Genomic DNA, 143,522 nt, shown 5'->3' with positions numbered 1-143,522 from the left:
TGTCCATTTGAAGATGATTTAGTGGATGAAGAAGCTCAGATAATACTTTTTCCACCGTGAGAGGGTGATAAGACCACGCATGAATGTTTAAAGATAAACATTTTACATTAATCTAACTTAATTATTTGCTTTACTTAAGATAAATCATTTCTTTGAGTGTAGTCAACTTAAAAATAACACATAGTTATCAGACATTTATTTTACTTTCATTTAAATTAATTCAGTTAAGCAGGTGTAACTTTCGTGCTGCTGTTAGATCGGCACCGCAAGGAATTGTGGGATACCATTCCCTTTGCCTGTCTGGACGGATTTGGGTTTAAGTGCGGCTTTTTGACCAAATGTGTTTAGTTGTTTAGCTGTTTTACTGTGTTTTGCCGAGTTATTTTATCCTGTTATGTTTAATTCTTTCTGCACAATGAGTGAGAGGGTGATGACCAAACCCCTTGTTCAGATACTGTTGCAAGAATTAAAGTAAAGGTCAGAGTCATGAGAAGTGTACACAGCTTTTGTGGTGCAAAGTCACACTGTATCATACATTTTTATGTTAAAAAAATCATAAAGTCTACAGACTTAATTTAGACATATGAGAGTTCAAGAAATACAATAAATTAAGATGTATAAAAACTAAATTGAATTGTAATATTATGACATTTAGTTATATAAACATGTAAATTTGAGTTGTACAAAAAACTATTAAATAGGATAGACATAAGAAATTAGGTTGAATAAATTTAAGTTCAAAGTTCAAAGAAGTAAATTCAAAGTAAGACATTTAAGTTATATATATATATATATATATATATATATATATATAGATAGATAGATAGATAGATAGATAGATAGATAGATAGATAGATAGATAGATAGATAGATAGATAGATAGATAGATAGATAGATAGATAGATAGATAGACTTAAGATAGACTTAGACTATATATATAGTCTAAGTCTAGCGCTCGCTTCTTTTTCTCCACGCGTTTCCATGGTGACTCCGGAAATCAGCAATCCATTGATAATGCCTTGTTGTACTTGCCGTGCACATGCTTTAACCCAGGGTTACCAAAAAGAGGTTAATCATGTAAACTCATATCAGGTCTTTTGGAACCGACATACCCAGAGTAAGCAAGTTCAGGCGAAGTTCAGCCAGAGTTCAAGGTTAAAGTCAGGGCAGTTTAAACATGCTTTCTGGAATACCCCCCAGGTTATGGAGTCGCCAACAATCAGGGTGGTTTGGGGGAATAGTGGTTGGGGGCGAGAGGATTAAGCCTCAATCGGACTAGCCACTCCCTCCTGCTGCTCTGCTGTTGCTCCTGGGGCTGGGGGAGGGGGGGCAGTTCTGGGCTGAACCACTAGTGGCTGGTCTTGGAAGCTGATAGACCACCTGACCCCCAGGAGTAGAGATGGCTGCCTCATTGTCTGCCAGAACAGCAAACTGGTTGGACAGTGCAAGATGAGGAGGCAATGTCTACCTCATCTTGGGTCTCCTTGTGCCCCTAACAACCATTTCAGTCCAGGATGGTTCTTTGGTGTCCAGCAGGAAAAAGGCAGAGCACATTTTGCCAATCCATGGAAAGAGTGTCCTGGGCAGCCATCACTACTGAGGAGGAAGCTGGAGGTTGCAGGTGTGGACCAACATCTGGTTGCTTGGACCATCAACTACCTCACAGACAGACCACAGTTTGTGAGGCTGCATGACTGTGTGTCTGATGTGGTGGTCTGCAGCACGGGGGCACCTCAAGGGACTGTGCTATCCCCATTCCTGTTCACCCTGTACACATCGGAGTACACCTACAACTCCCACCACTGTCATCTGCAGAAGTTCTCAGATGACAGTGCCATTGTGGGCTGTGTATCAGGGGGGGATGAGCAGGAGTACAGGGGGGTCATCTCTGACTTTGTTGGCTGGTGTGAAGCAACCATCTGCTGCTTAACACCAGCAAGACGAAGGAGCTGGTCCTGGACTTCAGGAGTTTCCCCTACACCACACTCACTGGTGAACATCCAGGGTTCAGACATTGAGGTCGTGGACACTTTTAAATATCTGGGTGTTCACCTGAACAACAGACTGGACTGGTCCAACAACACGGATGCTCTGTACAGGAGGGGTCAGAGTCACCTTCACCTGCTGAGGAGACTGAGGTCTTTTGGCGTGTGCAGACAGCTGCTCAGGACCTTTTATGACACTGTGGTGGCCTCAGTGGTCCTTTATGGAATTGTGTGCTGGGCGGGGGGCAGTACAGACAGAGACAGGAGGAGGCTTAACAAACTGGTTAACTAGTGTCCTGGTCTGCACACTAGAGTCCATGGAGGAGGTGGCGAACAGGAGGATGTTGGCTAAGCTGACATCCATCATGGATAACCCCTCCCACCCCCTGCACCAAACTGTAGAGGCGCTGACCAGCTCCTTCAGCACCAGACTGTTACCCACAGTGCAAGACGGAACTGTAGTAGTTGTTTTTGTAGTTGTTTGTTGTAGTTTCTTGTAGTTGTTGTTTTTCAATTTTCAATTGTTTTTGTTCCTGAACAGTTGTTTGTTTTTGGTGTGAACTTCATTACTTATTTCTGTATTTTGAAAAAAGAAAAAAAAAAGTTTTTACATGTTTTTTTACAGTTGATCACATGTTTTGCAGACCACATGTTTTTTACACTTTTGCAGCTGTATTTATTTAATATTTATTTATTTATTTAATAAGAATCTCATTTTTGATAATAATTTTCATAATAATTTTAATAATAATTTTTCATTATTTAATATGAATGTCATTTGTGATGTCCTTTTTTGATGTTATATTAAATAGATTATTTCTGACTGTCATTTTTTCTGTCACAGATAAATGAAATTTCCCCAAAGTCATCTATCTATCTATCTATCTATCTATCTATCTATCTATCTATCTATCTATCTATCTATCTATCTATCTATCTATCTATCTATCTATCTATCTATCTATCTATCTATCTATCTATCTATCTATCTATCTATCTATCTATCTATCTATCTATCTATCTATCTATCTATATATCTATCTATCTATCTATCTATCTTCACCTGGCGCCAGGCTCAGGCGAACGTCATGCCGGTGTTGGTAGCCGCGCCGGGCTCTGGTGAACACCACACCAGCTTCAGGCCAATGTAGCGCTGGGCTCTATACTTAATGTTGTGTGTGTGTCATGACCTGCATGTGAGTGTGGTGTTAGAAGTAGTTTAACATATAAGATTTTTTTTTATATTAATTCAAGTTTCACTGGAACATCAGACCTAGGTAAGGATTTTCAATCATCATGTAGTGTTTTTTTCTTGTCCAGACTTGGCCGTGTTGATGGTTATTTTTATGGGATGTAACTAGCTGCTATAACTAGTTACTTGTTTAACCCTTGTGCTATCCTAGGCACTTTATCATTGGGAGTTGGGTCATCTAGACCCACTAGACAGTACTCTGAACCTTTTTTCTTCAATGATTTGTGATCTTCACTGGTGTCCATGGATTATATGAAATCTTTCCACCTTTATCCACCTTTGTCATGGTAGGGAGAACACGTCAAAGTAAGGGGGGGTCATCTAAGATAGCACAAGGGTTAAAGTAAGATGCAACAGTGTTTAGCACTGGCAACTCAAAAGCAGGTAAAATTGAGTAAACTGAACTAAAATGTGTAAGTTTATGTGCTACAAACAAACGCAAAACACAGAATAAAAGTATATTTGAACTCAAAGAAACGTGTGCATTTATTTAAAAACAAAAAATCTGTAACTGTAAACTTATTGAACTGCAAAAAGGAAAATGTGCAGTGCATAAGGGTTTACCACCGTGTTGTCAAGGTTGTAGCAGTGTATGTACCGTATTTTCACGACCAGGTGCGCACCGGGTTATAGGGCACAGTCTCAGTTATGGGTGATTTTTCAGTAATTGACACATGCAAAAGGCGCACCGGGTGTTAGGGCGCGGGGACGTTAACACATACCAGTAAAACATGCATGCTAGTGTTGAACCACAACACCTTAGGTACACCGCCTCATAGGGTACCCCCTACAGTTTGGAGAAATATTAAGACTTTAAATGCGCCTTATGGTCGTGAAAATAAGGTATATAGGCATTCACTGGGAATCAAAGTATGTTTGTGAGCAAACATCTAACTTTGACCGGAATTTCCATTGAATTTCTTTCAAACTAGAACATTGTTTTGCCTGTTTCTCTGATTACATCATGTCACTAATCAACAAGATAAAATCAACAGTACATGGTCCAAACCAAAGGTTGCAGAACTGGAAGCTTTTGTTTGCAATGGTGCTGCAATAAATGCAACTGTCTTTCAGGGGCTCTATCGTTCCTGCAGTCAGACCTTCAGCATGAAAACCGCTCTGCTTTGGCTGAGCCTGCTGCCTCTCTACAGCTGTGCCTCCATTGATGGTAATAGCATCTTCTTATGACTCCTTCTGTGGACTTTTTTTTTCAGAACTCATGCTAACTTTGTCTTTTCAGTATGCAACGAGGAGCTTCTGGAGAATGTGGACTTTCAGGGAACAGATATTGCCGAACTTCAGTCTCCTGATGTGGACCACTGCCAGCACCTGTGCACGCAGCACCCCGCATGTCTCTTCTTCACTTTCTTTGGGTCCCTCGGGACTACAGATGACAGGTACTATTCATGGATGAACGCAGAAGTTAAGGAGAATGCTTGAATTGAGACAGAAAGAAATGCAGACTACTTTTACATGTATTACAAAGAGAAAAATAGCTCTGAGGTACAAACATTTAACCTAAAAAAATAAGATTTTGCTGCTGTTCAGGGCCTTCAAGTGCTACCTGAAATCCACCCCCTCTGGAAAACCCACTTCCCAGACTCCATTGAATGGTGCCACATCTGGTTTTTCTCTGAAGGCTTTCTCCTGCAAGCCAAACCTTGGTAAGTTCATAACTATTTTCCTTCTGACATTAAAGAACATACCTCTATTCCCTTTAACTTTGCGTTTCCACGCCTAGAACCTTGTCTGTCTCAGGTTTACCAGAACGTGGATTTCGGCGGAGCAGACTACAGGTTCTTGTTCACAAACGATAATGAAGACTGTCAGAGAGTCTGCACTCTAGACCCGGCCTGCCAGTTCTTCACCTTTCTGGAAGGAGATTTCCGAACACAGGATGTCAGGTACACCAGGATGGAAAATTTGTTGTTTTTAAAATAAACTCACAGGTGATATTAAATCTCTAGGCTCTTTGAATCTCATATACCCTGTGATAATTAGTTCATGTCTGTCTGAGAAAAGCGTATTTAGGCAGTGAGGAGTTTTACTGCCATAAACGTCTGTAATCATTCTCCGTGGATTTCACCGATCACGGTTATTTTTAGAACATATCTCCTGCAATAAACGAGGGAACTCTGTTCTGGTAAAAAGGTAAAAGAAATGTGCGTAGCTGCAGCAGAAGACATTGACATTAGCTGTTTCATTATTACTAAATGAGAAACAGACGCGCAGACTTCTCAAACTGTGAGACGTGTGAGGAGCTGCAGCCCTCAAAGTCTTTATTAGGATTATGATGGGAGAGGATCCATTATTTATTGGTTTTGTGTGTGTGTTTTTTTAAATGTATCAGTATATTTTTCCTGAAATTTTGTCTTATTTCATAAATAATGTTATTTATGTTAATAAAAGGATCATGAATGAATTAAACTTTATTCAAAGGGCTTCACAATAAAAAAAAGAGATCTAAAATAAGAACAAAAGTTTTAAACTAAAAACTCTAGAATATTCTGTTTTAGAATATGATTTTCAATCCAAATGTTTTCATCTACATTCCATGTTATGTCATTCTCACTTTACGCATCTGCTCGTGGTCCAGCCCTTCTATCGAATTTTAGAACCCAATGTGGACCGTGACTTAAGATAATTGCCCACCCCCGTGCTAGACCAACATTTTGAAGCAATATGGGGAAGAAAAATGATCTCTCTGATGCAGGAATGCCTCAAATAGTTAAAGTTTCTGCCAGACAAATACATCGGATTAAGAGAGCAGCTGTTAAAATACCAAAACAAAGCTGGAAGAACATATTTGAAGCTGCTGCTGTCTCTGGAGTCCCATCAATATCAAGATGTAGGATCCTCAAGAGGCTCGCAGTTCTACTTTAACCATCTGTTAGGCCGCCCCTAAACAACACACAAGCAGAAACAACTGTAGTGGGCCCAGACAGACATGAAGACTCATTTTCAAACAGTCTTGGCCACTGATTAGCGCAACCCTGGATTGCTGCGACCTGCCCCGCTTCAATGCCTGAAACATGCTGCTGCCAGACCACCACACCTGATGTGCGAACCACATTCAGTGTGTACATAGCTTCAGACTGATGAAGCAACTGGATGAATGCAGAAAAGGTTCAGGCGAAGATCTTGAGTCTTTGTGTCATCACTCAACTTCAAGGCAACATTGCCTGGATGAATGAGAACCATCATCCATGTATTGAGATACTCACCAGTTAAGAAGTTTCTTATTTGAACTACTATGAAGCTCCACTGTCATTTATGCTTCCCTTCCAGGTTTCGATGCCACCTTAAATACAGCTGGAATATACCCAGGATTCCAAATATAGAGAGAAAGACTGGCGTCACATCTGGATTTTCACAAAACTTGTTTTTAAATCAAGATTTTAAAAAAGGTAACACTGAAACACAGAGCATGTTTGAATCCAGGACCCTTATGTGAATGGCTTACCGGATTTTTAAACTGTTCTTCACAGGCTGTCAGAAAACATTTTTTGTGAACATGGACATCCCAGGAAATGACCTGGAGTTGGTTAAAGCAGCTTCAGTGGAGCACTGTCAGGTGATGTGCTCGGCTCACCCTCAGTGCACGTACTTCTCCTTCCAAAGGTACAGACAGCATCGGCCTCAGTGTCACACCTTCATTCCATTTCACATTAATATTTTCTGACTTCTATGATTAATTTTGAATGTTTTCATAAAATCTGCCTTTTCCTTCATAGTGTTTCCTGTTTGTTTCAGTACTGGGTTTAACTGCAATTTGAAGAACAACCAACAGAGCTTGGTGACTGTAGCTAAAGAGGGAACGACTTCAGGGCTGCCGGCACGATTCTGTCAGCTTGCCGACGGTAGGAAACAGACAGCAATCGTTTGGTAAAAAATCCTTTATCCTGTCCTAATGTGTTCGTTTTGAACAAACATCAAAGGATTTTGTTCTTCCTGACTTTAGAACAAAGAAAAACTGTTCACATATGTCTTCAGTGTTTTAAGCTAAACCTCTTACCGCTTTCTGTCTGACAGACTGGTTGACGACGCGTTATGAAGGGATTGATTTTTTTGGTTCTGATATTGGCTTTGAGCCGATGGACAATGTCCAGCAGTGTCAGACGAAGTGCACCGCCTCTCCTTTCTGCCAGTTCTACACCTACGCAGATGCGAGCTTCCCTGACCCCATAGCTAGGTAGGAGACTCCTCTGTGGGATTGAAAATTCTCACAGAAACTCTAGAGAATTTAAGAGATTCATTTGTTTGTTTGTTTGTTTGTTAAAGGCGCCGCTGCTATTTAAAGCGTGTGGTCACCCTGCCGGCTCCGCCCAGCGTCACGAAACTGACAGGAGCAGTTTCCGGTTTTTCTGGGAGGAACTGTGGGACGATAGTTTTCTGAAACTTCATTTGCAAAATAAACAAATCTTCCTTTAATGGCTTTTGAGGCAACTGTTGTTGATATAAATGCTCTCAAGTCCACCATGGAGAACTGACACAGAGTCAAAGTCTAAAGCAGGCCACATTCCTGTTTTCCAACATACCCTGCTCTGTCATGTTCTAATTTCCTGGACACATCTGAACCAAGACATTCTACCCTGTGACAGACTGGCGACCTGTCCAGGTTGTCCCCTGCCTTCGCCCACAAGTGGCCGGGATAGGCTCTGGCAGCCCCGTGCCCCCGAAAGGGAAAAAGCGGTTAAGAAAATGAATGAATGAACATCTGAACCAGGTATGTTCATGAGTAGGGCTTAGCTATCTGGAAATACATGCAGACACGCCGGCCCTCGAGGCCTGGCATTGCCCATCCCTGGTCTGAAGTCTTTCTGTATGTTGACAAATCTCCCACCACCAGTCCAACGCACAGAGAGGACGTAAGTAAAAAGAAGTTTGCCAACTTGTGGTGACCAAAAAGTTAACCAATCACAAGAGGTTATGTGCAAGTACGGGTGTGGCATCACCCGTAAATAGCTTGAAAGAAATGGGGGCTGTATAAAACAAAAATGACTGAGTTGTTTTCTTCGTGTCTGGGAAAAGCTGTGCAGATGGAAAGAATTTTGGTCCAGATAACAAGAAAGATGCTTACCGTTAGTGTGATGAGTAATCACAGCGATTCCTCATGAATCACTGGAGTTGCGCTTTAAGAAATGAAACCACGACAGGGAAATCCTGCTAAGTAGTCAGCTACATTTTTTTACAGCTAAAATGGACAAGCTGTAAAACCCACTTTTCTCAGCGGACATGAAAATTTTCTCATTTCTCAAAGTTCAAACCTCCTCAGAAAAGGAATTCCAGTATTATAGAGTGAAACCAAGAATCTGCTACTGATCAAATACACATCAGGGAGGAGGTGGAGTGTCATGGTCAACAGCCATTCAGGATGTAGAACACACTGGGCTGTAAAACCAAATTACACTTCAAAATTAAAGCCGCAAGCGGCGTTGTATGGCCCGCAGAAGCAACCCGCCTTCCACGCCCAACTCTACGCACAAACGCTGACCTTACCGCCCTCACAGCCCGCAAATTAAAAGCTAGTCAAGGCTGGATTTGCTAATTATGCTAACAATGTTAACTATGCTAATATGGCTAAAAGTGCTAGCATTGCGATCAGCATCATCAACTGACTCAGAAAAACACATTATCTAAAATGCTAATTATGCTAACTATGCTAACTATGCTAATGTGGCTAAAAGTGCTAGCATAGCGATCAGCATCATCAACTGACTTAGAAAAACACATTACCTAAAATGCTAATTATGCTAACTATGCTAGTTATGCTAACATAGCTAAAAGTGCTAGCATAGCGATCCGCATCATCAACTGACTCAGAAAAACACATTCCTCCATTGGTAAGAGTTATATGTCATAAGTTGCTAAAAAAACCACTTTTTCCAAAATGGCGGCTTTTCTGTTGATTTTATCTCCATAGCAACCATTTTATGTCTTGGTACCCTCAGGAGGACGAACAGATTGACGTCAGTTTCGGACAAATCGGTAAAAGTAAACTTTTTGTCGTCCTTAGCAACAGTGGTTTTATGGTAACCACGCCCACATTCCTTATATGTCCATATCCAGTGTTATTCAATGTATTCAGTTTCAGGCATGAATGCATGCATTCAATTTTCACTGTATTGTATTGAAAGACATGGGAGTTATAACAGTGCGCCACTTTGCTAGCTTGCCACACGCACGCCGTTCAAAATCTACAACTTCTAATTCCAACATTTTTTCCACAGTAGCTTGCCATTGATGCCCAAAAAGTTTCGAGACGATCGATAAAAATTCCGATTTATAGAAAATTCAAGATGGCCGCCTTTTCTCGAGGTCAAAGGTCGATGAAACTCCAAATGTGATTGTAAACTTACGCTAGGGACATGCGCGTCAAATTTCGTGAAAATCGCTCGAAAAAAAGTTAATTTTTCCATATTGTGTAAAAACGCGAAAAACTCAAAATGGCAGATTTTGGCACAAAATGGCCGCCAAACAGTAGGTCGTGTCGCCATCAAGTAATGATTTCAAAACTTTGTTTGGATATACCCGACAAAGTTATCTGGGTTTCGTTAGCCGATTCTTAAAAATAAAATCAGAAAAATAAATTTTTGCCGAGTCAGCACTTTTTTTTGCGATCGTTTTTTGTTTACCACGGCCACATTCCTTTATCGATTTTGTCGTATGTGACATCGTTTTGTTCAGTGTGGGCCAGGGTATCGCATATTTCAGTTTCAGGCTATTCCGATAAAATATGTGTGAGCTAGCTAAAATGGCGTCGATTGCGAATTCGCCACGCGCACGCGTTTCAAATTCTACAACTTCTAATTCCAACATTTTGTCCACAGTAGCTTGCCATTGATGCCCGAGAAGTTTCAAAAAGATCGATAAAAATCCCTAGGACGAGTTTTCGTTTGTATCTGTTACTAAAGGTGCTTTTCACGTTCATTCACATCATCCTGATGGTACGCCCTCCGTCATCTTGCTGCAAAAGCCGCTTCCTGCCGCTACTTCCGTGTCTCTGTGAGCATTCAATAGGGGTAAAAATAAAAGCAAGAATGGTCGATCTGTTATTGTCTCGATGAAAATCTGAAAAATATCATATTAAGCTGCATGCTGGGAAATGTGATGCACTGCTATTGTTGTGATGCTACAAGCTAATGGTAAGTGCATTGGGCGAAGCAGCCAGCTTAATATATTTTTCAGATTTTCATCGAGACAATAACAGATCGACCATTCTTGCTTTTATTTTTACCCTTATTGAATGCTCACAGAGACACGGAAGTAGCGGCAGGAAGCGGCTTTTGCAGCAAGATGACGGAGGGCATACCAGATGTGAATGAACGTGAATACGATGGATGCTTTTTCTGCTTTTTAAAATACATAAATCTGTTTTCTAAACATACTCCGTGTCTTCAATGTAATGAGAAACAGACAGACAGAAATGTGAAGGTATCTGCTGTTACTCTATGACGTAAATTAATAACAGGATAAATGATCGGCTAGTTAGTTAGCATGTAGCCTAATAGCCTTCGAATGTAAAGCTACTGACTGCTAAAGTTAATAAAATACAAGTCCTGAATATTATTATTATTCCTATTCGACCCTAAACTACAATATCAGCTGTCTGTCTGTCAACCGACCAGCCAGTTGCCCTAATGCCGGCATACATCAAAGAGCTCTGCGGCGGAGCTAGTAGTAGCCTAGCAGGAGCTATCGTATGACAAAGCAGCCTAGTTATCATAAATCTTTTGATATTTTTCTTATATTCATTGAGACAGTAATAAAGTGATCATTGTTTTCTTTCATGTTCCTTTTTTGAACGAATGTGGGTCACAGAGACACGGAAGTTACCGCTGAAAGCGGCTTTTGCCGGCCTACAGACAGAGAGCATATCCGCGTGAATGACTTATGACGTGAATAATTATTGCGTTCGAAGGGATTAATTATTGCGTTCGAACGAAATAATTATTGCGTTCGCACGAGTTAATCATTTCGAGGGAACGGGATAGTATTTTGAGGGAAGGCAATAGTATCTTGTGGGAACGGAATAGTATCTTGTGGGAACAGAATAGTATCTTGTGGGAACGGAATAGTATTTCGTACGAACGAGATATTAATCTGAGGGGAAAAAAAATATTTTAATATCGTAATGTCAGGACAAGAGCTCCGTACAAATTGGATCAAGGAAGAATTTAAAATTTATAATCAGTCACTCGGAAAAGAACGAAGGTGGACGCTTCAGACAAACTACAACAGGGGTGTCCACACCTTTTTGGCATGTGAACTACTTAATATATATAGGTAGATCTTTAAAAGACATTGTCATCTCAAAAGTTATTTATATATATATATATATATATATATATATATATATATATATATATATATATATATATATATATATATATATATATGTATATATATATATATATATATATATATATATATATATATATATCCCCACTGCTGTTCTGCATAGGGGGATAGAACCCCCTCAGCCAAATAATCAACAAGACTGGCTATGGATACATGGATGACATCAAGCTATATGCTAAGAGCAAGCGTGACATTGATTCCCCGATCCACATAATAAGATGGCAAGAGGAAGATATACAGACCACGGATGTTAAAACATGAAAGCTCCTCACCATGCATGGAGGGTTCCATCCCAAATCCAGCACCCTGAGACTGTATGCTAGTCGCAAGGAAGGATGCCGAGGACTAGTGAGCGTAGAAGCCACTATCCAGGATGAAACATCCAAGATGCATGAGTACATCAAGCTCAAGGCCCCAACTGACAGTGTGCTCAGTGAATGTCTCAGGCAATGGAGAGCAGAGGATACAGTGCTGGAGGACAGATCCTCATGGGAGGACAAACCCTTGCATGGGATGTACCGCTGGACCATAACTGAAGTGGCTGATATCAAGAAGTCCTACCAATGGCTAGAAAGGGCTAGCCTACAGGACAGCACTGAAGCGCTCATCCTGGCAGCTCAGGAACAAGCCCTGAGCACCAGAGCAATAGAGGCTCAGATCTACCACACCAGACAAGACCCAAGGTGTAGATCTACCACACCAGACAAAACCCAAGGTGTAGATCTACCACACCAGACAAGACCCAAGGTGTAGGCTGTGCAAAGAGGCGCCTGAAACAATCCAGCACATAACTGCAGGGTGTAAGATGCTGGCAGGGAAAGCATACATGGAGCGCCACAATCAAGTGGCTGGAATAATATACAGGAACGTGTGTGCAGAATATGGACTGGAAACCCCAAGGTCAAAATGGGAAACACCTCCGAAGGTGGTACAGAATGAGAGGGCAAAGATCCTGTGGGACTTCCAGATCCAGACTGATAGGATGGTAATGGAGAACCAACCAGACATTGTGGCGGTGGATAAAGAACAGAGGAAAGACGTTGTGGTGGATGTGGCAGTGCCAAGCGATGGGAACATCAGGAAGAAGGAACATGAGAAACTGGAGAAATACCAGGGACTCAGAGAAGAACTGGAGAAAGCCTGGAAAGGGAAGGTGACAGTGGTGCCTGTGGTAATTAGATCACTTGGGGCAGTAACCCCCAAGCTGGAGGAGTGGCTACAACAGATACCTGGAAAGACCTCAGACCTCTCAGTCCAGAAAAGCGCAGTGCTAGGAACAGCTAAGATACTGCAGGTTTAATAAGTGTGATTTCTTGCCTCATAAATGGATCAGTTGTGTTGTGCAGAAGTCAGGTGGATACACAGCTGATAGTCCTACTGAATGGACTGTTAGAATTTGTATTATGGCAGGAAAAAAGCAGCTAAATGAGTGACCATCAATACTTTAAGAAATGAAGGTCACTCAGTCTGTCCCAAAAATTGAGAAAAACTTTGAAAGTGTCCCCAAGTGCAGTCACAAAAACCATCAAGCGCTACAAAGAAACTGGCTCACATGCGGACCGCCCCAGGAAAGGAAGACCAAGAGTCACCTCTGCTGTGGAGGATAAGTTCATCCGAGTCAGCAGCCTCAGAAATGGCAGGTTAACAGCAGCTCAGATTAGAGAGCAGGTCAATGGCACATAGAGTTCTAGCAGCAGACACATCTCTACAACAACTGTTCAAAGGAGACTGTGTCAATCAGGCCTTCATGCTAAAATATCTGCTAGGAAACCACTGCTAAAGAAAGGCAACAAGAGACTTGTTTGGGCTAAAGAACACAAGGAATGGACATTAGAACAGTGGAAATCTGGGCTTTGAGCATGCTGTTCCATCCGGTTTGCGTTTAGTTGGACCATCATTTATTTTTCAACAGGACAATGACCCCAAACACACCTCCAGGCTGTGTAAGGAAGAGAAGAAGGAGAGTGATGGGGGCTGCGCCAGATGACCTGGGGCCTCATTTATAAACGTTGCGTACGCACAAAAGAAGGCGTACGCCACTCTCTACGCAATAGTTGAGATTTATAAAAAGCAAACTTGACGGGAAAATGTGCGGTCCTCCACGCAAGCTCTGACCCAGGCGTACGCACAAAAACGGGTGAAATGAGAAACGGCGACGCCGTCGGCAGATGGAAGAAACACGTGAAAGTGAAAATGACAATCCTGCCTCTCAGAAATAACATGAAGACTTCACAAAGCAAGTCTTACAATTAACAGCCTACACGAACACCCGTTTGATCGATCAGCAGTGAAACAAACAAAACAATCAAACGAAAATTACAACAGAAATTCAAATGAACACTTATTTGGAAAAAGAAAAGTGAAATATGTTCTGCAATATTGGCATGTTGTGCAATTCATCCTCATAAATAATATAGTTAACAGAACGAAATAATGTACAAAACTGATATTCTCGTCAGTGTGTCCGTCTGGAGGAGCAGACAAAGGTGTGGGCGTGCGGACGGACGTACTAATTATCCACTGGGGAAAGTTGTTTTCATATTAAAACATTTCTTCATAAGCTATTGAATTATGGTATTCATGCATATGCCTTTAGTTTGTTTTATTTTTGATAAAACAATGTATGGCGTATGTCTCAACCATTCAGAAAGCAACAAGAAATTACATTTGCGCAGATCAATTTCCCATTTCCATGTGGATTATTACCGACATCCATCTGTAGCTTATAAAATGCCCCATCACAATGCGTAATGACGCACAATGGCTGATCTTACGCTCTTAGAAGATGTGGCAAATGGAAGAATTCGGAGTGAACGCATTTTTAGACAGCAAGAAGACGTGCTGGCAAATGAGGACGAGTGGCTTATGAGCCGGTTCTGACTTCCTCCAGCCGTCCTGTTGGACCTCTGCGGGCTTTTGGGCCCGGCGTTACAGAGGAGCACTCGGAGGAACCACGCGTGTCACCCGGTGCATCTGGCGCTCCGGTCCCCCCGGCGCATGCATCTGGCGCTCCGGTGTCCCCCCCCCCCCGATGGAGCGCTGTAGCCTCACAACCTCGAATGGTTGTGAGGCTACAGCATTTACGGCGTCCGCCACCGTTTGCCGCTCACGTGCCTTTTTGGCATTAGTAATGCCCACACTGTGCCCTCCAAACAACACTTTTCTCCTCTTTTCCACCTCGCCAACGATAACTTTTACTTCACATTGAGTGAAGTTACGTTTTTTTGATTTCCTCTCGGTGTTTGCCATGGTTCCGCAATCAATGAATATTCATTTGTGGGCGTTTCACGGACTATTTATGGGCAACTATGGGCGTGTCATGAAGCCGCAAAAAGCTGCGCTGCATTTAGAATCGGTTGTGATTTATTAAGGGAAAGATGCGTAGGATGTGCGTGCGCACGGTTTTATAAATCCGAATATTTCTTTGCGTACGCACGTCCTATGTTTCATCCGTACGCCACTTCTGACGCAAATCCTACGCAAAGTTTTATAAATGAGGCCCCTGGCCTCCACATTCACTGGACCTGAACCCAATCCAGATGGTTCAGGGTGAGTTGGACTACCTCTTAAAGCTCATCAAGAGAATGCCAAGAGTGTGCAAAGCAGTAATCAAAGCAAAAGGTGGCTACTATGAAGAACTTACAATATGACATGTTTTCAGTTGTTTCACATTTTTGTGTTATGTAAATAATTCCACATGTGTTAATTCACAGATTTGATGCCTACAGTATGACTCCACAATTTTCATAGTCATGAAAATAAAGAAAACTCTTTGAATGAGAAGGTGTGACGAAACTTTTGGTCTGTACTATTTTTATAAATAGCAGTGACTATCACATTTCTACGGAGCCCGTGTCCTGACATTAAAAAATTAAAATATATCTTGTTCCCACAGATTCATATCTTGTTCCAACAAGTTAATATCTTGTTCATACGAAATAATAACTCGTTCCCTCGAAATGATTAATTCGTGCGAACGCAATAATTATTCACGTCATAAATCATTCATAAACAACGATATGGTCTCTGTCCTGCCGCAAAAGCCGCTATCAGCGGTAACTTCCGTATCTTTGTGACCCACATTCGTTCAAGAAAAGAAAAAGAAAAACAAGAATTATCAATTTATTATTGTCTCAATGAATATAAGATAAATATTATAAGATTTATGATACCTAGGATTGCTGCTTTGCCATACGATTCACCGGATGTCGCTCCACTGCGGAGCTTTTTTGCTTGTCATGCCGCCATTCGGGCATCTGGCTGGCTGGTAGACAGACAGCCAGCTGATATTGTATTTTAGGGTCGAATAGGGATAATAATATTCAGGACTTGTCTTTTATTAACATTCTCTTTAGCAGTCACTTTACATTCGAAGGCTATTAGGCTACATGCTAACTAGCCGATCATTCATCTTGTTATTCACGTCATAGCTTTACAGCAGATACCTTCACATTTCTGTCTGTTTGTGTCTCATTACATTGCATTGAAGACACGGAGGATGTTTAGAATTAATCATCCCTGCGAATTAATCATTTCGAGGGAGCGAAATAGAATTTTGAGGGAAAGAGATATTATTCCGTGCGATGAAGATATTAATCTGTGAGAACGAGATATATTTTAATTGTTTAATGTCAGGACACAGGCTCCTTACATTTCATGCTCTTCTGTAAACCGTGCAATGGGGGCAGCATGGCATTTCCAAAGCGCGGCTGGCTCCGTGAGCGGCGCTCCAGAATCGCGTGCCACAGGAAAACACTGCTACCTTGGTGAACTCGGATCCATTGGAGGGGAACTGCGGAGGCGTGCTCGGTGTCCGCGGGCCTCAATAAATACTCCTGTGTACTGGAGTTGTTTTCTGTTGGGGACTTGATGTGCCGCGGCGCAAGTAGCGACATTCTGATGACAGACAGAATTTGCGCTAAGTGAATTTTAACACGCATGTGCAGTGACGTATGTATCAGGGGATGTTTGATTGGCCGTTCTGCATGTCAATCAAGTCCCGTACTTCTCGGTGAGGATTTTGATTTGCTGAAGGATTTTTTCGAAATATCTTTTCATTTTTTGGGGTATTTGTCTTTGCTGGCCTGTGATCTACCCTCATGTCCTTGAAGATCGACCGGTTGATCGCAATCGACCTAAAGAGCACCCCTGCTTTAAGTGGTCCTCGGGCACTGCATTGGTGACCCCTGCTCGTGGTTAACTAAAGAACTGCTTCATGTTGCTGTTATGAGAATGCCTTGATCCTTGGTCAGACTGGGAGGATCACTTTTCATGGTGTGAAATAATCCTAAAAGGAAAACACTTGTGTAAAAAGATGTTTTTAAAGGTAAAAAAGAAAAAAAATTGGAGCAAACTAAGAGGGATCTGTTCGTGGAAAATGAAGAACTCCACAACAAGATCAAACATTTGGAAGATGCAAAGGACAAACTCAATGCTGTGAAGGACCAGAATGAGACTGTAATGGAAGAAGTAAAATATCTGCATGCAGTGACCTCATCCCTGCAGAAACACGCTGCAGGTCTCCAGGAAGAGCTAGACGACCTGTAGGCTTTTACTCAATACAAAGATCTTCTGGACGAATACATGGACACCATGAAGGAAAAGTCCTGTCTGGAAGATCTTGTGGGGAAGCAGGAAAATGAGGTTGTTGGTCTGAGACAGACAGAGGAGTACATCCGAGAGCTGGATGAACTTGATTCCCTCAAAGAGCAAACAGATGCACTTAAAGAAGAAAAAAAGCAGCTGACCGGTCTTCTTCTACAAAAAGAGAGAGTGGAAGCTCAGTGTCTTTACAGTAAAACCAACACAGATCAACTCCAGCAAATGAAGAGGGGTCTGTCTGTGGAAAATAAGGAACTGCACAGCAAGATAAAAAATTTAGAGGATGTAAAGGACAAACTTAATGCTGTAAGTCAGCGATCCCCAACCTTTATTGCGCCACGGACCAGTTTGATGTCTGGCAAGATTCTCACTGACCGATATGTTATATGTGGCGGACACACACTGCAGCAACGCTGCAATAGAGGCAGAGACACATGATAAGACATACGCTGCATTTTTATTTTGACACGCTGAACATTGTACATCGCACAGGTGTCATCATCCCCTCCCCTTCCCACACTCATGGTGCCAAAAAGAAGTAAACACAACAGGAAAATTAACTGATGAAAGGACCCGTAGGCAAAAAGAAACACCCGTGCTCAACCCTATTTTGACCAAAGCAAGCAAAGGGGATCGATTCCCATAATTCCCTGTGATGCCAGCTCCGACACTAACCCCTGCAGCCTGCATTAACATACAAAAATAATGGAACTAATGAGCATCAAATAGAAGCTAAAGTGAAGCAATATTTAACACAAAAAGAGTTTCTTCTCCGCAGGCGATGGTTCAGTCCAATAAGCTGCCTGCTGAATACAAGGCCTCTGCTGACTGGCCTGCTTCCTTGCATCAGGTTCCAACTGCAGATGGCAGAAGCAGCAGCAAAGGTCCCCTCAACACCAGCAGCCCAAAACAGCAACATGAAATCAATGAAAATTAATTGAAATAAATCTTAGAATGTGTTAGTAAATTTTATATTTATATTTTATTTTTAAACCAAACATAAGTGTGTCTGGCCGCACACACTAACTGAGCTGCAGCGGACGCATGTGCTTCACTGCTTCCGTCCTTCCTTCATCATAAAAAAACTTTATTTTTAATCACTTCATTTCTCTAATTCTCGCCAACTGTCTGATTACATTGGGGCCAGTTTGTGACCACATCACTGATGAGGGGGTCTTTTTTACTGAAATCAAAAGCTATTTTGTAGCAGCTATTTTTGTTGCATCCGTTGAACTTGTGAGGGTTTTTTTTTTAGCTATTGGTGAGCATTTAGAACCTCATCAGAAACGTTTGAAACTATTTTTTATCTGCTTTGCTGCACACAGATGGAACTAATTATCTACTGAACATAACACAATGTTTCTTTTTGTTTGACACACTGCACCATCAGTATTTTTAATGCTCACACTTGCATCTTTGTTTGGTCCGATTCTTCTCCAGCTCCAAAAACCAAAGACACAACCAGTATGGACTACTAATAAATTAAGAAAATCCTTTATGTTTAGTGCTGATTATTTCTGGCATTTTGATGTGTTTGACAGGTTAAGTTTCTTGAAATGTTCAATTGAAATTCAGATTTATGTCTGATTTATGTCTTTAAATATGATTGGTTGAAAACCTATCATATTTATCATCTATCAGAAAATTACCTGCCAAAAAACAACAGAAAAGCAAAGAAAAGTAGTTGAGTGATTGAGTTGATTCCATGTCCTTTGGAAAACACGGTCAATCGAGTCGGAGTCGGAGACCTGAGGACTCGATGGTTGAAAACCGACGTGTGACGGTGAAACTAAAGCTGATAAAGTCAGAAAAATCATCTCTTGATGTGGGAAATACGCAAGTTCACAAGAACAAATCATAATCTGTAAAGATGGCTGAAGAAGGTCTTGGAAGAACCTTAAAACAACTGAAGTGAGAGAGAACCGTGGCAAAAAAATGCTTTCACTAAACAAACCAACTACTTCAGCAGAAAGCCCTGTCCGTCCTGGGGGAGGATCCCTCATACATGTGGACACCCCTTGGTTGCTTCGTTTTTTCTGGATTCCGTTTTTTTTAGAAGTTTTTCTTACAGAGGAGTGTCTAAGGGCAGGGATGCCCAGTTTAGTTTAGTCAGTTTAGTTAAAGTTTAGTATCATCCAATTGAATTCTATGCATTTATGATCCTTTTTGATTGTATGTTTACTTTACAATCACAGGTATGAAGCCCATTGAGACAACTGTTGTTGTGAATTTGGGCTTTAGAAATAAAATTGAAGTATAGGAGAAAATCACCTAAAAGAGTTCAAAAGAATCACAAAGGAGGGAAGAAATGTTAGTGAAGTGAATAATGATTACAGAGTTGATCTACTTGGAGAGTTGGAAACTAGTGGCAAAGACAGTGGAACTTGATGAGCAGCAAGAAGATTTAGAAAAACTGCAAACCGTCAAATGTTCACCAACCTAGAAGAGGGGCGACAAATTGTTGAAGAAGACAGCTATGTTGATGACGTCCAGCAACAACTTGGAGAGCCTGGATGAAAACATAAAGGGAGTGGAACAGATCCTGAAAGAGAGTTTATCCTCAAGACATGGATCTGATCTGGCCAAAGTGGGAGGCACAGTGAAACTTCAGCTGCTCTCCCTCCAGCAAATGAAACCAAAGTCCTCAAACTACCCAATCAAATGAAGATGGAGGAACATAAAGCTCTTGGAGTTGGTGACCTGGTGAAAGAGGATAAACTTTATGTAATGACTGCAATCAACTTCTCAAAAAGAAGATACAAAATAAGAGTTGAACAAGATTTTCTGGAAGTAAGAAGGAAAACTCTAAACCCCTTAACTAGAATGGAGTTACTGAGCCATCAAAAGCCTCTTTATTTTCTGAGAGAGATGAAAACAGGTTTCCACAGATGTGGATCACCAAAAGCAGTGAGCCGACACTTTTTAAGAGTGACTTAGCCACTAGATGGCCCCCCAGGACACTTTCAAAGATTAGACATAACTGGATTTCAGGATGAACTGATGACTCTCAGGAACAGACTTTTATTCATGTGGCTGCATTTTACCCAACAGCATTTATTCTAACATGATTCACAGACGTGTCTGTACACAGAGCCTTTTAAATTCCACGTTTTTATAACGTGTTCTTGTATCATGGTGGACATCTATAAAGAAAATTAAGATTTAAACTGAATTTCTGTGTATTTTTTATTCAAATCAGGATAAATCAGGAGCAGATGAAAAAATGCTGTTGAAAATCTCTCAGTTGTGACGTAGAAACTGTGATGGGTGCCCCAAAGTCTTCCTGCTCTGCTCCATTCTGATGATCCACTGTCAGACAAACGGATCCATGAACGTCTTTGTTTTCCTGGTCTGAGCTGGAATCTGGATCAGAACTGGACGGCTGGATAGACCTGATATTGATCACCATTTATGTTGCACCGCTAATGTTTGGTTGTGAGGGGCTGTAAGCTAGTGGGAGAGTGTAAACAAAGGGATGATGGGATATAGTGGAGGCTTCCATCCAACCCTCCCTCCCACAACTCAAGAGGTGAATTTCTAATGAACTCCTGCTGCTCTGTAGAAACTATGTCCTAGAAAAGGACAGGTGTTTCGATTTTAGCTAAAAACAGCAGAATCCTACTTAAAAGAATCACTGGGAACGCTTCTACAATAGATCACAAGATGGTCGGAGTGGGACTTGAACAACGAAGGGAATAGATGTCTGTGAGTCAGTGTCTGACATCATTCCTAATCAGGGACGAGCGTGGAAAAGGCTTCTTCACAGACCATTACGTCACAGGGTATGGCCCACATCTGAGCACACTGCCAACTGTCGATCCAGCATCTGCTTCTCCACCAGGTCCTCCACCCTGCCAACCTCCACCTCATCTACATCGTCCATAAAACTGGACCAATCTGTGCCGCTGTCTGCACGCTCCATGTTCTCCTGCTGGCTGGAGGGGTGAACTGGAGCAGAGTCCTCGTGAGTTGTGGTCACACAGTTGCAGCTTTCGCAGATCCCAAAGCGCCTGAGGCCCGGTGAAACTCCGGATCCGGTGAAGGTCCGCCTGCAGCTCTTACACGTCACTGGCCAGTAATGTCTGTGGACCTGCAGGGGCCAAAACACGAGAGGACAGCCTGTTTAAGAATGCACACGTTAAGGTGAAAACAGCTCTAGAATGAGAAAACCAAAAGCAGGGGTCCAAACCCGACCCTGCCAGCGTACAGTCAGGGCGTGGGTGCGAAGGTGCTCCTGGCGGGTGAACCTCTTGCCACACATGGGGCAGGGGAACGGCCTCTCCCCTGTGTGGCAGCGTATGTGTCTCTTCATGATCCCTTTCTGCTTGGCGGTGTACGGGCAGAACGGGCACTTGTGTAGTTTCACCGGCACTACTAACCCATCACCTGCAGGGGGAGCCAGACAATAATTAGACCACTGAACCATCTCCCCTCCGACTCTGTGATGTATGTAAATGCATCGCAGTCATCACCTGTGTCTTCTCCAAGCCAGTCTGTCTGTATCTCCATGATGGATGAACCCACAAACCCCAGCGTTTCCTCCATTCGGCTTCCTGCGGCGCCGCTCCCGAGCGCCTGAGTGAAGCGCTGCGTCGCTCTGTCCCCCAGAGCAGCGGGACCCTCAGCTCTGCTCAGCATTTCCATCAGCTGCCTGGCGTTAAAGGAAGAGCTGTACCCCGCAAGAGATCGTTCGTTAGAGTGGGAGGGGCTTGAAGGCAGCAACCTGCCATGATGGGTATTGTGGGGGGAAGGTCCTTGATACGGTGTGAGGAGTTTGTTGTCGGGAGACTCCATAAGCCCCTCGTCGGGGTCGTATTCAATTTTTGGGTTCACCAACTCAGGAGTCAAAGCGGAGGATGAGGAGGATGAAAGGTTCTGTTGATCCAAGTGTCTCTTCTGTCCCTCAATCCCAGAAGCAAACCCCTCCCTTGAAGAGTAGGCACTATCCGCATCTCTGCTGGACCCTGGAGGGGAGGTGACTGTTACGGTTAAGGGGGTCCTTGTGGAGGTCATGGACTCTGAAGCCAAGCCTGATCCTCTGTCTCCCTCTGCAGTCTGGGACAGGGACTCTGCATCCCCTGCATCGCTGGGGACGGTCACAGCAGGGGTGCCGCTGTCGGCCGGGCCCATGGCTCCCTCCTGCACCCGCGTATCCTTTGCTGTAGTCATCTCTTTCTCCTTACTGCAGATCTCCAACGATGAGTGGATGTAATCTTTACATAGGTTGACAAGATCCGTCATCTGCAGGTAGCTGGCAGCAGACATCACCTCAATGACGTTACTCCTGTTCAGGGCCAGCCGTCCAGAATACAGGAAGTCCAGGATGATGGAGAAGGCGTCGGCCGTGACGATGTCCAGTGATGCTGTGCTGTAGCGCTGTCCGCTGTCCTGAAATTAAACAAGTGTAAAGTTTTACATAAACCAGCAGCACTCAAACTTTGTCCTGTTGCTCAGAAGAACCTGTGGAGGAGCAAATGAGGTCTGAGGAACATTTTAGACCTGCCGGTTAAATGACACTAACACATGCTGTGTTGATTTAAAAAGATGTTCCTGAATAAAGCAGATCAAATGGATCAGGACTCAACATTAATGAAGCATAACCATCACATTTCCAGTACTATAATTAACATAAACAAATAAGTATTATGTTTAATGAACCTGCCTGATATGAACTGATATCTTATTTTGTGAACTGTCATTTTAGTGTTGTTTATTGTGAGTGGTTGTGTGTTTTGCTACCAGACACCTGAATTTGTCCTTTGGGAGATTAATGAAGTTTATATCTATCTATCTATCTATGAATGGATAATGGCTTGTTGGCTTTAAGAAACCAGATAACTGAAGAAGTTCCCACGTTTGTCATTATTCAGGTTTCCAACTTCAAAGATCCCATTATTTATATCTTTTGCAAAAACATAAGAAAAAAACATTAATTTAAAAAAAAAAACGAAACCAAAACTCAATATGTTAATGATTTGTTGTTCTTAACTAACCTGAAACCACTTTTTTGCTTTTACGTCACTGACTTTAACATGATACGACCAATTTACTGCGTTCTAATTATTCATTTCCATTACAAGCTGCGTGCACGAAACGGCCGCCCACCTGAGGATTTTGTGTTGGGGGGGTTTATTACTGTTCTCCTTCACTCTGTAACACCAAACATGCGCTGTTAGATTTCCACGAATATCACTACATGTTTTGTCTGGGAACTATTTTGTGCGGCGCAAAGTTACGTGTCTGTAAGAACAAAGGCGGAGCCTCCTGCCCCGTGTTCTTCATGGGTGTCAGGCTTCACGGCTACCAGAAAGGCGACAAAGTGTCTGCAGTCTGTTTATTACTGGGTAATGTATAATATTCTGAGAAAATGTCTGTACCAGAGAGCAGCTAGAGAGCGGTCCGCTGCAGAAGAATCAACACGCACCACCAACACACGTGTGTGCTCCTTCCTCCTACACACACAGCACGCTAACACACACATATAGTCATTCTACAACACCTATATAGTTAGTTCTTTAGTTAGATAGGTAGTAGTTGGTTGTTACTGTTATTTGTTAATAGAGAATGCTGCGTTGTAATTGTATTCATTTGCGGCGCAGCCGCCGGGGGATTTTGTTTTTGGCGGGGGTGGGGTGGGGTGGGGGGGTGACCGTGACACCGCGGCCCCTGGCCCCCTGTTCGTTCATCACCACAGTGATCTAAAATCCCACACCGTCACAGCTCTACCAAGTTACTAAGTTACTAAGTTCCTGACCTCGCCAGAGTCCAGAGATCTGAACTCGCCGCGCTGTTCAAATCACGCTGCTGAGCAGCAATGAGCAACTTGGATGTAAATATGTGGGAATTACATCAGCCTTTATTTTGTGTGGACACCGCTGTAAACACATATTCATTTGATGATTTAGAGTTTCTCAGATCTGCGTAGGAGCACTTCCGCCTTTGGCGATCCGGCTGCCGGTCTGACATTAAAGCTAGTCCCGGGCAAAGTTTTGACGAAACGTGGTGCGTCTGAAGAAGGACCGCATAAGGTGGAAATGCTGCTACGTAGTCCTAAGGAGCTGTGTACAATCATCAGGAGTTCACAACCATCACAAAGGCCTCTCCTCTGCTGCTAACACAAAGCTCCACTGCTCCTAGCATGTGTCCCTTAGCAGCCGGACACACGGAGAAAGCACTGACGTCATCGCCCCGCCTCCCATCTGGAAATCCTAAGTGGAATTGAATTAAGTGACAATTTTTGCAGGGTGGATGTTAAAACAAAAATGTAATCCTCTCTTTGCATTTTCATTTTAATTATGACACAGAATAAGCGTTTTTAAGTAGAAATGAAAAAGCATTTTGAAGTATTGATTTTTCATTTTATTTTTGAGTCATTTGATGCAGCTACATTTTGAAAATAAAAATCATTTCTGTTAATCCATTTTAATTGTCAAATCAGACATTCCTAAATGAATTTTGCTACACATTTACCAGAGAACTTTTTGAAAAGGAAATGTCAAATACCATTTTCTTTATCGTTTTAATTAAGTGACAGAATAAGCAGTGCTGAAGCAGAAGATGAAAAAGCATTTTGGCGGATTGCTTTTTGATTTTAATTTTGAGTCAAATAACGTAGTTACATTTTGAAAATGAAAAAGCATTTCTGGTTTTGACTTTTATTTTGAATTATGCTACACAATCACTTCCATACACTAGTTGTGACCCAGTATAACAATCATTTATGTGTTTAGAAATACTCATTCCGTTTAGCGTTTAAATTTCATGATACGGAGGTTGATGCCTCAAAGAGAAAAGAAACATTTGCTTCCAGTGCTAATCAGAACATAATACAGTGTTCTTATTGTTAAAAATACTAGTTGTGATCCAGCACCACCAGCAGGCCACACCCACTATCAGCTCAATAGTGAGCACCTGTGAGACTCAGCCAGGAACTTCCTTAACTCAGCCAGTTGCATTCCCTTCCCCTCCAACCTCTACCAGGAGAAGATGCAGTCCCAGCCAAATGCAACCACAGATCAGTCCATGTCCAGCTGAGTGGATGCATCATAGACGTATGTTTTATTATTATCTTCAACCAACAATGGTTTATGTATCATTGTATTCATTTGTTTCTGCATTTAATTACAGGCAAAATCATCAACAACTCATCAGCTCAATCCAAATAAATAAGATGCCTGTGGAGATTTGAGAGTTCAGTGTTTGAATGTGCACCCCACCTAAGATGTTCGATGACCCACACCAACTAAACAGTTTTCGTTACTTATCGTTTCAATAAATCCTGAAATGTTCATCTGGTGTTGTTGTCCGCATTTTGTGACCAAATTTCACCACAAAATGAACAGATTAGCCATCACCAATCTGTCTGTGATGGAAGAACCGTCCGGCCTACTAAAGGCAGATATACGATATGCACATCCATAAAATGTTGCAAAAAATGTTGTTCGTGTTCACGGGAGAAACGCAGACACACTGCCAAGGCCGACTTGGCGTTACGTAAGGGTTAATGGCCGACGAAGTGTGCGGTTATTACTTTTTAACGCACGCCGTGGAAGCCTGGACCGTCCTATGTGAAGAATAGTATAGTCCGCGTTGCGCAGCACCACCGCTGCAGTCAAGATTCGAGGATATGTATATGCTGATCGTCCCGATGGGTTGAATAAAGCATCAGTTCAGAGAGAAAGTTCACCTCTTACCGCTTGTTTTTGTCCAAATGATGAAGCAAAAGGTTTAACATTTAAGCTAGCTGACCGGAACTTCTTTTTTCACTGTGCGGTTATCAGGTTTTAGTGCATACACAGCAGCCAATCAGAATCGAGTATTCAACCGGACCATGGTATAAAAAGGCGGTAACCACGCCGAGCACAAGGCACAGACAGACTCAGAGATTGGGTCTTCCTACTTCAGAGAAAGAAAAGAGCTCATATGTCATAAAGATTTGATCTTTAGTGTGCCAAAGCTAATACATGATATATATGAATATAGCTTATTATGAAAGGCTTAATAATAATAATAGATTGGATTTTTCTGCGCTTTTCCAGACACTTTAAGTTCTTACAATGTGTCCAGTATTCATTTAGTCCTTGTTCATACTTTGTGATGGTAGCTACTGATGTAGCCACAGATGCCCTGGGGCAGACTGAAAGGGGTGTGGCTGCCAGTTCACGCTGACCATTACCTGGACATTCAAATGCATTCACACACCAGTGGAGCCACACTGGAGAAAGGGAGATGACTGGGGGGAGCGGAGATTGAACCGCCGACCCTTCGATCAGTGGCCAACCTGCTCAACCGCCTGATCCTCTGCCGCAAAGCATGATATAGGTCCTTTACTATGATGTGTTTTTATATTTAGACAGGAGAGCAGGAATAACTTCACCATATGTGCTAAACAGAGACCTCACCTGAAGATAGTGAACCAGAAGAGCTCGGAAATAACCACTTCCAGCAAACAAGACATTCCGGTGAGCTTTGAAGACTTGACCCTCCACTAGAATGCTGCAGTCACAGAAGAAGCCCCGCTTCCTCTGCTCGTTCAGCTCAAAGAGCAGTTTGGGTAGATAGCAAGGAACCTCCATCCTCCACCCTCACTGGACTCTGGCACAAAGACAACAACATTAAGAAAACAATTCAACAGAAATCTTTAGAAAATACATGAATGATTTATGACATCCTGTTAAAGTATTATTTCTTTAGCTTATCTCCTAACTTTTTCGCAACTGGGCATCTAAAAATATGAGGGGATTTGTTTTGTATCGTAAATACGACTGAAAGCACACAAATCGTTTTCAAAATGCTCAGTTTTTCAGCTTGGTTGACATTCAGTGTAAAAACTAAAAAACAAATCTTCGTAAAATAGGAATGAATAAAATTCATAACAGATAAAAGTCTCTAAAACGTGTTAGGTTTCGTAGCAGATCGTGACAACCGAAGCTAAGAAGTCAAGGTAAACAAACAAACTGGCACTGCGAGGGAGGGGATTTTAGCTACATTTTGCTAAGCTAACTCTGACGGCTGCTGGGAGGACTGAGCAGCAAACTGTCAAATGTGTTGAATCGAAACAAAAGATTAACGATGAAGAAAACTCAGAAAATGAACACCAGAATTATATGAATCATGCCACATGTAACTTGGATTTACCTGCGTAATCCTTTCCTGTGAAGCAAATTGTTAGCTGAGATCATTGTTTCACGCCAGCAGCCAAACACATCCGCTTTCGACAGGAAGTGACGTTTACAGATCCATCCAATCAGTGCCGCCGGAAGAAATTTTGTAAGATTTTTTTCTTCTTCTCTTTTTTCTTCATTAGTGGATGTACCTTTTAGATCTAAAATTTATTAGATAAAATAAAATAAAAATCATTGTTTTAAAATGAACAAATGTTTCGAGTTTAGTAGTGCAAAAAGTAGAAAAAGGAAGTGAAATTATACCAACAAATCACTCACTGAAAAAACATTAAAGATCACCACAAAAGCAAAACCAATCATTAAAAAACATCAATAAATTATCAAAAAGACAACATTATATTTAAGAAATTTAAACAAAATTCTATAAATCAAAAACCCAAGTAAAAAAAAGTTAAACAAAATCAAAATGAAATGTTTTGGGGGAAGAAAATAATTTTCAGAAATCAAATTGAAATGTTAAAAAAGGAAACATAATAAAGGTAGGTACTATGGGACATCCCTGATTGGATGATGGTGTTTAAATTTTTGACGTTTGAGTTTTTTTTAATGCCTCTTCATTTACCAATAAAAGTTTTATGATTAGTATGGAGCAGAGCTAGTATCCTTTACGTCAAAATAACTTGCAGAAATGTCATCAGCTGGGATTATCTTGCTGTTGAAAGACAGAAAATAAGACTGCTTTTCTGATGCAAGGCTCTTTTTACTTACATAAGATTCAGTTTTTGCAGTGCACTAAGCTGGAATGCTGCCATGCATTTGAGTTATTTGTCCCTTCAGAGGGAAAAGATATTTTACTGTTGCAGCCCTTAAACTGCAAATCTGTCCTTGCACATTAAACATTTTCTCTTTCAAGTTTATCTGGTTTTTTTTTTACCTTGCACAGCACAAATATACTTTGCCATGGCTAAAGTCAAATTCTTCTTCGTCGATACATTTTGCAACTCATCCAAGTGGTTGTATCAGTCTAAGTGGTACTGGATTCAAGCCCCACATAAACCGCCCAGGTTGGTTTTTACATTCCTGAAGCTGGATGGTTTCATTAAAAAACAAAGGAAGAGAACCAGAGAGAGGTGAAAGGCCCTCCTCTTGTGATCCTTCCTGAAACATCATAGAATCCTTTGTTGTGGTTGGTTTTGGTTTTCTTGGGAACTTTATTTGTCGATAGTAAAACAGTTAGGTTTAACCCACTGAAAGCTACCAGAAGAACTTGGACTCCAAAACAAGCTATAATTACTTCCAACATCTTAATGAATGCATAGTGTGGGGGGAGCAGACAAAGATCTTTGGTTCAAACGAATCAGAGTTGACTTTTTTAGAACACTTGTGGTTTAAAGTACAACTATTTAAATGGTTTTAAAACGTTAGTAAGCATCCTATGAGGAATGTTTCCAAAACCCGGTTGAATCTATGCCACCAAGGATTAAGGCAGTTTTGAAGGTAAAAGGGGGTCCAAACCATTACTAGCAGCAAAATGTAATTATTTGATTTAAGCTTTTTAAACAAGCTTGAATATCATCTGAGAAGGAGGTTTGCAAATGTGACTTTTACTAAAAAAAAAAAAAAAAGGGTGAAAAGTACGGAGCCCGTGTCCTGACATTAAGATATAAAAATATATCTTGTTCCCACAGATTATTATCTCGTCCGCACGAAATACTATTCCGTTCCCACAAGTTACTATTACGTTCCCACAAGATACTATTCGGTTCCCTCGAAATGATTAACTTGTGCGAACGCAATAATTATGTTGTTCGAACGCAATAATTATTCACGTCATAAGTCATACACGCGGATATGCTCTCTGTACGCCGGCAAAAGCCGCTTTCAGCGGTAACTTCTGTGTCTCTGTGACCCATATTCGTTCAAAAAAGGAACATGAAAAACAAAAATTATCACTTTATTACCGTCTCAATGAATATAAGAAAAATATCAAAAGATTTATGATAACTAGGCTGCTTTGTCATACGATAGCTCCTGCTAGGCTACTACTACTAGCGCCGCCGCAGAGCTCGTTGATGTATCCCGGCATTTGGGCAACTGGCTGGTCGGTTGACAGACAGCTGATATTGTAGTTTAGGGTCGAATAGGAATAATAATATTCAGGACTTGTCTTTTATTAACTTTAGCAGTCAGTCGCTTTACATTCGAAGGCTATTAGGCTACATGCTAACTGACTAGCCGATAATATCCTGTTATTAATTTACGTCATAGATTTACAGCAGATACCTTCACATTTCTGTCTGTGTGTGTCTCATTACATTGCATTGAAGACACGGAGGATGTTTAGAGAACAGATTTATTTATTTTAAAAAGCATAAAAGCATCCGTGCATGCGTGGGTTCTCTCCGGGGTCTCCGGCTTCCTCCCACCATCCAAAAACATGCTTCATAGGTTAATTGGCAACTCTAAATTGACCATAGGTGTGAGTGCGGGAGTGAATGGGTGTGTGAGTGAGGACATTCTACCCTGCAACAAACTGGCGACTTGTTCAGGGTGCCCCCCCTGCCTTCGCCCACAAGTGGCCGGGATAGGCTCCGGCAGCCCCGTGACCCCGAAAGGGATAAAACGGTTAAGAAAATGAATGAATGAATAAAAGCATCCATCGTATTATTACCGTTCATTCACATGATGATGATGATCTGGTACGCCCTCAGTCATCTTGCTGCAAAAGCCGCTTCCTGCTGCTACGTCCGTGTCTCTGAGAGCATTCAATATGGGTAAAAATAAAAGCAAGAATGGTCAATCTGTTATTTTCTCGATGAAAATCTGAAAAATATCATATTAAACTGGCTGCTTCGCCTATTGCACTTACCTTTAGCTCGCAGCATAACAACAATAACACTACGTCACGTTTCCCAGCGTGCTTTGCTGCCAATCATTGCATTAACTTGCTGTTTCACTTTGGTCACAGGGACACGGTGATTGGCCAATGATTGTCTGCAAAGCATGCTGGAAAACGTGACATAGTGCTATTGTCGTTATGCTGTCAGTTAGCATGTAGCCTAATAGCCTTCGAATGTAAAGCGACTGACTGCTAAAGTTAATAAAAGACAAGTCCTGAATATTATTATTCCTATTCGACCCTAAACTACAATATCAGTTGTCTGTCAACCGACCAGCCAGTTGCCCAAATGCCGGGATACATCAAAGAGCTCTGCGGCGGCGCTAGTAGTAGCCTAGCAGGAGCTATCGTATGACAAAGCAGCCTAGTTATCATAAATCTTTTGATATTTTTCTTATATTCATTGAGACAATAATAAAGTGATCATTGTTTTCTTTCATGTTCCTTTTTTGAACGAATATGGGTCACAGAGACACGGAAGTTACCGCTGAAAGCAGCTTTTGCCGGCGTACAGAGAGCATATCTGCGTGAATGACTTATGACGTGAATAATTATTGCGTTTGAACGGATTAATTATTGCGTTCGAACGACATAATTATTGCGTTCGCACGAGTTAATCATTTCGAGGGAACGGAATAGTATTTTGAGGGAACGCAATAGTATCTTGTGGGAACGGAATAGTATTTCGTGCGAACGAGATATTAATCTGAGGGAACAAGATATATTTTTATATCTTAATGTCAGGACACGGGCTCCGTAGAAAAGACAAATCTTTTTGATGAATATTAGTCCAGGGATGACTTCAGCTTTTAGGCTATCCTGTTAATGACCCACTCCAAAGAAAATCGTGTTATGATGTTTATCATGTTCTTGTTGCATTTTCATGATGGAGGAAATATTTATAAATTAAAAATATATTAAAACTGCATTTCTGAATGTTTCTTCTTTTCAATTCATGGTGAATCAGGAGCAGACGTAAAAATGCAGTTTCAAAACCCTTATAGTTTTAAGGTACAAACTACAATCAGTGGGTCACAGTCTCTCTGCTCTGCTCCATTCTGATCATCCACCTGCAGACTAATAGATCCATGAACGTCTTTGTTTTCCTTGTCTGAGCCGGAATCTGGATCTAAACTTTACGGCTGCATAGCTCCAATATTGCTCACCGTTTTCATTGCACAGCTGATGTTAGATTGGGGGTGTGAGGGACAGTAAGTTAGCAGGAGAGGGTGTTAACAAATGGATGAAGGGAAATCAGTGCAGGCTTACTCCTCAACAATATTTCTGCCCACAACTCAGAGGTGAATTTCTAATGAAATAAAAAACAACACAGGTTTTTGTATTTTGGCTAAAAACTGCATGATCATATTTAAAAGACCACTTGGAATGATTTAAAAATAGATCAAAAGTGATTAGAGTAGAACTTTAAGACCTGGCGCCTGTGTACGTGGACATTAATTTTGGATTATATTACCACAGTAGTTCATTCTGTTTAACTGGGGCCCTGTGACTATGGGTATTAAGAGGTTTGGTGACAGAATCAATGAAAAACAATACTTTTTATCCAGAAAAATGCATAGATGAGCAGGACTTAGGATGGCTGGAGAAAAGTACTGTAGAAAAATTAATTTAAAGAGTACATTACAATAATTACTTCAGATGTTTACGATTATGTTGATAAATTCTCATACACAGATAAAAGTAAACTCCAACAGCATGTGACTCCCTTTAATGGTTATTTTGCAGTACACATTCTTGGATCTATTTTCCCTTCTGGAGAGGACAGTGAGCTACATGATATCATGTAGAACTTGCTGAATCTGTTAAAAGTTTTGTGTAGAAGGGAAAAGACTCTAATCAGCATTGAAGGGCTGTGATCTTCTGGTCCTCAGGCAGCTCTGCATTAAAAACAGACCCAACTTTGTAGTGGTAAACTCTGCGTGGGCTCAGAAGCACTTCTAAAAAAAAAGAAAAAAACCACTGTCAGTAAACACGGTCACTAACTGAATCAAAAATGCAAGTCAAAACTCCAACATAAAAACACATATCCATAAATGTATCCACCTTTTTTGGGCTTTGGTTAGTTAAAGATGTATGAAATTCTGTTCTGTGTTTAGAAAAGTCAAAATGTGAATCGTTTTCTGGAAACAATAAACATCAATTCCTCAGAATGACGGTTGCATGTCTTTTGGTTTGTGCTAGTGCATGGCATCGATAACTTGCACACTCACGAAAGGCTGTCGATGCTGAACGACACAAGACAAATGTACACGTTCTTCCAGCAAGACAATACAAAACCACATTCTCCGCACATTACAACACCATGGCGCCAGGATAAGAGTCTTGATGCTGCCAAAAGTCAAAGCCTATTTTTCTGCAGCGCTCAACCTCATTGATATTGACAATGATCATGATGGGGGCAATGTTTTGTGGGAAGAACCTCAAAGTGTCACCGTCCCTCTCATATGCAGTCCAGCATGCCGCTGCAAGACCACAGGCGGCTCGCTCCTGCCCATATCGTCTGCTCAAGCGCTCTTGTTTATTTGCTTTCCATTTTCAAAAGAAAATATTCCTTTTTTTTTATTTTCAGACTCGGGAAGCGTAAACAAGAAGTTCCTCCAGAGCTGCACCACACCCTCCCAGCACAATCCACAGCTCTCAGAAGTGTGTTTTTGCATTGATGGGTGCCGGCCGGGCAACTTATTTGTTTCAGATATTTTCCCATGGTGAATGAGGGAAATACAAAGGCTTTGTCTTGGCCTGGAGAAACCACAAGATTGGAGTATATAAACCTCCACACTTGTCCTTTTTGGAAAATGAAATTTATGGCCGCTCATAAAAAACTCTATTCATGCCCATACGTGCTAAATAAAGCTTCATGCACCAGCAGGGTGTCACTCCGTCAGCCTGACCTGATGGAAAGGGGGATTCTGGGTAAAGGCATGGCTTAAGGGCGATTGATGCCCAACTCAAATGTGATCCAAAGTGGGTCAGATGCTAATGTAGTTCTGGTTATTGTCATTGTGACCCAGGAAACACAAGGCCTTGGTCTTGCTCATGTGTTGACTTTGTAGAAGGAAACTGCCCCCCACCGGGGGCTGGTTTAGCTGTCCGAACCCTAACCCTGCTTGTTTTTCAGCAATGACTGATCTTCTTGCTGCTAACTTCAAGGACCAGGTCAAAATCTGATCATGAATTAGCTCTTTCAGCATGGTTTCAGCAGAGCTGTCTGGAAAACAAGTGGATCTTGTGGAGGGGTAGATCTGTGTTGAGGGGCAGATTTGTGTGGAGGAGTAGATCTGTGGGGAGGGGTAGATCTGTGTTGAGGGGCAGATTTGTGTGGAGGAGTAGATCTGTGGGGAGGGGTAGATCTGTGTTGAGGGGCAGATTTGTGTGGAGGCATAGATTTCGATGGAGGGGTAGATCTCTTGGTGGTTCTTGGTAAAATGGGTTGGGCAACCTGTTTTGGACTCTGGAGTCTCTCAGCGATAAACAGTCCTGGTGATTTATGTTTGAGTTTCGGTTCATGCCTGTGATTACGGTGGCACATGAATTACTGACAGAAGCTGGGCTGAAAAATAAATAGATGTAGCTATGGTGTCTTTGTGAGGATGCATCCATATTGAGGACCTCACTCATTGTGCTTGTTAGCCACTCAGAGACCCAGGGCTGGCACGGAGGGCTCCGGCAGCACCTCTCTGGGCCGCTGCGGTCTGAGGCTTAGCATGAACAGCCACTTAGGCAGGCATTTTCCCAGGCTGAGACAACGCACCACGGTGGCAGCGCAAGCCACAGACAGAGCTTGATTAAAGAGTAAAGACAATGGAGGGAGAGTGAGCCGGGGACCATGGTGGCGTTTTCCATCTCTGTCGCTGTCTCCTGGGGGGACTAAGTATGTGCCGTGAAATGTTTGAATTATCCCAGAATCTCTGGAATTCAGACGGAGGCACCGCGGAGAGGACCCTCGACCGGGGATCAAAGCGCCTGGAGAGCAGTGCGGTGGACTGGTGGTGAAGCTGGATACACAGTGGAGTGTGTGTGCTTGCTTTTGTGTTGGGGGAAAAACTGACTTGGAAAAATGAAAGGACAGTTTGATTCTGAACCATGTTATTCTTGCATGGCTTCAAGTGTAAATAAGAAGGCCGACCTTGACTTCTGAGGAAGTGGTGATTGTTGCGCAATGACACACAGGGTTGTGGTGAGCGTGTGTTTGCTGTCCTTTTATTCTGATTGAGATCAGATAATGCAGTCACAGTCAATCATGGATGTCTAATACAGTGGGCGCCCCTTTGTAGTTTGAAGACGCCACTCTCTATGGTGGCAGAGAAAGAGGAAGAGAAACACCAGAAGAGGAAACCTCGTCTATCTGTGTCTGTCTTTCTCTGTAATTATCACTTGATGTTCTGAAAACATTTTTTTTTCTTTTTCTGTCTCTTAAAAATGTTTGAGTTTGAACTAAACATGCCATCCTTTTTATTTTTGTATATTTAGCCCCAGAAAGAGAGGAGAAAGTGGAGCCATTCCAGACCACACACTTCCACCAACTTCCGGGCCTCAGCGCTGGCAAGTCCAAAGATCAAAGCTGCATGTTCTGCTTCTTCAAGCTCAGGCGTCAAACACATTTTCTTGGAGAAGACAGACGGTGGAGAACACATTCAGTCCATTTGCCGTCTGTTTTTGCTGCAAGAAACTCATGGAAATGTTCTGTTGCATCACTGCATCTGAAGGTTCGTCCAAATGTTGCTTTATTGTTCACTGGATTAAGAAAATACCTGAAACAAAAGAGGTGAAAGAATGAAACAGCATCAAATCTGCTGAACAATGATAGAAGGTCAGCTTCCACCGACTCACTGTAGTACCTATAACCTATATAACAGATAAAGTAGATACATTTTCTTAACAGTTTCACAGCTTTGGCTAAGCACTGTCATTCTGGGATTTTTATTTCATCTTTGGTGCAGTGAAGCTTTGCCACATCCTGGGGTTTCTGAGTTTAGTGGATTTCACATCATTTTCATCACAAAAAAAATTTTTTTTAAAGGATTTCCAATTATCTCAGTTAAGTTATATACCATTTCGTTGACAGGCGGATTAGTATGGTGACTGCTGTTATGTGGTCGCCATACTGGTCTGTTGTGGTGAAGAGAGAGCTGAGCCAGAGAGCAAAGCTCTCAATTTACCGGTCGATCTTCTCACCTATTGTCATGAGCTCTGGGTCATGACTGAAAGAACGAGGTCCCGGATACTAGCAGTTGAAATGAGCTTCCTCCATAGGGTGGCTGGGCGCTCCCTCAGAGATAGGGGGAGGAGCTCTGTCACCCATAGAGCTCGGAGTAAAACCACTTCTCCTAAACATTATGAGAAGCCAGTTGAGGTGACCCAGGCATCTAGTCTGGATGCCTCCTGGGAGGTGACCCACTGTGCGAAGGTCCCGGGGAAGACCCAGGACACGCTGGAGAGACTATGTCTCCTGGCTGGCCTGGGAACATCTCGGGGTCCCACCAGAGGAGCTGGAGGAAGTGGCCGGGCGAGGGAAGTCTGGGCATCTCTGCTTAGACTGCTGCCCCCATGAATTTGTCCTGGATAAATAGAAGAAGATGAATGGATGGATGGATGGATGGATGGATGGATGGATGGATGGATGGATGGATGGATGGATGGATGGATGGATGGATGGATGGATGGATGTCCATCACAAATGTAAACTAAAACTAAACCATCTTTTAGCTGTTTGCTGGTCTCAGTCAGGTGACAGAAATGTTGCAGGAACTAACAGGGATTTTCCACACCAGAACATTCCAGCAGACTTTGTTCAATAGGACTTAAAATTCCACACCTATAAGAGTGGACCCCACTACTGGGAAATCTCCTACAGTTACAACAACTGCTCATTTTTAGGGAGAACTATTTCCCCAAACAGGCTGTGAAGAAAAAGAAAACCTGCCATGAGAAAGATGTTCTTGTTTCAGTTCTGCTCCTTGGTCCACTGTCTGCATTTACACTGCAGTGAACCACCAGAGATCACTAAAGACTGGGTGAGACCATTGACTGTATATGAGAACTGGACCGAGGCAGTGTGTTGTCAGCCACAGAAAATGGCTTACTTTCAGCTCTAATTAAATTAAGTCAGTTCAGTCCAATTTTTCCAGATATGGACGTCGCCATGTTGGAACCAGACACTGTTAGCAGTTAGTTAATCGGTCTGAGTCACTGTTTCTGTAGCAACCACTTGCCAATCAGGAGTGAGCTTGTTGGAATCACAAGAAAGCGGCCAACACAACATCTGCCCCATCAAACATTTCACATTGGGCAGGAGACCACCTTCCTTTATTGAGGCTTCTGATTGTTCAGTTTAGAATTTGAATAACTTTCACTACAGATACCATACCATGAAAAAAGAGGATTATCAAGAACATGTTAATAAAAGGAAAGAATGGTTCTTCTGACCAAATAGAATGATTAAGTAACAGCTGTTTATTTCTCCATAGAAGTCGATGGGATTTGACTTCTTGGAGCCAGCAGGTACTTCCTGTTTGGAAGGTGAGGGGGCAGAGGTCACTCAGTCCAGTTCTCGCATACAGCCAGTTTACAGGTGGACCAGAGAGTCAAACTAAATTGTCATAAATGGATATATCTGGGTTCTGAATGCAAAAATAAACTAACAGTGAAAAACCATGTAACCAGTCACAAGAAGTTACAACCAATGCTACTTTACATAAATCAGAATCATTGTTAAAAAATAAAAATATAAATAAAGTTTTTTTGTTTTTACAGTTGAGATAAATTAAGGCGATTTCACCACAGAAAAAAAAAAAGTGTCTGGGGCACATTGGGGCGGTCACAGATGAAGTGGTAACATTGTTCAACAGCACGCGCTGGAAGAAAAAGAGGAGATTAATTAGTCCTCTGTTTTTAAATCATTACATTTGAATCAATTTAAGTTTGTCAAGGTTTCTGTTTTCTGTCTGTAGAAGACAACAGAACAAGGGAAGCGTTTGTTCCAGTGGAATATGACTTGTGCATGGTTGAGTGTTTATTGCTGTTCTTCATAACTGTGTCCTGATCATTAGTTTGGCGTCAGACATAAGGCACACCTCCTTCCAGCAGAAATCTATTTCTCTATCTGGGTGAATAAAATCCTGTCACAGAATTCTCAAGGGTGAAATCAAAAGCAATAAAAAAAAAAATTTCCCCTGAAGCCATGAAAATGAGATCCATCACCACAAACACCCTTCCTTCATCAAAGCCTTCCTTTTTCCAAACCCACTTCCCATAATCCCCTTCTGAGAAGACTAAAAATTGCTCAGCGAAGTGGCGGCGGCGGGGTTTTAAGAAGGTTTGTGGGGGCTTACGGATGCTCTTCACAACTGCTGTCGGGTGGAGGTGTTGGCGGGATGTTTACTCTGATAGGGACGTAATCTGAGGTGTAAAGTTATACGAGGGATTTGGGAAAGTGAGAGGTTGTCAGAAAGCAACAGTCCTGGGTGTCACTGCAGGTCGAGGACAGAGATGGAGCATCGTCCTCTGCAGACACCAGAAATTCCTCCACCTTCAAGCCTCTGGAGCCGTCACCGGCGTTCATGAGTTAGAGCCACAGGAGTCACATGTTCTCACTCTTTACAAATGTTCTTTCTCCATAAACTTGGATAATCTTTAGCTTCTAAGGAACAAATGGCTTCACAGTGACTAGTTCTGCCCCCCCTCCCCCCATTGATCAAATCAGACTCAGTTGCGAGTGTGGTTTTTTTGGGGGGGCAGCCTTTGATTTTTTTCACTTTCCTCTTTACATTCTCTGCTCTCCGTGCAGCTCGTGAAAGATGGCGTCCTGCGTGTGATGTGGCGGACGGGTGCAGTCAGAAAGGACTGATTACGGAGGAGCGACGGCGTGCCTTTTAGCCGTGGCACCAAACGACATTCTTCAAGGGTGTAAAAATAGCACCAGTTGACTTCTTCCGGTTGCTTTTTTCTCAAAGGAAGACGTTGGGGCATCTTCTCTTTGCTTAAATCACATCCAGACTTCGTTTTTTCAGATGTTCCTTCATTTTCTGCTCTCATTTCATAAGGAAAAGTGTGGGAGAGTTTTTAAAGGGAGGGTGGGTTTTTTTAAGCCGTGTGAAATGTTTGGTTTTTCAGGAAGAAAAAGTCCCGGCTGAGGCTGAAACCCCAACGCAGGTCAGATAAAAAGCAGCTGGCAACACCACGACGAAGATATGGGCTGTCTGAGTAAAGAGCCTCACAAACGATGATCTCCAGGAGAAAAGGAGAGGAGGAGGAGGTGAAGAGGAGAAGCAAGTTTGGATGGATTTGTGGGAGGAGAGGAAAGATGGGTGATGGGGGAGGACATTGGGGGGTGAGATGGGAAACATTCCCCCTCGCCCACATTAGACAAAAAAAGTAAAACAAACAGAAAAACATGTCTGACATAAAGAGGCTGGTTTCCGCGGCGACAACACAATGGCTGCCTGTGGCTCTCGGGGCCCTCGCCGTCCCGTCTGGGCCTCGGCACCAGCGAAAGTCGCCGCAGTCACAGTGTGTCTGCGTGTGTGAAACATGCTGAATGTCATCACGGGCCCGCTGCTGTGGGAATCTCCATGAAAGGGACCCCACTTGGACGCAACAAAAGCTCCTTTCTGCTTCTTCTCCCCGGCTTTTAACCTCCTGCTTTATGTTTGTATAGAGAGGGGAGAAGAAGAGCTCCCTCTTCCACAGTTCTCCCTATATATCTGTTCCTCCCCTCCTGAGACTGAGACCATCTCCAACATCCATCCTGCCCGGCAGTGTCTCTCTAGAAGTTCCTTCACACCTCATTTTAGATCTTTGAAACCTATTTTTCTCTGCAAACCAGAAAAAAAAACTGTCCTTTGAGTTCCTCAGACAGTCAATGTGTTCTTGAAGAAGATGGTCAGACGTTCAGGTTCCAGGCATTCCTCAAGTGTCTGAAGAGAACATAATTCCTTCATGGGTGTATCCAGAAGAGTGCCAAGCTGCCCTGGAGCCAGTTCCCATGCCAATCCAATGCTGGTCCCAGCAGCGCAGCAGCCGGTCGGCCTCTCATGATGGACTCACACCAACACCAAAAGCCAAGGACTTTTGAGGGGACTATGTCGGAAGCGCTCGCCTGCAGCCGAGCGCCACGCTGGGCTCTTTTGACCACATTTGGCTTCCAGAATGGAAAACAAACATGTCATTTGCTTCAACAGCACCTGCTGCAGGACAAACATTTCACAGCAAAGTCTGGAGAGGGCCACAGACAAAAAGACAATTAGAGAGAACAAGAGAGACCTCACCTCTGTTCTTACAGCAAGCTTTACGGAAAACGTTTTTTAAAATAAAAAAAACTTTTATTTTCAGGATCTTATTTTCTGGTTGTAGCCCTGGTCTAGAGACCCACTTCAATGAAAAGTGTGTTTGTTGGGTGTTTTTAACATTTTTGTGGCATTATTCTGATGATGGAGGACATAAATAAAGAAAATTAAACTGAAAATTCATCTCTGAGCATTTCTTTATTCCCATTGTTTTGAATGAGGAGCAGACGAAAAGATGTTTGAAAAAGAGATTATTTGTGATGTAGAAAATACACTGACGGGCCACAAGCTGCTTTTTTTTGTTTTTGCTAAATAAGACTCGATCAAAATTTAAGAAACAGTAGGAGCACTTTGAAAATAGATAAAAAAGATAATCGGAGTGGGATTTTGGATATTCTCCTCTTTGCTTTAAGGCTCAAAATGGGTTTTGTACTATTTATAAAATGGAAAATTGAAATAAGGCTACCGCAGTTACTCTTGGTAGCAGGTAGAAAAATGATTACAGGCAGATTTCTGAGCCTGCTCCAACCCACTTTGGATGATTGGTTTGGAATTTTCTTAGAATTATTCAGGATGGAAACATGGTCCCATCGATTAAGATTCCAAAAAACAAATTTGACCAAATCTGACAAAAATAGATTTTATTTATAACCACCGTAGGCGCAGATTTTATTTGATATTACTAGTACTTTTTAGCCTTGAAACTCATTTATTCTGTACAAAGACAGCATTGACAATCCCTTTGCAAACCGCATTTCCTTTGCTTTCCTCTTTGATTAATGAGTATTGTAAATCCTATTTGTGTGTTCTTTTTGAAACAATCTTGGAAGGACTGATGTTATTCAGTTTATCATTGCTAAAGATGTATAAAAAAAGATTTTGTGGATCGTTTTTATGTTATTACACATAAAACAGATGAGCTTACTCAGATAATACATATTTCAAAAAGAAAACATATTTCTACACGCATCATTTTGACCTTAAGTTTGGTTTTGAATGCTCTTCCAGAAGATTTGGAGACAATGGCATGTCACATGTCTCTCAGCATCTCGGCTGACCTTCAAGCTCATACATAAAGTAAGCACATAATGTCAAATGACATCATCTCCAAATCTTCCTGTCTCCAGATTGTAGCCAGACGAATCAAAATCTTGTGACCAAATAGTTTATTGCTGGACTAGAAAAAACTTCCTCATCATTAATTCTTGTGGAAAAAGAAAATTAATTTTCTTGAAAAGGAAATCTTCTGCTAAAGAACCAAGTACAAATCAGCTGTTTCTGTTCTTTATGATGTAGAAAACAGAAAAGGACAAACAAATTTGGTTCCGTTTTCTTCGCCTCCCAAACAATAAGATGAGAGAGAAAAGTCGCAGCTGAGTGTCGCTGCCTCTGGAGTGGTGAGTCCACATTTGTGCGTGTGTGTGAATAAGTTAATGACATTGCGTGTCCCTGAGTGTTGACGCGTACATATGTGAGCAGTGCGTGTGTGGAAGTTTAAAAAGCACAAGCTGGTTAATCTCAGTGTGGGACCAGGCCTTGTTGTGGTTTAGAGGGAGGTGGGGGGGGTGGACTTGAAGTGGCCGACCAAGACCTCCAGAAATCTCCCAGAATTCCACCGTCAAGAGCCAGAACTGTCCCCTTCATGTCGACGTCTGTCCCCCTCCCTGGAATCGTTTCCACAGCTAATCTATTTATTTATTTATTCGTTTGTCTCCTCCCTGCGTGTTTTCAGGGAGGAAGCTGCTGATGGATTTTTGAAGAAGAGGAGAAGCTGGAGGGTGGGCATGAAGAAAAAACACCAGAGAAGAATGAAGCCTGACATCATAGATGTCTCGTCTTTCAGTCGTCTTCGGTTCTCTGATGCTGAAATGAGAGCCAGATCTGGATCAAGGAATGACTGGAAATGAAAGAAGGAAAGGAAAACGGATTTAGTCTTCATCCTGACTTACACTGCACCACACGGCGAGCCCCTCACCTCCTCCCACGACTCGCTGGTGACTTTAAACACACATGTTTGAACTTAGTTACATGTTTGATGCCACACAACCCTAGAAGAGAATGAAAACTGGACTAAGAATAAACCTAAAGCAAAGACCTTCGTAAAAACGAAAGAAGTTTTCAACTTTTTATCCTTTTCTGCGGGGAAAATGTCAACTTCAACCCAAAAAAATGTACCTCAGTGTCTCAAAACCCTAATTTAATGCATTTGTGTTGAAATAACTTAAACATGAAATCTAAATGTGTGTTTAGAGGAAGATTGGAGCTAGAAGCAGCAAATTCTACACCAAAAGAGGGTTTATTTGCTCAAACACAAAGCTCTGGCACTGGAGCATTGTAGTATGTTTAAGGGAACACGCCCTTCCAGGCCGCCAGGCAGGAAGAGTCGTGCTCTGCTGGGCATTGTGTGGAGGCGGGCATGCCTCCTGGCCTCTCTCCGTCTTTTACACACACATGTACACACAGAGCTGGGTCAATCAGGCATTGCTGCAAACAACCGGCGCCGGGGTCTCTGGTTTCCATGGCAACCGGTGGCAGCAATCTTCCCACGGTGGCAGCGGAACCGGCTCCATGGGTTGCAGGGAGTTGTGGTGTGCGAGCTGCTGCAGCCGGGGGGGCCAACAGGGGCCCTATCTTGTCCGGTGAAGAGCAGAGATGTTCAGACACTCCCTGGACTGATTCCTCACTTGACCTTGCCCTCATCCCAGGGCAGACATCCACCCTCATGCACCCCCCCCCCCCCCCCACCCAGCAGAAAATAGCTTTGCTGTTTTTCCACAGGACTCCTTAGCTTCTTATTTGTGGAAACTGTAGTCTAACCTTTCATCATTAGGAGGTTGATGAAGATTTCAACAGGAGTTTGTAATTAACAAAAAAAAAAAACCAGTTGCTTCAATCTAAAAGCAAATGAGCTTTTGGGCTTTTTTAAAACTCTTTTTTGGTTGTTTTGAGGTTTTATCTATTTTAATTTTTTTATTCTTCCTTTTTTTCACTTGTTGCCTAACCTTTTTGGCAGAGATGCTTTGAAAAGTGTGAAGCTGCTTTTTCAAACTTGCATTTGCTTGAGCACCTTTTAAAAGACACATACTTTAGGCTGTTTTTACTGCAACTTTCTCTCATTTATAATTTTTCACAGCCGGATTGCATGAAAAGCTCTACTGGCCAACACTTTCTTTGGTTGCCAAAACGACTTTCCACAACTTAACGTGATTTTTTTCTTAATTCTTACCAGAAGTTTTCTGTAGAAATTTTGTGTGTAAATAATTGTTATACATAAAAGGTCATTTTAAGCTTGAGCCTTTTGTTTTTTGTTTTAGTTTTTCAGTTTTGTTTTGGAGACTATTGTCTCCTCTATCCACCTCTACTCACCACCGCTTTTCCCGAGACTGAAACATCACATGTGACAGTTTTATAATAGGTTAATGACACATTAAAACTGCTAATAAAGTTGATTTCAAAGAATAAATCATAGAGAATCAAAAGATTTTTGTTGTCTTTTTCCAGTGATGTAGGTCACTGAGGTCAGGAGGCCACTGGCTCCTCCTCACTGATCTTCTCTCTTTCATTATCGACAGAATGGATTTTTGTACAACCGTTTCTACCTGTTCAAGACTCTGTCAATGAGTCAGAGACCCCCCCCCCCCCTCTACGAGATGATGTTGAGGCTTTCACGGCTCATAATTCCCACAGTACTCATCCCGCTGCTCCCTGTCCTCCCGCCGCCATTGTTAAGCAAAGGAGGAATCAAAAGGAGCAGAGAGAGGAAGAATGGAGGACAGAAAGTTGGGAGAAGGGAAAGCCGATTGGAGGCTAATTGACAGAGGATGACTGAGCAAAGGGGTGGAAGGATGGAACCGAGGGGGTGTGGCGGAAGGAAAGGAGGGTGACAAACCAGGGAAGGGTAGATTAAAGGGAGGGAGGAGGGACGGGGAGAGGAGGCGGGGGAGCCCGAGCTGGCAATCCTGCCCCAACTGCCAAAGCCCTATTTTGTCATTGGGTGGCTGTGACAGAGAGACTGGGCCAAGACAGACATAACAGAGGAGTAGAGCATGATTGGATGCCACTGATGGAGTAGGAGACTGAGGCAGCCTGTGAATTTTCTTAGTTGTCATGGGGCCTTGGGGGCTGATCGAGTGGCGCCACTGACTCACACAAAACAGGACAGAAGACACATGAAGGAGAAACTGCAGCAGAAGCAAGCACCAGTGAGAAGAAGTAACCAGGGACAACTAGGCTTTTATAAGAGAGCAGGACAGAGAGGGGCAGCGCTGCAGAGAGGAACCACAAGATCCATCCATCCATCCACTCGTCTCCATCCATCACCTCCGGCTCAGCGGGGAGAAATGAAGAGACCTCATGACTACAGCTCGCCCGACTCGGACACGGACGAGTTCATCGACGTGGGACAAGAAGACAGCTACTGGTGAGCATCCGCCGAGCACACCTGCAGCTGGAGCGCAGGAAGACGGCGCTGCTGCTGCTGCTATTGCAGCAGCTGGAGGCTAAAGATAGACTTGCTCTAAACATTTCTCGCAGTGAGAAAAAGGGTGCAGCAGAAGATTAGAGTCTCAAATTCTGTGGGAAAACGGGCCGTTTTAGGCTCCCATGGCCTGATCTGGTGGGTAAAGTAAAGCTTTCATCACACTGAACCAGATTTTACTCTTTGATAACATTTCACGCACTATTAGAGGTGAGTGCAGAAACACACATTTATGAGGGGACAAAAAGTAAAACATGGAAAAATTATGGAAAACCTTTGAACATTTTGCAGAACGATATAGTGATTTCAGGAGCAGAAACAGTTTCATGTTAATTAAATCTGTTTTCTGTTTAGCTTAGCACAGATGAGCAAATAAAGGTGTAACGTTTCTTTCATAAAAACAGATTCCAGATTAAATATAATTAGAGGATAATAAGTTGCCTACAGACTTATAAAAATAATATTAATGTATTTTTTCAGAACTGTTTTTTAGTTATTAACTAGTTATTTAATGCCTTTTAAAAACCATTCATATTTCATATAATAAAAAAGATTAAGTCTTTTTTATTCCTTGATTATTGCGCGAATGTTGTGGTTTGTGATTTTAAGATCTCCAAAGTGAAACGTGTTATTTATTTGAGTGTGAAGGTCTAATAAGCAGCCAAGCAGCTCTGATGGCTGCACCGTCTGTGACAATCAAGAATTACAGCCGTCATGGATCGTCGTGCAAAAACTTGGCCCACATGTTGTTTGCATCATAAATTCCGGTCAAGCCAGCGAACGCTAAAGACAATAAATTGACTTTCTTTGTGAAGTGCAAAGAGAAGACAACGCTGCCTTTGCATGCCAGCCCCATCAAACACAGACTTAAACAAAAACAGTTGAACTGGCAGCTCTCATGTTAAAAAAGATCCAATACAAGTGCATTAAGTCTCTGGCGGCGCACTTGGGAGGAAACTCCAGGCCTCGCCGCTCTTTGAGGCCTCCTCACAAACAAATACAACCCACATTGAGTTTGCTTCGTGCTGGAGACCCGCGCCAGCGAGCGCGTCACCCCGGGGCTGTATAATCATCCGTCTAAGAGTGCTTTCTCTCAGATGGAATGGAGAACAGCATGTCATTTCCCTCACACTGATGTCCAGAAAGGCATATAACTGAAAACAATCTCTTCTTCCCCGCTCCGCTTTGTTTTTCTGCTCTCAAAAAGCAAACCAGATTGAGAGGAGTTGATGTGCCATCCGCTCTGTGTCACATTAGGGAGGGTAATAATAACAATATGGAGGGGAATCAAAGTTACCCCTCTCTGCCAGCTGTTTCCTCAGATCTTCTTCTCCCTTTTCTCCCCACAATGCAGTCCAGTCAGCGGGTCCATGTCTCCAAGCAGCGCCTCGCAGATTCTGGCCCGGAAGAAGAGAAGAGGGGTGAGCGGAGCCTCTGAGCTTTTCACTTCATTTCTTTGGGTTCGATTCTGACGTCTTTCTGGCTCTGTAGATCATCGAGAAGAGGCGCAGAGATCGGATTAACCACAGTTTGTCCGAGCTGCGGAGGCTGGTGCCCAGCGCTTTTGAGAAACAGGTAGCTGCCGCACAGAAAACTGGCCCACTCCTATGAAAACAGTGTTTTTAACATGTTCTCGTGGCATGTTGATGGACGACACATAGAAAGAAAATTGCATTTTCAATATTTCTTTATTCAAATCGTTGTAAATCAGAAGCAGACAAAAGGATTTGAAAAAGCGTATAGCAGGTGCTACAGTCGGCTCCACTCATGCTGCTCTGCAGAAACTGTGTCCTGTAGGACTACATAGGTATTTGGATTTGGGCAAAAAACACTGTAATCGTAATCAAAAGACCACTAGGAACACTTTGACAATAAATCATCGTAGATCACCTTTCAAAAGGTGTTTCATCGAATGATTAGAATGTGGTTCTGCTCCCATCATCAGGGTTCCTCCAAGCTGGAGAAGGCAGAGATTCTGCAGATGACGGTGGATCATCTCAAGCTGCTTCATGCCATTGGAGGAAAAGGTCAGTACCATCTTTGTGTGTCTCTCAAGAGCGCCGTCTGCTTTCTGACTGTTGGAACGCGGTTTTCTTGCAGGATACTTTGACACCCGAGCTCTGGCGGTCGACTATCGGACCCTTGGTTTTCGGGAGTGTGTTGGGGAAGTGGTCCGGTACCTCAGTTCACTGGAGGGCGAGTCCCCGGATCCCATCGGGGCTCGCCTCGTCTCTCACCTCTCCCACTGTGCGAGCGAGCTCGACCCTCTCCTCCTCCAATGCCCCGCTGCCTCTGCCATGCAGTTCCCCTCTTGGCCTTGGGCCGCCTTCCCCCAAATCACTCCCCCGTCTACGGCCTCCCCCTCGCCTCCCTTCCCCAGCAGTCGACGGGATCTCGCCCTACTGGGGAGCTACCCTCCACCCACTACCCTCCGCCTCGCCCCTTTGGCGGCCTGCCAACAGGTTGGGCCGACGCTTCTGCCGCCAACAGCTCTGGCCTCCATCCACAGGGTCCCTTCCCTCTCTGCGTCTCCGGGCCTGACCCAGTCCAGGCAAACCCAGTCATCTCCCCACAGCACCTCCTCAGCACTACCTCCTCCTTCCTCATCCTCTCCCGCCACCTCCTCCACTCCCCAAGTGTCTTTCCGACCCTTTGCACCCCTGGGGTCTCCCACGCCCCAGCGCAGGGGCCTGAGCAGCTCGTGTAAGCCGGGCTCAGGATGGGGGACTGAGATCGGTGCCTTCTGAGGATCCGAGTCGTCCTCCAACACAGTGACTGCCGTGTGAATGAACATCTGATGATTGTCTCTGCTCTTTGAGGGACTCTAAAAGCCATAGGAGTGACAATATCAGTTTATTACAATCAAAAAGAAGAAATGTGAAGGAGAAGGTAAAATATTTCCTGCTTAGAGTCCACGGGAGCTTTATGTACCATAAATGATTTTTGAAATGTGATCTTTTTTCTCTAAAACATCTGTCTCCATCTGTCTCCATTTCTGAAGGGTGTTTGAGCAAACCCCCATAAAGACAAAGTGCCTTTCACTCTGTTTATGTTTTTTCTGTGTTTGACTGATGGCATGAGCATAAGCAAGCATGCACTCGCAGCCATTCGAGGTACCCACAGCAAAGGAACCGTAAAAACCCAAAAATCCTGGTCTCCGCTCACCCAACCAGCCCCGACTGCCATGTGAGCTGTGGCTGCAGAGGACAAACTTGGTGGGAGATGGTGATGTTTTCGGGATGCCACGGCGAGGAAAACAGACCCGTCCCTGTGCCCTCTAATTGGCATTCCCCTTTAATTAGCTCTGCTCTCAAATCACCCCCCTGCATCCACCTCTCCTGCTGTCTCTCCGCTCATCTTTCGCTCCAGTCTTGTGGCGCACCAGCAGAAACCTCCTCCTCTGTTAGTCTGCGCCGCTGTCTCCTCAACAATGGACAGAGAGTAAAAAGAGAAAAAGATCTAAAGAGCTGTGGTTGGGTGACTGATTTGGCGTGGAGCTTCAATAACAGGGTGGGGGTTGAGGTCTGGAAGAGAGGGTGAAGTGGTGTGAATCACAGAGAGCTGGCCAGCACATGCAGAATACCCTCAGCGGTGATGAATGACGATGTCAAGCTTCTCCGACAAGACCCACCAAAGCCGGGGAGAAGCCTCTTGTTTGTGTTTACTGCCTGAGAGCTCCTTCATCTACTTCAGGATGCAACGCCTGTGGTCCAGCGTCCAAAAATGTGTGTTCTGCAAAGTGCACATTGTTTATTTGAGAGAGCATGCTCCAGCCAACATCATGTGCTTTCATTCCCTTTGTGACTGAGGCTTTCACTGTTACTCTTGTGTTGTGTTGTGTGTGTGTGAGTATGAGTGTGTAATGTGAGCATTCAAGGCTGGCGTCAGGACTGAACCGCGGTGACGGCGCGGCTCTCATGCGAGGCCGGCCGGCGGTCAGACGGACGGTATGGCGGTGGAATGCGTGCAGAGGGTGCATGCACACTTTCACACGCACGCAGTCACACACATGCAGAGCCGCACACACACACGCAAACACACCCACATGCACAAACTGGCTGGCACCCTCCTGGCCCCTGTGTGGAGGAGCCGGAGTCGCCACCACAGCTTCCAGGAAGGACGGCCGCAGTCACACTGCTCCGGGTTTCCCACGGGGGAGGGGGCGGCTGGAAAGGAGGAATGAGGAGAAAGGAAGGAGAACATCAGAGGAAGAGTCACGGGGAAAGCTGACACGCGGGCGGGCGGGCGGGCGGGGGGTTCAATCCTGAAATGAACAGCTGTGGTGAGAGGAACAGATTCAGGAAGTGACGCATTTTGTTCTTTAGCAATCAAGAAACTTCAGCAAACAGATAAAAATAGAAAAGTCACAAGCGTTTAATGAACATTTCACAGGTTTTTGGACAGCATGATGATCTGGATTCACTCTGATTACAGTTTGATACCCAGTCTGTTTTTAAGAGCTTTAAAGAACAAACTTCTCCCTTGTTTTTAAAGTGTCTATAACATGCTTCTCTTAAGCCTTTCAGGTAGGATATGATCCTATATTACCTTTGGCACACTAAAGATGATTTTTATTTTCCTGAGCTCATTTTCCTACCTAAAAGTAAGATGGCTCGATCTCTGAGGCACCCCCTGCCCATTTGATGACGTCACACTAGTCGGCCTCGACAGCGCGTCTGCGTTTCGCCTACGAAAACGAACAACATCCGAACTTTTACAGAGATGTGTACAATGTGGAACGTACAAGAACTGATCACGACTAGTTCCGCGTAGAAAGTGGGTGTGTGTTAGCCTGGGGGCGGTGCTGATTATCTACGTCACAACCTGCTCATTTTCATGGATTGGGAGGGGCTGGCGCTTTAGAAAGCAGGTTTTCAGAGGAAAACTCAGAAATGTGTGCTTTTTGTGAGGAATGAACATTAGAATACACTTTGATTTTGTATGATATAAGCCCTTTTAAAACGTCAGTTTGTCCAATTCTTCCACATTCTAACCATCTATGCTCAACAAACCAAACTCTATTGATAAGGCACTTTTTATACATTATTCAAGTGCAAACACTTTCTCGGATTTTGAAGTGAAAATCAATCTATCCATTCTCAGATCCCTTTCAGGGTCACGTGGTTGCTGGAGCAAATCCAGCTACTGTTGGGCAAAGGCAGGGTAAACCCAAGACAGGTCACCAGTCAGTTGCAGAGTAACACAATCACACTCACAGTAACACCTAGGGACAATTTAGACTCAATTATCCCATTAAGCAGTGGCGTGCAGTAAGGTTCCCTGCTGGTGAAGCTCTGACCCCATCAGTCAGAGTTAGAAACATATGACCACTTCAGATTAATTCATTCAACATTTGATTGGCAACAGTTAAAGTGTGTTGTTTAAAATTTCATTTCAACCTTTTTCGTTGCTCCTTCAGAAGAAGCACACGGATAACCTGTTTGTTGAACTTTTCCTTTTCTTTCTTCAGTTTTAAAAGTCTCTCTGTCTCAATGGAAATCACTGCAAGAGACGTTTCTCCATAAATTCCTGAGTTTAGACACCTATTCCTCCATTTAGAAAATGATGCTAAACAATATTAAAGAAGCACTTAATGGCTGCACTTGACTTATTCTTTAGCCAGGATGTCACATTCTCTGGGCCCACCAGCGCCCTCTGCCTTGAGACAGGCTGCCTGTGAGACGCATCTAGTGCATTTCTAATGCACAATTTTAGGGGATAAAAAAGACTAAATGAGTCACAAACTGACATCAACGTGAATTAATTAAAAATGTTGTTTTTATGACAATAGAAATATTGAAACAGTAAAAAGCATGTGTCAGCTGCAGTTCAGTCAGTGCATGTGAAGCACAGCCTGGGACGAGCCAGACACGAGCTGTTCAGAGCTGTTCAGAACCCCTTTATAAGAAGTATATTCTACGCCGCCCAGATTGTGCGTCACCGGGGCTCTACTTGGGTTGGGGCTCGCAGTCGAGTGCCCGGTGACTGGAGCTCTCTCCCTCCCCCAGTTAGGTTCAATTTCATGGAATGACTCTCCTGTGGGCCCCACCACCTATAGGAAAGCTCAGAAGGGGCTGGTGCAATGTGGTTTGGCAGCAGTCAAAGGTGTGCCCTCAGTGGCCCAAACCTCAGTCATGGAACTTGGCTTGTGGAACATGAAAAGCCACCTCTCTGGGAGGGACGTAGTCTGAGGTTGTGCAGGAGGAGAGGTACTGGCTAGATACAATTCGGCTCACCTTCACGAACAACCTGGGCTCTGTAACTCTGTCCCTAAAGAGACGTTGGACTCCCTACCATTCTGGAGTTGCGCACGGTGAGAGGTGGCAGGTCGGGCTGGGTTACTCGTTAGACCCAAACTGCTTGGCACTGGAGTTTACCCCGGTAGACAAGTGGATCATGTCCCCTTGCCTTGAGGGTGGGAGACAGGTCTCTAACTGGACTGTGGTTTCAGCCTACGGGTTAAACAGCAGTTTGGAGTACTCAGCCTTCTTGGTGTCTCCCTAAGGGGTACTGGAAAGAGGGACTCCATTGTCCTCCTTGGGGACCTCTGTGCCCACCTGGGCAACGACAGCAGTTCCTGGAGGGGCATGATTGGTGGGAATGGCCTCTGTGATCTCGGTGTTTTTGTTGTTGGACCTCTGTGCTCATTGTTTGTCCATAACAAACACCAGGTTCGAGCACAACGGGTGTCCATCAATACACTTGTCACAAGAAAACACTAGGTAAGAAATTGATGATCAACTTTGTAGTTGTTTAAGGTGACCTTTGGCCGTGTGTCTTGGTCACTTGGGCAAAGAGAGGGCCAGAGGTACCTCGTGGTGAGTTGGATTCAATGGCAGGGAAGCAGCCCGGAAAGACGAGGCAGACTTAAATGTTCCTTGAGGGTCTGCTGGAAACATCTTGCTGAGCCCTCCGTCAAGGAGGTCTTTAACTCCAAAATCCAGGAGAGCTTCAAGCAGGTATAGAGGGAGGTTGGTGACATTGAGTCAGAGTGAACCAGGTTTTCCACCTCTATTGTCTCTGCTGCTGTTCGGGCTGTGGTCCCAGGGTCTCTGGTGCCTGTCGTGGCAGCAATCCCTGAACCCAGCGGTGGACACCGGAAGTAAAGGATGCGGTCAAGCTGAAGAAAGTCCTACCAAACCTGTCTTGCTGGTGGCACTCCAGAGGCAGAAGACAGGTGCTGGCCATCTAAGCAAGCTCAGGCACGGGCTGTTGTGGAGGAAAAACCTTGATCCTAGGAGGAGTTTGTTGAGCCGCTGCTCCTCCACATCCAGAGGAGCCAGTTGAGGTGGCTCGGGCATCTGGTCTAGAAGCCTCTTGGAGGCCTTCCTGGGGAGGTGTTCTGGGCATGTCCCACTGGGCAGAGGCCCCGGGGAAGACCCAGGACACACTAGAGAGAGACTGTCTCTCAGCTGGTCTGGAAATGCCTCAGGGTCCCCCCAGAGGAGCAGGAGGAAGTGGCCGGGGAGAGGGAGGTCTGGGCATCTTTGCTTAGACTGCTGCCCCGCGACCTGATGAGAAGAAGAAGATGGATGGCTTTTTATTTTTTAAAATAGTGCATTGATTTTAATTTAATTTATTTATTTTGTAGGCTATATTTTCCTTCCCTGACTGTATATCACTGCCATGAAGCTTGTTTTTGGAATGTGGAGGAACCTCACACGTGCACAAGGAGAACATGCAAACTCCACATAGAAAGAACCCAGCTGGGACTTCGTTACAAGGATCCAAACAGAAGAAACCTAAGCAGAAACTGTTGGAACACAAGAAACAGTGACCTCTGTTGTCATAACTGCAGAAGTGCAGTGAATGCAGTAAAAGGCTGTAACCCTTGTGCTATCCTAGGCACTTTACCATTGGGACTAGACAGTGCTCTGAACCTTTTTTCTTAAATGATTTGTGATCTTCACTGGTTTCCATGGTTTCATTACATAAAATCTTTCCACCTTTATCCACCTTTCTCATGGTAGGGAGAACACGTCAATGCAAGGGTGGGGGGGGGGGGGTCATAGGATAGAACAAGGGTTAAAGAAATGTATTTAAAAAACAACAACATCTCTGGCAAATTTAAATGTGTTTGTTTAAAACAGGTTTAATAATAAATTATATGAATATTTATTGCTGAAAAAAATGTTTGCAATATGAATGTTTACTTACATAAAAACATTCTACAAAACAAATGTTTTAAGAAATCTCCAGGAAACTCCAGACTCCATTCAACCCTCCTGGTTTCCATCCTGTGGAGATCCGACTTTGTAGGAATGTTCAAGCTCTTGTACGCAGAGCTGCAGGTTTTTTCACGTCTGTTTATTCAATGAGCAGATTTTTCCTGGCCCAGACTTTCTTTTGTCAGCTCACTTATTCATTTGTAATTAAAGGAATGAAAAACCCTTCACTTTATTTCAACTATTTGAACGACCTCATCTCTTTAAAGTTTTTAGTCTTGCCTGGAGTATTTTCTTATTTTATTTGGATTTTACTTTTATTCTTTTGGTTCTCTGAAGGTTTTTGGTTTGATCAAGTAAAAAATTATTAACGTTTCATTTTATTTTTGCATTGTTTTCCTCTATATTATTGTTTTAATTGTGTTTTCAAAATTTCCACCCACTGTTTTTCAAATACCATTATCATTTATTTGTGCAGCAGAAATACTGAAACATTGAATTCAATTATTTTGTGCTGAATTCCAAGCTGTTCACTTGAACTTGTATTCAGATTTTTTATTTTAGTTTTTATAAACAAATGTACAGTTTGTTTTTTTAATTAAACATTTTGTATTCATTTCTGTACTCCAGTTCGAAATTTAAGCATCTGTGCACTTTAAGCTCTTTGCATTAAGTCCTCAAGCGACTATTTCCTTTAGAAACAGCTCATCTTTTCTGCCACTTCACTTCCTTTTTGCACTGATAACGTCTTGTCACATCTGACATCATTTAATGCCGTACAGGAGAGTTGAAATGAGCTCTGAAAAATGCATTTTTGCACAATTAGTATTTTTTAGGGTTCAATCATTACAAGTCTTAGTGAGGGTGAGCAGTTAGCCCACAAGGGATGTCCAAACTTTTAGCAAATAGGGTCCAGATTTGGTGAGGTGAAAATGTTTGAGGGCCAACCAAACAGCTAGCATATCTTGAAAATAGCATTAAATCCAAACTAAATAATGCATTTTCTTTGCAATGGCATAATTTTCATTTTTGCACATAGAATTGAAAAACATCTAGTTTTTTTCAGGAATATCATTAAGTAAATAAGTATAAAGAATACAAATGTTTGCGAACCAACTGTCCTAGTTGTTATTTGTGTTTGATGGCAGTTAAACATTTGCTTTGCTGTCCTAATGATAACGTAACACAGTTACATAGAGGCAATGATCAACTGAGTGTCACAAAAACTATACAAATATAAAACGAATTTACCATCATCATTCTAACTTCAAGCAGAAAGAAAGGGAAAAGCAAACAAAGAGCACAATAAAAACTTTATAACAACACAAACTGATGGAGACAGCAGGGCTGCATGTTATGCAGTTTTAGATTGTCCCTGCACAGAAAAACTCTGGCCTTAATGCCAAAGAGGACAAATGTATCGACTTTCCTTTCAATATTGACTCTAACCCGACCTGACAAAGGTTCTGATAAAATGTTCTGACAGGTGAAAAAAGGGTAGAAATGAAAAGGCCCCAATTGAAAGAACATGTGTAATATTGACTGTATGATATTGCAGAATTCCCTTCATCGATGATGAACATTATTTTCTGGTTTGTTTGCTTCGCTGCATGTTTGACCCCAGAGAAGAGGTAATCGACCTTGTCATTGACAAACTGTGCAAACAGAATTGCGAAAGTGCAGAGAGAGCATTTTAACCGCTGTCTGCTCCAGGAGCTGCACAGTTCCTGCAGAACAGGCTTCACAGGATGATCGGGGGCCTGCTTTGCGTGAGCCTGCTGTGCCTCAGCAGCTTTGCAATTACTGAAGGTACTGCCACCTCTCTAAGCTGACAAGTATCACACCTTGAAGTGGTTGTCTGTTTAGCTCCTATTTTAAGAATACCAGATCCTTTTTTGTTTTATTAAAAGTGTTTTTGTTTCCTCAGGGTGCAACAGGCAGCTTTTGCAGAATGTGGACTTTCCAGGATCTGACATAAAAACCTTCTATTCTCCTGACGTGGAGCACTGTCAGCTGCTGTGCACCCAGCAGCCCTCCTGTCACTTCTTCACCTTCCACCAAGCCAATTGGACCAAAGATGACAGGTACCGCAGGACCCAACACATTCATTCACTTTGACCAAAGAACCTCACAGACAGAAAGACGTCTGATGCAATTGTTCTCCTCAGGACCTTCAAGTGCTTTCTCAAGTCTGCCTCCTCTGGACAACCTAATTCTCAAACTCCACTTCAGGGCGTCACCTCGGGCTTTTCCCTCAAATCCTGCAATCCAAGCCCACGTAAGTCCACAAGCACACATTGGACAGGAGCAGCTGTGAAACTATGATCCTCATCTGTAATGGTCTTCATTCCCAGAACCGTGTCTGTCTCAGGTCTACGAGAACGTAGACTTCGTGGGGGCAGACTACACCTCCTTCTTCACAGCCGACCATGAGGACTGTCAGAAAGCTTGCACTCAGGATCCTTCATGTCAGTTTTTCACGTATGTCAAACAAGATCCCAAACAGAAGAACGTGAGGTAAAGTTCTTTACATCTTAAATCTACTGTCCAGTTTTCAAAATGTCACCTTAAACACGTATTTACAAACTTTGATGTTACAAATTGTTTCTCAAATCCTTGCCAATGAAAACCAGAAATGTCACTTTGAGTTCATTTATTCAAGTTCATTTGTGCAGTTACAAGAAGTAAACCCACGGCTTCCCATGATTTTAACTCTCATCTCAAAATTCCTGCTAAATCTCAAGTGACCCTTTAACCCTTAAACTCCAGTCCTGAATCTTGTCCATAGGCCGTGTCACACAGCCACTACAAACATTTTGCGCATTTTACACGTATGAACTTTCAGTCTTTCGTAATACGTGATAATTCATGTGCTTCTTGCATTCATCATTCGTCGATGTGCTCAGATGTTTGTCAAGGGTGTTGGCTGATGGTCTTTTCGTGAATTCGGCTTTGAGCTGCTCAAAATTTTTGGTTAGTTAAGAAATACATGGTTTACGGTTATTTTATGGAGTTTATACAGAAGGAATACATAAATCTCAACCGTGTAGGACTTTTGTGAGATGCATATGCATATTTGTGGCTTTACACGACCGTTCCATGCACATCACCAATGTGTCAGGTTTGAGGCTTTGATGAGCATGAAGAACCCAAACTGCAGAGATGGGAGGTACACGGTTCCAAGTCAAGAAGTTTATTAACTAACAGAAAGCGCTGCCAAGCAGGGAAGCAAAACAAAACTGACTGTGGGCTAACCAGGTAAAACAGGCAAACAGGGCAGAAGACGGTATGGACCAGCACCAGAGGAAGGCAGAGACAAGACTTGAATACGAACAAAACTGGCAAGACAAAGGTGTAAACAATGAGGGGAGATAGGACCAGGGAAGTAAAACTCAAAATCATGACAAGCAGGAAACCTTCAAAATAAAACAGGAAGCAGAACTCAAACAAACAACAAAAAGTTATCAATGTGTCTTCCTTTTTCATTGTTTTCTCCTATAGAACCATCCTGCCTTTTTTCAATCTCATTGGATACACACAAAAAAGGAGGACAATCATTTTATGTTCTAGAAAGCATTAAGATACACAACAGGTCAAGATTTAATTTATAAACAAATTTTTTATTTTTTATATTTTATTATTTAATGCCCTAAAGTTTAATCTAAGCCTGAGTTAAGTCATCTTGGTGTTAAAATTGCATTCTATTAAAAAGGAAATCTGTAATTTTGTCTTAAATGAATCTTCACAAATCAGCAACAACGTTGTTTTCATCTGTACAATATCTGCAAAGATTTTTAAACAGTCCCCTATACTTAAGCATACCTAATAAAAATAATTTCAGGTGTACTACTTTTAGCTACAGGTATACACTTACCAACCACTTTAATAAGTCCACCTTGCCAGTACCGCATTGGACCCTCTTTTGCCTTCAGAACTGCCTCAATCCTTGGTGGCATAGAATCAACAAGGTTCTGGAAACATTTCTCAGAGTTTGGTCCATATTGCCATGACAGCATCACACAGTTTCTGCAGATTTGTAGGCTGTACATCCATGATGCCGATCTCCTGTTTGACCACATTCCAAAGGTTCTTTATTGGGTTGGAATCTGGTGACTGTGGAGGCCATTTGAGTCCAGTGTGGCAAGAAAATATCCCCCACACCATTACACTCCCACCTCCAGCCTGAACCGTTGATACAAGGCCAGATGGCGCCATGCTATCATGTTGTTGATGCCACATTCTGACCCTACCATCTGAATGTGGCAACAGAAATGGAGACTCATCAGACCAGAAAACGTTTTTCCATCTTCTATTGTCTAGTTTTGGTGATTCTGTGTGAATTGTAGCCTCAGTTTCTGTTCTTAGCTGACAGGAGTGACACCTGGTGTGGTCTCCTGCTGCTGTAACACGTCTGCCTCAAGGTTGGACGTGTTGTGTATTCAGAGATGCTCTTCTTGGTTGGAACCAGTGGTTATATGAGTTCCTGTTGTCTTTCTATCAGCTGGAATCAGTCTGGTCATTCTCCTCTGACCTCTGGCATCAACAAGGCATTTTCATTCACAGAAATGCTGCTCACTGGATGTTTTCTCTTTTTTGGACCATTCTCTGTAAACCCTAGAGATGGTTGTGGGTGAAAATCCCAGTAGATCAGCAGTTTCTGAAAATCCTCAGACCAGCCCGTCTGGCAACAACAGCCATGTCACGTTCAAAATTACTTCAATCCCCTTTCTTCTCCATTCTGATGCTTGCTTTGAACTGCAGCAGATCGTCTTGACTATGTGCACATGGGTAAATCCATTGAATTGCTGCAATGTGATTGGCTGATTAGAAATTTGCGCTAACAAGCAGTTTGACATGTGTGCCTAATGAAGTGGCCAGTGAGTGTAGATGCTCCAAACAAACAAAATCCTGAACTTGATGCAGGGTTGCGCCAATGGACGATGTCATCGCCCATCGTGATGGCTGACTTACATCACGATGGAGAGACACCATCGTGATGCCACGCCCCCGCCCCGCTGCGAGTCGACAATGATAACTCAGAAATTTACGAGAAAAAAATCTAGTAAATTTACGAGATTTTAAGTCGTAAATTTACGATTTATTAATCGCATAAATTTACGAGATAATAGTCATAGATTAACGAGGAAAAAACACCAAAGTTTTCCGTTTGTCGAAGCCTAGATTGAAGATGAAATGTGTGGAGCCTTTTGGAAACCTTTATTTCCGGATAGGTTTAAAAAACAAAGAGATACTGAAACTTTTGGCGAATCAAAATCTGATTATTATTAATGGAACCTCTGTGTTGGTAAAGTGGAGTTTCATATGTAAAATAAGGAGCTCAGAGACACGTTTGGGCGTAGAGGACAGCTGCAGCCTTAAATTTCCTTTTCATTCACACATTGTCACATTACGTCATGAACTTGTCATCCGAACACCAATGTGGAAGTAAACAGTGTTACATACGCCCCCTCCACCAGATGAAACGTCCCGTTTCAACATAAAACAATAAAGAGGAATGAAAATACTCTGTAATATTAGCATTAGAACGTTGAAAATGCCAAAAAGTGCTCCTGCTCAGACGGAAGCGTCACAGAAACGTAGAGATCTGGTCTTTGGTGAAGGAAGAAAGGATTGAAGTGGACAGCTGCAGGGACACCGATTTCTTCATCAAGGGGCTGCAGAGATCCTGCGAAACACCCATGAATAAATAAAACATAAATAAAACATTAATAAATTGTAAATCAAACAAATGAACTTCCAAACATTTGGAATGTTATCAATAACCTGTTATCAAGGTTATCAATAACCTTACCTGTTCCATTGAGTTTAGTCGGTCTGCTCTGCTGCGCGGCGTTCACTTGCTGCTGTACTGTATGCTCACTTCAACTTTAATCTCGTAAATTTACAAGTCTTTTTCTCGTAAATTTACGACTTAAAAACTCGTAATTTTACTTTTTTTGGTGTCCCTAAATAATAATTATATAATAATGAAAACTTTGAACCCCTCCCCGATGATATCCCTGTCCATCCCAATGTTTTACTGTAGACATCGTCAACTGCCAATTGAGGGGCATCGCCCAACCCTAACAATGCTTATTTTTAATAATTCTTCTCTACTGGCCCTTGGTATTCTACGCACCAACAATACCTGTTGTAATTGTTCGTTTTTAATTAGTCTTCTAACAAAACATTTGTGCTTGTAACTGTTGTAATTTATCCATAAAATTCACCAACTCTGAGGAATACTTACAACCACTGTCCCAGCTGCAGACTGATCCTCAGAGGTTTTTTGTCCATTAATTGTATCTTTTGCTGTTTTAGGTACAAATGTTTTCTCAAATATAGCTGGAATATACCAAGGACTTCCTCTGTGGAGAAAAAGGTCGGCGTGGTGTCTGGATTTTCCCAGACACCTACCGGTAATCCCTCTCAGACAGGTAGTCTACCCAGAGAAAGTCCTGGATTCGTGTCAATTTTGTTTGATTATTAATAGAAGTTTGTTTGTCTGAAACAGCCTGTCAGAACAAATTCCTTCCAAACACTGACATCCCAGGAAGTGACTTCCAGACGCTGAAGGCGGCCTCAGCTGAACACTGTCAGGCCCTGTGCTCTGCTCATCCACAATGCACTTACTTCACCTTTGGCAGGTAAAGTCGTTGAACTGAGTATTACAATTTTCAATGATCTATTTTTGAATTATTTATTTTTATTTGTACACATGTGATTAATTATGACTTTGTAATAATATTGTTAAAACTATATGTTTTAAATGTAAAACATTTCTTATTTAATACTATTTTTTTCGTTTTAATGCGTTTTGATTAGATATGTAAAAAACACTTTAATCTCAGGGGGGAATTCAGAAATTGTTGAAAACTGAAAAAAGGTTTGAAATATAAAACCTGTTCTTGTTTCCTGAGTTCAAAATTGTTCTAACACGGTTAAAAATGTGTATGTTTGTCGATGACACATCTTTAATATTTTTCATCTTTTTTTGCAGTCTTGACTTTAAATGTCATTTAAAGAACAACAAACATCACTTGGAGACTAAAGCTAAAGAGGGAGCCACATCGGGGATGCCTGCACGCTTCTGCCAGTTTACCAGTATGAACCAGTTCAAAGAGGAAATGTTTTGGTGCAGCAGATTTCACTTTCATGAGAAACTCTGCTTTGAAGCTGATCTGATGAAATCAATAACCAAACTGCTTGTTTCTGCAAACAGACTGGCTCAGGACGGCTTATGAGGGAATAGATTTTCCTGGTTCAGAGATCCGTTTCGAGCTGAAGGATAATGCAGACCAGTGTCAGAGGCTGTGCTCTGGAGACCCCACCTGTCAGTTCTACACCTACGTCAAGGACAACTCCCCTGAATCTGCAGCTCGGTATTTACTCCGCAGCATAAGCAAATTCATTCAAAATATTGTTCCAAAATATTTAAGTGAAACAAAAGTTTCTGCTTTATTCAACATAGATTCCTTTTTTTTTTTTTTTACAGACGCCGATGCTACTTGAAGGGTGTCATCACCATGCCTGCTCCTCCCAAGGTGGTCAAGGTGACCAATGTGGTGTCTGGCTTCTCCACGAGGAACTGTGCAGCTACAGGCCCAAACAGGGTTTCCTGTGTTTAAATTGCAATGAATGAAATCACAGGGCTGTATGGTAGCACGCGGTTAGCGCTTTCACCTCACAGAAAGATTGTTCTGGTTCAAATCCTCCCAACAGTACCTGAAATAGGCTCCAGCAGCCCTGTGACCCTGAAAAGGATTCAAGAAATGGATGGAGAAAAAGATAGATGGATGAAATCACAGACCTCTGTGGGTTATAATCATGTTTGTAAGAGTTTAGTCTGTCTGAACCTGGGTCATGGAGTCAGGAGAGGGAAGTGCCTTACCTGATATCATAATATGTAAATTACTGATACAATAAACGAGTCAACTAATCTAGGCTATAAATGCCGGTTTTTTGTATGATTCTAATTGTTTGGATTGTTATTAAACTCAAAAGGTTTTTTTAGTGTGTATTTCCTGTTTAATTACAGCGCAGGCTTTGAAACGAGGAGGCACCAAGTCTGCCTCACGGCAGATTGCGTAATCCCATGCAAAGTGGGCCAATTGCACGTGTTTAGTTTACCTGGGGTATGCTAATAATGTAATGCATTATTTAAAAGATTCTATGCATTCTCAACATTTGTATTACATTTTCCAATTTCCAATTTAACCCTTGTGCTATCTTAGATGACCCCCCCCCCCCTTCCATTGACGTGTTCTTCCTACCATGACAAAGGTGGATAAAGGTGGAAAGATTTCATGTAATCCATGGACACCAGTGAAGATCACAAATCATTGAAGAAAAAAGGTTCAGCGCACTGTCTAGTGGGTCTAGATGACCCAACTCCCAATGTTAAAGTGCCTAGGATAGCACAAGGGTTAATTTGTAATATTTTTTTATGTCTGTCTGCAATTTTTTGTTAGGATCTAAAAAAAGCTGTACAGAAAAGACACAGTCAGGCAGTAGCGCTGCCTCACCAAAGAGGGAACTTTTGAGCTGGTGTTTGTTTTTCAGGGGTTGATAAAGTCCCACTCTGATCATTTTTTGATCTATCTTCAAAGCGTTTTCAGTGGTTTTTCAATTGTGATGATGCCGTTTTTAGCCAAAATCAAAAGCCTGTGTCGTTTTCTAGGACATAGCTTCTGCAGAACAGCATTTTCCATCATTTCTTTGTTGACAGTCTCTCCTGCCAGCTTACAGCTCCTCACAACTCCAACCTAACATTAGTGGTGCAAAGAAAAAATGTTGAGCAAAATCATAGCTATCCATCTGCAGAGTTTAGATCCAGATTCCAACTCAGACGAGGAAAACAAAGACATTCATGGATCTATTTGTCTGACAGTGGATGCATCAGAATGGAGCAGAGCAGGAAGACTTTGGCTCCACCCATTTCAGTTGCTCCATCTCAAAAGAGCTTTTTCTGACAGCATTTGAGAAAGTAAGACACAAAGAAAGAAATATTCAGAAATTCAGTTGTCATGTTTAATTCTTTTACACATTTGTCCTCCATCATGAGAAAAATGCCACAAGAGAATAAAGCAGAAAAAAAACTGTTTAATTGTTTGAGTCTTTCATAAAGTTTGTTTTTTAACTCTGACTAACAACAAAAACAGCAGATATAATATCATTAAGTTGGACTTTAAATGTGAAGTAATATATAATAGATGAACAAGGCCAGAGGAATTAAGCTTCAATAATCCAAAAAAGTTTCAAACTATTTCTGAAGCTGAAAGAAGAGATAGTGAGGACTTTTAGACTAGAGTCAATAAGATTTTTTTCTCCAGAAGAAAAGGCGTATGTATTTAATTTACAAGTAAAGGTTAGACCTGTGTGTGAGTGTGTGTGTGTGTGTGTGTGTGTGTGTGTGTGTGTGGTTTGTGTGTGTGTGTGTGTGTGTGTGTGTAAGTGGGTGGCTGTGCGTTTTGTGGGTAGGTGTGTGTTTTAGTAGGTATGTGTTGATGTGTGTGTATCTTTGTGTTTTTACATTGTCTGATTGTGCGTGTGTGTGTTATGCAAAGATGTGTTTGTGTGAAGTCTGTGTGTGATTCTTTACCCTAAAAATGGATTTTAGGTAAAAACACTAAGTCACCCCCTCCAACAACCCCTCCCCCCTCAACAATCCCTTTCAGTACGTGTCACACCATCAGTGAGGTAATTGATTCATCAAAGTAAAATGGATCTATGATGTCATCATCTGTGATGACGTCCTTGTTAAAAGTTGATGTAGTAAACTCAAAACCTCAGATTCAGATCCATTTTTGCACACAGGTTTCAACTGTTACAAAGAGCCAAGTACCAAGTCCTCCTTTTAAGAAGTGCCTTTGGTTACAAAGAGCCTTCGTTGTCTAACTGTGATCAGAAGCCTCAATAAATTGTATCATGGAACCACTGACACATCGAAAAACCCTAAAGAATATCTAACCTAGCAATTGTGCATCTTTTGTGGAGAACAAGTCCACTTCTGAGTTTGTGTTTCAATCTTCTTGTCCTAAAGAACAAGACACTTTTGTGGACTGGAATGACTTAAACAAAGATTACTCTTCCCTTTCCGATGATGGTGAGAAATTTCCCGAGAGGCCAGAAACTCCACAACCAAAAAGACAGCAGGATCAGGAAAAACCCAAGTCCAAAATCTGCCCACAGAATCAAACTTCAGGTTTAAAACCTTTAAGTTTTGCTCCAACCGTCTCCTTTCGCCCAGCTGCACACTTTCCTGTGAAGCCAGTTTCTGTCCGTAAATCAACTCAGCCTGAGGGAATCAAACCTTTGAGAAAGGGAAATCAAGTGCAACTGCTTTGGATAAGCCGACTTCAACCTCTGACTTAACCTCAGTGGCCAACACAGAAGCACTACAAGTAGAGAACACTGCTCTTAGATGTGAAGTAGAGCGTCTGAAGGAGCTTCTCCATCAGAAAGATCAGAAGCTGGCGGATGCTGCTCTGAAAGCTGATCACTTTGAAGAACAGATGAGCCACGAAAAATATCTTGTGAAACTGTTTTGAGCCACCTAACCTAACAGGAAGAAAGGTCCTCTTTCTTACAAGAAATCACTCAGGTGAAGACAGCTTAGAAGGACAAGGAGACCACGGTGACCAATTCTGAAAAGGTCTCCAAGAAAAAAATTCATCCAACTACACGATCAGATGAAAGACCTAAAAATGCAGCAAAAGCAGGAACATTTGGACCTCACCAGCAAACTAGAAATGGAGAAAAAGCATCTTCTAAATGACCATCAGCGGCCATTAACACAAGCACAGAATCAGCTGGCTAAAGAAAGAATAAGAATGGCAGAATAAAAACACCTCCCTCATACAAGAAATGGCTGAAATTATGAGGAAGGTAAGGCAGCATGTAAGAAAACTGAAAAGACCTTTTTGGAATTGCTCTGCAATATTGAGAAGGGCATGGAAAAATGAAAAGAAACCATCAGAGAAGAAGATGAAATCATAAGCAGTTCTGAAGTTATCTTGAAGAAAAAGCTGGAGCAAGAATTCAATTCAATTCAATTCAATTTTATTTGTATAGCCCAAAATCACAACAACAGTCGTCTCGATGGGCTTCGAAGTAAAACATGAACTTAAAAGGATCACGAATACAAAGAGTTCAAAAGGGAAAATACTAAAATGAACTAACAAACTGACTATGCTATACTGGCATCCCTGCCCTTAGACCCCCCTTCGCGGTAAGGAAAACCCCCCAAAAAAAACGGATTCCGGAAAAAACTAAGAAACCTCAGGGGTGTCCACATGAAGGAGGGATCCTCCCCCAGGACGGACAGGCGATTTACCAGAACTCTTAGAGAAGAATTAACTTATCTAAATCTACAACTACATATATAAAAGTCCAGCAGACGAGCTTCATCCAGCCGTGGTTCTGGGGACAGTCAAAGGCGCGAGTCGAGCCGGAGACAGGAACCACAGGAGCAGAGACGAGGTACTCGGTCAGGTACAGAGCAGAGACGAGCCAGAGATGAGCCAGAGATGAGCCGGAGGGAGGATCCACAGCCAGGTGTAGGAGCGGGAGCGAAGGCGAGGTAAACGGTCAGGAACTGGAGCACGGATGAGCCAACAGGAGTCTGGAAGCACTCCCACTCCCCAGGAGGGGAGAGGAAAAGAGGGACAATACATGAATCTCACTGCACCAAACAGAGGCATGGAGAACTAAATGATGAATTATGATCAAGAATAGAGAAGAGAGGAAGGGTAGAAGTAGAAAAGAAAAGAGGACAGAACCCCGGAGCACCATAGTTACCCCAGCTTCAACTTCTAGCAGCCTTTTAAAGGAAAAAGTTATTGTTATTAAGTTTAATTTAAACAAATTAACATTAAGTTAAATAATCTCTAAATACTAACTAGTCTGACAATAAGCCTGTCCAAAGAGGAATGTTTTCAGTCTAACTTTGAATGTAGAAACTGAGTCGGCCTCTCTTACATGAGCTGGGAGTTTATTCCACAAGACAGGGGCTTGGTGGCTAAACGCTCTACCTCCAACCGTACTTTTACTAATTCTAGGAACCACAAGCAGTCCTGCATTTTGGGAGTGAAGTGTTCTCATTGGATGATAAGGGACTATGAGGTCCTTAATATAGGACGGGGCCATTCCATGTAAGGCCTTATAGGTTAACAGGAGGATCTTGAATTTGATTCTAGAATCAACTGGGAGCCAATGGAGCGAAACTAACACAGGAGTGATGTGATCTCTTCTGCTAGTTCCTGCTAACAATCTTGCTGCTGCGTTCTGAACAAGCTGGAGACTTCTTAAGGAACTCTTAGGACACGCTGCTAACAAGGAGTTACAGTAATCCAGCCTCGACGTAACAAATGCATGGATGAGTTTTTCAGCATCACTCTTAGAAAGTATATTTCTGATCTTAGCAATATTCTGCAGGTGAAAAAAGGCAGTTCTACACGCCTGAGATATGTGAGCCTTAAATGATAAATCCTGGTCAAATAAAACCCCAAGGTTTCTAACTGTGGAATTAGGGGCTATACTTATGCCATCCAGGGAGACTATCTGAGCAGACAGAGTATCTCTGAGGTTTTTAGGACCTAGTATAATGACCTCAGTTTTTTCTGGGTTCAAGAGGAGGTAATTAATTGTCATCCAGGTCTTGATGTCACTGATGCAGGCGTTCAGTTTCTCTATCTGGTCATTCTGATCAGGCTTCATGGATAAATACAACTGCGTATCGTCGGCATAACAATGAAAATTAATGCTGTGTTTCCTGATTATGTTTCCTATGGGTAGCATATAAAACGTAAACAGGATGGGTCCTGAAACTGAGCCCTGTGGGACTCCATAGTTGACTCGAGTGCACTGAGAGGAATGGCCATTTACATTAACGAACTGATACCTATCGGACAGATAGGATTTAAACCACTGGAGAGCAGATCCTCTGATCCCTATGTCCTGCTCTAATCTATGGAGTAAAATACCGTGGTCGATAGTGTCAAAGGCTGCACTGAGGTCCAACAGGACCAGAATAGAAAGTAGTCCCTTTTCTGAGGCCAATAACAAGTCATTAGAGACTCTAACTAGTGCAGTTTCCGTACTGTGGTGAGGTCTAAACCCCGACTGAAAGTCTTCAAAGTGGCTGTTGTCCTGTAGGTGGCAGTAAAGCTGCTTAACAACAACTCTTTCTAGGATTTTAGAAATAAAGGGCAGGTTTGATATTGGTCTATAGTTGGCCAAGATGCTAGGATCCAAACTGGGCTTTTTCAGAAGAGGTTTAACAACTGCATATTTAAAAGACTGTGGCACGTAACCCGTTTCCAGAGAGGCATTTATCATTGTTAATATGGGATCATTAATTAGGGGAAAAGTTTCTTTAAAAAGTCTAGTGGGAATTGGGTCTAACAGACACGTCGAGGATTTGGAGGACGCAATAATTGATGCTATTTCCACTTGATCCACAATAGTGAAGCAGTCTAATGTTACAGAGGTTTCTATGGATGCCTCCATTTCTACCGCTTCAGCCTGTTCTGGGCTGATAGTAGGAATAACTTGATTTAACTTATGTCTAATATTTGAGATTTTACTATCAAAAAATGTAAGAAAATCATCAGAGCTGAAAGAAACAGGAACATGTGGTTCTACTGAGCTCTGACTGCGAGTTAATCTAGCAATAGTGCTAAAAAGAAATCTTGGATTATTTCCATTCTCTGATATTAAGGTTGAATAGTACTGGCTTCTAGCTCTACGCAGAGCTTTTTTTTTAATTTAATAAGCTATGTTTCCAGATATCCAGAGACTGCTCTGAACCGGAGCGGCGCCATTCTCTTTCCAACTTACGGGTTTCTTGTTTAAGAGAACGAGTTTCAGCGTTAAACCACGGTGCTACTCGGTTTTATCTAACGAACTTAGGTTTCAAGGGGGGCAACAACATCGAGTGTAGTCCTGAGGGCTTGTAAGGCATCATGAACAAAGTGGTCATTTATACTAGGACTGATGCTATGGGAGCTGGTCTCAGAGTATTTTCTCAGAATATCACTAAGTACTGGCTGAACTGTGTGTTTAAACTCAGACACAGAACGGTCAGTTAAGGTTCTTCTAAGCTGTTTCTTATTCACTGGGGCAGAAGGATGTTCCAGTGTAGACTGGAAGGTAATCAGAAAGTGATCAGAAATGATGGGGTTAAGAGGAAGGACACTCAGCTGGCTGATCTCTATACCATGGGTTAGAACAAGGTCCAGGGTGTGCTTATGACAGTGAGTGGGTTCATTCACACTTTGGGTGAAACCAACATCATCTAATAAAGCTGCAAAAGCCTTTCCTAGGCAGTCACTGGGGTCATCAACATGAATATTAAAATCCCCTAATATTATAATTTGATCAGAATGTAAGACAATAGTCGATAGGAAGTCAGAAAACTCAGTTAAAAATTCTGAATATGGGCCGGGGGGGCGATAAATAATTATGAATAAAACAGGTTTTGGAGTTTTCCTGTTTGGGTGACTTAAAGACAATATGATGCTTTCAAATGACTTATAAGCATTTTTAACTTTAGGGCTGAGAAGTAAGCTAGACTGTGATATTACTGCCAAACCACCTCCTTTCCCTGAAATCCTGGATTTCTGATAGTTAGCATAAGTGGGGGGGGTTGCTTCATTCAATCTAACATAGTCATCCTGTTGGAGCCAAGTTTCTGTTAAGGCTAAAAGACTAAGATTGTTATCAGTAATTAACTCGTTGACTAAGAGGGACTTGGAGGAAATGGATCGAATGTTTAATAAACCGCATTTAATTACATCATAATTCTGCTTGTGAGAACTGCTGTCTGTCACTTTAAGGTTTCTAAGACGCGCTCCTTTCATTTGTCTTTCAGCACATAAGCTAAAGCTCGGACCTGCTTGACTTTCCCTGCATGGGTTTTGCACCAGCACTAACCCTAAGGGAGGCTCAGAGGAGCGTTTTACACTGCTGCTCTGCGCCCGGGTCTCGTCTTTGGATTGTCAGGTTAACAGACTAAGGCTAGCAGAAATGTTTCTAGTAAGAAGAGTGGCACCGTCCCGAGTGGGATGGACGCCGTCTCTCCGCATGAGACCGGGCTTCCCCCAAAACGCGCTCCAGTTATCCACAAAACCAACGCCGTTTTCTGGGCACCATCTAGAAAGCTAGCGGTTAAATGATGAAAAGCGGCTGTACATTTCATCACTGACTTAGTTCGGCAGGGGACCAGAGAAAATTACAGTGTCGGACATCGTCTTAGCCAGTTTACACACCGAAGTTACGTTTAACTTAACCACCTCGGATTGTCTCCGTCGGGCATCATTACCGCCTGCGTGAATCACGACTCGACGGAACCTGGACTTACTCTGAGCTAACATCCTAAGGTTCCCCTCGATGTCACCAACTCTGGCCCCCGGATAACACCTGACTGTAGCCGCTGGGAGCTCCACGTTTCTAACTTCAGAAGAGCCTATAACCAGAGTTGAGTGTTCAGCGGGTGTGTCGCTGAGGGGGGAGAACCTATTACTAACGTGGAGTCTCGGGTGCTCTAAGTTTTTGCGTTTAGCACTATTATGTTTCCTCCCAACCGGTACAAACCCCTGACTGTCTCCCGGCTGTTGGGAGGGCGCTGGGGTGCTAACTAAGTTAGCCCTGGTAGCGCGGCCCGCGCTACGAGTAACGACCTGGCTAGCCGGCTTAGCTTCCACTGTGCGGAGCCGCGCTTCTAACTGCTCCAGCCTGGCCTCCAAGTCTAACACAAGACTACACTTAACACACCTACCGCTATCTTCACTAAAGTAGGCACGATCATCACTAAACATTTGGCACATGGGGCAGGAGAGAGGAGGAGAGGCGGAAAGAGTGGTGGTCATGCTAGGTTCTAAGCTAAGGCTAGCGGTGTTTAGGTAAAGAGAAGTGGTTTATTTAGCAAAAATAGAAAGTGAACAGCAAGCGGTTTAACAGTGGTGTATTCGCTAATAAAAGGTACTAGATGTGAATATTAACCCAGATAACCCTTAGAGTAAGAAATAGCAGTCAGGCTAATGCCAAACAAGAGGACAGCAGTCAGACACGACTAGTACTGGGAATAGCTCACCCGGAAATGACGTCTACAGGCTCTCCTGTCACTCTGAAGAAGAAGACCAACGGCTTGAGATGGTAAAAAAGGCCATCGCAAGAAAAATTTGGACCTCGGCTTGAAATCACACCAATTGAAAGAGGAGCTTATGCAAGAGAAGATCAAAACAAATCATGCCAAACTCAGCTTTGACCAGAAGGTAGAAGAGTCCACAAAATTAAGAGCTAATTTGGCCCTAGTCCAGAAAGAACTCGAAGGCCAGAAGCAGCTGGAAAAAGAGAGACAACAGCTGAAGAAAGAAAAGTCCACCCTTTCACCCTTTCACAGCAAATCACTCACCTAAAGGAAGTTGTCAAGAAGAAAGAGACCATCATCAGCAAAACTCAAGAGACTGTCTTGGTCCAACACCAACTCCAAAGAAAACTGGTGGTCGGAGGTTCGTGAACCTGTTCAGAAGGTCGAGCAAAAAAGACTAAGTGGAGTCCCGACCACAGCTCTGGATTAAAATAAGCCTTCTTCCTGCCCCCACCCCCCCACCCCCCCACACACACACCTCCAGCGTGCATTGGGGCGGTTTGCGGCCAAGTGTGAAGCGGCTGGGATAAGTGTCAGTAGCTCTAAATCTGAGGCCATGGTTCTCGACCGGACAAAGGTAGTTTGCCATCTCTCGGTGGGTGGAGTGTTCCTACCCCAGGTGGAGGCGTTTAAATACCTTGGGGTCTTGTTCACGAGTGAGGGCAGACCAGAGCGTGAGATTGATAGGCGGATTGGAACAGCGTCCGTAGTTATGTGGTCTCTGTACCGGCCCATTATGGTCATGAACTCTGGGTCATGACCGAAAGAACGAGGTCCTGAATACAAGTGGCTGAAATGATCTTTCTCTGTAGGGTGGCTGGGCGCTCCCTTAGAGATGGGGGGAGAAGCTCGGTCACCCGCGGAGAGCTCAGAGTATAACCGCTTTTCCTCCACATCGAAAGGAGCCAGTAGAGGTGGCTCGGGAATCTAGTCCGAATGCCTCCTGGAGGTCTCCCTGGGGAGATGTTCCAGGCATGTCCCACTGGGGGGAGGCCCCGGGGAAGACCCAGGACACACTGGAGAGTCTACGTCTCTCGGCTGGCCTGCGAATGCCTCTGGGTCCTCCCAGAGGAGCTGGAGGAAGTGGCCGGGGTGAGGGAAGTCTGAGCATCTTTGCTTAGACTGCTGCCCCCACGACCCGCTCCTGGATAAGCGGAGGAAGATGGATGGATGGAGATATTGTCATTGCCTGATATGAAAAAACTAAATTGTGATAAAATAACATATGTATCAACCAGCCCTAACTAAACATCAATCACAATTAATCATAATTATAATAAGTCTTTCTTAGCCTCTCTTGTCTTCAGCAGAAACAGTCTCTGAATCAAGGGCATCCACTGCAAACCTGAAGAACATTCTTTCTACTATTGCTGTTTGCTAATTTCATCTTTTTGGTCTGCTTTAAATCATTTAAAATGTTCCTGAAAATGTTCAGTCAACATTTTATTTTCTAAATGTTCCTGACTGGCTTGGTCTGCACTGATGCAAAGACCTGAGAGTGTTTTAGCTCTCCAGAATGCATTTACACCACTTTAGTTCACATCCTAAGAATTGAGGAAAACTGAAGGAAAACCGAAACACTTTGCTGAAAGGAAACACCAACACTCATGCTTTTATTTTCATTCCAGCAAATGGACAAGCTTTTCTTTTAGTTGGACGTTTTAAATGCTTATGCAGTTTAACAGTTTCTAATCATTAAAGGACATTTGAATAAAGACAGAATGAACTTGAATAGTGCGGACGTGGTTAATGCAAAGCAATAAAAAATAGTTTTTAAAATGATGTTTAGATTATGTGTAGAACTATAGCGTTTTTATGAAGCTAGATAGTTTTTTTTTTATCTCCAGGAAAAAAAGTTTAGATTTTTTTTTCTTATTTTTCTGCTTTTATTTTGGTACTTCCATAGAGCTGTTTCTGCAGTCGAACACCTTCACGGCATATCGTTCACTGAACAATCAGCAGTTTGGAACAAGTCATCTCCTACAAGCTCAGTTGGTTGACTCCGAAGCGGCCCCGCTCTGCCCTGCACTGATTTCAGGTAGATTAATTCTGTGTTGTTCCAGCACTGAGGCTGTGGTTCCAACCTTTCAAGCACAGGCTGGATCACAACATTATCAAACACAAAACATCTGTTTATTCATAGTAGCTCTGGATGTTTTCCCTCCAAACCAAAATTGAGTCTACTGGAGCTTTTTTTGACTGTTTCTCCATACTGGCAGTAAACCCAAATCCAGCAGCACCAACATGGATTTGATGTTCTTCAATGTTGTGGTGAGACTCAACATAAACCAAATCAGAGTTGGGCCACTCAGGAGTTGCCTAAAAACAGTCCTGCCCACTGGCAGAGGGTTGAATGTCAAGGGAATAATGTGATACAAATAAAATGTGTTTATTAATCAAGAACAAGACTTCATCAATCAAGTGGTACATGTCTGCATACAGATGATGAATTCTTGGACAGCAATCTTTCAAATCATCTGAACCGTGAACAGTTTACACAAAGCAGTTTATTAAATCTGTCACCAAAGTGCTGGGGGGAAGATGCTAAAGCTTTTCTGAAACAATGACAGATCAGTTTGGGATTGTTTCTATTCGTGAAGCACAAAGAGTGAAGCTCCGTCATACCTTCTGCTTCCAGGCTCTAATGGTTCTATTCAAAGTTCAATTTTTCCATTGGTTGGATTATCATGTCTTAACCAACGAGATCTGGTAAGAAAAGCACCAGCCTACACTGCACAAAAATATAAACGGAACTCCTTTTACGAGACGTGCTCAAAGATCTGAAACATTTTCCACAAAAACAAAACAACCATTTCTCTCAAACATTTTTCAGAAATCTTTCTAAGTATGTGATGGTGAGCACTTCTCCTTTGCTGAGACAATCCATCCTTCCTCACAGGTGTGCCATATGAAGTTGCTGATTAGACAGTGTGATGATTGCACAGGTGCGCCTAAGTCTGGCCACAATAAAAGACCACTCTGAAATGTTCAGTTTTATCACATGGCACAATGCCACAGATGTTGCATGTTTTGAGGGAGCATGCAACTGACATACTGACAGCAGGAATGTCCACCAGAGCTGTTACTCATGAATTGAATGTTCATTACTGTGCAATCAGCTGTCTCTAAAGGCATTTCAGGGAATTTGGTGTCACATTGACCCAGCCTCACAACCGCAGACCATGAGCGGTTTGGATGAGCGTTTTTTTCAATGTCAAGTGTTGTGGATCGATTAGCCATGGAGGGGGGGGTTATTATTATTAATGGCATTTGAAAGCAGAGAGATTCCTTGATGAGATCCTGAGGTTCATTGATTTGCCGTGCATCCAAGAACATCACCTCATGTTTAAGCATGACAATGCACAGCCGCCCAAATAATAACAAAATGGCAAGTTTCCGAGAGGCTTTTGTTGTGGTCAATCTAAGGCGCACCTATGCAAAAATCATGCTGTCTCATCAGCATCTTGGTATGGCACACCTGTGAAGTGGGATGGATTATCTCAGCAAAGGAGAAGTGTTTTCAATCCAGATTTAGATAGATTTGTGAACAATATTTGAGAGAAATGGTTATTTTGTGTTCGTAGAAAAGATTTCAGATCTTTGAGTTCATCTCATGACAAATGGGAGCAAAGACAAAAGTGTTGCCTTTATATTTTTGTCTTTCATGTCCTGAATTGACTTCACACACACTATGTACTTCAGAAAAAAGTCCTGATGCATTTTGTGCACAGCTACGGCTCAGAAAAACTGTAAAGTGCATTTTACACAAATCTAAATTTGCACATTATACATTTCTACAATATGTGCAAGTTGAATGACCTTAGTCACATGCGCCCATATTGGGGTTGCTGGAATCTGTCACAGGTGTGGTAGGTTTTAAAGTTGTCTGGGTCCATAAGGGTCATAGAGAGGAGTGGCCGCATCTTATAGGGAGCTCAGGTGTGTCTTGCAGTTCCTTTGAGGCTTGTTTAGCCACCTCAAGGGAAGTCAAATATCTTTGATCGGATCAAAGATCGGATAAGAATTTAACTGTGTACATCAGTCCAGAATAACGTTTACGTACACAACACTTTAGGCAGGAATAAATCATTTTGACATGCGCAGAACTGTCTAAAATACCGGAAACGGTCGTAGAAGAAGAAATAGTAAGCCAAATATACGTGCCAAGAACATTTAGCTTTGGGTGCAGTCATGCACTGAAAATCCATGCGGTCTAAGCCACATGTGCATCTTGGCTGCACATATGTGGGATTAGCATCAGCCTTTGTTTTGTCTGTAGAAAAAAATGTGCATGAACATTCTGGCTCTACGGGTTCACTGAGCGGTGTACGATCTTGATATTTTGTGTAGGCCACATGCGTGTTCCAGACAGGTTTGCCCATTTTTCCTTTACAGACAACAGTATCCACCAATACGGGGAGTTGTGACTAAGGCTTTACTTAATGGCATCAAAGATGATTTGTTGAGTGGGTCTGTCCTGTAAGAATAAAATTGACCCAGTAGTCATAACAATTTATTTTTATGCACTTGGCAGAAGTTTCTGGCTCTTTTTAAGGCACACACTGAAACTTGTGGCTTTTTGTTTGCTTCCAGATCAAACATGAGGGAAGTAACCTTATCTTTTTAAGACAAACTGTAAAAAGGTCAACCAACATTTTTAATTAAACATGCAAAAAAAAAAAACTTTTCAATATTTGAAATATTCCTTCATAGTACTACGATTCAAATGTGAACAACGTAGAGTGCAGTGGTTTACAGAAATGTGTCAAATCAAACTATTAATTCAACATCTGCAAGCATTGCAGCTCAAAAGTGATGTCGTCTTCATGAAATCCAGAGACAGTGACAGAAATACTCACTGAAGCAATGAAGCTCCTTTTCAAAGTGCCATACAGAGGAATATTAGAAGAAAAACAACTTTTGAATTGAATCAATTCAAAAGTGACAGTTGAATCGGTTAGTTCAAAGGGGGCCCAAGTCCAAGAGGTTTGTTTTTCCAGGAAATGATTTTAATTTCATAGCTTAAAGGGAGGCTTCACCAAATGATTAATACTTAACCCAGATTTAGCACCAGTTCATAGCTTACAAATGCTATAATATTAAGCACCTCACTTTTATCCTTTCAGAGGACTAGCAAACTAAAGTCTCTGGACTTGGGCCGTTTTTGAATTAAACAGGGGCGCTGCCATATTGGATAAGTAGTGCTGCCATCTATGGGATAAACCAAACCCGTGCAAGAGAGGCCCAAGTCCAGGAATTTTGCACTTAATGCATTTTAAATGTCAAGCATAGTCAATACATTACGACAGACTTGGGACTTTTTTGCACATAATCAGATAGCTTTTCCCTTGAAGACCATTGAACATTTAATATCTCTATTTTGAAAAATTGTGGACTTGGGCCCCTTTTGAACTAACCGATTCGATTTAAAAGTACAGTTGACTGTCACATTGGCATTTAGGTTACTTCAGGTTCCAGACCTTTCATAGACATTAGTCTATAGCCAAATTTTTAACAGTTAACCTCTCAATGGTTGTTGAAAGTCGCCTCTACAGATACTTTAAAGTCCCATCTGAAAGAGTCTTGTTCGTTACTTCTCCATGCTCATTTCTTTTTGCTATGTAATTGTGCAACGCCATACGGAACATGAGCAGCGACGGTTCCCATCTCTGCAGCTCCCTCCACATGAAACATCTGGTCATCAAAGAAGATGTGCGGTCGGATTTTCTCTAGCATGGGACCTTTTGGTGCACCTGCAAGAAACAAGGCCTCGTCCACCTCCAGTCCCCAGGCCCTGAGCGTCTTCAGCGCACGAATCCCAGAGCTTGCTGCACTGCGAGCTGTAACCAGGTAGGTGCGAATGGGGCAGTTCAGACGCTGGCCTTTTGCATAAAACTTCTTCTGGAGCTTCGCCAAAGCCTCCAGGAAGCCCTTAAAAGGACCCTGCAGAAGGACAGCAGGTGAAATGAAAGCTGTGTGTCTCTGTGCTTTATGACCCTCATTTATGCTACAGCGTCATGTCTATGCAGCACAAACACACTAACTGCAAAGCTAAAGAGGCAAAACAGTGGATGAATGAATTAACAAAATGATTTAAAGCAGATAATACGTTTTTCTAAGCCTGTGGTAACAATTGATAAATGATTGTCCACCAACATGATCCAACAGTGTGTCCTCGTTTTCCCTCTCGTGCTCGAAGAATTTGTCCAGCCCATGAGCTTTAAAAATGCGTTCAGACTCATCGGAGAAGAGAACGGCGTCGCCGTCAAACGCCACTCTGAGCTGAGACTCTGACACAGTTGTCATCTTGTCTGACATGAACATGGTGGCTGCTGCAATGCCTGAACAAAAACAGACAGAAAACACGGCTGGATTTACTAAAACCTTCATGGAATGAAAGGAACCATTAGATAAATTCTACTTTGTTATTCTTTATTTTGTAAAGTGATGCTGTTTGTTTGAGACATTTAAATGAACAACTAGGGAAACTTCTAAAGGTGAAAAAGTCCATAGAATTGGTTGAAATGTTAAAAGAAGAATTTGTGTACTGACAGAGATTTTAAAAAAAGACATAAACTGAAAAACTGTACATTTCAGGTCAAGCTCACCTTCAGACAGCGCCTCTCTAACCTTCTCAGCATCAGCAGACAGGTAGAGGTTGGTTTGCCAGGCTTTCAGGTAACCAATAGGACTGCTTCCTCCTGTCATGCAAAATCTCTCAATGAACAGGTCTGAGGGTGTGACAAACAAAGAGGATTTATTTCATTTTAGTCTGACATCGATGCTTATATGAAACTTTACAGACTTAAAGTTCCCCCTCCAATGAAAATCAGTTTTTTTGAGTTTTTGACAAATGCGTGTGGCTTTTTTTTAATGAAAGAAAACAAATGTAATGTCTCATTAGTTGTCACGCACCTAGGTGAAGCAAAAATAGGCGATCCGGACGCCGTTCCCAGGATGGATGCTAAGCTAACTGCTTCTAAAGCGACATGTGTTCTCTGTATTTGTGTTCTTGCTCTGACTGGTTTTAAAGGCTTGCTGTCTCACATTAACCAGAGAAAATCAAAAAAAGAATAAAATAAGGGGACCTTTCTTTATTATTGCCTCGAAGAAAAGAAGAAAAATATGATAAGGTTCAGGAAGTGCGAGCAGGCTGGCTCCCCATCCCGCATAGGTTCTGTTTGGCCGCCAGCTCGCCTCCTGGCATAGTGATCGCTCCAGCCCCATGGGTCCTGGTCCGGTGTGGGTACCGGATGTTCTCGGGTTGCCGGATGTTCTCGGGGTCCTTCGGGGTCCTTCGACCAATGATGACGTCACACTATTTGATTGGCTGTAAGTTGCCACGACCAATGAGTTAACGTCGTTAAGTTTTTTTAAAAACTTTATTGACACTTGCGGTATCATACATTAACAATGACATTAACGTTAACAACGAACAATAACAATGTAATGAATATTGCTTCGAAGATCAGTCACCATTGACACACATAACATATTAACATAGAAAATAAAGAATAGAGGGGAAAAAAGAAACAATGAACATAACACACAAATAAATAAAAACATAAGTAAAATAAAATAAAGGAACATAGAAAAAATCTAAATAGTCTAATACTAGTTAAGTTAGGGGGAACTCGTGAAGTTTGTATTTCTGTTAAAAGTTATAAAAAGTGGTTTGGTCTTCAAAACTTGACCTCAACAAGATGGCGGTGCTCTCCTCCCATGAGGAACCACGTGATGTCTCCTCTAGTGATATAACTCATTGGAAGGACCCTGAAGGACCCTGAGAACATCCGGCAACCCGAGAACATCCGGTACCCACACCGGCTTAAGACAATGAAAGTTCAGGAGGAAAACTATCGGCTTGATCCACCATATTGGATGTGTATTTAACCCGCTATTACTGAAAACGTCACAAGCCCAAAGTTAGTCCCTAATTGGACATGGCGAGGCCATGAAAGTGGCCGACTCTGCTTCACGAATCACGTTCGAAGTAAACACAGTTTCACCGTAACCTGTAATCCTAAACTTAACCCTTCCTCTGGGTCTGTACGGCCAAAGAAGAAGATCAGCACTGTAGTCAGAAAATAACAAAATTACAAATAATTCTTTCTGGTATTTCATTTTATTTGCTGTAAAAGTGAATCCAACAACTGCATGTGCTAGCATCAAATCAGTTCTGAGCCAGAGCCAGTGCTGTTTGCTGAATCAAAGTAGCCCAAATAATAATGTAATACAAAGAATTTGTCTGTTCTTTTCGGTGTGTAATTTTATCAAACAGCAGGGTCTGGTACACACATTCGTTTTGTCATTCAACACATTTTTCACAAGTGTTGATTTGGAACCAAAAATATATCACTTTTTACCGTTTCATTATCGCTAAAGAGAAACTTTAGAGAATAGAGACTATCAGTAAATTGTCCAGATTCCAGCTCAGATGAAGAAAACAAAGATGAACATGGATCTATAATAACACGGAGTGCAAATTCAGGGATTACAGCAAGTGAGAGGAACCAAAAAGCTGCAGACACGCCGTCTTCAGCTGTGGAGCAAATACTGCAAACAAAATGGATATTTTCCAACCGTTTAAGGTTAAACCATTTGGAGGTTTTTAATTTCCTTTATTTTTGGATTAAATCAAACTAAAATAAATAGTCTATCTGTCCATCCTGAATGCCTGGATGCCTTTTGGAGTGATGTGGCTGCTGAAACCAATCCAGCTACTATTGGGCAAGGGTGGGTTACACCCTGAACAGGTCAACAGTTTGTTTCAGGGCCACACAATCACATGCACACAGAGGCAGTTTAGGGTGTATTCAGACTGGGGAAGCCGTTGGGTCCGGACCCAGTCCACTTAGTACAATCTGGATCGATACCTGAACCTTGCGTTTGGTCCGCTGAAGACATGCTGCAGGGAAATTACTGGCAAGGTATGCGAATAAGTGTTTATGACATATAGATTTTTGGGAAAACAGTGAGAAGCAATGTGGATCATGTTAAAAAATTGTTTTGATTTGTCCGCATTTATCAGACCACATTTCAATGAGTTGCGTTGTCTCATCGTTGTGGAGTTATGGCATTGTTTTTAGAGGATTCTGTCAAGGAACTACAAGGTAACTTTTAGGATGACGTCACAGTATCGCCTGTTGGTCGCATGCCGTGTAATAAGACACAGAATAGCATGTAGAAAGTGTTTTCAGCTGTGTTGAAATAAACGTTCTAACAAATAAACAGTTTGACCCAGACTGGATACATTTGTTTCACGTAAAGAGAACCATAGTTTGTTTTCCCCAAAAATCCAGTACACATTTTCAGTCTGAATGCACCCAAACGGACCCTGGTCCGGGACCAGGTCAACCGGTGAAGTCAACCAGTTGACATAAGTCACAGCACGTCCATCTTTATCTTGTTGTTCCTGGCCAATGACTCCCACTCTGATCATCTTTTGATCTATTTTCAAAGCAAGGTCTGTTCCCTTTTCTGGAAGTGGTTTTCCAAATCTTTTCCATAACCTTTCACAGAATTTCCAAAACCAAAAATAAACACATTTTAGTCAGACTATTTTAGTACTGGTAGGTGCTGCTAAATCAAATCACTACACGTATGGATATATCCGAGTTTGTCTGCCTTGCCGTTAAAATTGTAGCCGGCATATCTACGGCCATTTCTGTGCGCATGGAGGAAACTATAGTAACATTTGGAAGCGTACTGCATTCAATTAAAAAAAACAAGGAGGATATTTGCTCTAATTTCTTTCATGATTTTCCTTATAATATTTAAAAAAACTGAAGCTGTTGTATTTACTGTTCATACTGTTCGAAAAATGTTTTGATTTTCAAGATATTTACTGTTTTATAGATTTTTTTAACCTTATCTTTAATTTGATATACGGTAAATGTTTTCACAATTATAAATACTTCATGTTAGTCAATGCTGGTGACTATTGTGACCTTAGAAATAACAAAGGGCACCTAATTACTAGTAATACATCTGAGCCAATACATCTTTAAAAATAATGAGTATCTAGGCTAAAACATAACACCAGTGTTCACAATTCTTTTAGATCTAACATAGTAAGTCAATCCATTTTTAATTATTGATTTTTATCCTTACAGTTTTTCTCAGTCGCTTTAGTACAATTCTCAGATCAGAATTGAAGTTTGCAAATACGTGTGTGCATTTCTCAAAACAATTTGTACAAACAGCAAAACACTACGGATTTCTTGCTAAAGCCTGTAACTTGCTCAAAATCTTTAGTTCATCTCTCAAAACTAAGTCTTTATGTCATTGAACACATCAGTGCCATCAGAATGTCAAGTCCTTGTGTCATTGTCTACGAACAAGACAGTCAAATGACTTAGTCATGTTGTCAATATAACTGTGTACTTTAGAGGGAGGTTCTGATGGAAACTATGGCTAAAGTTTTGATGACAATTATTGTAAAATGTAAGTTACACCTTTTTTGTTTGATTGCAAGAGACTGGACAAGATTCACATTTACACTTTTATTGTTCATATTGTAATTTGTTGACAGACCATGTCATACTAACATAGACAAAAACCACTGCAAACAGTAACACAAAGGGAAAAAAAAGATAGGACAATATTCTGTCCAACAGTACAGGCAGTGCAGTAGGAATTGGTGTGGTCTTCCTACACCTCTATTGTTCCTGTATGTTAGGACACAAATTCTCATCCACATCACAGCGAATATCCTCTCTTGCAATGCAGCGAAATATGTTTGTCACATTATGACAACTTGGTCAAGCATTTTGCAGTTAATGACTTATACGATGAACTAATGACTAGGTGTTTTGAGGAGTAAGACTATTGCACAGTGAACTATATAATACATTTTGATCAACATGACATAAACAATTGATAATGTAGCAAAGAGCAGAGAATTGTACATAATCATTTGCATGGATGTACCAAAGCAATTGCAACTTGTTCAAAGAAGTGAGAAACTGCTTCTACGATGTGCACAAGTGACATCATGATGTGAAGACTGAACAAATAGTTTTGGGAATTTCATTCTGATCTGAGAATTGTACTAAAGCGACTGAGAAAAACTGTAATAAAAGACTTTTATGTAGGACATGTTTTGTCCCGACTCTCAAGAATCTGTGAACTACAGAAGATTTCATTTCTCACAAACTTTTCAAGGACCTAGAAATTGCATTTCTAATTTCCAAAACGTTTCCAGATTTTCATGACCGTATGAACCCTGTCAAAGTGTCCCCATTGGTCTATTAGCTATGATAGATAGATAGATAGATAGATAGATAGATAGATAGATAGATAGATAGATAGATAGATAGATAGATAGATAGATAGATAGATAGATAGATAGATAGATAGATAGATAGATAGATAGATAGATAGATAGATAGATAGATAGATAGATAGATAGATAGATAGATAGATAGATAGATAGATAGATAGATAGATAGATAGATAGATAGATAGATAGATAGATAGATAGATAGATAGAGTACTTTATTAATCCCGCGGGAACTTGCATATCCATCCATTGCTACTCAAATACACAAACATTCAATAGAAAATTTTAAAAAGTATCATGTCATTTTTTGCCAAAATCAAACAAACTGTGTCGTTTTCTAGGACATAGTTTCTTGCAGAGTAGCAGGAGTTCATTCACCTCTGAGTTTTCTGCGGGACTGTTAGAGAGGAGAAAGCTTGTCCTCATTTCCCATCATCACTTTGTTTACACTCTCTCCTGCTACCTTACAGCCCCTTACAACACCAACCAAACATTAGTGGCGCAACAAAAATGGCGAGCAATATTGGAGCTATCCAGTCGTACAGTTTAAATCCAGATTCCAGCTCAGACGAGGAAAACAAAGACGTTCATGGATCTATTTGGCTGCAAGTGGATGCATCGGCATAGAGCCAATCAGGAAGCATGTGGCCCCCCGAGTGTAGTACTTAAGTCACTGCCACAGGCTTTTTTAGATGGCATTTTACTCAACAATTCAAATAAAAAAAATACTCACAAATGCAGTTTTCATTTTAATTTCAAAATACATGTCCTCCATTATAAAAAAATGCTACATGAACATGTTAAAAATACCAAAAACACAATTTACACTGGAGTAGGTGTAGGGTAATTCAACATAAACCCAGCAGAGGGTACTATAGGACAGTAAAGCAGAATCCAGAATCCAGAGGCAAGTTCAGCCATTTTTCTTTAGCTGCTCCACTTACCCAATTCAGCTTCTATTTTCCTACATTAGTCTTAAAAAATAAAACAACACATCTATGTGCAACGTAAGAGAAAAAAAATTCTGTTCTTTCTGGCTTCAACCAAAACATCTGCATTGACCAGGGGTGGCCATATCCAGACCTCTAGCTAGTTTTCCATAAACCCTGCCTTATCTGCTGTTGATTACCTGCATCAGGTGTGTTTAGCCTAAAGCAACTTCAATGGTAGGACCATGTAAGATGTCATTTTTTGATCAAAAGTCTCATAGTTGGGACGAGTGATCAACGATCACAGAATATAAATACAGGCAGGTCTGTATTCAACAGTGGTCTGAAAAAAGCAAAAAGTTCATAAATGACTCCAAAATTAAGGGTTGGTCCACTGACCGACTTAATTTTTGATCTTGTTTGTCTCCAAATCGAATTTAATATCTGCTTACAGGATGATGTCTGACCTATGGTTCACCCTTTGTTGAAACACACTTCATTATGATCAGTGTTGCCAGATCTGAGCGACAGTTTCCAGCCCAAACTCATCGTAAAACCCGCCCACCTCAATAAAAACAAGCCCAAATCTCAACCTAGCAAAAACCTAATGTTGAACGTAAAAGTATAGCCGTAGCCTAATAAAAAATGACGCAATAATAATAAATTATTATATAATAAGTCTGTTATAATAATTTTTTTTATAAAATAAGTACAGAAAATCCAGTTATAGGTTTCTCGTATCGTGTACTCTAGATGGCTTTTGATGGCGCCCCCCTCTTTCTGCCACTGCCAGTTGCTGGACCACAACTGGCAGCTAGGCTATATATTAATTAGTATACTTTTACTTAATATTTTAAATAATAAGAAAAATAATAATAATGACAATAAAACCGCTAAATATTTTGAAAAGCAGCCCAAATTTTATAGACCCGCCCAATGCCAATTTTACCCGCCCAACATAACCAAAAGAAGCCCAATTGGGCGGAAACCCGCCCAATCTGGCAACACTGATTATGATGCCTCTAAAGTAGTTTTCAATTTCCCACAATGCACAATGTTTTCGTTCTTTTAAGTTGTATTTTTTTTGGTCCTAAATACATTACATCATATGCAGCTCTTATTAGGATCAGCCTTCCACTAACCACCAGCTATGATTTACTTGTAGAAGTGTCAAAATGTAAAAACTTAAGGGAAAGATGAACCAAAATCATCTACCTGAAGCACCGGGCCCTGTCTCACATGGAGTCCCCTGGGAGCACTGTGAGATTCTTTTTTTTATTTATTTCTTCAGTGCTTTCAACACCGTCCAGCCATCACTACTGAGGAGGAAGCTGGAGGTTGCAGGCGTGGACCAACATCTGGCTGCTTGGACCATCAGCTACCTCACAGATAGGCCACAGTTTGTGAGGCTGTGTGTCTGATGTGGTGGTCTGCAGCACAGGGGCACCTCAGGGGACTGTGCTCTCCCCATTCCTGTTCACCCTGTACACATCAGACTACACCCACGACTCCCACCACTGTCATCTGCAGAAGTTCTCAGATGACAGTGCCATTGTGGGTTGTGTATCAGGGGGGGATGAGCAGGAGTACAGGGGGGTCATCACTGACTTTGTGTGCTGTTGTGAAGCAACCACCTGCTGCTAAACACCAGCAAGACAAAAGAGCTGGTCCTGGACTTCAGGAGTTTCCCCTACACCACACTCACTGGTGAACATCCAGGGTTCAGACATTGAGGTCGTGGACACTTTTAAATATCTGGGTGTTCACCTGAACAACAGACTGGACTGGTCCAACAACACGGATGCTCTGTACAGGAGGGGTCAGAGTCACCTTCACCTGCTGAGGAGACTAAGGTCTTTTGCCGTGTGCAGACAGCTGCTGAGGACCTTTTATGATACTGTGGTGGCCTCAGTGGTACTTTATGGAGTTGTGTGCTGGGCGGGGGGCAGTACAGACAGAGACAGGAGGAGGCTAAACAAACTGGTTAGGAGGACCGGCTCTGTCCTGGTCTGCACACTGGAGTCCATGGAGGAGGTGGCGGACAGGAGGATGTTGGCTAAGCTAACATCCATCATGGATACCCCCTCCCACCCCCTGCACCAAACTGTAGAGGCACTGACCAGCCATCAGACTGTACATGTCATGGTTTGAGTTTGTTTTTTCTTGGTTTTTGCTTTTGTTCTTGTTCTGTCTTGTTTGGTTCTGTTTCCTGTTTTATTTTGAAAGGGTTCCTGTCTTGTCATGTCTTGAGTTTTCTTCCTTTGTCCCAATCTGTCCTGATCATGTTCACCTGTGTCTTGTCTGCCCTGTCTCTACATAAGTCTTGTCTCTGCCTTCCTCTTGTGCTGGTCCATTAACGTCTTTTCCCTGACTCCTTCATGCCATGTTTCATGTTTTGCCACAGTGAGTTTTGTTATCCTGCTCTGCGGCGCCTTTTGTTTGTAATTAAACACCTTGCCCGGAAACCATTTGCCTCCCGCCTCTGCATTCTGGGTCCTTCACGCTACCACAGCCCCCCTCATCTGACAGTACAACACTGTGTTGTAGTGATACAGACCAGACTGTGTTCCCTTTTTCATTCATTCCTTCTTTTATTCATATACTTACTGTCACAGTTGTTGTTTTGTTTTATGTTCTTATAACAGCTGTTTTTTTGGTGTTCACTTTACCTATTCACTCAGTTTGATCTCATTTAAAAATATTTTGGTCACTTTACACTACTTGCTGTATGTCACTTTGCTGTTTTTCGGATGTCTTTTTTCTGTGCTGCCGCTGACAAGAGACATTTTCCCATTGTGGGAATAATAAAGTCCTCTATTCTATTCTATTTAGACTCCACACAGAAAAGCCTCAGTCAGGAGTGGAAGGAGCGCACGCCGCCCTCTTCAGAGCAGTCTCTGTAAATCCCACAGAAAACTGTTGGTTCTCTCTTTCTTTTGCTACCTGATTGTGATTCTTGAGATGAACTTTTTTTTATCAATATTTGTACCTTATGGAACTGTGGTTAGTGTTTCTGTGATATATGCTCGTTTTGAAGTTCGGTCAACTCTGCGTGGCTGCTAAGAGCAACACACTACAGGAACAATGACCACCAAACTCTGTGTTGAGAAAACAAATGTATTCATTTCTGTTGGAAGATCAGAGGTTGGGAGACTGCTGAGGAACATTCTGGCCCCTCAGCCACCAGAGAGATCAAACATTAAAAGGCTTTGGAACGTTGTGTGCAGATTCGATGGCTTCGCTCTGACCTGTTTTTCTTCCAGGCCTCTGGATTATTCTTTTGTCCCAAGGGATATAATCTTGAACTTACTCTGGCACGAAGGTCTGAAGATCTGAAAACATTTGAGGAGCTGAACAGGAAGTGGTCTGAAGAAAACGTCATCACAGGGTCTGAGATTGTCCCTGGGAAGGATCCTGTCAGTCAGCTGTTCATACACTCCTTTATTTGTCTCGCTGCTGAGATGCATCTGCCTCCATGCAGTGCTGTCTGGCTCTCTAGTGGAGTTTGTGTGGAGATCTCAGGGTGCATTTCACATTTGTTACTTCAAGTCCAACAGATGGAAGAAAATACACAGTATAACTGGAATCCAAAAGTGCTCTGGCTGAAAATGTGAAGTTCTAATACATATGGACTTTTTTACGAATGTAAGCATCAGTGAGGACATTTTTCCAGGTAATTTCTCCTCCTTTTCATCTCCAACCATAACTGACAAACAAAACCAACCAGTTCTAACACTGCTTATACATTACCAGACCAGTAAAAACAGCTACGGCGGCTCAAACAACTGCAGTCATCTGATTTAACCTCTAAGGCTGACGAGACATCCTCATTCAAGACTCATTGTTGCTGAACTAGCAGATCCATCCATCTTTGAAAGCACAAACTTGTAGGAACAATTCTGTTATATAAAATACAGCAAATAAGATTTTAATCCAGTTGAATCAGACGTGACTGACTGTAAAACTAACTACAGGTTATACTCCACACAGGAAGCATACTGTAACGTTGTTCTGAATGCAGTTCAGGTATTTGAATTGGTGACCTGTTCAGGGCCTTTAACCCAACAGTAGCTGGCTCCAGGAGCCAAGTCACTCTGAGAGGGATTCAGTGGGTTCTGAAGATGGATGAAAGGAAGGGTTTGTGACACCCAACGTTTACAGACCCACTCCAATCATCTTTTGATCTACTTTCAATTAGTCTTAGTAGTCTTTAAATTATGATTATGCAGTTTTTAGTGGGGGAAAAAACCCTGTGTCACTTTATTTCTGCAGAGTGGCAGGAGTTAGAAATTCCCCTGAGTTATAGGCAGGATCATTAGCAAGGAGCAAGCCCACCCTCCTTCCTCTCCCCGTTGTGGAGCAGAGCTGGGAACCTGTGGACCTTTAATAAGATCTTTTTCAAACGACATTTTGTCATCTGCTCCTCTGTCACAACAATTTAAACAAATAGATGCTCAAAAGTGCAATTTAAAACTTAATTGTCTTTATATATGTCCTCTATCTTCAAAGAAATGCCACTAGTTTTCAGGATCTCTTTGAAACCGAAGAGCACATGAAACGGTTCAGAAAGGCATTCACCAAAAGGCAAAATTGGGAAACTACTTAAAAAAGTCAGAATTACTCTCTGTAAATGCAAGGGTGGTTTAGCATGAGTAGCTTTCTTTAACTAACAACAGAAGACTATTTCTTCTGCAACCAGTCTTTAACTTGCTGACCCATCGATTTGCAAAATTAATAAAAGTGTGGGAAAAAACTGATTTATCCAGTGTCACTTTCAGGGATGTTTTTAGAAAGGAACTATTTTCTATGCATCCATCCAACCAACCAGTAATCCATCCATCAGTTTTCTGAAACAAGCTGATTCCCTTTTGGAGTCACAGGGCTGCTGGAGCCTATCACTGCTACCTTGTTATTTTCCTTTCTGTGCCTGAAATTCATGAAAAGTCACATCAGAAAACTCTTTTCATCAAAAAGTTTAAACTGATCTCCTGTCTTTCTTTTTCTCCTGCCTTTTACGAAGAAAATTAAATTATTTCTCTCATGAAGTTTCTCCACCTACAAAAATATTTTGCTGAGTGAAACGTCACTCAAAGCAGACTTACTGTGATGGTTGATGGTGTTGATCAGACGGATTCCCACGTGTGCGTGGTTGTATGTAACCAGGACGATGTCAAACAACTCCTCGCTCTGCGGGTACAGCTCACGCAGGCGGATGTTGACAGTCTCCAGCGCCTGTGTGGATGCAGTGATGGTCAGTCAGGAAATGTACCCCACACCCCCACATCAACCCTGCTGGGAAGAGTTTCACCTTGACGAAAGGAAAAGCAGGTCCAGGCGCAAAGGGCTCGTTCTCGTGTTCTACTTGGTACCTCAGGTATTCCTCCACACCTTTTTGCTCATATACTTTCTGCTCGCGCTCTGTCCGAAACAAGACCCGAGAGGAAACCGCGATCGTCACGGCGTTCTCCGGCTTCGGCTGCAAAGCAACAAAGACAAAGGTATCGAGAGCAAACACTTAAGCAAGAAGGGCCAAGCGGTCATGCTGAGAAAGATCTTATTTGGTAGGAAATGTTAGTATTTCAAAGAAATGAATTATTATCTCTGTTCAAGGGGAATTGGCCCCCAACAAAAAATCCACTTTGCTTGACGTTTTGTTGGGATTTTTCTAGATTAAAAATTATATATAGACCAAAGGTTTGGACACACCTTCTCATTCAAAGAGTTTTCTTTGTTTTCATGACTACAAAAATTGTAGATTCACACTGAAGGCATCAAAACTGTGAATTAACACATGTGGAATTATAGACATATCAAAAAAGTGTGAAACAACTGAAAATATGTCATACTGTAGGTTCTTCATAGTGGTCACCTTTTGATTTGCTTACTGCTTTGCACACTCTTGGTATTCTCTTGATGAGCTTCTATAGGTAGTCACCTGAAATGTTTTTCACTTCACAGGTGTGCCCTGTCAGGTTTAAGAAGTGTGCAGTATAATGTTTCTTGCATTATAAATGGGGTTGGGATCATCAGTTGTGTTGTGCAGAAGTCAGGTGGACACACAGCTGATAGTCCTACTGAATAGACTGTTAGAATTTGGATTATGGCAAGAAAAAAGCAGCTAAGTACAGAAAAAGAAGTGGCCATAATTACTTTAAGAAGTGAAGATCAGTCTGTCCCAAAAATTGAGAAAAACTTTGAAAGTGTCCCCAAGTGCAGTCACAAAAACCATCAAGCGCTACAAAGAAACTGGCTCACATGCGGACCCCCCCAGGAAAGGAAGACCAAGAGTCACCTCTGCTGCAGTGGATGAGTTCATCCGAGTCAGCGGCCTCAGAAATGGCAGGTTAACAGCAGCTCAGATTAGAGAGCAGGGGGGTATTCCAGGAAGCATGTTTAAACTAGCCTGACTTTAAGCCTGAACTCTGGCTGAAATCCGCCTGAACTTGCTTACCTGGGGTATGTCGGTTCCAAAAGACCGGATATGAGTTGGCGTAATAACGCTCGACTTGGTAACCCTGGGTTAATGCACGTACATGTCAAGTACATAATGGATCGCCGATTTCTGGAGTCACCATGGAAACGCGTGGAAAAAAAGAAAGCGCTATCCTTCGGCGAGACGGAGTCTGAGGTTTTAATGATGGCGTATGAAGATTATACGTCCATAAAAAAAGTAATATGGCTGCATCATCAAAAGAAAGAGTTTCTGCTTGTAGTAAGAACAAACAAAGTAAACGCACAAGTTTCTGATCTTATTTCCATTTTCATTGTGACGCATATATATATATATATATATATATATATATATATATATATATAACTTATCCAAGTTTGCCACCTTAAATGAATTACCTCTATTGGTAACAAATAATTGAGTAAAATTTAAATTTAATCAACCTAATTTCTTACGTCTATAAAACTAAATAATTATTCAATGAAGTTCATTGTGTCTATAAGTTCTATTAAGCACTTAAATTATTTTTTTATCAGACACTGGGTTTGTTTTGTGTAAAACCTACCGACATGTTTCGGCGGAATGCCTTCCACCTTCGTCAGGGTCGTCATCAGATGGTGGCGTGTGACGTCTTTAAAAACAGCTGATTTGTGACTGAGGCGGAGTCACCTGTCAAACTTTGACAAGTGACTCCGCCCCTTGATGTCCGTCTTTCTCTGGAGGATGTTGCTCCAGGTGTGAGACAGCAGGAAAGCCCCCTCATCCCGGTTCATGGAAGTGTGGGCTCGTTTTCTGATCTCCACCGCCTCCATGATCCATCTGCGGTGTCTGTTGTCTTCGGTGCGGAGGACTTTGGCCTTTTCCCAGTCCATGATATGGTTTTCTTGTTTGCAGTGATCCGTTATGGCTGATTTCATGTTTTCTTGAACTGCCTGTTGTCGTCTGGCTCTTGTTAGTATTTTGTTTGTTTCCTTTTCGCATTCTTTTTGATGTTCTGTTTTTCTTGTGATGAAGGAGCGTCCTGTTTCTCCGATGTATGTTTTATTGCAGGTGTGACATGGGATTTCATAAATGACATTACATTTTTTATTTTGTTCAATCTTATCTTTTGGGTGAACCAGTAGTTGCCTGAGTTTTTTATACGGTTTCACTGGGGTGCTGATGTGATGCTTTTTCATGGCTCTTTGGATGCGTTCTGTGATTCCCCTGATGTATGGCAATGTAACCATTCCTTTGTTTTCTGGTTTTTTTCTCAGTTTTTCCTTCTCTACTTCCTTGCATTTCCTCTGCTCCACCTGTGTTTGTCCCTTTTTTATGGCCCATTGAGGATATTGACACCTGGTTAGTGCATTTTTTATGTGTTTCTTCTCCTCCGTTTTGTCCTCCCCGTCCGTTACCAGCTCTGCACGCTCAAACAAGGTTCTTACGACAGATATTTTGTGAGTGGTAGGATGTTCTGAGGTCCATAATAAATATTGGTCTGTGTGAGTTGGTTTCCTGTGTACTTTTATTTTTATGTCTTTGTTTTCCATGTGTCTGATGTTGATGTCCAGGAAGTTGATGGAGTGGTCTTTTTCCTCTTCATGTGTGAATTTGATTTGTCCCGTATCGTCCATCGTGTTCAAATGGTCTGTGATCTCCTGCGTGTGTCCTATTTTGATCTTTTCCAGAATGTCGTCGACGTAGCGTTTCCACAAGGTTGGACGGCAGTGCTCTGGTGCGGATGTTATTGCTCTCTTTTCCAGGTCCTCCATGAAAAAGCTGCACATTGTGGCTGATAGTGGGTCGCCCATGGGAAAGCCTTCCAATACCGCAACACAATTTACACACAAAAAGAAGGCTTTCCCATGGGCGACCCACTATCAGCCACAATGTGCAGCTTTTTCATGGAGGACCTGGAAAAGAGAGCAATAACATCCGCACCAGAGCACTGCCGTCCAACCTTGTGGAAACGCTACGTCGACGACATTCTGGAAAAGATCAAAATAGGACACACGCAGGAGATCACAGACCATTTGAACACGATGGACGATACGGGACAAATCAAATTCACACATGAAGAGGAAAAAGACCACTCCATCAACTTCCTGGACATCAACATCAGACACATGGAAAACAAAGACATAAAAATAAAAGTACACAGGAAACCAACTCACACAGACCAATATTTATTATGGACCTCAGAACATCCTACCACTCACAAAATATCTGTCGTAAGAACCTTGTTTGAGCGTGCAGAGCTGGTAACGGACGGGGAGGACAAAACGGAGGAGAAGAAACACATAAAAAATGCACTAACCAGGTGTCAATATCCTCAATGGGCCATAAAAAAGGGACAAACACAGGTGGAGCAGAGGAAATGCAAGGAAGTAGAGAAGGAAAAACTGAGAAAAAAACCAGAAAACAAAGGAATGGTTACATTGCCATACATCAGGGGAATCACAGAACGCATCCAAAGAGCCATGAAAAAGCATCACATCAGCACCCCAGTGAAACCGTATAAAAAACTCAGGCAACTACTGGTTCACCCAAAAGATAAGATTGAACAAAATAAAAAATGTAATGTCATTTATGAAATCCCATGTCACACCTGCAATAAAACATACATCGGAGAAACAGGACGCTCCTTCATCACAAGAAAAACAGAACATCAAAAAGAATGCGAAAAGGAAACAAACAAAATACTAACAAGAGCCAGACGACAACAGGCAGTTCAAGAAAACATGAAATCAGCCATAACGGATCACTGCAAACAAGAAAACCATATCATGGACTGGGAAAAGGCCAAAGTCCTCCGCACCGAAGACAACAGACACCGCAGATGGATCATGGAGGCGGTGGAGATCAGAAAACGAGCCCACACTTCCATGAACCGGGATGAGGGGGCTTTCCTGCTGTCTCACACCTGGAGCAACATCCTCCAGAGAAAGACGGACATCAAGGGGCGGAGTCACTTGTCAAAGTTTGACAGGTGACTCCGCCTCAGTCACAAATCAGCTGTTTTTAAAGACGTCACACGCCACCATCTGATGACGACCCTGACGAAGGTGGAAGGCATTCCGCCGAAACATGTCGGTAGGTTTTACACAAAACAAACCCAGTGTCTGATAAAAAAATAATTTAAGTGCTTAATAGAACTTATAGACACAATGAACTTCATTGAATAATTATTTAGTTTTATAGACGTAAGAAATTAGGTTGATTAAATTTAAATTTTACTCAATTATTTGTTACCAATAGAGGTAATTCATTTAAGGTGGCAAACTTGGATAAGTTATATATATAAACTAAATAATTGTTTATACAACTCAAATTTATGTATTTATCTAACTAAATGTCATATTACTCCGATTCAATTAATATTTTTTCCATCTTAATTAATTATATTTCTTGATCTCTCATATGTCTAAGTATGAGCCGGCAGATATGCTCATTTTTATAACAATATAAAGGACGGGGGAAAAAAAGCACGTTACGCAAAACTTCATTAAAGAATTTTCCGTCAATATCATTACAATTAACAGTGGTAGGGGTGCTATATAAACTCATCATCCTCTACTTTACTCTCACTCATGGTGCAGAGAGATAAGCACAGTAGGAATAAACAACTCAGCAAAACATGGCAAAACACAGTAAAACAGCTAAACAACTAAACACATTTGGTCAAAAACCCACACTTAAACAAAAATCCGTCCAGACAGGCAAAGGAAATGGTATCCTACAATCCTTTCCGGTGCCGATCTAACAGCAGCACCAACGTTACACCTACTTAATTTAATTAATTTGACTGAAAGTAAAATAACTGTCTGAAAACTGTGTGTTATTTTTAAACTGACTTAACAAACAAATGATTTATCTTAACTGAAGCAAATAATTAAGTTAGATCAAAGTAAAAAAGTTTAATTTTCCAACATCCATATGTGATCTTATCATCCTCTCACGGTGAAAAAAGTATTATCTGAGCTTCTTCATCCACTAAATCATCTTCAAATGGACACGCCATGCTGCTTCACCTCTCTGTAAACAAACTAACCTTCAACTAAACCTGCTCCCGACCAGGTTATGTTCAGAGCATGAGTTGCCATGGCAACTTGACCTACCCTGAAACATACCTCCATTTCTGGAACCGAAAACTGAAGTTATCAACTTCCTTAGCCTCAAACTTACCGTGAGAGCTAGCATAACCTGCTTTCTGGAATACCACCCAGGTCAATGGCACACAGAGTTCTAGCAGCAGACACATCTCTACAACAACTGTTCAAAGGAGACTGTGTGAATCAGGCCTTCATGCTAGAATATCTGCTAGGAAACCACTGCTAAAGAAAGGCAACAAGCAGAAGAGACTTTTTTGGGCTAAAGAACACAAGGAATGAACCAACCACCATGTCTTTGTGCGACGCAGAAAAGGTGAATAGATGGACTCTACATGCCCGGTTCCCACCGTGAAGCATGGAGGAGGAGGTGTGATGGTGTGGGGGTGCTTTGCTGGTGACACTGTTGGGGATTTATTCCAAATTGACAGCATACTGCACCAGCATGGATGGATGGCTGCATCTTGCAGCGGCATGCTGTTCCATCCGGTTTGCATTTAGTTGGACCATTGTTTATTTTTCAACAGGACAATGACCCCAAACACACCTCCAGGCTGTGTAAGGAAGAGAAGAAGGAGAGTGATGGAGTGCTGCACCAGATGACCTGACCTCCACAGTCACCGGACCTGATCCCAATCGAGATGGTTTGGGGTGAGCTAGACCGCAGAGTGAAGGCAAAAGGGCCAACAAGTGCTAAGCATTCTGGGAACTCCTTCAAGACTGTTGGAAGACCATTTCATAATCAAAGCAAAAGGTGGCTACCACGAAAAACCTGCAACATTACATATTTTCAATTGTTTCACACTTTTTTTTATATGTCCTTGTACCTCTGGCCAGAGCAAAAGCCCAAACGATGACAGACCCACCTCTGTGTTTAACCATGTGGGTTCTTTAACATCAGGATGGTCCACAGAGCTCAATCAGATCCTAACCCCAACATTTGTTAGATCAGTCGCAAACTGTTTCATATTTTATTCCAAGTGTCCAGAAAACAATATAAAGATTTTGAACAGTGTCCGTGTCGACACAGAAAAGCCCTTGGAAGAGGAATAGGTTTTCGTCCTTAAGTTTCAACAAATATCTATGGATGTTAAATGTTTATGAATAATTTTTTCTAAAGAAGAAAGATATTTGGTTTGTTTCTTCTTCTTTTTTAAAAATTTGCTGATGCTGAAATTCTGTTTGATGCAGTTTAAATAGACTGTTGCCATAAATCTAAAAAAATCATGTCAATAAAAAAAGAGCCAAATCCAGAACAACCTCAGGGTCAGCCAGCATGTACATGAAGAATGTCCCCATGCTTTGTTCTCGTATAGACAGAGACATCATGTGCTGAAGATTTTATGGATGCTGTAAAGATGTGGAACTGAACGAGAACCATCAGGACGGGTGGTTACACAGAGTCTGGAGTTTACCAGCATCTGGCTTGTTGCACTGTTTGCACTGGAGCTTCACTAAAGAACCACATGGACATTTTCCTCTCTCAGTGACTTTAGACATGTGGACATGGTTGAGATTCCCAAACTGAGCATTAGAAGAAGCTGATTTTAGCAGCTTTACCTGTTGGTTGTTATATTTACAAAGCAGGATGACTGATGTTGATTCTGTTTATCCAAAACTCTGACCCAACACTCCAAATGTGCAGCAGAATCTGAGGGCGTACATGCAGGAAACAGCAAATGTGAGGATGAGGCAGAGGTGCTCATTAGTAGAAGGTTCAATGTTTCTCTTTTGCTTCATTTTTCATTTTCAGTTGAAGCTTGAGACATCCACAGTTCAACATGTCTTCATACTGAAATAATGTGGGCTGTTGCCATGCGTTGATGAATGGAAAAAATCACGTTAGCGTCTGCTTGGAAAAAACAAATGCTGATAGTTTTTTGAAGAGAGCATCCAAAGACATCAAACCGGTTTCTGCACCATGATGAAGCCTTAGTCACATGCAACCATATGGGTGCTGAGGGATTTTTGGGCTGTCCAGCATCGTGAAGGGTCATAGAGAGGTGCAGCTGCATCTTAATGGGAGGGCAGGAGTGTCTTTCAGTTCCCTTTAGGATCGTATGACTATCTCAAGGGACGTCATGAAAATGGAATGTACCATTGTCGTGTGTGTGGTAAGTGTATCCTGAAGTATTTGTAAGTATATTGGTGTCTTTGTGCCACACTCTAGTCCTTACTAAGGTGTGAGTACTGGCTCCTTAGTGACTGCATGCGAATGCTGCACACACAGGGTGATCATGTGATATGTAAGTGGCCGTAGGACGCCGGTCCACACAGACTACTCTCTGATTGTATAATTTCCTAATTTCTTACAGTCAGGCTGTACACAAGGAGTGCACACTTATGACGTAAACAGCACCAACATGCCCCTCTGCTTAGTCTACAGGTTTTTGGGGTGGTTGAAAGACTCTGTACGGCGTGCCTCCATCTCACCTTTACCCATACGCATTGCATAAGTGTTCTCTACGACCCGTCAACTGCAGCACGCCTGTATCAGAAAAATGTGCAAGAGCCTTTTCTCTTTAAGACCATCAAGTGGTCTTGGGTGTTGATGTTTCCTGCAGACCACCTGTGTGCACCGTAGAGGTTTGCCCATTATCCCTTGTGCTATCCTATGACCCCATCCTTACATTGACGTGTTCTTCCTACCATGACAAAGGTGGATAAAGGTGGAAAGATTTCATGTAATCCATGGACACCACTGAAGATCACAAATCATTGAAGAAAAAACGTTCAGAGCACTGTCTAGTGGGTCTAGATGACCCAACTCCCAATGTTAGAACCACATGTTCCTGTTTCTCTCAGCTCTGATGATTTTCTTACATTTTTCGATAGTAAAATCTCAAATATTAGACATAAGTTAAATCAAGTTATTCCTACTATCAGCCCAGAACAGGCTGAAGCGGTAGAAATGGAGGCATCCATAGAAACCTCTGTAACCTCTGTAACATTAGACTGCTTCACTATTGTGGATCAAACAGAAAGAACATCAATTATTACGTCCTCCAAATCCTCGACGTGTCTGTTAGACCCAATTCCCACTAGACTTTTTAAAGAAACTTTTCCCCTAATTAATGATCCCATATTAACAATGATAAATGCCTCTCTGGAAACGGGTTACGTGCCACAGTCTTTTAAATATGCAGTTGTTAAACCTCTTCTGAAAAAGCCCAGTTTGGATCCTAGCATCTTGGCCAACTATAGACCGATATCAAACCTGCCCTTTATTTCTAAAATCCTAGAAAGAGTTGTAGTTAAGCAGCTTAACTGCCACCTACAGGACAACAGCCACTTTGAAGACTTTCAGTCGGGGTTTAGACCTCACCACAGTACGGAAACTGCACTAGTTAGAGTCTCTAATGACTTGTTATTGGCCTCAGAAAAGGGACTACTTTCTATTCTGGTCCTGTTGGACCTCAGTGCAGCCTTTGACACTATCGACCACGGTATTTTACTCCATAGATTAGAGCAGGACATAGGGATCAGAGGATCTGCTCTCCAGTGGTTTAAATCCTATCTGTCTGATAGGTATCAGTTCGTTAATGTAAATGGCCATTCCTCTCAGTGCACTCGAGTCAACTATGGAGTCCCACAGGGCTCAGTCTTGGGACCGATCCTGTTTACGCTTTATATGTTACCCCTAGGAAACATAATCAGGAAACACAGCATTAATTTTCATTGTTATGCCGACGATACGCAGTTGTATTTATCCATGAAGCCTGACCAGAATGACCAGATAGAGAAACTGAACGCCTGCATCAGTGACATCAAGACCTGGATGACAATTAATTACCTCCTCTTGAACCCAGAAAAAACTGAGGTCATTATACTTGGTCCTAAAAACCTCAGAGATGCTCTGTCTGCTCAGATAGTCTCCCTGGATGGCATAAGTATAGCCCCCAATTCCACAGTTAGAAACCTTGGGGTTTTACTTGACCAGGATTTATCATTTAAGGCTCACATATCTCAGGCATGTAGAACTGCCTTTTTTCACCTGCGGAATATTGCTAAGATCAGAAATATACTTTCTAAGAGTGATGCTGAAAAACTCATCCATGCATTTGTTACGTCGAGGCTGGATTACTGTAACTCCTTGTTAGCAGCGTGTCCTAAGAGTTCCTTAAGAAGTCTCCAGCTTGTTCAGAACGCAGCAGCTAGATTGTTAGCTGGAACCAGCAGAAGAGATCACATCACTCCTGTGTTAGTTTCGCTCCATTGGCTCCCAGTTGATTCTAGAATTAAGTTCAAGATCCTCCTGTTAACCTATAAGGCCTTACATGGAATGGCCCCGTCCTATATTAAGGACCTCATAGTCCCTTACCAACCAATCAGAACACTTCGCTCGCAAAATGCAGGACTGCTTGTGGTTCCTAGAATTAGTAAAAGTACAGTTGGAGGTAGAGCGTTTAGCCACCAAGCCCCTGTCTTATGGAATAAACTCCCAGCTCATGGAAGAGAGGCCGACTCAGTTTCTACATTCAAAGCTAGACTGAAAACATTCCTCTTTGGACAGGCTTATTGTCAGACTAGTTAGTATTCAGAGATTATTTAACTTAATGTTAGTTTGTTTAAATTAAACTTAATAATAACTTTTTCCTTTAAAAGGCTGCTAGAAGTTGAAGCTGGGGTAACTATGGTGCACTGGGGTTCTGTCCTCTTTCCTTTTTTTACTTCTACCCTTCCTCTCCTCTATTCTTGATCATAATTTATCATTTAGTTCTCCATGCCTCTGTTTGGTGCAGTGCGGTTCATGTATTGTCCCTCTTTTCCTCTCCCCTCCTGGGGAGTGGGGGTGCTTCCAGACTCCTGTTGGCTCATCCGTGCTCCTGTTCCTGACCGTTTACCTCGCCTTTGCTCCCGCTCCTTCACCTGGCTGTGGATCCTGCCTCTGGCTCATCTCTGGCTCGTCTCTGCTCTGTACCTGACCGAGTACCTCGTCTCTGCTCCTGCTCCTACACCTGGCTGTGGTTCCTGTCTCCGGCTCGACTCGCGCCTTTGACTGTCCCCACAACCACGGCTGGATGAAGCTCGTCTGCTGGACTTTTATATATGTAGTTGTAGATTTAGATAAGTTAATTCTTCTCTAAGAGTTCTGGTAAATCGCCTGTCCGTCCTGGGGGAGGATCCCTCCTTCATGTGGGCACCCTGAGGTTTCTTCGTTTTTTCCGGAATCCGGTTTTTTTGGGAGTTTTTCCTTACCGCGAAGGGGGGTCTAAGGGCAGGGATGCCAGTATAGCTTAGTCAGTTTGTTAGTTCATTTTAGTATTTTTCTATTGAACTCTTTGTATTCGTGATCCTTTTGATTTCATGTTTTACTTCGAAGCCCATCGAGACGACTGTTGTTGTGATTTTGGGCTATACAAATAAAATTGAATTGAATTGAATTGAATTGTTAAAGTGTCTAGGATAGCACAAGGGTTACTCATCCGCAGACAGCCATCATGAGGGCAGTTGTGACAAAGGTATTCATTGCAATAATGTTCTAACATTTGAAACAATTTATTGTTCAAACTGCTTAGATTTATTCAACTTATGTCCAAATAGTAATAACAGATCACTTCAAAAGTAATCCCCTATCTTACAAGGTTACACTGTCAACATTGTGATTCAAGAAAGGATTCCTTGATTACATTTAAATTATTTTTTCATTATTTCTGTAAAAGTACAAAATGTAAAAGGACAAATTTACCATAAAGTATCTCACATTCAATTGAGGGGGAGTATGGATTAAAGTGTTTGATGATATCAAAGTTTCACATTGGGATCTATTATCATATTTTTTCCAGTGGTCTTTTAATCATGCTCATGCCGTTTTTAGCCAGAATCCTGTGTCGTTTTCTGGAACATAGTTTCTGTAGAGCAGCAGGAGTGCATTAGAAATTTGCAGCTGAATTGCAGGCAGGACTGTTGGCGCATAGTAAGCCTGTCTTCGTTAACCATCATCCCATTGTCTATGTTCTCTCCCTCTAGTTTACAGCCTATCACAACCCCAACCTAACATTAGCGGCGCAACAGAAATGGTGAGCAATATCAGAGCTATCCAGCTGTACAGTTCTGATCCAGATTCCAGCTCAGACGAGGAAAACAAAGACGTTCATGGATCTGTTTGTCTGACAGTGGATGATCAGAATGGCGCGGAGCAGGGAGACTGTGGCCCACAGAGTGTAATTATATGTCACTGCTACAAGCTTGCCTTTGACTTCATTTTCTCATCTCGTCTTGATTCACGATTTGAATAAACAAATACTCAAAAATGCAGTTTTTTTCCTCCTCCATGGAAAAAATGCAACAAGAACATGTTTAAAACACAGAAAATACCATTTTTTTTATCAGAGTAGGTCTTGATTATTACTAATAATACTCTGTATGTTTGATCTGAAAACAAAGGAATAGCACTTTGAGAAGCAACCCTCAGCTTTAGTTTATAGAACATAAAGAAAACAAAAAGAAAGCAAAGATCAGAGAAGCAGAGGCTTTTATGAACAACTGAAATAAAAATGCTGCTTAATAAAAGAGGGTCAAAATAATCTGTACCAGATTACAACAACAAGAAGGAGCAACTTTACCTAACACACAGAAATCAAACTGAAGTGTTTGAGTCTGTGAAGGCCAACATAAAATTTAGCTTACTGATTTAAATCCTTGACAATTCAGAAAAGCTTTAAAGTGACCAACCAGAAGAAAAAGGTTTTGTTTGAGGAATGGATTTAACGCCAGTAAGGCTTGCTGCTTTCAACATTTGCATTGCAGCTAACTTGCTCAGCCATTTTCGCAGCGGAGGGATACAGAGACCTAAGTCGCTATGACTCCCCCTTTAAAAAAACAAAACAAATTCGGAGACCACTACAGCTGCAAATGCCCCTATAATTGAAGGGGTAGGGGTAGAATTTGGACACACCGGGTAAAAGGGTGCAGCAGGACAGGGGTGTCCATCTCCAGGCTGCTTTTCTGCTTGTTTTCCAGACATTTCTATCCCCCCTGCTGCGTCTCACCTGGATCAGGTGAGTTCCACCAGCAAGAAGCTGCAAACAAAGATGACTGACAAAAAAAAAAAAAACAGAACAGCGATGTCTTAGGAGCTGGAGCAGGAGACTCCTATAGAGCAAGGACAAAAAAAAAAAAGATTTGAATAGAGTGAAGTCTGCTGTTTCCATGGAAACCCAGAACATCCTCCAGTGTTTCTCTTTGTCTTTGCACACACTGATTTTCAGGCCTAAAATATTTTCAGTGTTATAAAGTTTAAAGTAGGGTTTAGGTATTTAAAGCCCAGCAAGAAGCAGCAGTGTCCCGTGGTTGTTGCGTTTTAAAACAACACATTTTTCAACAAAGCCCCCACCTCACAAACTACGCAAACTCATAGGTAACAAATGATGCAGTTTCTCCTTTTACCGCTGCTGGTTTCAGAAGGGAGCAATTTCCTGTTAACTCTAATATTGATGAGACAGACTTAACACCAAAAATAAAATATTTTTCAGCCTCCTTGAATCATTTTTACTACTGTTCATTGGTTATGTGGATGAACCTAACAAACTTAATTGCTTTTGGTTCCGCCCCTTTGCTCGTTTCAGACAACAGAGTTGAGTGGTGTTCCCTCGTGGTTCACTTTTTCTGGTCTCGATGTTTTGCAGATTTATTTTTTGTGCGAATGTGCTTGCTGTATATTTTACAGCGCACTCTGTTTTGTATCCTGATTGGCTTTTGACAATCGCCATGTCATGTCCTGCATTCACTTTGGTACATTTCCATAAATCGTCAATCGTGATCAGAGCTTTGTTTTCTCTCTGTAATCTCTGATTTCTTCTTCTATGAAGATCTTGAGAGTTTTAGCAAGAAAGAAAAGTGTGAAAATGTTCATTAATGCGTGACGAAGAAATACTTTGTGTGTAGTGAGGAGTTTACAGCCTTAAACATTTATAATCCTACAAAGTGGATTTCGCCTATTGCAGGTTTTACTTTTAGAATGTAAATCCAGCAATAAACAAAGGATCACTGTAACTCCAATCTAAGTGGCCCCACCACCTCTGGCTTCAAAATACTATTCAGACTCATCAAATGTACTTTAAAACCTGCTTTTGGGGTGTCCACATGCAGGCGGGCTTGCTTTGCAGTCCGGCAGGAAATCTATGTATCGAGACATCTGCCTGATGTGTTCTGGTTATAATGGCTGCACATTTGTAAATAGGCCACAGGCTGGAAAAAGCACTGAACCATTGTTTCTGTATTTAGCCATGTTCCAAACAAACACACACTGCCTACTTACCTGCTAAGAAACTCACATGACTCTGTTGCCTCATCTAACATTTAATAAAGGTTGGTTTAGGTGAAACTTTTTCATTAACTGGTGACAGAAACGAAAAAAGTGCACAAACTATGACTAAATACATAAATCTGTTTATTCTGATGCATTTAAAAAGTTCATTTAGTTACATTTAGGTTTATTATTTGCTGCTAAACTCATGTTCATAGCAGTAGAAACACCAAAGCCTTCATAGATGCTTGTGCCTTTAAAACGTACTCAGTGTTCTACTTTATTTCTGTTCCCTTGTTGCCAACAGAAGTCCAGACAACTGTTAATGGATTCAAGTAGTTAGGGCTTCATTTCCGACATAAATACAATATTTAGGATGTTCATGAAACCAAATCTGTGAATGCAAAAAAAAAATAAAGTTTTACTTTCAGATATTCCTGCTGTGGTTAGCTAAACACTCCATTTTCTCCTAAAAAGAACATATTTATATATTTTAAGCCTACTCTCCTTACCACATTGAATCAGTAAAAGACTGAAAAACGCTGTTCTAGTGACTCGGTTAGGCTTAAGCATACTATGAAAGCTAAAAACTCATCTTTTCCAAATGGCCTATTCACTTTAACATTAACCTTTTCACTTTTTTATATATTTTTTATTTAATTTTGTATTTATTTAAATTGTTGTTGTTGTTTTAAGTGTGTATTCCATTTTATACTGTATACATGCTGTGCGGCGACCTTGAGTGCCAAGAAAGGCGCCTTATAAATAAAATGTATTATTATTATTATTATTATTATGACATCACAGACCGAGAACTAAGTGGAAAAAAGAAAGCTCCTCCTCGTTTAATCTCCATGGTGTTTGCTGGATCTCTGGAGTCATCAAAGCTGTTGCAAAGCGTGACTCCACTCCAACTCCAAGCGGCTATGACCAGAGCGGTAACATCTGAAAAAGTTACTCAAATTATTCATGTTTGCATCTGGTTAAAGTTCACACATGTAGGCTACTTGTAAAGATAATCATCTGTTGATTTTAATTCAAATTAAAAATAAAATATGCGGTTTAAATGCTTTAGTCCTTTTTCTGATTCATGTAGGTATCTCTGCAGCAGCGTCTTCTGGTTGCTCATGCAGGTCTTTGTTCATGTGGATCAAAACTGTAACTAAAGAAGTAATGAAAGCCTGATCCAAATGTAATCTTTAATGGTGTGATCAGAAGCTGGCTAAGCTAAAGCTTAGTGTTCAATGCTTCTAGATCAGGTTTGATTCTGAAGGTTTCAAAATTAAGGATGACTGACAGTTTAAAAGTGTTGTCACGATTCAGCGTTTTTGAAGTTTTTATCCTCAGTCCATAACAGAATAAATCAGGCCTTCTCTGTTTCTGGTCTCCTTTTAAATCATTTCCTGCTCAAGATTTCTGATTATTAAAGAGATCCAAAAAGTTTTCTTTTAGTCAGAACTCTGACTCGATTTTGGTATGTTCAAGAAAAAGAAAACCATTCAAATATTTTCTTACTCTCCTTTGATTTATAAACGGAGTTTGTTCCCATAAAACAGCCTTTTAACCCTCGTGCTATCCTAGGCACTTTAACATTGGGAGTTGGGTCATCTAGACCCACTAGACAGTGCTCTGAACCTTTTTTCTTCAATGATTTGTGATCTTCACTGGTGTCCATGGATTACATGAAATCTTTCCACCTTTATCCACCTTTGTCATGGTAGGGAGAACACGTCAATGGAAGGGTGGGGGGGGGGTCATCTAAGATAGCACAAGGGTTACATGCTAACCCATAGAATGCATGCGGTCGAGAGTTTTAAAAGAAGAGAAAAAAAGAAAAGTTCGCTATCCATTTAACATTTCTAGTGTGAAATCAAACAGATTTGGTGTGTGTCCACCTATTATTTAACTACAAGATGTCTATTAGATAATGAATACAGTAAACCCTTGTTTTTCGCGGGGTTACGTTCCAAAAAGAACCCGTGATAGGCAAAATCCGTGAAGTAGAAACCTTTGTTTTTTTAACTATTATTATACAATTAAATACTCTATTATACATTGAAAAGAAAGAACAAACCAATTTACAGGCTCAAGCATTTGTTTCACAAATAAAAGTAATTTAGAAACCTTTTTTTCTACAAATAACTTCTGTACTGTACTGTCAAATAATAATTTTAATGAATGTGAACAGAAGGCTTCAAATTACGGAGATTAGCCCCGCCCACCACGACCCGAGTAGTTGGATTAAACGGGAGAAAATTTAAAATGATCATGAAAAAAATACAAAGTACAGTGGGACAAATAGTGACTCAGGTGTATTTCACTGGTCTTCAGACTGAGCCTCTGCATCCTGACTCCACTCTGCAGTGTTTTCTTCTTCTGAAGCACGCGGTGCAGCTGTGTTTGTTCGGGAGAAGAACATAGTGATTGACAGCTGTTGTCGCTCTTTTTTCTGCTTTGCAAAAAGATCCTTATACACCGACATGCCACCATCAAGAGAATTTGCACGTACGTAATGTAAATTTAGCAAGCTGATTTACGTACGTGTACATATTAAACTGCAAGGTTATTGACGCACAGGTAGAGAAGAAGCGGAGTGACTTTTAGCCAATCAGAATGCAGAACACAATGCACGATGCAAATCCGTGAAGTAGCGAAACCGTGAAAAGCAAACCGCGTTTTAGCAAGGGATCACTGTATACATCTATTGTAGACTCTGTTGTGTTGCTCTATTAGAGGTCTACCAATAGTGTTCTGCACATAGAGGTCTCCTACTCATACTACCTGTAGACATCTAATCTTGGGATATTACTAGATGTGTATGAGAGTATTTTATGAAATATGTACAAGAAATAAATCAAGGCTGATGTTGTCCACACATGCACCTCCATGTGTGGACAACATATTCATTAGGAAGAACCCAAAACAGCACATTTTCCTTCTTCGACATCTTACAAATCAAAATCCAACTTGGTGACTTTGTAAACACACAAAAATGCCCTAAAACAGGGGTTTGCAACCACATGCAACTTTTTGAAACCTTCCATTGTGGCTCTTTGGCTTTAAAGAAAAATAAATAATGGTTTTGTAGTGTTGGTTCATTTGTTTAAATTAATTAGGTCTTGTCATTTCTGTTTAGATTTTTAACTTGTCATGTAACTGAGAGCAATGATGGTATTAAATGTAATCTACTGTAATCTACTGTGGATTATTATTAGGATGAGTTTAAAGCACATTTTCTTATCTTCTGTTGCACAACAGTCTAGTTGCAGTTCAGATGTAATGATCCTAAAGCATAGAATTGCATTTACAGGTATAGTTTAGAAAACATGTTCTGCAGCAGGAGGATGTTACTTGACACACTTATTTGGGTGTATTTTATTTTGAAAGGAATTTATGTGCTTCTGTTAAAGTAATATAAGATAAAAAATTTTATATACAGAAAAAATATAAAACTTTATGTTTCTATCAGTGTAAATATTTTAAAGCTATCTTATAAATTAGTAGATAAATGGGAGCATTTATTTTATTCTAGTAAATGTGTCAAAAAGTTCTCCAAAAGACTTAAAAATATCCCAAGATTAGACGTCTACAGGTAGATGAGTAGGAGACCTCAATATGCACAACACTATTGGTAGACCTCTAATAGAGTAACACAATAGAGTTGTCTTAGATATCCAGTAGGCATCTGCAATAGATTTTTATTAGTTATCTAAAAGACATGTGCTAAGTGGCCTAGGCCTGAAAAATGGCCTATTTACATTGTGCAAAACATTAGTGTTGGGTTGATAAAATCAAACAATCAATCTGAATCGATCTAAGCTAAATAGATCAATAATCAATCCATAAAAGTAGAGATTGATCTTTTATGCCTTTTCCGGTAACCTTAACGCATAACAACGCTAGAGCCAAAGCCTGCTAGCTTGATGCTAACAATGGAATTCCTATAAGGCTAATGCTAACACTTGTTAGAGCAGGGGTCAGCAACCTGTACCACTCAAAGAGCCATTTGGATCAGTTTCCCACTGAGATGAAAGCACAGGGAGCCGCAACACTAGGTGTGTTAAATTCAAGAGGGGCTACTGAAAAAAGTAAACACCCTGCCTAAGATGTAAATGTGCAAATCAATGAAAAATTAAACTAAATTAAACTTGCAAACATTTGTGAACATCAGAATGTTCACAAAATTTGGAATTAACAAATCACGTTGAGACAGACTCGTTTCTATTTTTTTTTTCTTTAAATCCAGTAAACCCAATGAGTAATGTTAATTTTATGGATGACAACTATTTTTTATTAGGAAGCAGCTGTTAGTTTGTCTGGAATCATAAGTAGTGAGTCTAAGCCCCGCCCCCGCCTCTCTACCTGTTCATTGTTTTCCCCCGCATGCAACCCCCCCCCCCCTCCAGCGTGTTCTACACAGACAGCGCAACATTCAGTCATCGTAGCAGCAAGGTGACAAGATAGTAGGGGCTTCCTGATGCAAATTTAAATAATTTTACGTGGCAATGGGTGGTTTTAGTCTAGGGGGGGAAAAGGTTTCATGTGTCACTATGAGATTACCACTGACTGTCTTTTTAGAAGGACATTCCATCCCATAACAGACTGGTCGGTGTTCACACCTGCAGACACGCGTTCATGCTGCTTTCTTCCTCCTGTCCCCTCGTGCTACCAGACGGTGTTAAAGGCACCGCGACTATCTGAGAACATGATGGTAATTTTACAAAACCACAGAGAGCCGCAGCACAGGGAGGAAAGAGCCGTTGCCGACCCCTGTACTAGAATAAAGTGCAAGGCTATAACGCGAGCTTCACCGAGTGGTCAAACCGAAACACCCTCTAGGAGAGGCAGAACATTTACTTTTCTAATGTGAATCAGTTTAGAGGCTTTACAATGTTAAAGATCTACACATTTTGTTGAAGCTCCACTGTCTGAGGAATCATGTAACACTGTATGGTGTTCACAATCTCACTGGTTTATTATTTCATTAATACATTTTACAGTATGTGAACTGTATCAGATTAATGTGTATAACATATATAGATTTTGAATGTATTTCTATACAAATATGTCTAAATGTGTAAACCGTATAAATTCTAAGTCGAATCGAATCGAGTGGATCCAAAAATCAACTTGATCCAGACTCTGGTGCATTGAATTCTGGATATTATTGCTGGTACCCAGCCCTACAAAACATGATTGGACTGCGATGTGACTGGACTTCATTTTGTCATTTGGTAGAGGTCTAAACAGCGAGGTGCAATAGATCTCTATGCATCAATGTCTATCAGATGTATATTGTTGATTATAAATAAACACTGAAATAGCCATGATTGAGAAATCTAGCAGATGGTTCCACGCCTAGAGGGAAGCAAACATTATGAAGCCAACAATAATTCTTTTGTCTGTGTTCTTAGAGGAACAGTCTATGCATTTTCAAATCAAAACTTAAAATACATCTGTTCAAACCTCCATGTTATCTATTTTTGGGCTTTTTTTGTTGATTTTTTATCATTGTGCTAACTTCTTACAAACACATAGTCCTTGGGTGCTTTGAAAGCTTAAAGTGCTTTAAATGTACAAAGTGAACAAAAGATTCCTTTAGAAAGTTTTGGTTTAGGTAGCTTTGCATTGGGAGATGTTGGAAACAAGATGTAACGGCTCATTTTCCAACATCAGAAGAAGTAAATCCCTTCTCATGCAGCAGCCACATCGCTCTTTAAGTAGCGTGTGGATATTAGCCATCATAAAAAGAGCCTAAGTGTCAGAAAAAAGCTGTAATATTGAATTGCTACTTTGAAAACAAACAGTCCCCTCATGGAACAGCCAGTGAGCCTCATAGTGGTGTTCAGAAAGGTTCTGGTCCAAAGCTGCTAAGGTCTGCACCTAATTTTAAAAGCAAAGCTGATAGCAGTTCAAAATTACCCAGCAAGCCCCTCTTCTCTTAAAAAACTGCAGTTTTAATGCAACATTTAGGACTGCATATCTATTGACCCATATTAAAAACACAGAGATAAAGAGCCACAGCTGTTGCGTCTTCATCTCCATCCAGCCTGTTGCAGCCAGAGCGGCATAAGTCAGCAGAACACGTGTGGCGAGGCTTCAGGTCAGGCCGGTGGTTAGTGACAGGGTTTGTGATCATGCAGGGAGGACAGCACTGATGGTTGCTCAACACTTTTCAGGACATACTTACAAAGAACACGGCTCCCTCCACCTTCCGGGCTCGTCTGCCTGTCACCTTAGCACAATGACAGTTTGGTTTCATTCACAGTTGACAGTTTTGCACAAACATCTGTTCAAAGCCTGGATCTGCCCAGGTAAGACATTCCTATGCCTCTGAGACAAAGGGAAGACTGTTGTGAAGCCATGGACGTTATTGGATGAGGGATATTTTCCTGACGAGGGTCTAAAGTGTGAAATTCTGTTCACAGTGAAGAACACAGTGCTCTCCGATAATTACCGACATTTGTACCAGACCTTTGGTGAAGCTTGTGCGTTCGAGTCAGTTTACTCTATGAATAACATGTCACACAGTCTGGACGCCGGCCCAGAATCTGAGATATGATACTGTACGTGTTAACGGCCTGTCCTACCCGGTGGGTTGGCTCCCACCATGAGACTCCTCTGCTCAACTGCACACAGGACCTTCTAGCTCACTGTCACTGTGATTATAGGGGGTCAAATAATTATGGTAAGAAAAACTGCTTTAAGACAGGGCTGGAGCACAGAAATCCACTTTTGAAACTTACCTTCTGTCTGCAGGGGCGAAGGAAAAAGGAGGAAGAAGAGGTGGGACAGATAAAGAGGAGAGAGTGAGCAGAAAGTGAAGGGAGGGCCAGTGGATATTTATAGATAAGGTAAAGGCCAATGACGATGTTTGAAGCTTGCCACACAGGGTAACCCTAACCCAGGCCCCTGTTCCTCTGTGAACTTCCAGATCAACCAGCGAGGGGAACAAAACATCCTGTCAGCCATTTATGTTTCAACTTCCTGTTCACAGCCTGCATGTGGGATGCAGCAGCTAGATACCTTCTCCTTCATTCAAGTCATTGAAAACTATATGATGTGGCTAAATCAGCAGGGCTGGAACGAGTATCCAGTTATTCAGATATTCATAATGTGCTCATTAAAAATTGAGTATGAATATTTAAGACGTCCAAGATCGCTAATTCACGATCTATATAAATTAAGTAGAGCATAGTTAACATACAGTTCAGGCTCAATGTTTTTTGCTCTAAAATTCAGAATTATGCCTTAAATCTAAAGTATAAACAAACAAACAAAAAAAGCCGAATGCGAAGCACTACAGTCACCAGAAGTAAACAAGCCTTGAAAATAAAGTGTAAGTAAAGCTTCCTTCCAATTTTCAAAGTATAACAATCAAGTGTCTTTTTGTAGTTAAAAAACGAGACTGAAGTTGCATTTATTGATAAGTTCTGAAAAAAATTGCTTTGACCCTCACACCGCAGCTTTAGTTCTAGATTTGACATTTTTTTGATTATGGTACCTCTTCAACAGATGATACAATTTCCGTAATTGCAGCAGATTCTGAAGTGGAGAAAATTTGCCTCATGCTGATATTCAGCACTGCACAGCAGTGAAATGCTTATGTAATCACAGTCAATCAGCTGGTTCTACCGCAGAGAGAAAAGCAGCTTTTTATACCTGCACTGACATGCAATGCCTTAGAAAGTGTTAAACTTGAGGAGTATGTGTACTATATATAAGTATTATACAGTATGTATTTTAAAATGTACTTGTGTCTAACGTGCTCTTCTGAAAGAGGGGATCCTAAGGTATATCCATGCCAAATGTGCCTCTTGCACCACAAAATGTACAATTACTTTATTAACCGGCTCCACTATAAAACATCCCAGCTGTGGAGAAGATGTGCTTTGAAGAATGGACCTAAACAGCAACTACACGGCAAACAGGCTGAAGACCTACAGCTTCGGGAAACCTTTGACCTCTGTCATTGAAACCGGGGTTACATTACAAAGTAGTGAGCTGCACTTCAATTATTGACCAAATCCTTATTTTCTGGGAGAGGCTGCAGAGACCCAGCTCAGGATGGAACAGATTCACATCATAGGTGTGTGAAAATGAACATGCTGTTATTATTGGCATATTTAGCAACAATTAAGCTTTCACTAAATTGTTAAAAAAAGTTGCAAACAAAACCAAAGTAGAGTCAAAGAGTTTCCTGTAGTAAAGAGCAATTATTACCAACTAAACGTGACTCATGACTACTAACTTCTAGTCATGAGTTCATCTTATCTCGACTGATGCATCTCAATCGCAGAGCGCAGCAGCAGTCCACCTGAGCATTAGCGCACCTGACACTAAAGTTATTTGGCTTCAACAATTGAGATATTTAAGGACAAATGTGTAAGTAAAAGTGAGGATGCGGTCATGCGACCTGTTGGTTTGTCCTATGCTGATTTGAAGCTAAAGTTTCAGCTGCATCCCCTTCTTCAGCATTAATCCTGGGCCTTTCCAAAAACAAAAAAAAAGACACGCCAAACACGGCTATCTTTCCAGAGCCGAGGATTTATCCATCACCTGTCAATCAATCAATAAATGACACCCTTTAGCACAATTTTGCTTAAAATATTAATCAGAAGGAAATGCCTTCAGTAGAAAAGCTTCAGGTATGTATAAGTATGTTTATTTAAGTTGTGAAGGTGCACTGGCTTCAATTCCATTTGTTTCAACCAGTCTAAAGTGAAAGAGCTGTCATTTGGTCAGCTCCAGCAAAAACAAGGGACTCTCTACTGCCATCTAGGGTTTGACATAGTAATGCAAAATAACACATCAAAACAGGTGGAGGCCTCGTCTGCAGAAGCTCTGCATTAGCTTGAATATGAACCAACACCTGCCTAATCATGGTTTGCTGAACAGAATCACAGCGTGGTTTCAGTATCCAAACGTCAACAAGATCAGTAGATAAATGAAGATTCAACAACACATGATCAGCTATTGTCTTTAGTTTTACTGCTGCCTATTTAACGGTAAGTCCTTATTGCTTGTGTCTTCGTCATTTTACTCATTCTTTCAATCCTGGTTAGGTCTGAAATGTGTTCTAAAACATGCTAAGCTAACATAAATGTGTGAATTCATTCACTCTACTGCATGAAGGGATGTTGCTGCTCCATTTCAGGCTGCAAAGGTTTTAAAGCAGCTGGTAAAAGCTTTGCTGTGAAGTTATATTTAGCACGTTGGGTCCGAGTCGATCTTTCAAAGCAGAACCAGATAAACAACAACAGAACTGGAGCGTCACTTTAGAAAGTTCACTGCTGGAGCAGATCTGGCTGATATTTTACATTCAGGAGGTTCAAAACTCCTTTATCTTGGTTTGAAATCATAGAAACATCATTTCTAAAGCCTGATTTTAAGATGATGGGGGACAAAATTACAGAATTTTAAATTGAATGCGAAAGTAAGAAGTAATCCTAATTTTAGACATGAAGGTTATCTGTTGCTGGAGTCAGCTTCTAATCCAATGTCACGGTCTTTAAAAAGACTCCAGATTAACTCCTCAGCCCTTCAGGGTCCAACAAAGACAAAAATGACAGAATTATTTCCTTTTCTGATGGTTTTGAAATAAAAAAAGAAAGATATCCAGAAGTAGTTGCAAAGTATTTCTCAGTGCCAACAGGAAACGAGACACAACTGTTACACAAAACTTTGATAAATATTTACTCATTTGTTTATTTTATCACCTCAAAATGTAAAGCAATACGTTTTCATCATTGAATATTTATTACCTTCCCTTTTCCCACAGAGACATTTTAAAATTTGGTCCACTTTAACAGATGTGGCAGATTAAAAAATAGTTACCAACTTGCTTATGTAGCCGTATGATCACATGCTCCTGAGTCCAGAGACGTGGTGATGTCATGATGTAACATTTAGGCTGATATTTAAGCTCCTTCACTGCCACACGTTTTCATTCTGAAAATATACTGCAGCAAACGCACTAATCCTCAGGCGGCAGAGATTACTCATCTTCAAGTTACTTTTAGCTCGAGTACTTTTCCTGCGGTTAGTGAACCTCACAGAGACCCTCTTGTCTGTTCACAGCTTTTGAATCTAGCAAACCACGTCGCTACATTTAGACTTTGATGCAAAGGCTTGTGGTCTGAGTGAGGTTTTGTCAGTTTCTTCCAGTGCATCAGGGAGATGGATGAGTTCAGTGGAAGCCTGTCAGCTGCGGTTTATTTATCTGGATCTTCTGAGACTTTGGGCCAACTGATTAAAGAAAGCTTTAAACCTGGTTGCCAAAGTTTTATTTATTTTTTATTTTTTGCAAGCATAGTGTCGTATTTTCTTTGGTTTTTCAAAGACACATGAAAATCATCCATGTTTTCTGAAATTTAGAAAGTCGCTCAAACCTGGAAGTGTGAAAAATCTTTAAGGAGAAGCATCAAAGCAGGAGAAATGACAGGAGAGAAGAAGAGGGACAAAAGGAGGGAAGTTTCCTCTGCCATCTTTCAGTCTAAACCAGAGGGGATCTACCTCCATGACAGGCTGATTGATACTCACCGGCTTCGGCTTGGTGGTTTGGTCCAGCTGCTTCTGGTCAAACTCTTTTTCCTCCCATGATCCTCTGCTCTCCCCATTGGATGAAGGGGAAACTTTAATATCTTGGACCTGTCCGCTCATCACCTGCACAGGGTCCAGACTCATCTTCACCATAGAGAGTCCCTCTGGTTGTGCACTCAGACCACTCAGATGGATGGGAACACTGTGTTCCCCTAAGACAAAAAAAAACCCTCCAACCAAATAAACAGACAGAGCTGCTGCCGTCTGCAGCATCTATGAAGACGGAGCAGTGATGTGTGTCACAGGCTGGATCAGGACCTGCATGCACGAGCCCTCGCCGGCCAAAGTCAGAAGAGCTACAGAGTTCCCTCCTCTTCCTCAGGTTCCTCACACCTTCTCCTGCGACTCTTCCTGAATCAGGATTATTTCTTTCAGCATCCCATCCAGAGGGCACGAACGCCACTCTCTGCGCCACACACGACTCCTCCTGTGCTGCAGCAGCATGCACCCATGTCCTGCAAGTGTGTTGCAGGCGGCCCATCTGCTGCCACCACGCCGGCCCCCCCTCCCTCAAAACTCTCTGTCCCATTCAATCACTTGCAAAGCTCCCTGCTTTAATTCATTCCCCTCCTGCTGACCAATCACGGGTCTGCTTCCTTATTCAGAAAGGCCACGCCTCCACTGTCCCCATGTTGACACTGCAGTTTAGCCGCCAGACTCTCAGGATGTTCCTGCTCTCACAGCCAATAGGGACCTGAATGACTGAATATTTATTCTGGAGTTTCAAGAGATGTTTGAGTTGGTGAGATGGGATGGAAAGACACCACTTGTTTGATAATCAGGTCATAAAAAAAGAGACCAACCTTCCTGTAAGTGTTTTTGTGAAGCACACCCCCCTCTGACTTGTTGACTCGGTTAGATATTTTGAAGAATCCAAATATCACATTTTTTCCCAGAATTTTCAGGAAAAAGTTGGACTGTTGGTTTAGAGAGAGAGTTGGAGGCCAAAATGGAAAACTAGGAGCAAATAACAGATGGCAGCATCATTCTACAGTTAAAAGCAGCAATTTTGAAATGCATATTGGTCGTGTTTTATGCAAAAAATTACTATTTATCTTGTTTTTTGGGGGAAAATTTAGGTTTTGATCTTTAGGTTCTATTTAAACACAGCAACAAGTGATTTAAGGACAGAACAAACGTTTTAAAGTCTATGAATTTGCTATTTTTTTTATCTAAATAAAGAAAAGGTTTGTAAAATGAATAATAATAGATATCTTTATTCATGTGTATTTTCTGGTTTGTGGTTTCCTCTGCCCCCTATAATTTCATGTCTTCCTTGGGGTTTATTTACTATTGAAATAATTTGTTCCTGTTTATATTTTTGAGTCCCTCGTTGTTTAAACCAACAGTTAAAGTATTTAAAATGGAGCTCTGCAGCCTGTTCATGTTAAATGTTCTTTTATTTTCACTCTTTTAAGCATTTTAAAATTCTTTTGCACCATTCTGCCTCATTTTTTGTCATCCCTTAAGTGGTGACAGCCTCCTACATATTCTCTCACATCTCTATTCTTTTCAGTTGCAGACAGTATTTTTCATGCTAAAGATACATTGTACCGGTTTGTTTAACACAGAAATACCTTCATACAAATGTTAGTTAAGCTTGTTCTGTTTTTTCATTTGTATGTATTATGAGTGTTGGTTTTATTGCAGTGGGGTTGCATGGATTCTGCTTCCATCAACTCTGAAAAAGTCAAGTCCAAATTTATCACTTAACTCCGGACATAATAAAAAAATCATACCCATCATCAAAAACCCAACCTGTCAATGGCGCAGAGACTGTAGAGGTTTTTAAGAAGGGGCTCAAGACCCACCTTTTTAATTTAGCTTTTAGTTGATTTTAACTGCTAATTTATTCTATTAGTTTTATTATAGGCTATATTCTATACTATATTTCATTTCATTTTATGCATCTTATTCTCAGTTTTTTTTTTTTAAATTTTTTTTATTTTATTTATTTATTATTATTTTTTTTTTATAAATCTTATAATTTTAGTATCTTATTGTGATTTTAGCCCCAGTGTTTCTTGTGGGAGTCTTTTCTGCCAGGGTTGCCGGCTTGCCCGGTGGCTGTTGTTGCAGTTCTTGCCCTTGCTGGGGCGGCTGGGGTTTAATTTTGCAGCCTCACGGCTGTAAAGTGGACCCTGGTGTTGTCCCGGTCTGGGTTGGCACTGTGGCGATGCTCCCGTGGCCGGGCTGGCCCCTGGTATGAAGAGATTCCCAAATGCCGTTTCCTCGCAGCAGAGCCAAGCCTTGTTTGTTTGCTTGTTTGTTTGTTTGTTTGCTTGCTTGCTTGCTTGCTTGCTTTTTTATTGATTTATTCATTTATTTATTTATTTATTTATTTTAACTTGCATTGGTAGTCAACATTCATTGTCGTGGGTCATGTGTTTTAATGGAGGGGAGTGGGAAGGGTGTAGGGTGGGTTGGGTTTTTACTGTAATGTTGTGTGTTTTTTGTTTTTAATGTTAAAGCGCTTCGAGCTGCATGAAATGCATGATAAGCGCTATTTTATAAATAAAGTTTGATTTGATTTGATTTGAATGGAAAATAAGAGAAGGAAGGATGTGCAGCAGGTCAAGGTGATAATTGACGGAAATGGAAATCTGTGGTGACAGATTCTACAAGCATGATGGAAAGATGGAAGAGAATGTTGACGAACTGATGAATGAGGAACATGTCAGAGAGCACAGAGAAGAAGAGGTTGTTTAGAAAAGATCAGGAAGGGTAAAGATGTGTGTTCATTGATTTGGCCCTGAACACAATGAAATCCTGCAACAGTAAATGTATTAAATCCTAAATTCCTTTCTGCAATTTTACCATACCAGAAAAAAACCCTCGATACCTGAATTTATTTCCAGCTATCAAAAAATAAAATTAGTACATTTATTACATTTAATAAAATAGGGCTGCACGGTGGCGCAGTGGTTAGCGCTCTTGCCTCACAGCAAGAAGGCCCCCGGTTCAAGTCCCAGCTGGGGGACGTGAAAAACTACATCAATGGGGGGCCTTCTGTGTGGAGTTTGCATGTTCTCCCTGTCCATGCGTGGGTTTTCTCCAGGATCTCCAGCTTCCTCCCACTGTCCAAAAACATGCTTCATAGGTTGATTGGCAACTCTAAATTGTCCATAGGTGTGAGTGTGAGAGTGAATGGATGTGTGATTGAGGATATTCTACCCTGTGACACGCTGGTGACCAGTCCAGGGCATCCCTTGCCTACGCCCAAGTGGCCGGGATAGATTAAAAAAAAAAAAAGATGAAGAAATGTGTTCAAATAATGATGATGAATTGAACAATGGAAATAAAAACATGGATGTTTGCATACTTTTTCACTTTTGGGTAAGTGCTTCGATCCTCTTTTCATCTATTTTCAAAGCGTACCTTTGGTCTGTTTTTAGTCAAAATCCAAAAAACCTGTGTCATTTCTAGGACATAGTTTCTCTAGAAATTCACCTGTTAATTGTGGGTGGGACTGTTGGCACAGATTCAGCCTGCCCTCATTTTCCATCATATCTTTGTTTATAGACTCTCCCACTATAGTTTACCGCTCCTCACACCCCAAACCTAACATTCCCGTTGCTACAAATATGGTGGGCAATATCAGATCTATCCCGCCGTCCAGTTCTGATCCAGATTCCAGCTCAGACCAGGAAAACAAAGACGTTCATGGATCTATTTGTCTGCAGGTGGATGATCAGAATGGAGCGGAGCAGGGAGACTGTGGTGATTGTAGTATGTACATAACAATTAACCCCCCCCCCCCCCCCCATCTCCTCTTGATTCACTACAATTTGAATAATGAAATAACCAGTGCTAACCACTGCATGGTGGCGCAGTGGTTGAGCTTCTTGCCTCATAGCAAGAAGGCCCCCGATTCAAGTCCCGGCTGGGGGACCTGAACCAGAACATCGATGGGGGACCTTTCTGTGTGGAGTTTGCATGTTCTCCCTGTTCATGCGTGGCTTTTCTCCGGGGTCTCCAGCTTCCTCCCACTGTCCAAAAACATGCTTCATAGGTTGATTGGCAACTCTAAATTGTCCCTAGGTGTGAGTGATTGTGACCCTGTGACAGACTGGCGACCTGTTTAGGGTGTCCCCTGCCTTCGCCTATAAGTGGCTGGGATAGGCTCCAGCAGCCCTGTGACCCCAAAAGGGAACAAACGGAAGAAGATGAATGAATGAAAAAAAAAATACCCAGAGATGCATTTTCAATCCTAATAAGCAGAAAATGTGTCTTAATTCGTTTTTGCTAATCTCAGGAAGTGAAAGCATCCAGCTAGCCACGTAGCCAATCGTTTGCCCTGTTGTTACACTACAGTTAGATGTCGAGATGCATTATGAGGTCTGTGTGATGCATGGTGGGATATGTAGCATGTAGCCTTCTAGCCTTCGGATGTAAAGTGACTGCTAACAAGTATGATGCTTTTGTAGAGCTTTTAAGAATAAATAAGTCTGATCTCTAAACATCCTCCGCATCTTCAATGCAAAATAATAAGACACACACAGACAGAAATGTGAAGGTATCTGCTGTAAATCCAAGTATCGCTAACATCTGTGTTTATGAAGCTAGGAGCTAAGTAAGTACAGTAGGCAAAGCAGCAATGCGTCTTTATGAAGGAATTATGACGCAAATAATTATTTCGTTTGCACGAATTAATTAATTCGTGGGAACTGAATATTATTTTGTGGGAACAAGATAATATTTCGTTCGCACAACTTAATTATTTTGTGGGAACAAGATATTTATTTGTGGGAACGAGATATTTTTTATTTTTTCCATGTCAGGACATGGACTCCATAATTGTATGAGTTCCACGTTCCTGAGATAAGTAGTTTTATCTTTTAATTGTACTTCTGGTTTTAACAGCAAAATTGGGTTAAATGGGCAGCCACACGACCTTTCCAGTTGCAGTGAGACAGACAATGTTCAGAACATCTGTTTGATCCACTTCCTTATCAGAGTGAGAAATAGTTCTGCACAGATGAAACCAACACTATCCACAGACTACCTACCTGCATGTTTAACAATGCAACTTTCAGTAGTGACCACTACTGCTCATTATGAATCATACCCATAGCCACAGGGCTTTTAAAGTAATCAAAAAGATGGAAAAGTCCAGGAGAGGCAGGAGGACACATAGTCTGCATTCAGGAGTCACCTGCAGGAAGTGTAGGTACACTAAAATCATTGTCTTCAGTCGGACCAGAGTTGCCTTGCTCGCTCCACACCAGAGTTCAGATTTGCTTTTCTTTGAGGAAACCGTGTCAGACAAAGTGAAAGTCCTATAGTGTATCACAAAACCAGCATTTCGTATTGTTATTTAAGCCAGGAAAAACAGGTAACTTTTCCACATAAACATGATCAGGCCTATGCAAGAGCAAAACTGCATGGAAAATGTTGGAAACAACTTTCATCGCAACAAAGTAAAAACAAGCAGAATTGATTAACATGAAATAGCCCTGCCTGTGGCCTCTAAACCTTAGATGAACGGTTACCAGATGTCCAAAAGGCATAAACTTGTCAAGGTCACCTGGGAAACCCTAAGTGCAGACGAATAAAACCCAACCCGCTTTCTGGCTGCTCTTTGTTTTTTTACCATGAATGACTTAAAAAATTACCTCTTAACCCTTGTTCTTTCCTATGGGGTCAAGATGACCCCACCCTTACATTGACGTGTTCTCAAAGGTGGATAAAGGTGGAAAGATTTCATGTAATCCATGGACACCAGTGAAGATCACAAATCATTGAAGAAAAAAGGTTCAGAGCACTGTCTAGTGGGTCTGGATGACCCAACTCCCAATGGTAAAGTGCCTAGGATAGTACAAGGGTTAAGCAAAATTACCTTTGATGAGTGCCCTCATCAATGTCCTCAAAGTGATCAGTTTAGTTGTTATTGTTTATTGATTTCATTCTGCATGGGAACTCCTGTTTTTACCTTTTTCTCCTCTCTCCACCATCTTTTTCTTTTTCTGGGGAGGCAGGAAGAAAGCAGGCAGCCGAACGTGATGGGCTCTGTTACTGTTTTGGAATTTAGAAGATGCCTAGCAACACATCCCTGTCTTAGTTGAGGTTGCAGCTCCACCCTGTGGCTCATCTGCAAACTGCTTCCCTTCGTTTCTACAGTGATTCCCTGAAACAACACGTGTTTCTGTGGAATTAATAAGAACCTTTAGCTTGTCTTCTGCTTGGCTCCACTGAGTGCATCTCTGCTCTGTTTGCTTTCCACTGAGCTGGAGCCTGATGTGGTTAGACACTGAATAGATTTACATTGATCTGTGATGGACGCCTGGGGACAGAGTAATGGAAAATAAGTGGGGAAGTTGGCCAACACAACTTAAATAAAGGAGAAGGCTAAGAATAGATGCTGCAGTGACATTTTCAAATTAAAAATTTAGACCGACACACCTCTTATTACACATGCTAAATTGAGAAGAAAAGAAAAAACTGAATTCATTTTACAGAAGTTCAGAAATGCTTCAGAGCTATCTGGAAGAATGATGAAGGAAAATGACCTAAATCAAAAATTCCATTTTATGGGTCAACCATTTAAGGTCAACTAAATCAGTCAAAACTTCATGGAGGAAATATTAATTTCCACCGTCATTAAATCTCACAACTAAAAAGGTTTGTGGAGAAAGGTGTAGCAGACGTGCTGTCTGCCTGATGGCTTCAGGCTGGTATCCATGACAACAGCAGGACGAGTGACATCACTGCGGCAGCGTTGAAGGTGAGTCATGCCGAAGAGTGCGATGAAACATGTTCAGATTAGAGGGAAAGCAGGAGAACCAGGACAAGAAAACATTTATTCCTTTAATTCTATGTACCAAAAATAATTACATTTTCTTTGTTCTAGGAGTAAGAATATTTAAAACATAAAAAAATCTAAATGGCCTAACAGACAAAAAGAAATTTACATGAAGAAAAACGGTGAACAATGTGATTCATATTGCACAAAAAGAGCACAAATTATTCCCAACACACAAAAGTGTTGTATTGAAATCACACAGCAACTGTCTGTTTGTAGCTTAAGCAAAAAGAAAGAAAAACATGTGTTTGTCTGTCATTTGAACATCTAAGTGGAAACGTCAAGCACTGGAGTCTGCAAAGCTGCACTGGAAGAGGCTCTGTGGATGTGATGCTAACCAGGATGGATCACTTCAGGTAGAACCACTTTGTGAGCCAGAGGGCTCCAATCAAAGCTTTCTGCTGCCAAATGGGAAATTACACCATTAATCACAATAAAAACAAACAAACAAACAAATAAGAGAACTGCAGGAAGCAGAGCGGCGTGGACATGTGCACAAACGCCGTGACTGAAAAACACAACTCTAGGAGCTCAGACCACTGTCAACAGGAGCAAAACTTTCTAAAACTTCTGAAAACTATTTCATCTGCAGGATTCTGGGTTTATTCCAGGGAAAAACCTAAAAGTGTTAAATCTCCAGACAGAATGGCCTGTACATGGTGTTTATGACTCATACTCGATCCTGTTTTCTAAGATTAGTCAAGATCAAAAGTCAATGACTAACACTCGGCTAAAAGCTTAGTAAACCTGATGAAGGCGGCAACAAAAATATATAGCATTATTTTCAATATTTAAACACATTATTAAGAAATGTTGTTTGAAAAGGTGGTTTCTAGAGTTATTAGAAGTACTGAGAAGTGACAAAAACATTTATCAAACCTGTCAAATCTGTTCTTGTATAACAGTGGACTGAAGTATTGGTCAGAATTGCACAAATTGAACAAGCCAAATCTTTTCTGGCAGGAGGAAAAGAGAACTTGCTTCTGTGATTTTGAATCCCCATCTCTTTAACAGAGAACACTTAAATGCTGCCTCCCGCCCAGAAAACTTTCTTAAGAAATATGGAAAATCTTGCAGATCTCTGGGAGTTTTGGGCAGGATGCTCAGGTCAGGACCGCGTAAAGCAGTCACAGCAGAGATTGAGCTTTGAAGACCGTCTTTGTAGATCCTGGTTTCTCCATGAGTCAGTAAAATCTTTAGTTTGACATTCCATATATTTACTAGGTTGTTAAGTCGACTCCTTAAACCATTAAAGGATCTCTTTCTGGTAGCAACCATTTTGGATTATTCTTAACCAATCCTGGTCTTTAAGCTCACAGAAATACTAAGTTTTAAATTATATATATCTTTTTTACATCTGAATCACCTGGATGTCTACCAGTTATTTAAATCATATAATAATGAGGGACTTCTAAACTCCTTAATTACAGACATGTGTTGCAGTCTAAATGGTCAGTGTTTAATCATAAATAGTTTGACAGATATGATGGTATCACGGTGATCAGTTTACCACTTCAATAACAAATTTTAAGTTGTTTCTTACGTTACTACCATCTAGTTTTCCAGCTGTTTTGTTTAGATTTACCGTAATTCATCTTAATTTTTGTTTCTCTGTGGGATCAAACGGTTTATTAACATCATAAAGTAGAAAATTTAATACGATTTTTTCTGATCAGTCCCAGTTTTCCTCAACAGAGCTGTTAAGTTAAAAACAAAATTTCTTTAGGCCATGACATTTTCAAAGATCTGGCTTTCATTGGTTTTGTGAGCAGAGGGCAGCATTTGTGTTCACCTGCATGAAAGAAATAAGACCATTTCATTATGAAATCCTCAGATTCCAGACACATCAAACACGACGAGAAGCGAGTTGTGTAATGCTGCTGACTTTGATCTGCAGGCCCAATCCTTTCATATTCATCAAAACTGGTCCAGCTGCTTGACGCGGTGGCATCTTTGCCGTCCACTGGGTGGCACTGCGACATCGGTCTGGGTTTATCTGTTACATCATTCTGTCAGGCCCTGCATGCAGCCCAGGATGTATGTATGAGGGGTGGAGATCACCAGGCTGGCAAATCAATGCGCTCCATGTTGGAGACAAACATTGTGTTTTCCCGCAGAGCACAGAATGCAAAAGCAGAGACGGCAAACAGAGGAAATAATACTCAGTGCCTCAAGGTGAGAATCTTACAAAGTCAAAACTAGACTGACACACCTCTTATTACACATTTAATACAAATACAAAACACTTGAAGTGTCACACACACACACACACACACACTTACACGGCCTTTACTCGCACTCTCTCACACACGACAGCTGTTTTTTTTTATGAAATTCATCTAAGTTAGTGGTACATTTACATCATATTGTTTATATTCATAAATACGATTACATTGTAATGTACATGGAGATATATGATAAAGTTATCGCTCCTGACGCCTCAGAGAGGGAGAATCTTCACCGTCTGCTGGGATGAAATAAGGGCTCTCGCTGACAGGAGGGAAGCCTTGTCAAAATAAGAGCGTCTCTTCCTGTTTAAACGAGTGAAAAGTCTGCACTGCAGGTGTGGTGAAAAGTCTCAGGTAACTGCCCAGCATCTGAGGAGGACTTTGTTCATTCTAATGCAGACGCTAAACAGTCGTGGTTTTCAAGTTAGGACTGGACTTCAGTTTGATCTGTAAACTGTGACCTTTTCTATAGGCAAACTTTATCAGAAATTGAAATGTTTTCTGTCAAATTGCTGAACAAAAATAATCTGAAAAACAAACGCAAATAAACACAGAAACCGAAGTGAAATCGATCTATTCGTTTTCTAAAATCTCCCTCACAACACTCTTTGTGTTTTTTCAGTAAAGCTGGCAGTACGTTAAAGCCCCACTGATGAAAATCACGGTTCAGGTGTTTTTTACATGTTCCTCTGGCATTCTTCTAATTCTATTTATAAAGAAAATAAAATTAAAAGTGTGTTTCTTATCATTTCTTTAATTAAATAGTTGTGAATCAGGAGGAGATGAAAATTTGCTATTTGGAAAAGATTACAACTGTGACGTCCAGTTACTATGGCAGCCCCCAGTCTCCCTGCTCGCTCCATTCTGATCATCCACTTGCAGACAAACGTTGTTGTTATATTTGTCTGAGCTGGAATCTGGATCACAACTGTACTGCTGGATAGCTCCAATATTGATCACCGTTTTTGTTGCAACGCTAATGTTAGGTTGAAGGTGTGAGGAGCTTTGATCCAGTAGAAGAGAGTGTAAAAAAAGGGATGATGGGAAATGAAGGCAGAGTTGCTCCGTACCAGCAGTCCCGTCCACAACTCAGGAGGGAATTTCTAGAAAACCACAAAGATTTTTTTTTACATTTTGACTAAAACAGCCTAATCATAATAATTAAAAGACCACTGGGAACACTTTAAAGATAGATTAAAAGATGATTGGAGTGGGACTTTAGCATAAACCCAGCTGGACGTCACCTGGCTGTTTAAGCATGAACTAAAGCCATAAAAATAGGTTACTTTCCGTTTTACACATCATCTAACCCCCCCTCCATGACCTTTTGCTCTATTTCCCATTGATTGGAGTTCAACAGCGTTCCTCCAGCTTTTATCAAAGCACTTCCTGTGACATTTACAGAAGAACTAAGAGAACAGGCGGGCGCAGAAAGGACTCGAGCATTTCCTGAGAACGCAGCGAATTACAGGCCAACGTTTGGCATTTATCAGAAATTCTGTTGTGTTAGTGGAACTTTAATAACACTCTGATTATTTCTGTTTCAAATGATCTTTTTAGTGTTATGCCTGTATGTGAGTGTTTTTACTGTTTTGTTTATCTTTCATCAGCTTTGTAAAATTCAAGCTATGGAGGGTTTTTTTTGCAAAGACCCCAGAGTCTTTATCAGCATTGTAGGTTTTAATCGCAAGCAGAGTTTGTTAGCTTGAGGAACCACACATTTACATTTTTCTAATTCTGTTGCAGTTTTCTCCTTTTTTTCTGGTGCTTCATAGATTCACTCGGTTGAACTGAATAACTTATTTTTACTCATCTCATCTGCAGGAATTTTGTAAATCATTCCGTTTCGTTAGAAAAATCCAAAACAGAACTCCCTCCTGTATATTTTGTTTTAAGTATGCAGCACTTTTCTACGACGGAGTTTATGGCCACCAAAAAAAAAGAAAAGTACAATTACGAGAATTAAAGTCATAAATTTACAAGAAAAAAAAACGTATGTAACACTATTTACATTCCGCTTTGGTCTTCTGTGCATGACAGGTTCAAGCTGTAAGGTTACAAATGGACTTCTGGGTATGTGAATGAAAAGGAAAATAAAGTATTGGTTCTCTACACCCAAACGTGCCTCTGTGCTCCTTATTTTACATATAAAACTCTGCTTTGTCGACACCGAACGCCGGAAAGCCGGCTTCACTGACTGATAATCTGATTTTGAGTAACCAAAAGGTTTAGAATTTCTGTGTTTTTGAAACCAATCCGGAAATAAAACTTCACAAAATGCTCCACATCTTTCCTCTTCAAGCCAGGCTCGGATAAACAGACACTTTGATGTTTTTTCCTCGTTAATTTATGACTTTTCTTCTCGTAATTAAAAAAAAATGTTGTTTTTAAACTGACTGTAAAACTCTGGGATACTTTTCCTCCATCCACACATATTTATTCACTGATGCAAGGTGATGCCAGGCCACTGGGATCACTGTGGGGTTTGGTGCCTTGCCCAAGGACACTTTAACGCATAGGGTTAGGCAGGAACTGAACCTGCAGTTGGTCAACTTTTACCTCAGCTTCCATCTACTTTGCATAGACCTCATATATGAAGTTCTTGACTTAGTCACCCTATTATATGAATGCATTATCCTTTAAATTCAGGGACAAAGTCAGCAAAGAGCCTGGCTGACTCACCTCACAGCGTTTGGCCACAAAATGTGGGAATAGAAGTTAAGTATCTGTCATTTGTCACAAATGCAAAAGGGGAAAATGTCAAAGTTTGCTCAGCTGCTGAGTAAATCTTAGATTACATCACATGGAAGACTTAAATCAGATCAAAAGTGCTCCCTAATGACTTGGACAAAGCCACGGCTTGTAGTCCCTAAGCAGCACAGCGGTGGACCTCAGCATGCGGCAGGCAGCTGTCTGAGACTTTCCTCACCTGCAACAGGTTGGAAATCTGAGCCACAATCCAAACTTTATGACACAAATTTTCATCATAAATGGTTCTGGCAGAATTATTGTATTTTTATGAAGCAGTTTCTTCAAATACACGCAAACACACACATGTGCAAGCGCACACACACACACACAAAGGCGACACACATGCACACTGAAACGCACTCATACAAACGACACACATACACAAACAACACACACGTTTGCACACTTACACACACTCAAACACACACACAGAGTATGACACAACCCAACTCATACAGAACCACACCCAGAAAAACACAATCAGACGCACAGGTACACATGCATACCCTCATGCAAACACACTAATGCGCACAGAGAATGCTTGGGTCACAGATTATCCCGCAGTGTAGAAAGTCTGGATGGATGGTTGTTCAGCTTAATGCCATTCTTATGTCTTTTATAGGGAATGTGGGACTTCTTTTCTATTTGCTTCTGCTGAAAAATAAACCAAAATCTGCCGTTACCAGAAGCTGACCATCAGTAAGCTGCAGGTTAGTGATGGTCAGCTTTATCTGAAGTATAAAGGTTTTAGTTTACCATCTTGCTAAAAACATCTACCCACAGCAGGGTTTTGAAAAAAGAATGGCATCAATAAGGAGTCCTTCCAACCATGGCCCACTTCCAGTCGTTGCTGCCTGTGACTGCACCCCTCCCTGCTCTCTCTGTTCCCTCTGTTCAGCCTTGCGTTTACCCCATCCCCTTCCTCTTCCCTCCCCATGTTTGCGCCCCTTCCTCCCTACTTCTGCATGTCACACTGAAGCAGCAGGACGATGGAAGGGTCAGACTTGGCAGCCTCTTTGAACTCCTCCAAGGAGATCTCATCGTTGTGATCTTTGTCCATCTTGGAGAAGATCTTATCCACGCGCTGTTGAGGAGTTAGCCCGTCCTCATTCATACGCATCATTATCACCGTGCCAACCATCTTGTAAATGGCCTGCAGATATGAAAAAGGAAAGATTTGGAGTTTTAGTCTTATGCTTTACAACCATTTGCATTCATCACCCACCTCAATGATCTCCAACATCTCCATGCGTGTGATCTTTCCATCTCCATCCAGGTCATACATGTTGAAAGCCCAGTTCAGTTTCTGCTCAAAGCTACCCCTGGAGGTGATGGACAAGGCGCAGATGAACTCCCTGAAGTCGATCGTCCCGTCCCCGTTCTTATCAAATGTCCGGAACGCGTGCTGAGCGAACTTGGAGGCATCACCGTAAGGAAAGAACTGCAAATGGAAAAACATCTGTTGTCAAACTGGACTACACCAGGGTGCATTGTGGGTGGATGAGATTTTACCCTATTTAGGATAAAAAATTGATGGCCAAGCTCAAAGATATGCCCAGGTACAAACCCAAAAACACATGAAAATGTCACCAATAAGCAGGTTGGTGGGTGATGAAACCACAGAAGAGTTTCTAAAGCCTATGTGTGGAAGACAAGATGAATCTGAACAAGTTTCAGAAAATTGTGGGGAAAACCGCTCCAGAAAAAGTTGTTTTTACCAGGATGATGGCTACCAAGCATCCCTCATATGGACGAGCCATACCAGACATTTGACTTAACGCCCCCAAAAAATATCTGCTGGGATAGGAAGATTGGGATTTTTCCATCAGTGAAAATATTTGTAGTCACCGTGAGAGGGTGATAAGACCACGTATGGATGTTGGAAAGATAAACTTTTTTACATTGATCTAACTTAATTATTTGCTTCAGTCAAGATAAATCCGTTTTTTGAAATAATACGTAGTTATCAGTTATTTTACTTCCATTCAAATAAATTCAATTAAATAGGTGTAATTTTGGTGCTGCTGTTAGATCGGCACCGCAAGGAATTGTGGGATACCATTCCCTTTGCCTGTCTGGACGGATTTGGGTACAAGTGTAGGTTTTTGTCTAAATATGTTTATTTGCAGCTGTTTTACTGGGTTTTTTTGTCTAGTTATTTTACCCTGTTATGTTTAATTCTTTCTGCACCATGAGTGAGAGGGAGGAATAGGATGATGAGATTATTTAGCACCTCTAGTGGTACACTGAATTGCAAGAACTGTAGTTAAAGTGAGTGTCATGATAGCTGAATACATTTTTCATATTGCAAATCCATGTTGAATCATTCATTATAAAATAAGAATATCTGCAGGCTCAAACTTAGACATATGAGAGTTCAAGAAGTAGAATAAATTATAATGGAAAAACATTTAATTGAATTGAAGTAATATGACATTTAGTAAGATAAATATGTAAATTTGAGTTGCATAAACAATTATTGAGTTGGATAGACGTAAGAAATTAGGTTGAATAAAATTTTTTTTAACTTGTCCTGTCCAACAGCTGGGCAAACAGATGAGAGCTGAAGGCTTCTTGTGTTGGACATATTTTACTTTAACAACAGGGGTTATGAATCTTCTGACAAACCAGAGGTATGTCTGAATAAACCCCTTTTGTAATCAAGGCCAAACTTTATTCATTATAATCGTATTTCAAAATTCTTTGTGTTGGACCGGACGGAAAAGGAAAGGAGGGAAGAAGAGAGAGGGATATTAGAGAGGGGGGGATAGGAAGGTGATTATGGGGGGGTAAAACCATGAAGCATCATAAGACAACAAGTTTCTGGTTGTTTATCATTACGGTGTGGTTCAGATGTAATACAAATCTGGAAGGGGTGGGGCCTGTCCACACACAAACTGCAAAAATGTCCACATGTCAACATGTACACAAAACAGATAGTGTTCACACACGCATACTTATGCCTTCAAACCAACTAGTGTGAAGTATTTCATTCAATCACACAAAATATTAGTGCAAAGGTGAGCTAACACCTGTGCTCAAGTGAGTGTTCATGTTCTTCTAAAATGGATGATGGAATGTAAAAAGAAGGAGGGAGAGTGCCCAGCCATCCCCACACCAAGACCCCCACTGCAGCAGCAGCCAGAACCCCCAAACGCCACTCGGCAGCAGGCAGAGAACAATCCGCCACCCACGCCAGGGCCAGCAGGACCGCCACGAGGCCCCCAGAGCCAGAGAGCAGGGAGGCATGGGGGGGACAGAGAGCGCCGGGAGGCCGCACGGGAGGGCCCAACGCCGGGCCCTACCCGAGAAGAGTGCCCACAGCCCCGGACGAGCACCCCATCACCACTCAGGAGTTCTGGGCATCCCCCCGCCCCACCCCAGGTACGGGCCAGGACCCCCCAAGGGAGACCCGCTCCGTGCTCCAGGCAGCCACCCACCTGGCCCACGGCTGGTCCAGAAAGGAGCAAGGCAGGGGCCAGCCATCCCCACCCAGGAGGGGGGCACCCAGGAGAAAAGGGGGCCCACAAGGGGTGTTTTAAACTTGGCCCGACCAGATTCGGCCACTGTTGGAAATTTGGCGAGGCCCAGCACTCAGGGGCAAGGACCAGGACCCACACCACAGGGACACAGACACCCCCAGCTCAGGTGTGATATGATCCCCGGCTCTTGGCCTTGCCAGATATCTCAGGGATCCCTCTCCCTGCGTGGAGAGAGGGCTGCCTGGCCCAGAAAACCAGCACCCAGGGGACGTGGCCACCGTTGCCAAGGGCCCAGTACCCCCTACCAGGGATGGGGTAGGGGACAGAGTGTCCAAGGTCCCACCTTTTACTTTTTCCGTTATTTTTCTCCAAGCAGAAACTCTTTCTTTTGCTGATGATGCAGCAGTATTAGTCTTTTGATGGTATTATAATCTTCATGTGCCGTCATTAAATCTCTGACTCCGTCTCAAGGGAGTATAGCGCTTTCTTTAGTTTTCCACACATTTTCATGGTGACTCCGGAAATTGGCGATCCATTGAGAATGTCTTTATGTACTTTCCTTGCACTAACCCAGGGTTACCAAGTCGAGTGTAATTACGCCAACTCATATCCGGTTTTTTGGAACCGACATACCCAGAGTAAGCAAGTTCAGGCAGATTTCAGCCAAAGTTCAGGGTTAAAGTGAGGGGGAGTTTAAACCTGCCTTCTGGAATACCCCCCTGATGTCCCCTGTTGGTTGACTTCAACATGGAGATTTAACAAATTCATACATTCAACAGGAGAAACTGAAGTCAAATAAGGTAAATTCTCATTTCTGAAGACCATCCATGGTAATGGCAAGAGCTTTCTTAATGACCTCAGGTTATAATTTGCCTTAGAGGGTGTGTCTGTAGAAACTCCAGGTCTCCTGTTGGTTTTTCAGAAATCCTGCCTTATTTGCTGCTGATTACCTGGATCAGGTGTGTTTAGCCAATAAGGAGCTTCAATGGCAGGTTGGTTGGAAAACTGGTTGGACACCGGCCCTCCAGGCCTGGATTCTGACACCCTGCTCTAAAATGGAAGTTGGAGGTGGGTCTCATCTGCCTTCTCTGGAATTATTCTGGAAAATCATTTCATATGAGCTTACATCATTCCCTGCCTTTGGTTCTCTTCTTCTCTTTGATCTTTTGAAAGTCCATTTGTATTCACACTGAAGTGACTGAAGTGAACTGCTTTAGAGCTCATCTGTAAGGGAACAGAGACCTTAGGTCTCAAGAAGACCAGAGTTTTCTTGTTTGATCCAGCTGAGAACATAATTCACTTCAGGTGAGCTGCCAAACTAGGAGGACCATAAGAGGAAACCAGCTCTGGATCAGTCCTGTGAAAGCTCTCAGTGTGTTAGTTTGTAGATTAGGAGGCCCTGTGATCAACCGATAAGCTATCCAGGCCCTTCACCAGAACAGCTGGGATAAGCTCCAGCAACACCCATGATCTTATTTAGGACACGGAGTATGGTGGATGGACAGTTTGCAGGACAGTGATCTAGAATGCAAAGGAACCAAAGTAGACTTGACAGTGAAAGACCTCAGAGATGTTTCCCTCTGGTTCTCTGCCACCCTGTGTGGCCCCCAGGACACGCTCACCTTGACGTAGAGCTGCTGAAACTCCTCCAGGTTCAGAATGCCTGAGGGACAGTCTTTGAGGAAGCCTTTGTACCACTGTTTGAGCTCTGCCTCATTAAACTCTGTGTTCTTTGTCAGGTCATCCAGGACCTCTGGGGCCAGCTTGCTGTTGTGTTTCCCCATCCTCTGTGGAGAAGAAGACAGAGGAACACCAGAAGATCCCACTGGTCAGAAAGAGCTAGACGAACAATAACAGCAGCGATTAGGAAGAATGCCCTCTTCAGGGCCATGGAGAGAAATACTGCTGTCAAGTTAAGGCTGTGAAAATGTGAACATGGTTTTAGTTCTGCTGGTTTGCCAAAAAATACAGATTTAACATTTTCCTCTTTATAGGAACAATATTAAACATAAAGATTTTTGAAAGAACAGGTTTGTCAGTTTTCATCAGCAGACTTGCCTGTAGTCAGGCAGCCCAAGCCATGTTTTTGATCATAAAGTCTCAGCTCAACTCAAATCACACCAAGTGTCAAAGTGTTTGGTAACCATGGTAACAGAAACAGTCCATCTTTGCTGAAATAACCAGAGAGGTTTCTGTGTTTATGGTTTCTGCAGCAAGTTTTACACATCAAAAGGACATAGAAACCAAATATAAACATTGATAACAAGAATAATGTTGAATTTAGAAACAATTTCAAGTGTTAATTGAAGCGAATGGCCAAAGCAGAGCAAAGATGAGTGAAACAAACAAAGAGTTTATCCTGTCCAATATTATTTTAAACAAGAATCAAAGGGCTCTTTGACATCATCCACACTAAAATCAACTGTAATGACTGAACAGCCAAAGTCTGTGCAGACAATAGAAAGTATGGGAACACACAAATGCTCATAGCTCTGTTTTAAAACATACATATTCACATGATATAAAGACCCAAATAAAAACGGGTAACGGTTTTCTTCTCTAAACAAGGCACAGAAATCTCCTGTATCTTTGACATGGAAGATGAAGACACGCACAAAAACACACCGTCTGCTGTAAGACATATGACACATACTGGAACAACAAGGAAACAGGAAAAAGATCAGAAAATGACTAATCCCTGTGATGTCTGTTAAGACAAGAGATTCATTGATGACTGAAACAATCAGGAAAGAGACAAACGCAGAACCACCAGAACATTTATTGGGTGATATGAGACACAAACATTAGTCTCTAATGCAGTGACATACATTCATGGATAAGAGCTGCCTCAAGTTGCTTCATTCTGAGTGACTGAACACACCTGATACAGGTAATCAGCAAAAAGAAGAGCTGAGAGAGCTTATTCAAGTCATAAATTGGCCAATCAGATGCCTCAGTAACAGCGCTGGCCTTAACCTCAAACGTTCAAAGTGATTGGCTGACAGATTCTCCCGAGCTCGTTTTGGTAACGCTTTCTTTTACAGTACAGTACTTACAGTGTACTTAAGTGGTATTTACATGGTACTTATTGTGTAACTACTTGGTACTTTCAGGGTATTTACATGGTACTGGGTATGTTCACTTGAATATTACTTGGTACTTACCCCTTAAGTACAATGAAACTGGACTGTAAAAGAAAGTCAGCCCTATTCCCACTCTATGAATGGTACTTTCAGTAGTAAATGCTGGATATGTTCACGTGTTATCTTCCCGTACAGTGTACATACACACTTGGTCTTCTGACCTTACCAAATGAGACAATGCTAACTTGTTGGTAAAGGTGAAGTACCAAGTAATATTCAAGTGAACATACACAGTATTTAGTACTGAAAGTACCATGTAGTTGAGTGGAAATAGCGCTGAATTTCTTTTCTGGTCCAGTTTCATTGTACTTAAGGGGTAGTTTATGTGGTAAATTCATGGTAAATACCATGAAACATACAGCGAGTGCAGACCTAAAGGTCAAAGTACTTTATTTGTACTTACCTTGTTCTTACATGTGGTAAGTACCACAAACACCTTTGCACAACATGTAAATACCCAGTAAGTACCCAGTAAGTATATTATAAATACCCAGTATGTGCCACATAAGTATGAACCAAAAAGTTCCACATAAATACACAGCAAGTACCATGTAAGTACCGAGTAGACACAAAAAGTACCATGTCAGTACCCAGTAAGTCCCATAAAAAGTACCATATAAACACCTTGAAAGTACCTAGTAGTTACACAATAAGTACCATGTAAATACCACTTAGGTACACTCCAAGTACTGTCCTGTAAAAGAAAGCGTTACCCGTCTTCCACCAAGTTTACTATTGACTGGCAACAATAATTGCCATTGAATAGTTGACTCAGACCGACTTGGCAATCACTGTCATCTGACTCCAACATGGCGTCCGTATTGGTGAAAAATGGCGTCTGAATTGGCTTCATTTCACTGGAGCAGGAAGTAAGGCATCTTCTATGGGTCACATCACACCAGATCGCTTTAGTTCTATAATAGTCAGTGGTTGGGACTAAGGCTTGAACTTTAGATTCTAAGTTTAGCCTTGAAGTGTCTGATCTGGTGTTTGCCTCCCTTTTTTGAAATTAGGAAGCTGATTCCACAAGGCGACCCTGATACACCAACCTATTTAGTTCTGGAATTTGAGGAAAGACTAGCATTCTGTAGATTGAGAACAATGTTCTCTTTTTTTAATGGAAGTTTAACCCCCAGAAGATAAAGATGGAGCTTCTTCTCTTAAAACGTTAAGTGTTGGAAAAAGTTTTTAAATTATCATTATGCTTTTTAACAGACATCCAAAGAAAAGAAGCTAAACTTGGTGAAATATGGTCAATCTCCCCAGTTTTCAAGGAAACAGCATTTTGTACCAGCTGAAGGCTTTCAGAGAAGATCCCTGATGGTGAAGAACTGCAGCTGTTCAAGTTTGAAGAAACAAACAGATGCTGGGTAGCCCCAAATTAACAACTACTTTATACAGAATAATAGCATTCTGATTGAAATACTGTATTATTTAACCTTTTAATTTTCTTCATTTTGCTTATTTCTATGATAAATAGTCAAAAACAATTTCAGGTTTCAAATTAACTATATTGTAAAGGTTCTATTTCAAGTTTGTACCTGAAATACAGAAAACAGCAGTTTTATTGTCTAAATGTAATGTTGTCAATTTGTATTGAACCATAAACAGATTTGAAATAGCAGATATAAAAACCACAGAGACAGTGAATGACGTCATTCCCCCTCTGTAACCCACAGAGGGGTCATCTCTGCAGTTTTATGTTTTATGGCCCTGAAATGGCTCATTACTCAGAAACACCACCCGCTTAATTCCTGTGTGGATGACCTCTATGAGCTTAGTTCAGCCAAACGGCATTTTGTTAGGATAAGCCAGACGGCGCTGCAGAGCCCACAAATCAACTCATTCCTTTAAACTTTAATCATGGAGACAGAAACAAACCCCAAAGGTCTGCTGTTGTCATAGATGTTTGTTTTTGGAAAATAATCTGTTACTTTTGACCAATAGATCAATACTGAAACAAAGATCTGCATGGCCAGCACTTTATAAGCTAACACATGACCTTTGCACTGATAAAATAAACAAGAACTGTCACATTCAATAGATGCACTGGATTTTAATTGTAAAGCAAGTCTACCTGCTGAATTAAGAGTGTAGTTTGGTGCTTTTTGGAGTCCTTTTTTAAGAGTTTCACTGTCTAATTAAAAAAGAAATAAATAAACTTCCATAAAATGAGCTAACTAAAAAAACTACACAAAAGCAAAAAACAAGTTTTCTAATTCCAAAAAAAGCATTGAATAAAGAACTCAAAAGGTCATCAGCCCAGAACCTGACGGTCAACAATTATGGACTTAATTCATGAACATTTTTCTGCAACAGAAATAAATCTTGGGCTGCACGGTGGCGCAGTGGTTAGCGCTCTTGCCTCACAGCAAGAAGGCCCCCGGTTCAAGTCCCGGCTGGGGGACCTGAAAAACACATCAACAGGGGACCTTTATGTGTGGAGTTTAGATGTTCTCCCCGTGCATGGGTGGGTTTTCTCCGGCATCTCCGGCTTCCTCCCACCGTCCAAAAACATGCTTCATAGGATGATTGGCAACTCTAAATTGTCCATAGGTGTGAGTGTGAGAGTGAATGGATGTGTGATTGAGGATATTCTACCCTGCGACAGACTGGCGACCAGTCCAGGGCATCCCTTGCCTACGCCCAAGTGGGCGGGATAGGCTCCGGCAACCCTGTGACCCCGTAAGGGGATAAACGGTAAAAGAAGATGAAAAAAAAAAAGAAATAAATCTTTATTCTTTATTCTTTGCAGATGGATTTGGTCCAGATATCTCTGAAGCATAACACAGACTCCTATGCAAAAACTTCTTGCTAAACATTAATTAATATCCAAACTCAGAGGCTCTCTACTTTTTTTGCACCACAAACCGCATTAATATCAGAAAATATTTTCTTTGGCCTTTTAACCAGCAGGCTAAAGTTGGTGTATGATTTTTCTGAAGTCCCACTGTGATCATCCGTTGATCTATTTTCAAACGTTCCCAGTGGTCTTTTAATTATGATTCTGCTGGTTTTAGGCAAAGTCCAAATAGCTGTGTTGCTTTGTAGGACAGTTTCTGTAGAGCGGCAGCGTTTGTTAGAAATTCACCTCTAAGTTGTGGGAGGGGCCACTGCTGAAGCAAACCTCTGCTGATATCCCATCATGTCTTTGTTTATATTCTATCACACTAGCTCACAGACCCTCACAACACCAACATAACATTAACGTTGAAACATAAACGGCATAAAATATTGGAGCTATCCATCTGTACAGTTTTGATGCAGACAGATTCCAGCTCAGACGAGGAAAACAAAGACGTACATGGATCAAATAATGTTATTCTTTCCATGCGGTCCAGTACCGTTTGGACTGGTCCTGGTCCACAGCCCAGGCTTTAGGAATCCCTGCTGTACTTTGTTTGGTAAAGATTGATGTAGACTAATATTATGTGATGATATTCTACAAATGCACCATCTATGATGTACTAAACAGCAAGAAACAACTTTAAAACTTGCCCGCAATTCAATACTGATATAGTATTATACTTCAAAGACTACCATGGTTTGAAGAAATGAAATTAAACTAGAAGTTCTATTTTGTGTGTGTTGATCATAACTGCTGTGATAAGGGGGAGTCATGAAAAGATTTGCTCCCATGAGCTGTGAATGGTTTGGAACCGGAGCAACAATGAGAGCAGAAAGAGCCGGTGACGATGAATGAACATGGTAACCTTTGTAAAGGATGGAAAAAGTACAACGGATGTGATAGGGGAACAATCAATGGGATACTAGTCAAACACCAGCCCTACAATCCACTACTGTGTTGTAAACAGCTTCACTGGCTACCCATCCCATTCCGCATTCAATACAAAATCTTGCTCTACACATTCAAAGCCTTTCACAACCTTGCACCTCCATATCTCTCTGACCTCCTTCATGTCTCCATACCTGCTCGCTCCCTCCGCTCCTCTTCTTCTAACCAGTTTTCTGTCCCTTACGCCCGTCTTGTCACCATGGGGAGCCGGGCATTCAGTTGCTCTGCTCCCCAGCTTTGGAACTCACTCCCCCCTGACCTCCGCAACACTGACACACTGCCACATTTCAAATCAAAGCTAAAAACTCATCTTTTCCAAATGGCCTATTCACTTAAACATTAACCTTTTCACGTTTTTATATTTTTTTATTTAATTTTGTATTTATTTAAATTGTTGTTGTTGTTTTAAGTGTTTATTGTATTTTATACTGTATACATGCTGTGCGGCGACCTTGAGTGCCCAGAAAGGCGCCTTATAAATAAAATGTATTATTATTATTATTATTATTATTAAACTTTAAGTGTGTGTGTGTGCCTGTGTGTGCATGTGTGCAGGTGTGTGTGTATGTGTGTGTGAGGGGGAAAGCTAATCCAAACTGCGCACAGTCTGCATTTGTGATTTTTACAGCATTAAAGCGATTAAAGTAAGAATGCGAAACATTAGAAACAGAAAGGCTTGTTGGTATTTTTTTCTGCCAAAACACCATCCAGCAGAAATGGCCTTTAGCCAATCCAAACAATCCAAGCGCTAACTGGAGATTTTGCTTCGCTAATTCATGTTTTTCTTTGTCCAACATTATTAGACAACAAACATGTCAATACAGACCAAAACAACAACAAAATACCGATGTTAGGACATGTTTTTACTCCATAAACCTTAATTAAAAACATTATTCTGTCCATAAAACTACAACTAATATGACAAAAAATGGGACCACTTGAGCTTTTATTCGTATAGAGAAAAAGATTATTCTCATGATTTTAAAAGTCATGAATGTTTCATCTAACAGTAACAAGTAATCTAAATTAAAGTTTGTGAGTAACTTGCATTACAATGCTCATAGATTTTGACTCTGTTTGGTAACTAAATTGTGATTCTTTTGGTCATTTCAATTCCAGTCTGGTGTGATGTTAATTATTCAGAGTAAGACTGGAGAAAGCTCTTTTTTTATAGTGATTTACTCTTATTATAGAATATTTATTCATTAGTTGATGCAAAGTCAGTGCAAGAAGGTCTTCACAAAATGCAACAATAGCACAAATTCCAAACTACAACTGAACCTTTGAATTTTAAGTCCAAGTATATGAAGAACATGAAGTGAATGTCCATTCTGATGTCTGTCAAGGTGTAAAGCCAGACTAGTTTTAAAGGTAGATTACTAAAGGTGAAAACTGCAGGGAGATGTGAAAGGTAGCAAGAACAAATAAAACCTATTTGAAACAAAATGCAGCCATTAGAAGATGAAATCTTAAATACAGACAGAGCAAAAAAGATAAAATATTTGAGAAGAAGCAGCAGAATTTATTCTAGGTGTTTCTGAAGGACAGATTGTTAGGCAAAAGTTTTGGAATTAAAAAAAAAAAAAAAAACTTTTTTTTTTGCATATCTTTATTTGTGTTGACGCATCTATTTGTAAAAAGATATGTGAAAGTTTATCCTCTGTTATGACCATGACTGATAACACAAACTCATCTTTCCTGGGAGATGCAATGCTGTCATAAACTTCACCCTCACAGGTTTGTCTGTGATCTTTAAAGGGAAAACTCAGCCTGCAATATTAACCCTCATTACCTGATTGAGCAGATTGCTCTAAAAAATTTCCAATTGGACTGAGCTTCGGTTCGCTCCGGGTTTCCTCAGGGCTCTGTGCTCAGAGCAGAACAACTGAACCAGACAGGATGTAAACAAAGTATGAAGGTAGCAACCATGACGATGGGACACAGCAACTTATTGAAATGTTGTCGGATGAATGCAGGCTCATCAAAACATTTTTTTGCGTGATTCAAAATTCTTCTAACACTGTTTCACGGACAATCTATATGTCGTCAACATTTATCAGCGTACCTTCTTAGCCGTTTTCTCCTCAGTAACCGCCTTACAGCATGTCTCCACCGCACCAACGTAAAAAGTGGTGCAGACGTTCAAATTTAATCAGCGAAATATACAGTGAAGTTTGAATATCTGAAATATTATGACAAGAACTGCAAAGTGCAGGAATTCTAATACTTTTCTCTAGTTCCTTTGCCTTGTAATTCCTGGCCAATGACAAAATAGATCTTTAGTCACATGCTTTTGTTTACAGGCTTAGGTTCAAACAGAAATGCCCGGTTGAAAGGCAGTCTGAATACAGACCAAATGCAAGGTTCAGGATTTGGAAGTGGACTCACTCTGAACCGACAGATTTTTCCAGTCTGAATACATCCTCAGTGACCGAAACACTGTGATGCCTTTCTACCTGAACAAAATGCTTATACAAATACAGCAACAATATGTGTTACAGATACAGCTATGGACAGACTGATGAAAGGAGGAGCTTGGTTTTCAAGTTGTATTCATGTAAGTTTGATAACTTTTAGCAGATTTAAGGGAAAATAAAAACTAGGAAAACCAAGTAGAAATGTCATTAAAACTGCAGTCATGTCACATTTTAGCCTATTGTATGATCAGGAGAAAAGTGCAGAATTGTTTTCATATTTACATTTGCAAAAAGGCAATAGCTACTGCATTGTCCCTTCCAGCCAAGCGTGCAGAGAGAAAAAGCACTGAGTGATGGCAGTGTTTGTGTCGAGGTGTTTCCTCTCGTCAGCACGGCCTTCATATCCTCTTCATCTACAAACATCTCTCTGGAGACAGACGCAGGAAGGATACATCGCTATAGAAACACAGCTCACCTCAGCGCAGTTCAAATGCTAATTTAAGACCAGGCAGCGTGTCAAAGCCAGGAGAGAGGCGCAGGGGACAAAACAACAAAATGAGTGTGCTCTGATGACTCAAAGGCTCGGCTGGCCTTTATCTGCCAGATCTCAAACCTCAGTATTTAATTGAATGATGCAGTTGTTGCACTGACGTCTGGGTGACTCATGTTTGAGTGCGGCGCTAATTGTAACACACCTGCATGACGTGTTAAATGTGGACACTAACACACCAGAAACAAAGTCAGAAACCTGCTAACATGCACAACATTGCCTCGGATGCATTAGGTCCCAGTGGAGATGCTTGATTCAAAATCAGAGAGAGATGCACTACCAGTACAGGAAGGCAAGTTCCTATGGCATGCCCTAGTCTTTGTCTTAATTACTGGTTCTCAGTCACATGACATCCTAATCAGTCATTCAAGAGGTATTTTCTCATAATGAACTTTCTAGAACACTAAAAAAAACAGAAGGTGAAATTTGGAGCTGACACCGACTCCATTTTTGTTGTTCCAACCATGGACACTACTTTATTATAATTCCTGCAGAAGTAGAACCACAAAAATCTACATTTTGAAAGAGATAAAAAGGACAACAAATAGAACACCTCAGAGAATAAAACAAAAAGTGCTGCCTGCTCTAGAACAATGCATAAGCAGAACTGCTAAAACAGGTTCAAACGACTCCACTTAACAACAAAAGTAGCCAAAAGTAAACATCTGTGAGCAGGTAATAGGTTGTGTGAGAGACACACCACCCATTTTCAGACACACTGCTGTGTCTTCTATAAATGTTCTGCAGTTTATTCACTTCCTTTAATGCTGATCACAATGGAAAAGGCTCTTCATCATTTTCTGACATCCTCATCATCAGTATATTACATCATCTGTTTCACTGAATAAAACATATGACAGCAATGAATGAATTAATCAGACGTAGAAGCAGACGGGCTGCATGCAGCAGCTTATCTAAGCCACACACACATGCATGCACACACACACAATAATAATAACACATGCAGGCATACATACACACACAAAAGCAGACAAACACAATTTCATGATACTGCATCCTGTTGCTGCACACAAATCTGTCATCCCCCCCTAATAGGAGGATCTAATGGTCTTTCCAGCTTCACTGAGTGCCAGAAACAGAAAAGTCTTTGGGTCTTCAATCCCTCACGTCCGTTGTAACTTCATCTTAACTGCAAGTATCAATTATTACCGGTACATCTGAACAGACTGTGAAGATTAGCTTTGATTAAAGAAAAAATCCAGCTGGGCTGTTAACAGGATTTTCCATACATACCATAACAATGGAATGTGGAAGATAATATTAATAATAAACCAATGCCATTTGTTCATGAGGCAATATCAGATTGTTTGTGTGATAAACCTCTGCAAAAAATATATTACCATTGTAATCACATACATTAAATACATTGCCACCCGTCCAGGGACTACAGCTAAAATGGGCTTTTGGCTAACTCTGGTACATATGCAGAGATACTTTTTATTGTCCCTGTCAAATAAATGGATGACAACATAAAAACTCAAAAATAAATTGATAATTATTTTAATTAAACTTTTATCACCCAACTTGTTCCTCTAGAAACAACAATTGAAACGTTAAATAAAACAAATAAAAGTTGCAGGTCATTTCATGATACACCATAGCTCAGTTATTACCACCTGACAGTCATTAATAAAATAAAAAAAAACATGTAGTGGGTGAAACGTGGAGCAGTCCAGTTTTTCTCTAAGGTTTGCATTGCTCTGATTAAACATATTTGGCTTATTACTGCACTTGAAATGTATAGAAGATCAGAGTTGAATTAAATGACATGTATTTTGTAAAGCCTTGATGCTATCTGGATAAGGAAGTTTAGTTTCCTTCACATCAGAAGCGCTTGAGCTGCTTCCACTTTAGTCCCCACACTGACATATCAGTCCTTGCTTTCCCACTGCTTTGGTCCAATAGCAAACAAAGCCTGCCTTTTTCCAGCCAATCACAGTCCGTTTCCCCCTCCTTTCTATTTCATCACCAGACACTTTCACAGTGCCATTATGGACAGCTGGAATCAGTCTCTTAGCTCCCTCTCTCATGGTGAACCCACTCTAGTTCCACACACCGGGCATGTGTGGCACGCTCCAGGAATGCACTGAATGGGTTTTTGAAAGTGGATTTAGTGCATGGTGCTCACACTGGACTGTCGCTACTAGTGCATGCACTCACAGTTGGAGACGGTTGGTGTGAAATGTCAAAATGGTGCAAATCTGTGGGGTCAGCAAGTGGATCAGATGGACTTTACTGTATGTCTGTGTGCTGCAGCACCGGAAAACTTTATTGATCAACTTCCATCTCTTTGATGTCTCTGATCACGCAGTACAGCAGGCAAACGCACGTGCTCATGTGCACGGACATGACAGTCTCATGATTCCTCTTTCAAACACAGATTTTGATTATGAACCGTGATAGCTTCATAGAGAATATCTGCGGTTAGAAGTGTGTTTTCCTCTGTAAATGTCTCCTGCAGTAGTACTTGCACCATGAAAATAAATCAGTAAAACAGGCTCGTGATTGTCAATAAACAGTTAAACCAACCATCTTATAACAGAAGACTGCAGCAGCACCATGTCTCTGCTGCACCACTCAGATGTTTCACTGTTCCGCCTCACCCTTTCATGCTCCACCTCTGAGACTTCCTCTGCAGGATCAGAGCCGGAAGCACAGATTACAGACCGGACCTTTCCCTGAGCACCCAGGCAGAAAAAAAAAAAGATGCCTGTGTCTCCGTCCACCTTCCAGGCAATTACACAAACCCCCCTCCAGCCCATTCTCCACCTCATTCTGCCCCTGGAAGGCTTCATTAGTTACATGACCGTCCTCAGCGTCTGGACTGGTTCTGCACCAGAGGCTGAGCGTGCAAGATGGTGTTCCAACGCCTAATCTCCAAAGGATTTTTTCTGTCAGATTATACATTATTATTCACTTCCTTCTGTTTAATAAATCTCTCCAGTGTTCCTGTGAAATATCTTCAAATTGAAATATTGGTGAGTTGTAAGAACAGTCACACATACTTAGACTTGAGTTAGATATGACAGATTAACAAAAGGAAACACAGGAGAATTAAAAAAAATATATATAGTTTAGCTTTATAATATGTTCCTCATCGTCAACAAGTATGACCTCAGAGGTGTGTTGTACTGAAGCCAGTAACCTGCTGTGACTGATGCTCTTCATTTATATGTTCCAGAATATTATACAGTACTCGGGAAAATGTAGAAAAGCTTAAAAATACTTTAACACAATACTTGGATTTCTCAATAAATCAGAAAAAGATGGTTGGAGATGGAGAAAGGTATTCTGGGAAAAAGACAGTATCTAGTCAGTAATCAGATTATCTTAGTTTCCTCAGAATTCTGGTAGCATTGTTCTGGATGTGGTGAAACTCTTGGATCCTCCTCCCAGAAGATCCAACAAGAAAGGCTTTGCAAAAGTCCAGTCTTGAGGAGACACAGGCGTGGGTTAGCTTCCTACTGTTGCAGAAGAAAGGTGGGGCGGAGTTTATAAACATGTCTTAAATGATAAAAAAAGACTTTGAGATGATGTGATGATGCTTAAATGCCAGTGGTTGTTGTTGTTTTTTTTACCTTGTTTCTAACTGTTCAAGAAATGACGTGGTCAGACATTGAATTCCCTTTTTAGAGGAGGTCTAAAAAGGGAGTCTGGACGAAGTGCCATTGAGCATAACCTGGGTCTTGTCATTGTTATGCCTTTAGTTCTCCAGGCACGCTGACAGAGCTGTGGGCAGCTCTAGTGTGAGTACCATCAGTATTGCGATGGAAGGAGTTTCCACGCCCAAGAGGAACACTTAGACAGTGAGCAGAGTGGGTCCAGGAACTGACCTCTGAGGAACCCCACCAGTCACTGTGCAGGGTTTAGTGTCTCCCTGGGTCACACCTTTCAGCTCTACCTGTGAAAGCGGAGGACGCTGTGACCAACTGTCATGTGTGAAAGAACAAAAAGGAGGAGCAGCCCCCATCAGCTGGCATCAGCAATTCATTTACCCAGGCCTGTCTGTGCCATGAGACAAGCAGGAAAGGAAATCTGCCCTATAGGCCACAATAATGCAGTTGGCACTTAAGCCACAACCTTTCCTTAGACCTCTGAGAAAAATTTGAACGGGAGACGACTCTGTATTGGAAAAGACTTTGGGGTCTGGACTTATTTTTATGAGAATTTGATTGGAAAGACCTGTATAAAGCAGACGGGATCAAACCAGATCAAAGTCAACGGTTTTGTTGGCTTTGAGTTTTGGTTAAGAGGCTGGAAACGAAGATTTGAACAGAACTGGAGATAAGGGCTCCAGTCCACCAATGGAGGACCTCATCAGTTTTTGCGCTCTATATCAGCCTCACAGAAGTCTCCAAAAACACTCCAAGAGTATTCTCTGGCTCAGAGATTTCAGAGGTCGCCGCTCCACGGATAAAGAAAAGACTGAACCCGTTGGACTGTACCCCGTGGTGCAGACAGTAGAAAGGTTTATTATTACTATAAATATCATCAATATAGGAGTTTTACAATCTACGAGTTGAGCTGTACCACTACAAGGCAAAGGAGTATTTTTTCATTAACTGTTTACACAAAGGTTTCTGAGCTACTTACTATAAATATATTTCAGTCCTTTGCTACCATGATTTAAGAAACCCATTCTGAGAGCAGGGGAGACTCCGCCTCCCCCACCTCACCAGCTGATCTGAACAAGGACAGAGTAGAAACTGCGCTCTTTTTTTCCAGACTCTGTTTCAAACCAACCCACTACACATTTTAGGATGAGACTGGGTTGTTCAAACAGGACATAAACAGAGTTCCTCCATCATGGAGCAGCCGCTACACTGAACTCTAAGGTGCCACACTGTTGTGTGCACTTTTCTGTGTCTTATTCACTGGCTAAAAGCATTCTGGATAAAAGAAGCTGCTCACTTTTTGATTTTTGTTATCCAGTTGAATTAACCTCTTGAGACCTGGTGTCTACATTCAAGGAACATCACATACTGGATTTATTTTCACTGTAGTTAATTCCAATTACCTGGGGCCCTGTGACTACAATTTTTTTTAAAGCATATCAAACAAAGCCTTGGGTCTGAAGAGGTTAAATTCATTTAACGTGAATTGAATTTAGTGTGATTAAAGCGGAGCTGCCTTCTGGTACTGATTTGTTTTTGTTTTTTTGTAAATCCTGAAGAGGAATTTCTACTTTATTTGAACTGGTGTTTTATTACAAAGAAGAAAAAGAAGAAGAATTGATATTGTAAATATTGGCTGATCTGATGAAAAAAAAAATCCACAGCAACATGATGACGTCTACCCATAAGCCAGAACACTCACATACACACTCATGCGGAAGATGGACACACTGGTATGTTATGAATAATAAAGTTGCATCAAATTCTGCAGGCATTTAAACACAAAGGTGGTTCTAATCATCAGAGGATGTTCTCCTCGCATCTCACTGGGGAAGAAGCTAAAAGTCTGTGTTCATGTCCATGTTTGGATGTTTCCTGATGATCTGCACAGGCAGGACAGCTCCAGCCGACTTTCACTCCAGCTCTTCTGCATCACTGCTGCTCTCTGAGCTCAGAGGGAGAGCCATGATCTGCAAGCTGTAGTTCCCGCATTTCCCGCCGTGGCTTTGCTCACTGCAGCAGACAGTTCTCTACATTCTTCTGGTGAAAGAGTCCTTCAGCAAGCAGATCTGATCAACAGGATCCACACAGACCTGAGTCACAGCCCTGCACTTCCTGCTTCAGAGCTTTCAGCAGAGGATGACCTTCTGCTTGTCTCAGGTAAACAAAAAACTCATTTGGACTGTTTCTGTGAGCCACGGGTGAAGATGAGCGCAGGGCGCGCGCGACGCAAACAAAGAGACGTCCACTCACCTGTGTGACTGAAGGAGCGGCGGCGCGGCTGAGGAGGAGGCGGAGGGATTCTGCTGCAGAGCAGCGGAGGAGCGCACCTTTCTCTCTGAACATGAATGAACCGCTGCCGCTGCCCACCCTCAAGCGCCGCCTCCGCCGCGCCGCCATTGGCCCGCTCCACGCTTCAGGGCGGGCCTTTTTGACCCGATTAGACGTGGCTGCTTGCCAATCAAGTCCCGTGCGCGCGCCAGAGTCGTGCCGCCTCTCTGTGCGCGTGCAAGTCTGCAGGGGATTGAAAGAATAAAAAGCAAATTCTTTAAGCACGGAATAACATTTAGAGTTTAAATCAATTCATTTGCGTTTATTTTAATGTTCATCTTGTTTTTTTTTTACTTTAATAACAATTTCAATTTCGGGGATAAATTGATGTAAACTTGACCGAGGATTAGCTGGCCTCTAGTAGTGTTTGTGGTCCAGTTCATGCTTCCTCAGCTCCTTCCAACCTGAACATCGTCTCCAGTAGGATCCATGTTCACACATGTTGAACATCATAAACTTTTTTACCCCAAAAAATAGGGTATAATTCTGCTTCTGCAGCAGTTTTCAATGGGAAAACTGTTGGTGTTTGACACTGTCTGAATTTAACATTTGCTTTCTTTTTTAACAAAAATCTTCATTTCTAAATAAAAAACACATTTTATCACCTTCAGAATGAAGGTTTGATTTTTGAAGGTGATGTTTTTAAACAGAAGGATGTTTTTAACATTTAAAAACAATAATTCCATCCTTTTTCCTAACCCTCTTTATCCTTTTCGAGGTCACACTCACACATGCACACCTAGGGACACTTTGGAGTAACCCACTAACCTATGAAGCGTGTTGTTAGATTGTGGGAGAAAGTTGAAGCATCCTATAGGAGTTCCATACAACACTTCCAGTTACCTCCTGCAGTCTAATTTTAAGCCTCTTTTAGAGTTCTACTCACTTTCAATTTGAATTAACAGATTTAAAAATAAGTTGCAATATATCAATGTTCATCCGCAACATGAATGTTGAATATTCATTTCAAACAACAGAGAAATCTTGCACCAATTCTACAGGGGAAAAAATATTCAAACATTTTAAAAGAAAGAAATATCAAAGTCCTATGCCATGTTCAGTACATATAACTTAACATTCCTTTTTTATCCAAGAATCCTGGAAGGTTGAGAGTAGACCAGCAGCTCTGCTCCAGATCCTTTATGCTTTTGTCAATATTTAAAGGGATTTTTCTTCATTTGTGGATTCTGTTGGCTGAGCAGAGATGTACCCTCCTGACAAGAATCCCCGCCCAGCTGTCTTTCAACAGTAATAACCGTTTGGCATTTTGCTCCACCAGAAGCTTCATCAACAGGCCGTGTGGGTGGTGCAGCAGCATCTTCCTCTTAACTGTTTTCAAACGCCAGGCTATGTGTTGCTTGCAGCGTCAGTGAAGTGTTCCTAAATTGTCATCTTCTCTCAATTTAAAAAAGAAAGGTTTGCATGAATATATTCTTAGGATCGTATGCTAAATTCAGTTTTCCAAGAGTGCACTGTTCTCTGATTGCTTTGGCCGGGTGGGTGAGGGCCTGAAACGACAAGTATTTACTGTCATCAACACATCACTTCTGCCGTTGTATTTATTATGAACAAAATGATGTGAAAACACTAAATGTGAATTAGTCATGTTCAGAATCCGTCATCATCTGCCAGACGTTCTGTCTCTTGATCTTCTCCCTCTGATTTGGTCCTAAGGATGTCTTCCACCACCTAACATAAAAAACACGTTAAATGTATTACTATATAAAAAATGAAAATAAGGAGTAAACTTTTCATAACACTGAAAAAAAAACATATAAAGAGATAACGTTTTTTTTATATCATCCAGAATTGTAGTTGATGCTCCAGAACTGCAGCTTGAGTTGAAATCCTCAGAATCCAAAATTAAGAGTAAAAAAAACTGTAAAGAAAAAAAATCTGAGAAGAAACTGGTGATCAGCACAAAACCATAAACTATGTATAAATAGAAGAGTTCCTCCTATTTTAAATCCTTTAATGGTCAACCTTTAAGGTGGACTATATGCCTTCATAAAAGAACAAATCTAAATGTGTCAACAATTATAAAATCAAAACGTGGCTATTTTTAATTAAATGATCTATTCTGATAGGTTCATACTTGATTGCTTTTAAAATAATAACTATTATCTGATAACATGGTCATTTTCTGTTCTTGGCTGGTCAGTGAGAGTTTCTTCATTCTTTTTCGGCATCTTTGTAAATAATTTTTCCTTCTAGAGGCAGAAAAATCTCAGTAACTCCAAAAAAAAAAAGTTTGCTGATTGGAAACAACTTTGAAATGCTAGGACCTTTTCATAGTGGGCTGTAAGCAGGCTAATCAGCTAAGTTGGAAAATATTTTCATAATAAAAGTGCACAATTCATCTGAAATGACTATATTCCAACTGCAGCTATCATCATTCGGTATTAAGCAGTTGGTTTTGAAGGATAGAAAGGGGCGCCTGCATATTCAACTGAAGAGATTGAA

At 41.5% G+C, this 143,522-nt stretch overlaps 6 protein-coding genes and 1 long non-coding RNA gene across 8 annotated transcripts in view; 4 read left to right on the top strand and 3 right to left on the bottom strand.

Annotated features, from left to right (window-relative positions):
* The window catches only part of LOC101167304 (coagulation factor XI), an 8,175-nt gene extending 503 nt beyond the window's left edge, over positions 1-7,672 (top strand). The window contains exons 2-10 of the mRNA XM_004074395.3: positions 4,312-4,405; positions 4,478-4,634; positions 4,786-4,901; positions 4,979-5,141; positions 6,526-6,644; positions 6,726-6,858; positions 6,991-7,097; positions 7,270-7,429; positions 7,519-7,672. Of these exons, the coding sequence (XP_004074443.1) occupies positions 4,312-4,405; positions 4,478-4,634; positions 4,786-4,901; positions 4,979-5,141; positions 6,526-6,644; positions 6,726-6,858; positions 6,991-7,097; positions 7,270-7,429; positions 7,519-7,633 (1,164 nt within the window). The 3' untranslated portion in view covers positions 7,634-7,672. The remainder of the gene's footprint in view (positions 1-4,311; positions 4,406-4,477; positions 4,635-4,785; positions 4,902-4,978; positions 5,142-6,525; positions 6,645-6,725; positions 6,859-6,990; positions 7,098-7,269; positions 7,430-7,518) is intronic.
* A 12,356-nt stretch (positions 7,673-20,028) lies between these two features.
* On the bottom strand, positions 20,029-27,440 carry zbtb8b (zinc finger and BTB domain containing 8B). Its single transcript, XM_004074408.3, has 5 exons — positions 27,337-27,440; positions 26,601-26,793; positions 21,672-22,587; positions 21,407-21,585; positions 20,029-21,289 (listed from the first exon to the last, which is right to left on the bottom strand). Exons 2-5 carry the CDS (start codon positions 26,772-26,774, stop codon positions 20,975-20,977), a joined length of 1,584 nt encoding a protein of 527 aa, XP_004074456.1. The 5' UTR covers positions 26,775-26,793; positions 27,337-27,440; the 3' UTR covers positions 20,029-20,974.
* Positions 27,441-43,477: 16,037 nt separating this feature from the next.
* LOC101170445 (hairy/enhancer-of-split related with YRPW motif-like protein) lies at positions 43,478-47,045 on the top strand. The gene is made up of 5 exons (XM_004074407.3): positions 43,478-43,947; positions 45,359-45,425; positions 45,496-45,579; positions 45,950-46,031; positions 46,105-47,045. The coding sequence occupies exons 1-5, from the start codon at positions 43,697-43,699 to the stop codon at positions 46,749-46,751; spliced, it is 1,131 nt and encodes a 376-aa protein (XP_004074455.1). The 5' UTR covers positions 43,478-43,696; the 3' UTR covers positions 46,752-47,045.
* A 6,801-nt stretch (positions 47,046-53,846) lies between these two features.
* Positions 53,847-61,267, top strand: LOC101167055 (coagulation factor XI). Its single transcript, XM_004074394.4, has 9 exons — positions 53,847-53,978; positions 54,097-54,253; positions 54,338-54,447; positions 54,524-54,686; positions 58,491-58,606; positions 58,684-58,816; positions 59,170-59,273; positions 59,392-59,551; positions 59,665-61,267. The coding sequence occupies exons 1-9, from the start codon at positions 53,918-53,920 to the stop codon at positions 59,795-59,797; spliced, it is 1,137 nt and encodes a 378-aa protein (XP_004074442.1). The 5' UTR covers positions 53,847-53,917; the 3' UTR covers positions 59,798-61,267.
* A 12,374-nt stretch (positions 61,268-73,641) lies between these two features.
* On the bottom strand, positions 73,642-110,775 carry LOC101170199 (cytosolic 5'-nucleotidase 1A). Of its 2 annotated transcripts, XM_020707370.2 has the most exons (7): positions 109,865-110,774; positions 105,513-105,557; positions 85,841-86,008; positions 85,635-85,764; positions 74,928-75,050; positions 74,476-74,660; positions 73,642-74,262 (listed from the first exon to the last, which is right to left on the bottom strand). In XM_020707370.2, exons 1-7 carry the CDS (start codon positions 110,135-110,137, stop codon positions 73,924-73,926), a joined length of 1,263 nt encoding a protein of 420 aa, XP_020563029.1. In that variant the 5' UTR covers positions 110,138-110,774; the 3' UTR covers positions 73,642-73,923. The 2 variants fall into 2 exon arrangements, with proteins under 2 accessions (XP_020563029.1, XP_004074454.3); XM_004074406.4 differs by lacking the exon at positions 105,513-105,557 and having other exon boundaries at positions 109,865-110,775.
* LOC105355152 lies at positions 105,565-107,822 on the top strand. Its single transcript, XR_002291250.1, has 3 exons — positions 105,565-106,010; positions 106,082-106,176; positions 106,257-107,822. It is a non-coding gene; the product is annotated as an uncharacterized LOC105355152 (long non-coding RNA).
* Positions 110,776-117,620: 6,845 nt separating the features above from the next.
* Positions 117,621-141,083, bottom strand: LOC101172667 (hippocalcin-like protein 4). The gene is made up of 4 exons (XM_004074254.4): positions 140,982-141,083; positions 126,810-126,974; positions 122,931-123,146; positions 117,621-122,858 (listed from the first exon to the last, which is right to left on the bottom strand). Exons 1-4 carry the CDS (start codon positions 141,072-141,074, stop codon positions 122,661-122,663), a joined length of 672 nt encoding a protein of 223 aa, XP_004074302.3. The 5' UTR covers positions 141,075-141,083; the 3' UTR covers positions 117,621-122,660.
* Between the last annotated feature and the right edge of the window lie 2,439 nt (positions 141,084-143,522).

Source organism: Oryzias latipes, chromosome 11 (genome assembly GCF_002234675.1).
Source record: "Oryzias latipes chromosome 11, ASM223467v1".
Lineage (NCBI taxonomy): Eukaryota > Metazoa > Chordata > Actinopteri > Beloniformes > Adrianichthyidae > Oryzias > Oryzias latipes.
This window is presented reverse-complemented; position numbering and strand designations above follow the sequence as displayed.

What these genes read in the sequence shown, in the direction of transcription:
- zbtb8b (XM_004074408.3), bottom strand. Translation starts at nt 26,774, where the DNA reads ATGGAGGTTCCTTGCTATCTACCCAAACTGCTCTTTGAGCTGAACGAG. An exon ending in TTCTGGTTCACTATCTTCAG is followed by an intron (nt 22,588 to 26,600) that starts GTGAGGTCTCTG and finishes GTTTAATTTCAG; the next exon opens with GACAGCGGACAGCGCTACAG. An exon ending in CTGGCTTGGAGAAGACACAG is followed by an intron (nt 21,586 to 21,671) that starts GTGATGACTGCG and finishes CTCCCCCTGCAG; the next exon opens with GTGATGGGTTAGTAGTGCCG.
- LOC101170445 (XM_004074407.3), top strand. Translation starts at nt 43,697, where the DNA reads ATGAAGGAGAAACTGCAGCAGAAGCAAGCACCAGTGAGAAGAAGTAAC. An exon ending in GGACAAGAAGACAGCTACTG is followed by an intron (nt 43,948 to 45,358) that starts GTGAGCATCCGC and finishes CCCACAATGCAG; the next exon opens with TCCAGTCAGCGGGTCCATGT. An exon ending in CCCGGAAGAAGAGAAGAGGG is followed by an intron (nt 45,426 to 45,495) that starts GTGAGCGGAGCC and finishes CTGGCTCTGTAG; the next exon opens with ATCATCGAGAAGAGGCGCAG.
- LOC101167055 (XM_004074394.4), top strand. Translation starts at nt 53,918, where the DNA reads ATGATCGGGGGCCTGCTTTGCGTGAGCCTGCTGTGCCTCAGCAGCTTT. An exon ending in ATCCTGCAATCCAAGCCCAC is followed by an intron (nt 54,448 to 54,523) that starts GTAAGTCCACAA and finishes CTTCATTCCCAG; the next exon opens with AACCGTGTCTGTCTCAGGTC. An exon ending in CGGTAATCCCTCTCAGACAG is followed by an intron (nt 58,607 to 58,683) that starts GTAGTCTACCCA and finishes TGTCTGAAACAG; the next exon opens with CCTGTCAGAACAAATTCCTT.
- LOC101170199 (XM_020707370.2), bottom strand. Translation starts at nt 110,137, where the DNA reads ATGCTGCAGACGGCAGCAGCTCTGTCTGTTTATTTGGTTGGAGGGTTT. An exon ending in AAACCACCAAGCCGAAGCCG is followed by an intron (nt 105,558 to 109,864) that starts GTGAGTATCAAT and finishes CATTGTGCTAAG; the next exon opens with GTGACAGGCAGACGAGCCCG. An exon ending in TAGAGAGGCGCTGTCTGAAG is followed by an intron (nt 74,661 to 74,927) that starts GTGAGCTTGACC and finishes GTTTTTGTTCAG; the next exon opens with GCATTGCAGCAGCCACCATG.
- LOC101172667 (XM_004074254.4), bottom strand. Translation starts at nt 141,074, where the DNA reads ATGTTCAGAGAGAAAGGTGCGCTCCTCCGCTGCTCTGCAGCAGAATCC. An exon ending in CCGCTCCTTCAGTCACACAG is followed by an intron (nt 126,975 to 140,981) that starts GTGAGTGGACGT and finishes TCTTCTCCACAG; the next exon opens with AGGATGGGGAAACACAACAG. An exon ending in TTCAGCAGCTCTACGTCAAG is followed by an intron (nt 123,147 to 126,809) that starts GTGAGCGTGTCC and finishes TTCCATTTGCAG; the next exon opens with TTCTTTCCTTACGGTGATGC.